The sequence below is a fragment of the Brachycentrus maculatus genome, unplaced genomic scaffold (assembly GCF_059751285.1).
Source record: "Brachycentrus maculatus isolate JH-2025_06_01 unplaced genomic scaffold, ASM5975128v1 h1tg000078l, whole genome shotgun sequence".
Classification (NCBI taxonomy): domain Eukaryota; kingdom Metazoa; phylum Arthropoda; class Insecta; order Trichoptera; family Brachycentridae; genus Brachycentrus; species Brachycentrus maculatus.
Genome location: NW_028280832.1, coordinates 393,391 through 537,569, shown reverse-complemented (window position 1 = coordinate 537,569; position 144,179 = coordinate 393,391). Strand labels below are relative to the sequence as shown.

Here is a 144,179-nt window from a genome sequence, read left to right as displayed (position 1 = left end):
ACCACCACTTCGACCAGTGCCTCATGATCCTCAACTCTCCCGGCAACCAGATCTTGCTTCATCTGTCTCCGGAGGACTATGAGAGAGTCATCAAAGTGCTGGAGGATGCTATCCTTAGCACTGATCTCGCTGTTTACTTCAGGTAACATAATTTCCCTTAACCCTTACAACTCGATATGGTTTATTAGTACATATGTCTTTTTGCGGATAATTTTAAAATAGTGGGGATTTTATGGGAAAGAGTCAACATTGATTTTCTTCCACCAGCTTCAATATCAAGTAATACTCAACCTAAAATTTTTTTTTTTTTTTTTGGGTTTTACAACAGCAACTAAACAAAAAACAAAACAATTTAAAGATAAACATTATAGAAGCCAATTATAGTTAACCACAAAAACATAAAAATTGGTACAAAATGTTTAGTGTAATATGCTTATTCATATAATTTTTTGACATCTCATCAAAGATGAAGAAGAATATGGAAGTCTGGGCATTTACGGGGCTGACGACCGTCATAGGCTGGTTTAAGTGATCACTTTACACACGTGTAACATTCACCAATTCTACCCATTATTGACAACCACACTACTCAAATTCTTGGAAGTTCTATATATATGAACCAATTTAGAAACCTTGTTCTTGAATCCCTAGAACTTCACTAGAGACATCTATTGTCCAAACACACTCAAAATGTTGTAATATGCTTATTGCTGGCAATTTTAAAATATTGGGGATTTTATAAGAAAAAGTTGACTCAACATTGATTTTCTTCCACCAACTCCAATATGAAGTTACACTCAACATGATATAAAACGTCTTACTGCGGATAACTTTTAAATAATGGGGATTTTATAATAAAGAGTTGACTAAAGGTTGATTTTCTTCCATCAACTCCAATATCGAGTGACACTCGACATGATATAAAAGGTTTTATTGTGGATGATTTTAAAATAGCGGGGATTTTATAAGAAAGAGTTGACTCAACATTGATATTCTTTCACCAGCTCCCAATATAATACGTCTTATTGCTGGTAATTTTAAAAAAGTGGAGATTTTATAAGAAAGATTTGACTCAACATTGATTTTCTTCCACCAACTCCCAATATCAAGTGACACTCAACATAATATAATACGTCTTATTGCTGGTAATTTTAAAAAAGTGGAGATTTTATTAGAAAGATTTGACTCAACATTGATTTTCTTCCACCAACTCCCAATATCAAGTGACACTCAACATGATATAATACGTCTTACTGCGGATAACTTTAAAATATCGGGGATTTCATAATAAATAGTTGACTAATCATTGATTTTCTTCCATCAGCTCCAATATCGAGTGACACTCGACACGATATAATACGTCTTTTTGTAAATAATTTAGTAATAGTAAGGATTTTACTAGAATGAGTCTCGGGTATTATAAGAAAGTGGCGGAGAAAACTATTTTTCTGGAGGCTAGAAGTCTTTATTATAAATTCATATGTTTTATACAAAGACTGGACAGTAGAAAGTAGAAATGTAGCAATGAGCCGTAAGAAGTACGGACAAACCTTGCTTGCTTGACTTTTGCGGGGGCCTAAAGCATATCGAAGAACCGCAGCTGCAGAAGATACAGAACAACGTCTCGATGGAAAGCTACACTTTATTTATTCACAACCAGGGAGGAAGTACAAGGATTGTGCTATGTGCTCTGATCAAAAATAAAAGGTGGAAGAAAATAAACCTTTGATATTTTTGCAAAACATGTGGGGCAAAACCTTTGTTCATCCCGGGATTGATTTTGAAAAATACCATAACAAAATGAATATTTAACATTAGAATTAAGAATTACAATAATGCAGTTCCAATGATTACGGAAACACTTAATATGTATAATATGTTATTATTCAGATCTGACGATGGAATTTTAGCTTCCGAAACTAGCAGTCATTAATAAAACTCAAGTGGTATATAAACAAGTGTTTCTTTAATCACTGTAACATGTCTTACCACAAAGTTAATGCCGAAACAATTAATAAAATATAAAGCAGTTCCATGTAATAACTCGTTTTTATATGTATAAGAAAAAACAATTTTATTTATAAAAAAAACTTTAAAAAATGCAATTGTGGCACGGACCCGGTGGACATTTTTGGTAAAATGTGAGTTTTTCTTATCATCATACATTATACAATAGTCCCATATTAAGGCACATTGAAACAATTCATGTGATTAAACTAAGGTTAATTATTTCAATTGAATACATCTTTCAGAAAACGGGGAGCTTTTCTCAATCTAGTCGCGTCGGAGGACAACAACCGCGACCCGGAGCTGTGGTCGTCCGAGGAGAACCGCACGCTGCTGCGCGCCATGACCATGACCGTGTGCGACCTGGCGGCCATCAGCAAGCCCTGGCCCGTGGAGGAGCGCGTGGCCAGCCTCGTCACCCGCGAGTTCTTCCAGCAGGGAGACATCGAGAGACACGAGCTCAAGATCACACCCATCGTAAGCTCTTGGTCTATTCAAACACCTGAAACACCAATTTCTTCTTTCTGTGCCACTTCTAACAAAGATCGGCGATCATCATGGCTATTTACAATTTTGATGCTGCAGCTCGGAACAGAGATTTGGTGGTTCTGCCAAACCATTGTCGTAGGTTTTTCAGCCATGATGTCCTTCGGCGTCCTTGAGTTCTTTGCCCTTCAATCTTTCCTTGTATGAGTAGGTGTAGAAGACGATATTTTTCATTTCTCATGACGTGTCCGAAGTACATCAGCTTTCTCTGCTCGATGTTTGATTAAGGAACTCCTACCAACCATCAAGAAACACCGATAATATAATATTATCAAATCTATCTGGTAGTTTGACTTTATGAGGAATTAAGAGATAAGCCGTAGGACGCAGACTTGGTGACAATCTCGTCAAGAAAAGGCGATTCAGTTGGCTTGGCCATGTACTCTGCATGCCTCCCGAGAGCCGCCATCAAGCATGCCTCTTTAACAAGCATCAGGTTCACGCCACCCTGAACGATACTGCTGACAATTCATCGGCAGTTCGTGTCAGAACTTCGGGACGCGGATCTGACTTGGGAGGATGCAAAGGAGCTGGCAGCCGACAGAAAAGCCTGGAGACAGTTTGACAATAATTTATATATCGCCATTTTTGTGAGAAGTGACATCAAAGGCGCTTTAAATTGTTTAGTACAGATATTACATTAGAGATTTTTTTTTCAAAGCAGTAATTACAATTTCAAAATGTTTTGTTCTTCATAGAAAAAATCTAAAATTGGGCAATTTGTTTATACAGCCGTGATCATATTTCACGGGTCAGATGAACCGCCCGCAAACCCGTGTTATAACCATCTTTCACTATATTGTATTTTTTTCTTTAGGACATAATGAATCGTGAAAAGAAAGACCAGTTACCAATGATGCAAGTTGGATTCATTGATTCCATCTGCCTTCCCATTTACGAGGTAATTTTTGAAAACACTTATTAATGTATTTCATTTTATATATTACAAAAAATCCCTGAAATTGATATTTTTGACTTGTTTCATGTTGATATGAAATGTGTATTATTTTTCCCATTTTTTATGAAAGAAGATGTAAGTCCGGACATCCCAGGGCTTACAACCTTGCATTTGGTAAGCCCTGGATGCTCAGACATCCGTCTGCTTTCATAAAAAAGGGAAAAATGATACATGTTTCATATCAACTTGAGATACTTTTAATATTTGCATCTCATCCGTAGGGTGAATAATCCAATATCCTATATAATAACAATATTTACCAAATTTTGAGTGTGTCAAAATACTTGTTCATAAAATCTGGATTATCTCCAACTTTCTTACATTTTGTGAACAAGTATTTGGACACACTCAAAATGTATTCTGAGCTTAAACAATAAAAATGGAAATGATATTTTCTGGCGTTTCTCATGTGTGTGATTATAATCCAGGATTCAGACCTCACATAATAATAAAAGAGTTTCTGCTCAATAAAAAGCTTATTTTCATCTGACCAATAGATGTCTCTAGTGAAGTCTAGTGATTCAGGAATAATGTTTCAAAATTGGTTCATATGTAGAGAACTTCCAAGAATTTGAGTAGTGATGATGATTAGAATTGGTGAATGTTACACGTGTGTAAAGTGATCACTTAGACCAGCCTATGACGGTCGTCAGCCCCGTAAATGCCCAGACTTCCATATTCTTCTTCATCTTTGATGAGATATCAAAAAATAAAATAACATTAATATTGTTAATATTTATCTGTAGGCATTCGCTGTGCTGTCTCCTAGCCTCGACCCGATGGTAGATCGTGTCCGGGTCAACCGAGAGCATTGGATCCAGAGGGCTAACGAGGGTTCCAAGCTCGATGGCGAGTCGGAGACCTGCGCAGACGGGACAGGGAGTGACGTGTGTCCGGCCACCGATCCGCCATGCGACGGGCTATCCAGCCTCTCCAGCATAGGGTCCTCCTCTCCCGACAACCACAACGAGGACTTGAAGTACAACAATGACAGTGACGCCGACAAGTTGCGACTCTCGGAAGAGAACCCCATCGTGGGTATAGTCGGCAACGACCGAAGTGCTCCCATCGCAGTGCCCAATAGACGAGAACATAAATTGAATCATGACAATTAGTTTAATTGATACAAAGTTAATAGTGATGACGCATCGCGAGTGGATCCATACTTAGTTAATTGTAACGCTACGCAACTGAATGGGGATTGGAATCTTTATTTATTTTCGGAAGAAACGAATCGTTCATTTTGTTATCCCCGCAATCCTCTAGCAGAAAGTTACGCCATTCTCCGTCGGGAGGGACATTGCAAATGCAAATTATTTTATTTTTAAGATTTGCTCGTACTTTATTTATTATATTATTTTAAAAGTGACACACTTAGTTTATTATTTACTCAGTTCCTCGCACAAAACCTATGTTGTAGTCGGTGCTTCACTGCGCTATAGTGATTCCCTATTTCTAACTTGTATTTCCCGGTACTCGACTTCGTTTCCGTTGCACTCAGTTGTGCGAATGTTTGGCCTCCGCTGTTGATCAGTCAGATCGTATACTGTAAGTAAAGGTAAGTTAAAACATGTACAAATTCAATAAATACCAACTAGACAAATTATTGCATTTTTACTCACATAGATTTGTATTTTAATAATAATATCTACGATGTATTCCTATCTTTTAAACGATTGTTATTAACCAATGAACTGTTACTTTTAAACTGGATTATGTAATTTCTACAAATTGAACATCATTTTTCAATAGTACTGTTTACCATTGAACATTCTTAATTTACTTAAAGTACCTAGGGGAAATTATGTTGAGACCCGTCAAGAGATAAGAGTAATATTGTCTAGCACTAAGCGGTATATGGATACCGGGAGAGATCACCTGATAACTTACGCAAAGTCTCTACTTAGTGGGAAGTTGTATTGGGACTCTTCAAGGAACAGGAGTAATATTGTACTAGTACTAAGAGGTATATGGATACCGGGAGAGATCACCCAATAACTTGGGCAGTCTCTACCTGGTGGGAAGTTGTGTTGGGACTTGTCAGGAGACAAGAATAACATTGTCCTAGTACTACAAAGTAAATGGATACCGGGAGAGATAATCCGATAATTTGCGCAAAGTCTTACATAGTAGAAATTTGTATTGGGACTCATCACAAAACAGGAGTAATATTGTACTAGTACTAAGAAGTATATGGATACCGGGAGAGATCACCCAATAACTTGGGCAGTCAAGAATAACATTGTCCTAGTACTACAAAGTAAATGGATACCGGGAGAGATAATCCGATAATTTGCGCAAAGTCTCTACATAGTAGAAATTTGTATTGGGACTCATCACAAAACAGGAGTAATATTGTCCTAGTACTAAGCGATATATGGATACCGGGAGAAATCACCTGATGACTTGCCCATTCTCTACGTAGTGGGAACTTGTATTAGGACTCATCGGGAAACAAATTAACATTCTCCTAGTACTACTCTTATACCTCTGTATATGGATACCGGGAGAGATCACCCAATAACTTCCGCAAAATCTCTATCTAGTTGCATTGGGACTCGTCAAGACAGGAACAACATCTTCCTAGTATTACGGGGTATGTGGATACCAGAAAATACACTCCCAAATTCCCTCAGGAAGGTTAGCTGTTATAGAGAAATATTTATTGTTTAGATTTTAAGCGATTGTGAAATTTAAAAAGGAATTCAACATGCAAAGTGATGGACTGATTAATAATAAACACCTTTCATTGATTGTTTAACTAAAGATACAAAAAATACAGCAACTGCATTATTCAGCTTTACATTTATATCTTGTTTACATTTATACAGAAAATATATGAAATGTAAAGGAATAAATTTCATTTTACATCCCAACAGATCTTATGAGATGTAGTAAAAATCGATAATTGTACTTGACATAACATGTTAATCTGATATCCAAAGAATTTCGACATTTTATAGATTAAGAATGTACAAATACTATTTGACATTAAAACTCATTCCCAAACCTTACATGATGATTTAATTGTTAATATTATTATTTTTATATGATACTTTGCTGGTCCAAAATTGTCAATAGTTTTTTTTTTCAATGATAAATTAACGCTACAAATATTTGCTACATCCTTAAATAATCCTTTTATTGATACAACTTTTATGGTACTGAAATGAAAACTTATGCAAACATAAGAAATTAGTTTTCTGTAAATCGTTTTTAAATGTCTCAACTCCGCTATAAAACGAGATTATTTGACTTTTCTGTAGTTTTTTTGTATTTTAATAACACTTCAAATCATGGTTAATATTTTTGTTTTAAAATGTAGTTTTCTTCTTCGTGGGTTACAATGATTGGCTTGCTTCTTTCATGGTCAGTCTCCACCCGTCTCTATCCTCCGCTCATCTCTTCAATTCGGTGTACCCGCTACAGCGCATGTCGGAGATAATCTGTTCGATATAGTTTAAGCGGGGTAGTCCTCTGTAGTTTGTGCCTTCATACATCGCTCACTCCTTTCAAGAACGTCATAAATAAAAAATCTTCAATTTCAGTTGTGCGTGTTCTTGGAATGCCCAAAAATGTACTATATCTCAATAAAAGAGGCATATTTTTAACTTAATATTTACCCGCTACAGGGCAGAAAGTGTTGTTTTTGCATTTTTAAGAAAAGGTATTATTTAATTATTTTTTTTTAAATACACTCAATATTTTTCAAACGGAGAAAAAACCTTCAGGTTTTTCCTAAAAAGATCTGTTGCACAGTAAAAAGTTCAATAAGGGCTTTGATATTTATTTTTAATACATTGTATTATATTTTTAAACTTTAAAAACGTCCTCCTGAAAAATCAAGTTTTTTGATTTATGACATTCTTGAAAGGAGTGAGATATGCGCCCTCTACAATCGTAAGAAGCAGACCTGGGTGTCTTTTATTATGGCCTATCCATTTGGCTCCCTGTTGTGTTACTTTATTTAGAAAGCATCTAGACTTCCCAGGCCTACTTGATACCTTGTTGTTACCCTGTATCTTCCGACCTATGAATCCCCAATATACGCCTGTAGGACCACATCTCAAATGCCTCTAGCCGCCCCGTAAAAATGTAGGATTATATATACATACATATATTTTTTTTACATTATTTTGCGGTATTTCATTTCAAATTCACTACTTAAATTTTTATATTACATAGTAAGTACTTATAGTTTACAATTTCTGAGTTTTTAATGATTTTTATCAAAGTTAGTCTGCGTTCTTCTTTGCGCCAGAAAACTCAATATATTAAGGATGTGGCAAATACAGACATTTTAGTATTTTTAATGTTTTCATTTGTGAAAATGAGACAATAAGTTGATAATACCTAATTCGATATAGGGAAAGCATCCCAAGCATTTTAGTCTTATGTATGTTGTTAGCGGGCTAACAAATATATCTATACTAGACCAGGTAACCGCTTATTTTATCAATCTTTTTGATAAAATTAGTCAAAGAATATGAATTAAAAACAAATGATTGTACATTAAAGTTTTGTAACTCTTTTATTAAATAACTTAAGCTTTTTTTTTCATGTAAAAAGAAATAACTTCGTTTATCTTTTATTTTCATTCCGTCTTTACAATTTCAATAAAATTTTCTTCTTGTTTTTATATATATTTCAATGTGCTATTTTTTCTTTGTCATTCTTAGCCCTAGAACACGGGACTTGTTTCAATCTACCTTAACCTGTCTGGGTGTGAGTTTCTCCGGACAAAACTGTATCTGAGGAGTGAATTTGTTTTTGTTTTTTTTTTACTTTTAAATTTTTATATTATAGTCGATGCTATAAGCAACATGTTTTCTCTTTCAAGATATTTACATCAGTAAACATGATTTATATCAAAATTATCGAAATATCGATAAATCATGTTTTTAACATGTTTTGATGTAAATCGTGTCATAAATCATATTTTGTATCGGCCGTACATGTACGTCCAAACTCCTTTGAGAAAAGTTTGGTATGGCCGTACATGTACGGCCATACTCCCGGACAGGTTAATACGGGACTATCGTAAAATGCATGATGATAAGAAAACCTATAATTTTACCAAACATGTTTTCTTAAAACATTTAAAAAATAATTGCAATTTGTTTTTTGAGAACTTTATATAAAATACGAATATAAAATATTGGTAAAATGGTAAAAAAAAAGATACATGCTAGTTGCTCCTTACAAATGGGTGTCCTTTGTAAATTTTACGAATGTTTCGTAATCTAGGGTAAAAAGGTATGAAAATGTAGTATTTTTTAATTTTTTTTTCTTCACCATAAACTGCTTATTCTTAAGGACGTTTTATTAACATTTGTCGAAATAAGAAAAATTAATCTTTTAAAATTTTAAATAGAATTCCATCAATCAATTTAATTATGAATGATGATATAAAATTAGATTAAAAAAGTGTACAAAGAATCATTCAATCTTTTTCCGACCCGAATGGTGCATAGGGCACTGCATCGCATTGATCCTTAATTTAATGAAGGCGGGATCAGTCCCGCACTTCAAGTATCAGTCCCCGGTAATATTAAATTAATTAATAGAGTGAAAATCACTTTGTGACACATATTTATCTTGACCCCATGAGAATCGAACCCGGACCTCCAGCATTGTAGCCAAGCACTCTAACTAACCTTAAATGAACTCCTTTTAAAAACTCCCCTTTTTTTTGCTTTATTGATATTTGAGGAACTTTTAAAATGAAACTTATAGACAATATTTTGGTGTTTCCAAATCTTTGTTTACAAATCCGAGTTTATTACACACAGGAAAAACTTACTCAAGCCAACCACGAATGGTGCCGAGAACTCATATCTGAAAAAAGGTGCAAATTTAAGGATATATACAAGTTCCGAAATTTGAGTAGTGTGGGTAGAATGGTGAACGTTACACATGCATAAAGCGATCACTTAAACCAGCCTATGACAGGTCGTAAGCCCTGTAAATACCCAGACTTCTATCTACGTTGAGATGTCAATGTAACCTCATCATCATCATCAGCCTGTGTCCGTCCACTGTTGAACGTAGGCCTCCCGCATGAGTCTCCATCCTCTTCGATCCTCCGCCTTCCGCATCTAGGTCACTCCCGTCACTCAATCTAACCTATAGGTTCGTTTTACAGTAATCTAATTATTTGTACATTTTTTTATCTGATTTTTAAAATATGTGTAGCATTCAGTAATTAAATAGTTCATGGCAAATGCAATACTTTTGAAAATTGGCATTGTTCCCTCTTGATGTTTGAGAAATAGATGTATTATATTTTGTGAACGAGATTGATTTTTCTTATGAGCTATTAACGGAAAGTAAATTAAATATAAAATCAAACAGTCAAGGCTAAAGACGCTTAATAAATCACGCTTTGACCTGACGCAACTTCTTTAAAAATAAAGAATAAGAGAGATTTGATGTGAGAGACAGAGGGAAAGACCGTCTCAAAATGAATACAATACATCGACGTGCCCTACGTAAAATGCTCTAACTAAATTTTTGTCAATTTTGAGATATTTGGTGTATGTTATCAACATTATACAAATATATATTTTTTTTTAACCATATCCGCTCCCTAGGTGGAGCATATGGACTCCACAAACTGTCTCCAGGAACAAATACAAACAAACAATTTTTTTTTAAATTACGTCTAGTTTTCAGGCGTATAAGACGCTATCTACATCGAATTTTCAAAATGAACTGAACTCCTAAAACGCTAACTGCTTAATTTTGACAAAGCATAAAGTTTTAAAACGATTTAACACATTATTTTATCGTGTTTTTAAATGTATAATACTAGTTTAGAATTTCAGATAAAACCGTTAATTACTAAAAAAAATATGTTAAAAAATCTTCTAAGCTCTCTCCTGTAAAGTAACAGATTTGCAGATAGAGTACTTTACGTAGGGGCCGTCAACATCATATGCTTTTTTTTTTTAAATTATGCAGTATTTACACTAACATTCATTGATGCTTGAATTGATAATATTGTTATAAATGGTTTGTGATTAAAACGTGAGATATAAAAACATGTGACTAAAATATGAGATTTATGTCCATAATTTGATATTTTCAAAATAACAAGAAAATTTCATGTATTGTAGGCTCTTATTTTGTTGTTGATTCGTTGGGTATGTTAAAACACAATAATAAATATTACTTACAAAACGCATTGTACATCAGCTGTACATATATAGCTTGTGATGTGTACATCTACAACACGGGCATGCGTGACACATATTATTTAATTGCTTTGTATTGTGTATACATCGCTCTCTTTTACTCCACTCCTGTGGCATCAGATTGTATAGCTCTCTTTCCCTTCTCTCTACGTTATATCTTTCTTCTCTCTCGTGTAACAAAATATGTAACCTTAGAATTTCACTTACTTCAAGATACCTTTTTAATTTTTTCATGGTTAAAAATTTTGATGACTGGAGCTTTTAGTATAAATTTGAAACTAATATTACCTCTATCCTGCCTATGATTAAAAAAATATTGAATTATATTAATGAGATGTCATTTTGTTTAATAAACTTTTGTTGGTAATCCAATGCAATTGTATACTGGTTATAAAAAGACTAAAGTATAATATTTCTATATTTATTTATATAAAATAATATAATGTTTCTTTTCCTCTTTATTGGAACTTGAGAAATGTGTTTTATTCACTCCTTAATTGTAAATATTGTATTTTAAATTAAATTGCACAGCAATAATTGTATATAGCTGTAATGAATTTGTTTATTATTGCAATTAGTCATTTTTAGGATGGAACCATTAGTTTATAGACCCTTTGTGCAAAATTTAATATGCTCTCTTTAATATTACAAAGCCGATAATAAAAATATATTCTATCCTATTGGAATATTCTAAATTGTGAAAATACCAGTTAACACGCAATAACTTAATAAACATATTGTAATAACAAATGATGATAATTGTTCTTTAAAATGAATGTGATATACCTGTTTATTTAATGTTGGAGTAATTATTATTTTCATGTTTATCAAGTCAAGTGTGAAATTTGTAGATATGTACTTCTTAAATAAATTAATTTAACGGTAAGTGTTTGATGCAGTACCAGTGCCATATATATTTGCATAATGATATTCAATGGGAACAAAAAGTTTTATTTATTTTATTTTACCTTTGTGTGTTAATTAACCTGTCCGGGAGTATGGACGTAAATGAATGTCAGTGCGAATTTTCCTTAAAGGAGCATCAACGTTAATGAACGCCGAAGTCCGTCTGTCAGTTAGTATGATGTAACTTGTATAGCAATGACATCTGTGGATATTGTCATAATTGAAAAATATTTCTAAAAGGTGTTTTTTTTTCATTTAATTATTAACATAATTTCTATCTTCATAATACATCAATTAAATGAAGAAGAAAAAAAATTTTTTCATGTAAAAAGAACCCACTCCATTCATTTTTGTACTCCCGAAAAGGTTACACAAATTTTTGTTCTGATCATTAAAAAAAAAACATTAGTCTTGAATACAATGACCAATTTATGCACAAAAATGTTATTATTCATTACCGACTCTCGGAAGCTTTTCTTCAAGTATTAACCTATATTCTTAGCACCCTACATAGTTACAGAAACTTCACTGCTTCTCTTTAGTTTATCAAACAGTCTTTGAATCTAAGCAATGCTACAAGAATAACGATAAATTGATTCTATGATTAAGTAGATGTAACTATATGTTCTATTGTATTTATGAAGTGTGCATTAGTAACTGATGCGATGGGTTGAATATTTTTTGTAAATCTTGTAAATTATTATTGTAAATTCTACCACATAAATTTATTTTATCAGATATAGAAAAAAATAATGGCGCAAAAAATAATATATTGAATAAACACAATTCTTTATTCTATTTTCTTGTTTTATTTAACCTATCTAAGTAGGTAGATTTGACCAAAGTTTTATGAATACTATTTCACTCACTCCTTTCAACAACGTCATGTATCAAAAAACTTGATCTTTCAGGAGATCGTTTTTAAAGTTGCGTTGCTGCACAGTAAAATTGAACTTTTTACTGTGCAGCAGATCTTTTTAGGAAAAACCTAAATGTTTTTTCTCCATTTGAAAAATATTTAGTTTATTTAAAAAAATTATTAAACAATACCTTTTCTTCAAAATGCACAAACAACATTTTTTGCCCTGTAGCGAGTAAATATTAAGTTAAGAATATGCCGCTTTTGCTGGGATATAGTACATTTTCTGGGCATTCCGAAAATATGCACAACTGAAAATTTATGATTTTTGATACATGACGTTGTTGAAAGGAGTGAGCAATTTGTCCACCTTCATAGTGTAATGGTCAGCACGCTCAGCTACCATACTGTAGGTCCCGGATTCGATTCCCAGTGGGGGGGTCGAATAAATAATTTTATTTTTCACTCTAATATTTATTCAATATTACCCTAGACTGGTACCTGAAGCGGAGGGCTGATCACCTTTCCTTTATGTGCTAACGACCAAGATACACTGCGTTTATATGATGCAGTGCTCTATACACCATCGGGTACCGATAAGGGTTTGAAGAAGAAGAATTTGTTTAAATGATGTCAAAGCCATTATCCGGATGAGGATCATCTCCCGCCATCTAAAGTTGGCCATCCGCAATGATGAGGAGCTCAATAATCTGCTTTCCAGTGTGACCATCGCTCAGAAAAACGTCCTACCCAACATTTTGACCATGCTCTAGGCAAAGAAGACCAAGAAGGTGTAATAATACATCGGCTCCCCAATTTTTTCCCTCCAGACTCCACCTAATCGACTCACAGAGACTGATTGATGACTTTTTATTGTTCATTGTTATCATCATATCATTACCCACATTGTTATTTATCACATTGAGGTAGTAGAAAATGATGATGTATAAATTATCCAAAATTATTATTATTACACAACCATGAGTATGATGTTAAGGAGTAGCCCTTTTAAGGTTTGACCAACAGTATTGATGCTGGCCCTAGCACACACCTAAACTATTTTGACTGCATATGACAATATTAAATTTTCAATTTATTTCATCAATATTTTTTTTTATAGTAGCACTTATGGATAGTTTGTTTTTAATTTTATGTTGAGAAAAGAGGTGCATTACTTTATAATAATTCATTAAAAGGTTCATGTATTTGTATTTATTTTCTGGGAAAATTTAATGCATTATCAAATGTGTAATCGAAAATGTATAAAACTACTAGGTATGTATTTGTAGATTTTATGTAGGTAGGTGTATTTTTTTATTTACCCTGTTTTTCACTATTATTATGTTATGGCAACACTAATGTTATGTGATTGTCGCTAATCACCAATTGTCACTTTGACATTTCTTCATATATTTTCGTATGACCAGCTCTATATTATTACCCGATTATTAATTATTATTCTCACCATGTCTCTACGCTCTCAAGTATCTCGTTGGCAAGGGGATTTGACGTTACAATTTGTAAAAGCATATTTAAAGTATGAGTGTTTGTGGAACCCGAAACACGAGGATTACAGGAACAGGAGGAAGACGGAAGCGGCTTATAAGCTGATAATCAGCGACTTGAAAGATCTGGTTAAGTTAGACGTAAATAAAGTCAAAATAAAAATCAGGAGTTTGAGAACAACTTATAGCCAAGAAGTGACGAAAATACTAAAAAACTCGACCGATCCATATCACATGTATGAGTCGTCTCTCATCTGGTTCCACACAATGGATGATTGCTTAAAGGATATTGTTTCACCACGCGGAGCAATGGTTAGTCTTTAATTTTAATCCATAGAGATTTTTAATATTTTTTTCGTATCTGTATATCGGTAGTGTAAAGGCAAAGTGATATATCTGTCTCAGACCAAATTTTACAGGAGAGCAAAAACAAACTTGTGAAATTAAATAACTTATTTGTTTTATATATTTTTATATGTACAAATCTTAAGAAAACTAAATAAGTATTGCAATTACAGCTTTATCCTTTTGCCAGATTATGGAATACACTATTTTAGACATTTTGTAAAACAAACTTAGAAAATGAAAAATTTGACAGATATACCCCGTTGCCATTACACTGCCGATGTATTGTGGGGGGCATATGGATTGCACTGATTACGGTGCACTCGTAAACCTCCACTTGTCGCTGCTCCTCTGACGCGTTTAAATAAGGGTGGTAATTAAATTATATAATCACTTACTTGATTCCACATTTTTATTCCGCAATATTTAACAATGATATAGAACAACATTTTGAGTGTGTCCAAATATTTGTTGACAAAATCTGGATTATCTCCAATTACAGGAGTTATTTTCATATTATTTTTTGACATCTCACCAAAGAATAATAATAATTCTTTGATGAGATGTCAAAAAATATTATGAAAATAACTCCTGTAATTGGAGATAATCCAGATTTTGTGAACAAGTATTTGGACACACTCATAATGTTGTAAGTAAATTATCTGGTCAAATTATAACCTTAAATAATAAAAATAAAAATGATATTTTCTGGCGTTTCTCATGTGTGTGATTATAATCCGGGATTCAGACCTCACATACTAATAAAAGAGTTTCTGCTAAATAAAAAGCTTCTTTTCATCTCACCAATAGATGTCTCTAGTGAAGTTCTAGTAATTTAAGAACGATGCTTCAAAATTGGTTCAAATATATATAGAACTTCCAAGAATTTGAGTAGTGTGGTTGTCAATAGTGGGTAGAATTGGTGAATGTTACACGTGTGTAAAGTAATCATTTAAACTAGCCTATGACGGTCGTCAGCCCCGTAAATGACCAGACTTCCATATTCTTCTTCATCTTTGATGAGATGTCAAAAAATAAAATGATATAGAATGCTTATTACTACGTTATATCAATTTCCCTTGCAGAATTTGCATAGAAACTCGTCGGATTGGAATGATTCTTGGGAAATGGAGTCCAGCGATGATTCTAGGGATAGCGTCGAACATAAGGACTACACAAGAGAACCATTGCAGAGCATGGACTCAGTCATCCTCAAGGACCCTATTTCAGACACGTCGGATATGGATCAAAAGAACAGCACTCCCGGGTTATTTGACTCTCCTAAACAGTCCTCTTGTGACAAAGTCCACGAGGATGAGTATGACTTGTTTGGAAAATATGTATCGGCTCAGCTGAGGAAACTACCCCTTCGAAGTTCCATGAAGAGCAAAATGCACATACTTAATATTCTGTCAAAAGCCAGGCTAGCGAATACTTGAAACCTTAAATCCATCCAATATATATTTGACAACCTAGCAGTGCCTTCTAGATCTTTTGGAGATAAGGGATTACATGCTCCTAGGCCAGGGGTCGGCAGTTTGTCAAGTGAGAAGAGCTAAATTCTCATGGAAACAGGATAACAAACGGACCAGAGAGCCGCATTTATATCATACACGTATCGCTCACTCCTTTCAAGAACGTCACATATCAAAAAACTTGATTTTTCAGATCGTTTTTAAAGTTGAAAAATAAAATAAAATGTATTAAAAATAAATATCAGGCCACTTTTTGAACTTTTTACTGTGCAACAGATCTTTTTGGGTAAAACCTCAATGTTATTTCTCCATTTGAAAATATTTTGTTTATTTAAAAAAATAATTAAACAATACATTTTCTTCAAAATGCAATAACAACACTTTCTGCCCTGTAGCGGGTAAATATTAAGTTAAAAATATGCCGCTTTTGCTGGGATATATGACATTTTCTGGACATTCCGAAAACATGCACAACTGAAAATTGACGATTTTTGATATATCGATCACTCCTTTCAAGAACGTCATAAATCAAAAATCGTCAATTTTCAGTTGTGCGTGTTTTCAGAATGCTCAGAAAATGTACTGTATCCCAGCAAAAGAGGCATATTTTAACTTAATATTTACCCGCTACAGGGCAGAAAGTGTTGTTATTGCATTTTGAAGAAAAGGTATTGTTTAATTATTTTTTTAAATAAACTAGATATTTTTCAAATGGAGAAAAATCCTTCAGGTTTTACTTAAAAAGATCTGTTGCACAGAAAAAAGTTCAGCAAGAGGCTTAGTATTTATTTTTAATCCATTGTATTATATTTTTAAACATGAAAAACCTTCTCCTGAAAAATCAAGTTTTTTGATATGTGACGTTCTTGAAAGGAGTGAGCGATATGTAGAGTACATTTTTAACCCTTTACTTGTGCTGTATCACTAATATCACACGACTCATCAGTTGCAATTAAAATTGTGGAAACTAGCTTAACATCTTCGACTCGCTCCTCTGTTACATTCTTAAGACATTTTGGAAATTCTGTCTTGCACTGTTTTCGCAGACAGAGGCAATTCGGCGGGTGTATTGAAGTTATAAGATTGCTTGAGATATGGTAAAATTGGTGTTTATGTCGGAAGAGGGCGAAAAGCCGCAAACGTCTAGACAGAGAGCCGCTCCTGCCAACCTCTGTCCTAGGCAATATGGCAAAGTTATATATTCCTAGCTTGAGAGCAATTTATGTCGCTGTTGATAGCTACTACAGGTCAAATCTCTTTGTAGCGAATACCGAATTAACGAAATTGCCAGTATAACGAATCTGCAATTCGTCCCCGGAAAACTTCCATATAAAATGTACTGAACCAAAATTCAATGCAGCAAAGCCGATCTTAGAATAACGCAATTTTTTATCAAAATTTTAAATTGATGTTACAATTCATTTTTAAACATTGAGAAGTCCAAAAGAAAATTTCCAATTTTTTTTATCAAAAATTAAAAACCTATTTGAACTTGCTTTTTAATTCACTTTTCTTTCATTGCTTAAAAATTTCTTTTTTCCAATAAAGTCTCACAGTTTGAAAATCACAGTTTCATTTCTGTTATGTCCTGTAGTAGGTAGTTACCTATATTGTATCGATCACTGGCCGGAAGATCGGGTGTAGTGTAACAGAAATAACTAATTTTAATTTTCTAATAAGAGTGGGTACATATAATATAGCGATAAAATAAATTTAAAATGCGTCATATCCTATACATCCAGTGTAATGAATTTTCATTATAGCGAATATTTTTTTTGGTCCCGTGAAGTTTGTAATACCGAGATTTGACCTGTATTATGGCATAAAACTGGGAAGCAAGTTCGTTGCTTTGAATCTTTTGTGAACACTTTTTGAGTGCCTGCAAAATATGACAGCTAACAGGAATGGCATTTAGGAGCTACGTTTGCTCCAAATTAAGTTTTTAGGTTACATTACAAATCAATTTTTAAACACCATTCAAGAATTCTGTTAGTGGAAAGAATTCATTGATCTACAGTAGAAAATATAACTGTATAATATGGAAATAATAACAGCAAGTGATTTTCTGAATAAAATTGGTGACAATACTAAAGAACTTAATATGTAGTAAAATAAAAACCTGGTGTTTTTTTGTTTGTTTTTGTAACAATAAAGAGATTTATTTTTGTGTATTTCAGCTTTCATTTAGTTTTTTATTACTATTTTTTTTATCTGTATACATATAAGAATCCCATGAAGCATTGGCAATAATTTATCAAAACAAAATACAAATATATGTTCCAATACATTCATTAAAGGTCTACCCCATCGTAATTAATTGCTTTTTTGTGAATTCTTCGCATCCCCATTGATTTGAATGCTCTTCTTCTTTTGTGTTTGTCATGTCAGGTCCCCCTGACATCGACTATCACTTGAGAGTAATTGTCTTTGTCTCGAGCAGCTCTAAACAGCGCCTCGACGGTTCTGATCCCCGTCCAATCTCGTATATTCCGAAGCCAGGAGATCTGTCTTCTGGCCTTTGATTTGAATGCTTGAAGTTTAGTAATCTTGTCATGCCTACTTGACTGGATAGGAGTTGAGAATGAGTAGGGATTGCACAATGCAGGAAGTAAGGTTTATAGAAATACAAATAAATATTCTTCATTTTTTTATTGCTGTCGCAGCATTTGTTTATTACAAAGTAATACCGGAAACTTCTCACAATTGGAACTTCCACATCTCATACAAAATCTGTTAATCACAAGAACAAAGTTATAATAAAATCAAAATAGACGCTCCGATGGCTCGACTCTGTTTCTAACCACTAATCGGCAGGCAGCAGCGGCCATCGAGTGTCTCAAAGAGAGAAAATACCATCGTTACTAATAATCAAAATGTGATGTTCCGAATTTCTAAACTCGACTAAAATCCTATCACTGTGACACAAATTAAGTACATTCAAATTCACAAATATATATATTTTAAATCGTTCCGATGATAATCCAACGTCGGCGATGCAGATTGTGCACATGTGATATTTTTGCAAGTATAAAATGAAGTTTAAGTAGATTACTTTGTTTAAAAATTAGTTTAATACATAAATCATAATATGTATACACAACCGAAACTTGACACTATTATGCGGAGGTTGGCCTCGCAGACCTGACGTCGACCGGCGACATCTCTCGGTCGCGCGAGGAGACGCGTCCCGCTGTATTTCATACGTCGGGCGACGCGCATCTCTAAAGACTGGCGGCTTCCGGCTGACTTGGCCTTGACGACGGACCGAGTTCAGCGTATTTGTGCTCCCGACCAACTCTCCCAGAGTAAACTGGCGCCCGGGCTATTTTTAAAAAATATACGATTCATCTGTCAACGAGTCTTAAAAATAAAAACACAGGGTGTTTTTGTACATTTTACAGCCATTCCAGGTTGTCACGTTACCAGATAAAACTACCATCTAGGGTCATACTTGTATCAACGTACATACAAATTAAAGTTATCACATAAATATTACACATAAAAATACTAGGAATTTGTAGCGCAAAACAGTCTGATCGGGGACGCCGAGTGAGGCCATCTCGAGTCGCGCAAATGTGACATCTCACTCTGGCATTTTCAAATAACAATCTACAATAACACGACTACATGAGAATAACATCGATTTCGAAGGAGAGGGACGAATGCTCGGAGTGACCCCTTCATCTAGCGCGGGGTTCCTTTCATTACGTTCTGTTACAAAAGTAAAGGTTCATCTAAAATTTCATTTGGAAGAAAAGTGGATACAAGTCGCAGATTGATAACCGAGTATAGTATACATTAATAACTTTCTATACAGGTTTGCGCGAGACTAAACCTTCGCCGAGGTCGTCGGAAAACTAAGATTCACTGTTAAAGTTTTACAAAAATATTGGCTCAGTGTGAACAGTGACTGCGTTCGCACGTTTAGGTGATTCTTAAAACAGAATCGGATCGTGTCAACATAAGGATGGTATGTTACACCCATTATTCAAATTAAATAACCTAATCTAAAGCTCTTTGGTTCAACAATAAATGGAGACATGGCCTTCACACGCGCGGGCATATTACTCTCGGGCTTGTCTGTACACAATCATAAATAAATCTATTTAACACTTTTAGACAGAAACACATTTTACAAATATCTATTTTAAACACGGAGCACAAAATAAATGAGTCCACAAGTTATCTTATCCGTAATAGCGACAGGTACATTTTTGTTTGAATATTTTTCAGTCTCTGCTGTTAGTTATACAGGGAGGTCCATCGCGGGGTGCTTTTTGAAATGGCTGCTATTTTACCATCTACTTTTGGATAGATTTATTACATTATGCAACAGGAAGAAATGTACGGAAATTATGACTTATAAAGACATAATGTTTTTTTTAAAGTATGGCAAAAACGTTTAAGTAACTTCAAGTAAAATCATTTAAAAAAATGCTTCAAGTGAAATCATTAGTATGGCATGTATCACTCAATTTTGGGTTCTTTGCCAATAAAAAAATAATAAAAAACAAACAAAAAGACAATGTTAGTTTTTTCAATATGGTGTGAAGGTTTTTCTATTAAATTAATGTGGATTTATAACACAATTTGGCTAATTATAACAAATTGCTAAACAATGTTATATTTTCTGTCTCCATATTGGATTTAAAAAATACTTATAAAATTTGATCACAGTGGGACATTATGAAAATTCTGTTGAACTCTTCACCCTATTGCATTTTTTTATCATGTTAATGGAGGTTTTTGGCATAAAACATGTTACTATGGCTCAGTTTGGCTGAATAGAAATGAAAGAAAAGAGAAAGCACGCATTTCAAATATGTTGATTTTACAATGCTTGCAAGGCAATAAAAAATTTATGCAACAATGCAATTGAAAACATTGTAAATTCAGCGTAAAGAAGCACGCCGTCCGCCATGAATGATGTTAAGTATCGCGTGTGATGCTTTTACGTTCAACAGATGGCCCTGCCATTGCGGTCAAAAAAGCTGTTTAAAAAATATATCTTTATACTTGTCACACACAAGCTGTTGCAACATTGTGTCAAAATTTTATAGTACTAGGTGAGGTAACTTGAGGAGATTTGAGATTTTGAACAAACTAACATTTTTGTTTATGTAGATATGATGAACAGAATGTGATCTTTTGACTCAAGTCACGGAAAATGCCATAAAAAAACATCAATACACCAATATTATTAAATACTAGGCTAAAAATATGAGAGCTAATATTTATTTGACAATTATCATTTGATAACTATGTGAATAGTAAATATGGCAGCCATCACAGGTGTCAGGTAACCGTAATGATCCCTCCTTGTATATGAATACACAAACCACACAGACTACACAGATAATGTAACACATATCGCTCACTCCTTTCAAGAACGTCATAAATCAATAAACTTGATTTTTCGAGAGAACGTTTTTAAAGTTTAAAAAGAAATCACAATGTATTAAAAATAAACAGGAAGCCACTTATTGAACTTTTTACTGTGCAACAGATCTTTTTAGGTAAAACCTGAAGGTTTTTTCTCCATTTGAAAAATATTAAGTATATTTAAAAAAATAATTAAGCCATACCTTTCCTTCAAAATGCAAAAACAACACTTTCTGCCCAGTAGCGGGTAAATATTAAGTTAAAAATATGCCGCTTTTGCAGGGATATAGTACATTTTTTGGGCATTCCGAAAACATGCACAATTGAAAATTGACGATTTTTGATTTATGACGTTCTTGAAAGGAGTGAGCGATATGTATTGCTTGTCGTTTTACACATCTATGGAACTTATTATTATTATGGAAATTATTAGTATCTTACATTGGCAATATTCAGATCTTCACCGAGATCGCTTGATTGTCATTAGACTTGTTTTATTCTAATAACATCCCACCAGATATGCATACTGTTTTCCTCTTATCACCGAAAATTTGGCCTCTTAAAAATAAAGATTTTCATTTTTCACAGATTGAATTTTGTCCAAACTTCTCCGAGAATGGGCGTTAGTGCACTGCACTGCACTGCTCGGAATTTTACCGTCGGGCGCATCAGTTAGCGTGATAAAACGATGATTGGCTTGTGCGTTTGTCCATCTTTCTTCGGATCGGTGCGTGAACACGTTGCGCGTAAATTCGATCACGCTAAACTGTCGTAATCGCTTTTATTTTTCAAAACCAGACTGCCGGATGGTAAAATTTCACCTAGTGCACAAGCTGCCTATGGGTGGACCTTATCGCCCAAACAAAATTAGTCCTAAAGCATTAAGGATGAGACATTGCATCTGCAATTAAAATTCAAGCTAATTTCTTGAATTCTGTACGAAATTTCAATTTACTTTCTTTAAGTTCTTGTACAGTTATCTTCACAGGTAACATTTTAATAAAAATACTTTTATTTTAGGGCAAAACCGATGTATGAAAATTACTACCGTGGATAAGATTGCACGGATTGATAACGATTATATTATTTTCACAATATTAGTTATTTTTGGTTACCGATACCAGTCTGATGATGTCGGTAATAGCGAAACCCGGTCACTGCTCAGATAAAATACAATGGGCAAAAACTATAGAGTTGTTGTTTTATTATATAAAATGCAGTTCCACCAAGAAATGACAGTGCAAACATGAATCCTGAATCATGATATTGTAAAAAAAAACTTTTTTTAAACTCAATCAGATAGTTTAATCTTCTTGCACTCAATAGTGCACAGGGCAGTACATTGTACAAAAGCAGTGTTTTATTGATCATTAAAAAAGTGAAGGAAAGTTGATCAGCTCTGCGCGTCGGGTATCAGGCCAGGGTAATATTAAATAAATATTACAGTGAAAAATCACTTGTATACAACTATGTGTACAACTATTTTGACCCCCCTGGGAATCGAACCCGTGACACATTAACCAAACGCTTCGACCACTACACTACGAAGGCAGAGGAAAAATTAAAGATTACTATCATGGATTGGATTACGTGGAATTATATTGAAATTCACAATATTATTTATTTTGTTATGTTTAAAATGTAAAAAAAATATGTTTGTTTCACAAGAACTCTTTAACTGGAAGGTTACTATCGGCCTTGAGAAACAAATTGTTACATTTGACCATTAAAAATAGAATTTTACATTTTTAATAAAATTTGGTAATTTTATACCTCTCATCCGTAAAACGTGAAAATTGAAATACTTTGCTTTGTTTTTAAGAGGCCGAACTAGCAGTGTATCCTTCTTGATGATCAATCTCCATCCACATATAAAGATAACATAACAGATTAAACTATACGTGTATATTACTGCAATGGTATCTACCACTTTTTTCCTAGTAAATATATTCTAGAATTAATAAGGATACTTTTCTCGTAGTAGGGTCAACCGCATAGTAACTGGCCATTTAATGCAGCGTACTTACTATCTTTCACATAAGTGTCAAATAGTTCATGCAGATAATAAAACACACTTTGTTTCCAAAATGATAAGATATACGAATATGCATCACATCAGCGCTTGACCCATTCTAAAATGGCAGCGAGACAATTATTCTAAAATAAATATTAAGACATTTTTAAAGTATTACATATTATTATACATTTACAGCGATAAAAGTATCACCGTTAATCTCGTCTTTTCCGGAAAGTAGCAAAATATTACTAAAGCGGTGATGGATTCACACTCATCTCATTGTAAATTTAAAAAATAACTGGAAGACCATTGTCATATAGTAGTGACAACATTAACTTTGTTGAATTACAGTAACTTCTGACTTTCTGACCCTTTTTCGTGCCAAATTGGTGCATAGGGCACTGCATCTCATCGATGCAGGATGCAGGATAATCAGTGAGCCTCGGAGACAACTCCCGCGTGATATAAAATAAATATAAGAATGAAAAATCACCTATATTTATTTTGACCGCCCTGGAAATTTAAATTAGCATGGTAGCCAAACACACCAACCATTACACTACGGTGACAGATTAACATTGTATTAAAGTCCTTAGCCATACAATATCAGCGGTAAATCTGTAGATCTATAATAAAATGCCATAGATAAAAACGGGACACATATAGCGAGAAAATTACGACATCAAAAGACAGATAACAGTTTTCCTAAAATTTCTGCCAAAAATGTGGTCAGTTACCTGCAGCGGCCAGCTACTGTACGGTTCACCCTATATACTAACATTAAAAATATGATTGTGTTTAAGTGCACCGGAAGATTTCATTTAACATGCCCAAGTGAAGACAATATCGTACTACGAACAAATAAATTAAAACAATTACGAAGAAAATCAATCACAAATCGTAAAAGTCTGGGATCCGGGACTATTGAACATAAAGATTATAAATGTGCTCGAGTTAAAACAATGTCTAGGAACGTTTTTTCTAATTCTTTAACAAGTATTAAATTTTTGTACTACGCATTTTGAGAATCATTTCGCAGAATGATAATTGTATTTTACAATCGTCACTATCATTTTTACACGTTAGAATTCACCGCAAATAAATTCCAGCATTTCACATATCGCTCATTCGGTGCATCAATGACGTAATTACACTTTTTTTTCAAAAACAAGTTAAATATGTCAAAATGTGCGGAAAGACTATTTACATCGGGAGAAACATGGACAGAATTAATTTTGTGGTGAAATGCTGCGAGATGGCGCGAGTGTCATTGTAGAATTGAGCAAAACGGCGCCATTTCTGTTGCTACGTCTGAATGGCATCTCCTGTAATATTTCTAAAAGTGTAATTATGCCATTGTTGCACCAAGTGAGCAATATATATGACTTTTTATTCTTGACTTGCATTTTATTATTTTACTAAACACCCTGCTTATATGCTTGTTCAAGATACTGATGACAAATTACTTAAGCCATTTGAATGTGTGAGTAGCCAAACAGCTACCAACATAAGTATCGTACCAAATGAAATGTTATTTATCGATTTGGTTGTGAAATAACGTGATGAATCAAATATAAAAATAAAACACTCGTAATAAGTTTATTAATGTAACTGTTTTGGGTTTATTTATGTAAACACGACTAGTTTAGAGAACTACAGAAACTAACTAGATACTCATGTTTACATTAACACGTTCAGCATGGATGATTCTTTAAGATTTCTTTTAAGAAATACGGATGACTCAAACACCAGTGTTTGCAATCATCATACTCTGGACGTAAGAGAGATTGGTCACAGCAGTATTACTTTAAGATTTTGCCCACAGATGCCACTAGAAGGATATTATTACCCATAACAAAATAACATGTGGACCTGAATATAGGGCATACAGATTGAGAAACTCAAAAACAATATTGTATTTCAATACTTATTGAAATACAGGTTATAAAGAAATATCATTTTAAAATTTTTCAAAAACAATGCTTTTGTGACAGTGCCCCTTCACAGTAGTAATTTTAAAACAATTTCTACCTGACCCGAAATTGTTAATAAACTCAAAAAAGTGGTCTTATATGAATGTTTTATTTTTATTTTTAAATTATTTAGAGTACCAAATGAAATTAAAAATTAACATATCAATGTTATTATTACATATTTCTTTAAAAAAAATTGAGATCCGTCAACATATAAATTCAAAATAATAAACGCACAGCGTTTGATTTGCACACAAGTTAAATAATTACATCATCTAATTTTTAGCGTTTGACAGTTTGACAGGATCACTGCAACCTAAAGACAACTTTTTACTAATGTAAGATTTGTCCGCCTCTTGCTCTTGTCTTGGTCCCGGGTTTGATTCCGAGAGGGTTTAAAACAAATACAAGAGATTTTCACTCTCGTATTTATTCAATATCACCCTGGACTCGTACAAGCAGCGCAGGACTGACCTCCTTGCAGGATAACACTGCGTCATTACGATGCAGTGCCCTATGCACCATTGGGTGCGTGTAAGGGTTGGGAGAAGATTTGTGGAGTTTCAATCGAATGGTGGAATTTATTTGACATAATTTGGAATTTTTCATCTGTAAATGACAAACTTTGACATAATTTAACACTGGAAAGAGGAAATGGTTGAATTGACATTTTCACAACTCTATTTTACTTGTATTAACCCAACGTCCGCAGCGTTTTAAATCAGTTATGACATTTCCACAATGCGGAGCAGTTATGACTTCTTTTAATTATTATTTTAGACACTTTCTATAACTGAAATATAAGTAACGAATCATTTAAATGGTGAATAAATTATCCATTTAAGCTTTGAAGGAGATGACATTATTCCACACCCATTTTCACTTTCCAGTGTCAATATGAAGATCAGAAATCTTCGTTTCTATTGACTTCAGAGGTCCTCAAGTAAATCTGAGAGGTGATATTACATCGAGAGCCTATTATACAAATCGCAAGAAAATTATCTAACCTTTTATACTACATTGCCGCCACAGCGACATAGAAATAATGTGTTTTTTTTTAATTTTACAGTACAAAAGGTTTAAAGCGTTACAGATATCACTCACTCCTTTCAACAACATCATATATCAAAAAACTTGATCTTTCAGGAGATCGTTTTTTTAAAGAAGTTTAAAGATATAATAATAAATATCAAGCCATTTATTGAACTTTTTACTGTGCAACAGATCTTTTTAGGTAAAACCTTAAAAAAATAATAAAACAATACCTTTTCTTCAAAATGCAAAAACAACACTTTCCACCCTGTAGCGGGTAAATATTAAGTTAAAAATATGCCGCTTTTGCTGGGATATTGTACATTTTCTGGGCATTGCGAAAACATGCACAACTGAAAATTGACAGTTTTTGATATATGACGTTGTTTGAAGGAATGAGCGATATATTAAATGTTTGACTCTTATCAATGAACATCTCAATGTCTGACCAAACTGACTAACTGTTTCATCCTAGAGATTGAAAAGTGATGTTTGTATCTATCTTGGTGCGATTTGACAATAGACTGGCGATATAGACAACTTCGGGGGCAGAATGACCGCACCGCGACGAGTCATATTTTATTTGGGGATATGTTTCATTTTGCTCGGGGTCACGTTGCGGAAGCGCGGGATGGCGTATGTTCAACTTATTATGTATACTAACTGCTTTTGAAGAGGGTAAGGTACTGCTTTTCAGAAAAGAGATTCAAGCATACTGTCAACTTATTATATACCGTAGAACGGGGCTACTTGAACTTTGATGTGTTACTTGAGCCCAGTACAAAAAAAAAATCTGTATTTAATAATAATAAATAATAATAAACCCCTTATCCGCACCCCAATGGTGCATAGGGCACTGCGTCATATAAACGCAGTGTTATCTTGATCGTTTACACATGAAGGAAAGGTGATCAGCCCTCCGTTTCAAGTACCAGTCCAGGGTGATATTGAATAAATATTACAGTGAAAAAATCACTCATATTTATTCTTACCCCCCCTGGGAATCGAACCCGTATCTGTATCGTAATCTGTATTTGGTCTACAATAATGAAAGAATAAGTGTCACCTGTCAGGTATTCAATGAATCATGTCTATACGTTCATTATTGTAGACCAAACACAGATCTAAATATTTTTTTTGTACTGGGCTCAAGTAACACATCAAAGTTCAAGTAGCCCCGTTCTACGGTACACTAACTGTTTTTGAAGAGGGTAAGGATACTGCTTTTTAGGAAAGATTCAAGCATATTGTCGACAGAGAGGTAAAGCGATATAACAGTCAAATGGCAGTTTTGACATCGTCAATTGATTTGGCAGTCATACTGCCTGCCTCCATAGTGTAGCGGTTAGCACATTTAGCTGGAGATACCAGTATCAATTCACAAATAAAGAGAGAAGAAACGTGTTTTCTTCACTATAATATTTATTTAATATTACCCTGATATCTGAAGCGCAGGACTGATCACCTTGCCTTCGTGTGATAAACGATCAAATTAATATTGCATCAATTAGAAGGCAGTGCCCTATGTACTTCGGATGGGAAAGGTTTCTACATTGATTGATGCTTAAGGACGGGAAGGGTATTTTTACCTTCCATTCCAAAGTCAGAAAAGAAGGAACTATTTAATACTTTTATATTAATATTATGTACCAACCTCTTTATAAAGGTCTAAACTATATGTTTGTTTGTCCGCCTCCGTAGTGTAATGGTCAGCATGCTCGGCTACCATACTAGAGGTCCAAGGTTCGATTCCCAGGGGAAGGTCAAATAAATTAAAGTGATTTTTTCACTTTAATATTCATTCAATATTACCCTGGACTGGTACCTGAAGCGGAGGGCTGATAACCTTTCCTTCATGTATTAACAATCGAGGTAACACTGCGTTTATATGATGCAGTGCCCTATGCACCATCGGGTGCGGATAAGGTTTCAAAGAAACTATATATACACAATTATCAAATCCCGTCAAAAAACATCAGTCCGAAATGTGTTAATATAAAAAAATTATCCCGGGTTTTTTTAAAAATATAATTTGAACGGTTATATCGATTTGCCTCTCTGGCGACATTATTACTGAGGCTATTTAGATTTAGTTTGAGTAGGTAGGTACTGAGAGGGGGATCGGGGTTGTTAGGCAGGGGGGCACTAGGTGTCCCCGATGAGGCCGGGGACCATGCCGCCCTTGGGCGTGTAGACGCTGGCGTTGGGGTCCAGGCTGCTGGGCGAGGGGGGTGGCAGGCGCGGCAGCTGCGGGGGGAAGGTGAGCTTGGACACGCCGCCCGGCGTGCCCGAGTAGGGCTCCGAGGGCATCACGGCCAGCATCTGGGCTATCTTGCCCTTCAGCTCGTCGATCTCCTTCTCCTGGGCCCGGATCATCACTGAAGAAAATAATACGCAACATTTTGGGTGCGTCGAAATCGTTGCCCACAGTAAGAGCTTAACCAAATTAACCATAGATGCTGCTGCAACTCGAACATAAAACGGTGTGAGATTTGTTATTTGAAATTATAAATTGAATCATCAGATGTAATGTGTTATTTTATGCCTACATTCGAACACATATCAGCTATCCAAACTTAAAAACAGTAAGGGACATTTTTTTTTGTATTCCCTTTTTTTTACATTTTTGGACTAAGAAGAATCTACTTAGTCCAAAAATGCAAAAAAAAACATACTACAAAAAAATGTCCCTTACTGTGTTTTGAGTTTGAACAGCCGATATATCTGTGGTGACACAGAAGAAGGGCACAAGTCTGTGGTATATGTTACAGACTTGTGCCCCTCTTCTATTGGAACAGAACACCAGAACGGTTCTGGTGAACCACAGGTATAGACGTGTTCTGCAAACAACGGAAGGCGCCGTAGCACAGTTGGGTAGACACTCAACTGAGAAACTGATATCGCGGTTACAATTGCCGCCAGTTGTAAAGTAAATTCAATGATTTTTTTTTCAATTGGTCTGGGTATTTGTGACATCTTTTTCACATTTACCTTCCCTACCTGCAGACAAACCTCTAAAAGTAAGGGCTTCGCAGGTTATTCCTTAAAAAACAAAAACACATTTTTATTCATATCGCTCACTCCTTTCAAGAACGTCATAAATCAAAAAACTTGATTTTTCAGGAGAACGTTTTTAAAGTTTAAAAATATAATAAAATGTATTAAAAATAAATATCAAGCCACTCATTGAACTTTTTACTGTGCAAAAGATCATTTTGGGTAAAACTTGAAGGTTTTTTCAGAATTTTAAAAATATTTAGTATTATTCAAAAAAATAATTAAACAATACCTTTTCTTAAAAATGCAAAAACAACACATTCTGCCCTGTAGCGGGTAAATATTAAGTTAAAAATATGCCGCTTTTGCTGGGATATAGAACATTTTCTGGGCATTCCGAAAACATGCTCAACTGAAAATTGACGATTTTTTATTTATGACGCTCTTGAAAGGAGTGAGCGATATGCCGACAATGTTTTGATATCATATCGACGGCCCCTACGTAAAGTACTCTATCTGCAAATCGGTTACTTTACAGGAGAGAGCTTAGAAGATTTTTACAACCTATTTTTTTATTTATTAATTAATGATTTTATCTGAAATTCTAAACTAGTATTATACATTCAAAAACATTTAACATAATGTATTAAATAGTTTTAAAGCCTTGTCAAAATTAAGTAGTTAGCATTTTAGGGGTTCAGTTTATTTAAAAAATTCGATGTAGATAGCATCTTATACGCCTGAAAACTAGGCGTAATTTTTTTATACATATTTTTGGTTGTTTATATTAGTAGATAACGGTCAGTTGATAACATACACCAAATATCTCAAAATTGACAAAAATGTAGTTAGAGCACTTTACGTAGGGTACATTAATGTATTTAAAATAAATATTAAAAAAAAACTGCATTTATTCTAAATAAAATTGTCGTTAAAAATCATCAGTCAAAGGGTGAATGAATACCAATAAGGAACTCCTACCAACCATCAAGCAGAGTGCGCTGATGTACTTCGGACACGTCATGAGAAATGAAAAATATCGTCTTCTCCACCTAATCATACAAGGAAAGATTGAGGGCCGAAGAACTCAAGGACGCCGAAGGACATCATGGCTGAAAAACCAACGACAATGGTTTGGCAGAAGCACCAAATCTCTGTTCCGAGCTGCAGCATCTAAAGTGAAGATAGCCATGATGATCACCGATCTTCGTTAGAAGTGGCACAGAGAGAAGAAGAAGTCGAAGGGTTAGAAAGTATGCGAGTAAGGAGTTGGCCCTCACCTTCTCTCATGCCCAGCTGGCGCTTGACCTCTCCCACTGCGGAGAAGAGGTCCAGCTTGATGCGCGTCTCGGCGGAGAGCGAGCGCTCCAGGTGCTGAGCGCGCTCCTGCAGCGCCGAGAGCGCACTGCGCCACGCCTCGGGCCCGTGCTCGCGGCACTTGCTCTCCAGGGTGCTGACCTGCAAACACAACAAACGTAACCGCATTCTATTATCAGTATACTAAGACATAAAATTTCATGACGTGGTGTCCGTTTTTTGTTTTATTCAAATATCTAAAGTTTAAACCTTAATATCTCCCTTACTTTTCTACAGATTTCAATAAGAATGTTACCGATAGTCTTGTGATTTTTCATATTAGTTTATTAGCCAATAATAACACATCATGAGGCGTAGCGGTCGATACTTTTTGTAGAAGGGATGCTGGACATCAAATGAATATACTCGTGCTTACAATTATCTCCATAAAACGATTAAGCTCCATAACTCAATAATTACAAATGCAAAATATCTTCGAGACAGGACGATATATGCACAATGTTTTATAATAATAATATTTGTATGATTTTGTACAGCGCCGTTTTTGTAAAAATAAAATTACATTTAAGTCTCTGTAGAAATATGAAAATATTTAAATTGCAGTATTGCTGTTCACTTGTTGTTTAATTAGGAATCCATATCTTTTTAGTCTAAAATACAAGGGATGCGGCGCATCCACAGCATGTATGGACGGACCGCGCCTGATGATGAGAATGATCCATCGATGGTAGGGTGGGTGGGTTACCTGCAGCTGCGTGTCCTGCAGGTCGCGCTCGGTGCGCGTGAGGCGATCCCGCGCCTGCGCCAGCTGCGCGCGCAGGCCGGCTGCCTCCTGCTCCAGCGCGGCGCGGCGCTGGCGGCAGGTGTCGGAGCGCCGCCGCTCCTCGGCCAGGCGCCGCTCCGCGCCTGCCAGCCGCCCGGCCAGCTGCTCGTTCTGCACGCGCAGCACCGCCGCCTCCGCCCGCACCGCCCGCACTGCGCGCTCCGTGCTCTCCTCTGCAAAAATTAACATTTTCATTAGGGAGGAATATCTAATTTAACGTACTCAACCTATAAAGAATTGTGTAAGACTTGCTTATTATAAACAAACAGCCAATATCAATATTTTAATGTTGAATTAATGTTTTACTTAGTAAATACCACTATTTCTTAAAATCTACTGTGCATTACTGATGCAGAATGCATCTACTGTGTTTCGATGCATTCTGCATCATTTCCAAACACAGTATTTTATCACAAATTAAGTAAAACATTGATTAAAAATGGGTAGATTTTACCACAAAGTGACTGCCGAATCAATTAATGAAATCAATATTTTCATTAATCATTTACTTTTGCAAAATTCGCCTTCGTAAAAACGTTGTTGTTGTAGCGTAAGTTGGTAGCGAATGACGTCACAGAAACGAATCCACACTACACCTATTACAGTTCTATGAAGCAGATACATATAAGGATATGCATCATAACACACCCGATGACGTAAAGTTTAATGATGTATGGCGGTATCCGTTTTTCATTTTATTCAAATAACTAAAGTTTAAACCTTCATATCTCCCTTACTTCTACATATACAGATTTAAAAAAGAATATTACCAATAGTCTTGTGATTTTTCATATTAATTTATTAGCCAATAATAACACATTGTGAAAATGATCCACTGTGGCAAATTTGTGTTGAAAAGTCGAATGATGAGCATATTGTCCTCTGAGGATCTTTAACCGCCCTACACATACGAGCGTACGTGATACGCTAACCCTGTGCCAAAATTATTTAATACAAGACAGAGAGGGAACAAGCTAAGAAAAAAGTACATCAGTTCCGTCCTAAAAGCACCTATTATTGCAAAAAAAAATAGGTGTGAATACAACAAACATTGTTTTAATAATTCTGTAGTAAAAAATATGAATTTTTCTACAGAATTAACTCATAAAATAACCCGAGAGTAGGGTGGTTAAACTATCTTTCTCTGCATTATATGTCTTCACTAGACTCAAAAAATCTGTGTTTGATTTTAACAATTAATACATAAGGAGCTCTACAAATTAAACGCCAAATCTACAAATAAAAAAAATCTAAGTAAACTTACTCTGTTCGGTTTGTTTTTGGTAAAAATCATTTTCTTTTTCTTTAAATGATTCTCTTTCTTTAGCATCTTTTTCTTTGTTAGAGTCCCTGTCTTTCTTGTCTTTGTGGATTTCCTTTTCTCCTCTGCAGATATCCCCGTTGCTCGTTTCCCTATCCCTGAGATCCCTCTCCTTGTGAGAATATTTGTCTTTCTCCGAATCCTTTTCTTTGACCGCTTCTTTGTCTTTGTGAGATTCGTTTTCCCTCTGGGAATCTCTTTGCGATTCCCTTTTATCGCTTTCTCTGTGAGATTCCTTCTCTTTGTGAGAGTCTTTTTCTTTAACTGTATATTTTTCTTTGTGAGATTCTTTTTCCTTGTGATTCTCTTTGGGAGATTCTTTATCCTTACTCGAGTCCTTGTTTACTTCTCGTTCCTTGTCTTTGTTTTTATTCTTTTTCTTGTCGTCTCTGAAAGCGAGTATGACTTCTTTCCTTTCCCATTTCGATGAAAGCCTCACTACAAAAAAAAGAAATACATATTTAGTTGAAAAAATATTTTTTTTAATATGGTGGAAGCCGGTTATAAGACGTCTTTTACATCGCGCATTTGGATATACCGCGGGTGTTTTATGTTGTTGCCATTCTTGTTTTAAGGCGCCTAAAAAAGGTTTTCCATCCCTGTTATAGATGAAGGTAGAATAAAGTGATTATAATAATGCTTTATTTAAATAAATGTACGAGATTAGGCGTAGATCAGGACCAGGCTGTTCACAGCTGCCCAAGACAAGAAAAATTACTCTCAAGTGGTAGTCAACAACGGGGGGACCTGACATGACACGCACAGAAGAAAGAAATACATTATGTCATTATTTCTTTGGGAAAATCTCCCTAGGTGGGATGTCAATGAGGAAAAATAATATGCGACCATTTAATAGCTAAAAAACTAGCAAGTTTTGAAAATAGGTGCCTGAGGCGAATACTGGGTATAAAGTGGTGTGACTTCGTCAGGAATGATGATGTGAGGAGAAGAACTGAACAGCTCCTAATACTGGAAGTCCTAAAGAGGAGAAGGTGGACATGGTTGGGACATGTCCTTAGAATGCCAGGTGGCATTCTAAGGACATGTCCCAACCAGGTGAGTGCATCAACCCCTCATGTCCCTTCTTCCAACCCCGAGGATTCCGGCGCCCCGGAAGGCCGCTGACGACCATTCACCGACTATACTCAGCGGAACTTCGAGACGCCAGACTGACCTGGGAGCAAGCCAAGGAGATAGCGCGTGACAGAGAGACGTCTCGTGTTGGCCATATTCTCCACCTAGGGAGCGAACATGGAAAGAAGAAGTTAATAGCAATGCAATCGACTTACCTCTAGGAATTTTTTCTGTGTACAGTTCGGTATCGGCGTGACCGGGTTCCGAGTTGACCGCAGGCGGGACTCGGCTTCTGTCGGTCTCCTGGGAGTCCTTCTGCCGCTCGCCCGGGTGAGGAGACTTGTCCCGCTGATGCGGAATGACCCCATTGGTGTGCGAGTGCTTGCTTTGGGCCAATTTGGCACTCTCCCTTTCCTTGTGGTTGGGGAGGTGGTTCTGACTAGACTTGCCGCAGCAGCTCTCGCTGGCGCCGCTCTCGGGGCCCTCCTTGGTGTGGCCGGCCACGGGCGACTGCACGACGAGCGTGTGGTTGTGGTTGTGATGGTAGGAAGACAAACTTCTGTCGTTCTGGTGCTGGTTGCTCTTCGCGTCAGACTTTTTACTGTGGCTTTTGGAAGAGTTCATGTGAATCGCGTTGCCGTTCATCTGCTTCTCCGAAAGAGTCACTTCCGGAGCCTTCTCTATCGTAGGGCTGGCTCCCTTCTCCGGCTCTTTCACTGCCGGCTGCGAAAAAGAAAAGAAAATAAATTTTACATATAACTGAGCAATTCAATGAGTTATTAGAATTCTTATTTTTTATTTTATTTGTTTACATTTATTTAAATCACATTTTTTGCATATTTAAACATTTTTTTTTTTTGCAGAGACCCACCAAGCCACCTTGTGTGTCTTGTCGGTGGAGTTCTTTTTTGATACATTTTTTATTGTTTTTAACGAAATATACACACAAAAAAAGAGAGAAAAATTAAGAATACCTATAAACATTTTACAATTTTCATAAAATTAACTCTTGATCATTTACCCATTCCTTTATTTTGCCTTTGTTCCATATTTTATTTTGACCTCTAACATCTGTCGACAACAAATTAAAAATGTATATTAAAAACGATATATTGTAGTGTTCAACTCCCACATTTACTGTTAATTCTTGGGACTATCAAACCTTTATTGTGTGTAAATCGTGGATAATGAAAGTTTTACTTGGTAAATACCAGTATTGCTTAAAATCTACTGTTTACAAGTGTTTCGATGCATTTCGCATCATAAAATGTAGGCTTAGCTTCACATACGGTGTTTAAAAATGGTTCGGAATGCATCGAAACACACGTCACAATAGATTTTAAGAAACAGTAGTTTTTATCAAGCAAGACTTGAATTTAAAATGGATAGATAGTGACTGTCGAATAACTAAATGGAATTATTACTTTATGTTACTCGTTTACGTAGCAAATAGTTGTGGATTTAAGTACACTTCATTGACCGAGTGCCGTGACTAAATAATAATATACAGAACTCAAGATTTACACATTTGAAACAGGTAAAAAATTACTAGGCATGAAGCGAAATATTTGTTAGAAAAATAAAAAAAACAATTTGAGGTGGCATTGAAAGTTATCCCACCGCATTCTCGGATCTGATATAGAAGCATGTAGACTTCCTGACAGACCCTTTCTTGCAATGAAATTTTTTGTTTTGTGAACTAAGTTGCGAAAATTATAAAAAATATGAAACAAAATTGTATCCCGATTTTACTATGAATTTACATTTAAAAGCTTTCAATGTCACTGCTAGTTTAAATAAATACAAGTTTGTAAAGCCACCACCAAAATTTCACCACCAAAAGTGTTTTTTTTAAGATGGGAATTGAATTTATTATTTACCTTGCTTATTATGTACAAGGTTTATAGATCATTTAGTGGATTTTTGTTTCTTCTATGTAAATAAATATATTTTATTTCAATCTGTGTCAATCTGGACTAAACAGGAACTTCTCAGCATTTGCTCATTGCTGGGAGGAAACCACATAAAACTCCCCAGGAGAAGCTGGACTATTGACTGTCATCAACAGACCTTTCGTTCCACTAGAAGAGGGCTCGGCATCTAGTGTCCTAGCTTGGTTTATGGTACCAATGTCCTTCACTATGTTAGTGTTAAGTGTAGGCAACATTTTGAGTGTGTCCAAATACTTGTTCACAAATCTGGATTATGTTCAATTATAGGAGTATTTTTCATATTATTTTTTGACATCTCATCAAAGATGAAGAAGAATATGGAAGTCTGGGCATTTACGGAGCTGACGACCGTCATAGGCTGGTTTAAGTGATCACTTTACACGCGTAAAACATTCACCAATTCTACCCATTATTGACAACCACACTACTCAAATTCTTTGTTCTATATATCGTAGTCATACAGGAGAAAGTGACCAAGTGCATTTTTTACAAAAACGTGATCATTGACTATTTGATATCTTACTAGCTTAATATGTATTGCCCTGAAAATAAAATCCCAAAGGATTTAAAACTTCGAAGTACATTATATTGACTTTTTAAAAATGACAGCATGCAATGAAACTGCATTGATGTTTATTTTCTTGCCAAGCAAAAGTGACTTAAATGGCCCTCCTGAACATTTTACGTTAGTTGGTCACTTTCTCCTGTATGACTACGATATATGAATCCATTTTGAAACAGTGTTCTTGGTCGTCAGCCCCGTAAATGCCCAGACTTCCATATTCTTCTTCATCTTTGATGAGATGTTAAAAAAATAATTAAGTGTAGGCGGTGAAATGGATCAGGAGTTAGTCACCTTCTGGTTTGGCGGGAGCGCCTGCTGCAGCAGCTGCAGGTAGAAGGTGTTCTCGCGGGCGACCTCGCGCTGGCGCCGCCGCCGCATGCGGTGGCCCACGAAGGACTTGAGGCCGAAGCCGAGCGTGACCACCGGGTAGCCGATGCAGTGCGCCGCGAAGGGCCGGCACAGGTCCAGGTGCGCGGGCATGTGACGCAGGTCGCGCAGCCGCACGCCCGCCTCCACGTACACCAGCACAGTGCACAGGATCATGGTCGGCAGGCACACCCCCTTGTCTGGCGACCACAAACAGTACATATTGGATTACCAGCTACACACTACACAACGGATGCTTTAGTTCTTTGGATAGCCTGGGACGACTGATTGTGATTGGGAGAGGAAGATCCCCACAAGATGGACCTATCAAGTTAAGGCAGCAAAAGGCACAATATTATTATTAAACCATATCCGCTCCCTAGGTGGAGCATATAGAGTCCACAAACTGTCTCCAGGCTTTTCTGTCGGCTGCCAGCTCCCTCCTCCCAAGTCAGATCCGCATCCCGAAGTTCTGACGAGAACTGCCGACAAATTGTCAGCGGTGGTCGTCGCGGGCGGCGCGAACCTGATACTCTTGTAAAAGAGGCAAGCTTGATTAAGGCTCTTAGGAGGCATGCGGAGTACATGGCCAAGACAACTGAATCGCCTTTTCTTGACGACAGTTGTGACCAATATTTGCTGCGTCCTACGCCTTATTCTTTATTCCTCAGAAAGTCAAACCACCGCACGCCTAAAATTCTCTGCAGACACCTATTTTCAAAGCTTAGTACACGGCTGCTCTGGGCCCTTGTAAGGTGCCATGTTTCACAGCCATATAAGAGAACAGGAGCAATGCAGGCATTGTATAGGCGGCATTTGGTCTTCACCGAGTATAAATCCGATCTCCAGACAGCCTTCATACTGTTAAATGCGAACCCTGCGAGTTCTAATCGCACTCCCAGTTCCTTTTGAAGGCTGCCATTTTCAGTCACGTACACTCCCAAGTACTAAAAAAACTCTCGACCCTTTCGATGAGCTGGTTACTCAACGTTAAGGGCATCGTTCATAACTAACCAAACCCCAAACTTAAACATTAGACTACGAGTTACACAGTACATCGCATACTCGAGTTTCGCTGCTATAGCGCCAAGAAAATAGAGTCTTAACCTGTCCGGGAGTTAGTTTTTACAGACAAAACTATATCTGGGGAGTGAATTTTTTTTTGCTATTTTTTTTTACTTTTTATAATTTTATATCATAGTCGATGCTATAAGCAAGATATTTTCATGAATAAAAAAAAATATTTACACCAGTAAACATGATTTATATAAAAATTATCCAAACATTGATAAATCATGTTTTATATCGGCCATACATGTACAGCCATACTCCTTTGAGGAAAGTTTAATATGGCCGTACATGTACGGCCATAAGAGAGAGAGGCTAAGAGAGAATTCGGAATCAGGAATTTCTATATTTCTTTCTAGTATGTAACAGCCGTTTATGTGACAAATTACTTTGAAAATCTATTGCTACTACTACTACTACTACCATCACGCTGTTTCACTGCAGGGGTAGGCAGAAAGGATGGAACGCCACACTCTTCGCCTCCTTCACATCCATACATCTAGTCATACATGCCCTCTGATTATGCAGACTTTTGACACCACTAGATTTTAGATTCTGGTCGTGTCAAGTCTTTTTCAGTCATCCTCGTTCTGTTTTCCCGCTCACATCCAACACATATATTTTCTTAGTCATCCCCTCGCTAGCCATTCGCTCCACATGCCCATACCACCGTAAAGAACTCTTCCTGATCTTTTCAATTATGCTTTGTTCAGCCTTACATTCCTTCCTTATATCTTCGTTTTTAAATCTATTGTTTCAGAGTGTGTTCTTAATTATTATTGTAAATATTTTTGTTAATATTGTTAAAGGCATTAGTCGTAAATAAAATAAAATAAAGATTAAATTAAAAATAAATTAGCGCGAGATTCCACTCACCCGTGTACCAAACGTACTGAACCCACACATACGTGCTGGCCGCGAAGAACACCCACTGCACGGGAATGAAGAAGAAGCAGATCATGTCTGACGTGACGGCAATGCATACAAAGAAAACTGAGAAAGCCTGGAAGAAACGCCACAGTTAAAAATCAACTCCCACCAGAATCTACATTCGTCTTACATCAACAAATTACCCATGGATAATGCGGAACCCGCATCATGGATAAGCTTGGAGGATGTGGACTCTTTGGATATATGTAATGCGCAAAGGTTGAATATGTCAATGCTCCGCAAATGGTGTGCCGTGAGCCGGGTACAAGTGTGCTGTGGTCAAATCCAATATGTTTGACATTTAAAAAATTTTCATTATGTATTCAATACACGATGACAAATTGTTTTTCATAAAACTGTATATTTTTCAAAATGTAGTATAGAATAATTGTTATAACTGAATAATTTTTCAATGGTCTATTTATTTCAAACATTTCATAAGATATTTAAAATTTGCTAAAAAAATTATTATATGTAGCCAGTAGCTATATCCGTATATTATCAATTAGATACTGTTAATTAAATTTTTTAAAGCATAAAATTTAAAACAATTTTTTTTGTTTTTCACATCACAACAAAGATGAAGAAGAATTTGGAAGTCTGGGCATTTACGGGACTTATGACCGTCATAGGCTGGTTTAAGTGATCACTTCACACACGTGTAACATTCACCAATGCTACTACCCATGACAACCACACAACTTAAATTCTTGGAACTTCTTGATATATTGATTAAACTCGAAACATTGTTTGAATTCACTAGAACTTCACGAGAGATATCTATGGTAGGATGAGAGAAGCTTTTTATTGAGCAGAAACTCTATAATTTGTATGTAAGGTCCGAATCTTGGATTATACTCACATACATCGCTCACTCCTTTCAAGAACGTCATAAATCAAAAATTGACAATTTTCAGTTGTGCATGTTTTCGGAATGCCCAGAAAATCTACTATATTCCAGCAAAAGAGGCATATTTTTAACTTAATATTTACCCGCTACAGGCCAGAAAGTGTTGTTTTTGCATTTTGAAGAAAATGTGTTGTTAAGTTATTTTTTTAAATATACTTAATATTTTTTAAATGGAGAAAAAACCTTCAGGTTTTACCTTATAAGATCTGTTGCACAGTAAAAAGTTCAATAAGTGGCTTGATATTTAATTTTAAAACATTGTATTATATTTTTAAACTTTAAAAACGTTCTCCTGAAAAATCACATTTTTTTTATTTATGACGTTCTTGAAAGGAGTGAGCGACATGAGAAACGCTAGAAAATATCCTTTTAGTTTATTTTTATTTTAGCTTATAATTTGACATTGTAAGTTGATTTAAAAGTGAAAACAAAACAGTCAAGATGTAAATGCAATTTGTTACAAGTGTTTTATTGCAATAATATTGGAAGAATGACAATACTTACCAAACCCTGGTATTTAAAGGAGTCATATACGGATCGAAGCAGCATCCAAAAGGGCCAAAGGAACTCAAATCTGAACTCCAGAATAAAATCTGCCAGGATCACCATGGCCCATAACATTAAAAATTTCAGGTACAAAAGGGTGCTGAAAATAATATTTACAATTTGAATAATAATAGAAACGTTACGATAGTTGCGCTCATTTTATTCGAGGTGGGGGGTTAAGAACTCCCGTAAAACCTTTACTCATAAATTGGCGGCAAAAGAACCTGCTTTGCAATTATTATTGAGACGAGCAGATGTTCCATAACTCCTTGCCGAGTCGAAAATGAATCGATGTCCCGCTTTTTAAAACACCTCACTAGATGCGTCGGCTTTTAATAATTACGGAAAATATTAAATAAAATATATTTTAACTGATTTCTAAGTCGTTCCAACGGTATATTGAATTATATTTTATATATACCTTCCGTATATTCCTTCAGTGATCTTGTTGCGCTTTATCGGCCGCCTCATTTTGCCGCACTCGGCATTTCGCCTCTTCATATTTTTTAACACTTATTATCGATCAAATTTAATTCTTGACTTTGTGAGTAATTATTTTAAAATAAACATTTAAAACAATATCACTGCTCACGCAAAATGTCTTTTGTTGTCAACCTAGCCTAGAATCACGTCAGAATTTATGAGAAGGCCGCTCGGCTATCTGCTGTCACGGATATTGTGTTGCCACTCGACAAAATGATATTCCCCCCTTTATTTAAAGTAGGCTCTGAAAATTTAACCAATAGCAGACCCGGAAATCAAGATGTTGCCACTTTTTTTCTTTTGAGAACGAAGAATCCGTCAGTCGTATGTACCCAAATTTTTATCATTTTTGTGCTCCCATGAGGTTGGTGACTTGTGTTTTTCGTAGTGTATTTCCATAATTTTAAGAAACTACGCATCCCATTTATACATTAGCCTTGCACAAATTCAGTTAAATCGACAAATCTAACAGCGTCCTCCGCTTGCTCATTATTAAAACACCACCTTTCAACGACATCTTGACATCTTTATGAATTTTCATTGTTGCAGGTAAAGCTGACGTTTGCTTTATGCGTGACATACCAGATTCATTTTACATTATAAATCCTGTAGAAAGATAAAACCATGGTTAAAAAAAAGAGACAGTCTGAACCGGGAGACAATTGCGGGGAGTCGACAGAATCCTGCGACGAGGGACCAAAATGCCAGCATATAAAGAAGGCCGTAGATTTGACCAAACTGAGGAAGAAGTTAAAGGTGTCTGGTATAGCTACCGAGTGTTCGGAGTGCGTGAAGAACAAAGATGACGAAAATCCTGAAACCAAAGAGAACGCTATATACGAAATTCAACGGCCGAGTTTGTGGATATGCTTGCAGTGCGGGTCTCAGCTGTGCGGAAGATATAACAACGAGCATGCCCTGAAGCATCACAAGACCCCTCACTCCGATTACCACTGCATCGCTGTCGACACTTGTTCCTGGGATATCTTCTGTTACCTGTGCAACTCTTCCGTTTCTGTGACCCCGGTCGGATCGATGTGGAAACTCGAGGAGGCTGTCGAATTTGTCAAGGAACAAGCAAATAAAATGAACAATGTAGAAGGAAATAAAATAAAAATTCCCGAACCGCCTAAAATTATGGGGATATTGGATAAATATCCATTAGTGTTCACCCCCCACTTGTCGGATTCCTCCCCTGTGCAGCGTGTTCGAGGACTTACTAACCTTGGCAATACCTGCTTTTTCAACTCGGTGTTGCAATGTCTGGTCCAAACGCCTTACCTCACCTGGGTTCTAAAGGAAATGTCAGAACCTGGCGAGAAATTCCTCCTACCTGGCGGCAAATGCAAGATCTCTCTAAATGATGGAGAAGGGGATAAGGAGCAGGAACTAGACTTGCCTCCCATTTCGGGAGAACTCCAAAAATGGGGACCTTTGACTGAGACACTCGCCTCAACTCTTGAAAAATTGCAAGCTCCTGGTAAGTTGATATTTTTGTTCACATTTTTATTCACATTATCTTACATTTGTGGTATTTCTTAATTCTACGCCTTGATAGATTATTTTATACTGGATAACAAATTTTACCACAAAATATGTTTAATCTCAATCATATCTTCAATTCAAAATAACAGGTATGTACATACTTAGAATTATATCTAGTATTCTACTAAATGACAACACTTTATTGAAAATATTTGCCAAATATTTTTATTTAACATTCGTTTTAATAATGTCACATTTTTCACTATTACAATATTTTTTATCTATCACAATATTTTTTGTAAATCCAAATATAAATTAATTTTTTTATTACATTACAAAAATATTTTGTCCGCCACGGTGGTGTAATGGTTGCCGTGTTTAGCTGCCGTGCTGTAGGTCCCGGGTTTGATTCCCGGGGGGTATAAAAGATTAGTAATTTTACACTCTAATATTTATTTAATTTTACCCTGGACTAGTCCCTGAAGCGCAGGAGTGATCACCTTGCCTTCATGTAAGTAACGTTTGAGATAACACTGCATCAAAACGATAATACAGTGCTCTATGCACCATTGGGTGCGGATAAGGGATAGAACAAAAAACATAATCCCTGAATCACTTAAGTTTATTTGATTATATTATTGAATCCTCTGCAAATATTATATACTTCTTTCTCTAACCCTTAGGTGTCATTCTAATACATCATGATTACCGCGCAAAATAACGTCGCGATTATGCGATTGCGAAAATTGGGTGTCCTAATAGATAACTGCGCACGTTTGCGCGATGCCGTTCGTTCGTCCCCAACGATGCAATGCCATCATTGCGCAAATCTCAATAAAGACACCTATTCGACATCAATATGTTTAATCGCGCATTCGTACAAACTTAGTTTGTGTGAATAAATTATACTATCAAACATTCAATGCCAATTAGGACACTGTTGAGATCTGTATGTTTAATCGCGGATGGATTTGCATGAGTAAAATTCACAAAAATTTCCATTGCACTAGGACGTCACCTAATCCGCAACCAATGATGCAAAAGGCACTCCATTGTATCGCAGTGTTATCTCAATCATTAATTGCACAAAGGTAAGGCGATCAATCCTGCGCTTCTTCGCCAGTCCAAGGTAATGTTAAATAAATATGGTATTTATTTTTATTTGACCTACCTGGGAGTCCAACCCCGCGACCTCCAGCACGATAGCTACCGTACTTAGCTAAGCTTAAGGCAGAGAACTGGTTAAAACATTTAGCTACCATGTGTGAGATCCTTTAGGGCATTCGTCCACTACACGGAATTACACAGAATTTTACCGTCCGGCACGTCAGTTAGCGTTTCAAAACGACGATTGGCTTGGATTGGCTTGTGCTTTTGTCCATCTTTCTTCGGATCGGAGCTCTTGATCGGTGCGTGAACACAATGCGCGTAAATTCGATCACGCTAAACTGTTTTAGTCGCATTCATTTTTCAAAACCGGACTGCCGGACGGTAAAATTCCGGGTAGTGGACAAGCGCCCTTAGACTCATCCTTTAGATCCTTAAGACTCAGGAACTGAATGTTTGCAACGTAATATTCTTACTTTTGCAAGATTGGCGATTAAAATAACTTCTTCTTCTCTGCGTGTCATGTCAGGGCCCCCTGATGTTAACCATCACTCGAGAGTAATCATCCTTGTCTCGGGCAGCCCTAGACAGCGCCTCGAAGGTTCTCATCCCCGTACAATTTTGTACATTCCGAAGCCAGAAGATCTGTCTTCTGCTCACACCTCGTCGACCTTCTATTTTGCCTTTTACGAGTAGGTGCAATAGTCTGTACTTCTCTCCTCTTAGTACATGCCCCAGATAGGACACCTTCCAGACCTTAATATCAGTCAGCAATTGTCTCCCTGCTCCTACTCTTCGGAGCACATTTGCGTTCCTGATCATATCTGTCCATGGAATTCGTAGCATTCTACGATGTAGCCACATTTTGAATGCATGTAATCGGTTCATAGTGCTGATCTTCAGGGTCCATGATTCAAGTACTAATATAACATTATCACAAATCAACGCAGTGTCCTGTTCACTAATGGCAAATATTTTTTTTTTTTTTTATTAGTTTGACGAGTTATGTTTTTTTTTTCAGGTAAAGCTGCTGTTTTTAATCCAACAGATCTTTTCCGTGCTTTCACACAAAAGAATCAACAATTTGGTACTGGGGAACAACATGACAGTCATGAATTACTTCGGCATTTACTAGAGGCAGTCAGGTAATTTTATTTTTTAAATTTATCAATGAAGAAACTTGGAAAAAAACAAGGAAAACTTGGCATGATGGTATTCCAAATACTTGAAAGAGTGTTCAGTTGAGATGTCAGAATAATCGGCGGGTATGTCCGCCTCCGTAGTGTAATGGTCAGCACGCTCGGCTACCGTTCTTGAGGTCCCGGGTTCGATTCCCAGTGGGGGTCAACTAAATATAAGCGATATTTTCACTCTAATATTTATTCAATATTACCCTGGACTGGTATCTGAAGCGGAGGGCTGATCACCTTTCCTTCGTGCGTTAACGATCAAGATAAGACTGTGTTTGTATAATGCAGTGCCCTATGCACCGTTGGGGTGCGAATAAGGGTTTGAAATCGAATTGAATGAATGTATGAGGAGATGCATGAATGTGGAAGAGGCGAAGATTGTTTGCAAAGATAGAATGGTGTGGCGTTGTGGTTAGTTTTTTTGTTCTTCATTAAATTGGTTCTAAGCAACTCTGACATTGAATTGTAGTCATCCAGATCTTAACCCTTAGCACTCCTATGTCGAATGTGGTTCAACATTGTATTTATTACGCCAACTTCCGATGTCCACTTTGCCTACCTTGAAGTATGCCGAGTCCTTTTTCTTCTTAAAGATCCGAGTGTTCTGTTATCAGCCTCTTGTGATGAGGACTGACAGATGTCACACCATCGCCTTGGAGGTCTTCCAGATGGTCTTCTTTTGTCTGGGTTCTTTCGATTTATTTCGTCTATTTTCTCGCATTCTATTGAGATGGGCATTCCAGAATCGTCTTTGCTGTCTTCCCCATCTGACTATATCCTCTGTACTACATATATTCCGAATTTCTGTGTTCCTCATTCGGTCTCTTAATGTGTTTTTGGTTATGCACCTCAGTGTCCTCATTTCTGAGGTTCCTAGAAGAGATTTGGTTCTCACTCTGTCACGTCATATCAGAGTTGATATGTGTCGCCTACTTTCAAAATCCGCCAGATCCAATTTTATAAGATTTTAAAATATCGTAGTCGTACAGGAGAAAGTGACCAACTAACACAACGTAAAATGTTCAGGAGGGCCATTTAAGTCACTTTTGCTTGGCAAGAAAATAAACATCAATGCAGTTAGTCATTTTTAACAAGTCAATATATTATACTTACAAGTTCAAAATCGCTTTGGGATTTTTTCAGGGCAATATTAATCTAGTAAGATATGAAATAGTCAATGATCACGTTTTTGTAAAAAATATGCACTCGGTCACTTTCTCCTGTGTATGACTACGATATTTACTCTATCAGAATGCCAATTGTGGGTTTTATTGTTTAAAATATTTATATACTTCAAAACCCTGCTAAAAAAAAATACTTAAAAACAGTGTTGCGTTTCGAATTTGGCTATATTCATGGAACTTGCCTTCTGACCCATATCGGCCAATCAGAGAGCGGGGATAGGTCAAAAATTAAGATGACGTCATTATCGGTTTGTGTCTCGAGTTTTTATTTAAACTGAATAATTTTCTTAAAAAAATGTGAAAAATCTCTATTTCATAACATTTTATCTAAAGATAGACAAATCTTTTAAACATAAATGTTACCTGGAGAATTTTGCATTTTTTGTAAAATCGACTTACATGGATCTGGCGAATTTTGAAAGTAGGCGACACGTACATGGATTCTCAGCACTCTAATGGTTGATGGTGTTTCATTTAGTGCTGGAACTTGTTGGAACCTATCCCCGGGTCAAGGGTTTGTGCTATATGCTGAAGTTTAATTAGTTTTAATAATATTTCAGGGGTGAAGATTTACGACGATACCAGAGTGTGGTTCTTCAAAAGCTGAATTTAGACTCAAAAGAGAAGAGATCAGATTTGGATAAGGAGAAAAAACAGAAGGTTAAATTCTATGGTCAGCAGGCTTCCGACACAATGCTTAGACCTGAACAGGTTAGTTGTCAATTCTTACTTTATTTGTTTTCATTTTGACCACAATATTTTTACTGGCGGATTTTACCGTGAATCAGGATTTTATCGACATCTTTACAAAGATGAAAAAGTTATTGATGTGGGCTTTTGTTTTTTTTCTTAACTCCTTAAAAATACCATCTTTGTAATTTTTCCACCTCCATAGTTTAATGGTTAGCACATTTTACTACACTAATGTGTAAAGGCAACTAGCCGTAACTCAAGTTGCGGCTGTTTGGCGTAACACGGCTCAAAGCATTCTTATAACTGGCCTCTACCATATACAATCACAGATTTTACTATCTCTTTCCTTTACAGAGATATTCATTATCCAAACAACGCAAAATTGTATTAATTGGATACATGTTTTGGCAAAAAGCATCATTTGATGTTAATTATAAACTCGTTTATCTCAAAACTACTGTTTTTAACTTGCGGCTATTCACCAAAATATCGCGGCGCGAAATTGAAACAACGCAAAGTGAATTGCTATTTTCCATTGGAAATCATTTAAACATCAAAGATAGGTTACTGTATTATTCGTTCAGTCCTTAACCTTTTAACCGCGTTAACTTTGTTCCTGAGAGACGGCCCGTGCTCGGTGGTATTTCGCCGTTTTATAAATGATTACTTTTATCATGTATTTAGTTAAGGAACGATTTATTTTCCTAAACAAAAACGATTTATTTTCCTAAACAAAAACGTTCAATGGGATTCATTGTGCCTTTTTGGTTCTCTATAATACACTTGTGTCACACTATTCTTGAAATATATCGTAATATAAACAAATAAGATCGTAACATAAATAAATCAAAGCACTACCCACTGGCGATGTGTAGCGTCTAGAGTGAGACAGATATAGGGCATGATTATGGCGCAGACTAATTACCGACCTCAAGAAAAATCAGGGATCTGTTCTTTTATTTATCCTTGTGATGTTATAAATTATTAGTCAGATATTTCAACAGATGTCATAAGACTAAGGATTGACCTATTATTTTATCCAAAGTTCCACACCATGAAAAAATCGAAAAAATGAAAAAGTAAAACTTTGAAACAACGCAACGTGAAACGACGCAAAGTGAGGTCTGAGTGTACAATATTGTTATTGTTTGCCTTTTTTATTTTTAGTCAAATGTGTCAAATTTATTTACTATGCGACCCAATTTTAACGGTGCCAAATTTATTCTAGAATAATTTGCATAATTTAGATCTTTAGGATATTTTGGTTTGACAATGGAGGTGGGGAATGTGTTTCTTCCACTTTTTTTTCCTTGGTCTCATCATCCTCCAAGAGTGTTTAGCTTGTGTCTTCTTCTTCTTCTTCTTCTAATCGCATCCAATGGTGCATAGGGCACTGCATCACATTGATGTAGTGTTATCTTGATTGTTAGTTACATGAAGGCAAGGTGATCACTCCTGCGCTTCAGGGTAAAATATCAAATAAATATTTTAGTGTAAAATCAATAATATTTATTTTCATCTCCAAAAATAAATATTTTTGATTTTAAGGGGGGGGGGGTCACTGGGAATCGAACCCGGGACCTCCAGCACCGCAGCGAAACACTCTAACCATTACATCACGGAGGCAGATTATTTCATATTACCCTGGCTGATTACCTCTTTCTTAAATGAATTTTACAATCAAGACAACACTGCTTACATACAATGCAGTGCCCTATGCACCATTGTGCTCAGGTAGTTAAAACATTTTAAAATTTATTTATTTTATTTGTAATGAGAACCATTTGGGTTCTTACCATACACAAATATACTTCAATTTCATATTATTTCTGTGAGCCTAAGCAGCTTGTTATTAAAAATAGGTGTCAAACTGTGACAGACTGGGTTCGAACCCAGAAAGTCTAACTCAATTGTCCGCGAACTTACCACGGGACCACAACCCGCCACAATGTTTTATTGATTACCATCTATGTTGGCCAGAAATTGCTGTGTAGTCAACTTTAGTGAGGTCTTGTGTGATAATAATTGAAAGGTTATTTACAACATTTTGAGTGTGTCCAAATACTTGTTCACAAAATCTGGATTATCTCCAATTACAGGAGTTATTTTCATATTATTTTTAACATCTCATCAAAGATGAAGAAGAATATGGAAGTCTGGGTATTTACGGGGCTGACGACCGTCATAGGCTGGTTTAAGTGATCACTTTAACATTCACCAATTCTACCCATTATTGAATTATCTGGTCAAATTATAGGCTTAATAATAAAAATGAAAATGGTATTTTCTGGCGTTTCTCATGTGTGTGATTATAATCCAGGATTCGGATCTCACATACTAATATAAGAGTTTCTGCTTAGTAAAAAGCTTCTTTACATCTCACCAATAGATGTCTCTAGTGAAGTTCTAATATTCAAGAACAAGGTTTCTAAATTAATTCATATATATAGAACTTCCAAGAATTTGAGTAGTGTGGTTGTCAATAATGGGTAGAATTGGTGAATGTTACACGTGTGTAAAGTGATCACTTAAACCAGCCTATGACGGTCGTCAGCCCCGTAAATGCCCAGACTTCCATATTCTTCCTCATCTTTGATGAGATGTTAAAAATAAAATAATATGAAAGGTTATTTAATTGAAATAGTTCTCCATGACAGATTTTGTATCTGATACTAAGAATTGTGCGTTATTCTTTCCAATCAGACTATATCTTATCCTCTTTCAGTATATATCTCTTATCATTATTTATTACCGTACTGCGGTATACGCCTGATAATTAAAGCATTATTATTAATAATCGATTCAATTTTCATTTCAATTTGGTATCTAATTTTTTTAACTAACCATTCATCTTTTGCTTGATGTTTGTACTGCATTTTACATAATGATGAACCCTTATCCACACCCCAATGGTGCATAGGGCACTGCGTCATATAAACGCAGTGTTATCTTGATCGTTTAACACATGAAGGAAAGGTGATCAGCCCTCTGCTTCAGGTACCAGTCCAGGGTAATATTGAATAAATATGGCAGTGAAAAAATCACTTATATTTATTTTACCCCCCTTGGGAATCGAACCCGGGACCTCCAGAACGGTAGCCGAGCGTGCTGACCATTACACTACGGAGGCAGACAGTATAAAATATAGACAGAATAAAATATAGTAGATAATAAAATTAGTAGACTTAAAAATGAGTGTAATTTTTTTAACATTTAATATATAAAATAATATAGGTAAAGGGGAGAGAGAGGTAGTACCTTTGTTTCGGGATGACTGGACACTGGGCCTCATCTTCCCTAGGGTGAAAAGAGATATCAAGCTCTCTTGTCACCAAGACCGTCATGCGTGGTGAAGAGCCACATCCTACACGAGGTGCCCCTGTTTACGCTGAACATGATGGATCTAGACTAGGAAGTCGATAAACATCCCTGGTGGAGGGCAGCAGTACCCACCAGTATTGGCTGGAGGCTGAAGATGAATGACATCGGCAAGGCTCTCGACCAGATTACTACAGGCATGGTCAGGAGGACTTTAATGGCTTTAGTACTGCGATACGGAAGGCAACGGGAAACCACTGTATTATTCTCCCAAGAAAGTATTATGGAAATGTCATCACAATATGCAACAGGTATGTCACGCAATCCGACTGACGCTCGGCGCCACCGCGGGTCCGGGCTGCGGGGTGTGAAATTGGATACCGGCCATAATGGAGTGGAAAACCAGGCTTCGTATGGAAAATTTACTACTGGCCATACCGAGAACAATCCGCACTTATCATTGCGGAAGAACCTCAGAATAGCAACGTGGAATGTAAGAGGATTGTTGAAACCCGGAAAAACACAAATTGTGGAGAGGGAAATGAGCAGCCACGGAATAGACATACTAGGTATTTCCGAAACCCACTGGACCAATGAAGGCCACCATACAACACAGGATGGGAACACAATGTATTTCTCAGGAAAAGAAAAATTATCATTCTCAGGGGTAGCGATATTAATAGCACCACACCTAAACAAGTATGTGCTTAGCTACACTACTGTCAGTGACAGAATCATACATCTGAAAATGAACACTTCTCCCTGCAAACTTAACATTATACAGACCTATGCGCCCACATCTTCTGCGGATGAATCAGATGCTGATGAATTCTATGCAAAATTAGAGACTGTACTTCGTAGCATTCCTAATAAAGAAGTGACACTAGTTATTGGAGACTTCAATGCAAAAATTGGAAAAACATCAGACTCTGACCAACCGAGAGACATTGTCGGACACTATGGAATTGGCACACGCAATGATAGAGGCGAGAAACTACTGCATTTTTGCACAGAAACTGAACTGACTATTATGAACACGTGGTTCAAAAACCACATACGCAGACTATATACCTGGAAGTCACCTGGCGATAGATACAGGAATCAAATTGATTACATTATGATAAGTAAGAGATGGAGATCGACTGTTCGTAATGTGAAAACTTTCCCAGGAGCCGACTGCGGTTCTGACCATCAACTTCTTGTTGCTGAAATACAAATGAAGCTGAAAAATATAAAACGAAATGTGGCTAAAAAACGAACTACCCCTTCTGAAGACATCTTGAAGAAATTCCAAGTAAATTTCTCATCCATGATCCAGAGTTCTCACGATAATTCTAGTAATCCTGAAGACAAATGGTCACAGCTAAAGAATATCATAGCGTCAAGCATCAAAGAGTCTCAAGCCCCGAGGACAAATATGGAAACACGAGGTCAATGGATATCCGAAGAATCCTGGAAATTAATTGAAGAGAGGAAACAGCTTAAGAAATCGAGCACATCTACCCAGGAAGTAAGAGTCCAATACTCCGAACTGAACCGAAGAGTGCAAAGAAGTTGCAGAGCGGATAAAGAGCGATACATCAATTCGATTTGCGAGGATATTGAAAGTCACGCTAACACTAATCACACTCGCGACTTGTTCCAAAAAGTGAAAACACTCGCCAAGAAGTTCAAGCCTCGAACATGGACCATTGAGGACAGGCAGGGAAATACCATCGGTGAAATTGACAAAGTCATCAGAAGGTGGAGAGAGTATTGTGCGGATCTATACAAAGATGATAGTATGCAACCCCAGGCAGAATTCAATGATTTAAATCCAGATGAACCCCATATAATCCTCCAGGAAGTAGAGAATGCCATTAAAAAACTCAAATCCTACAAATCGCCTGGAAAGGACGGAATCCAAGCTGAGTTCCTAAAGAATATGACCGATGACGGCATTAAGAGGATGCACGATATATGTAATTCGGTATGGGAATCAGGAATATGGCCAACGGACTGGGTGGAATCTGTATTTATTCCAATACACAAGAAGGGTTCTACGCTAAAGTGTGAAAACTATCGAACTGTCTCACTCATCTCTCATGCCAGCAAAATATTGCTACACATATTAAAAGCAAGGCTAAAACACTACCTCGACTGGCAAATTTCAATTGAGCAAGCTGGATTCGTCAAAGGCAAGGGTACACGTGAGCAAATCTTGAACATAAGACAAATAATCGAGAAAAGTCGGGAGTTCAAGGTTCCGGTCGTACTTTGCTTTATTGATTATACAAAGGCTTTTGACTGCGTGAATTGGAATTGCCTGTGGAAGGTTTTGGAAGCAATGGGTGTACCGAGACAGTTGATAATTCTTATTCACAACTTATACGTACAAAATTTGGCATCGGTAAGAGTTGATAATTTCCTCTCAGAGTCATTTCAAGTACAAAAAGGCGTGAGACAAGGGTGTATACTGTCTCCTGATCTCTTCAATATATATGGAGAATATATAATGAGGAAAGTACTAGACGGGTGGGAAGGTGGCGTATCAGTAGGGGGCAAAAAGATCTCCAATATAAGGTTCGCAGACGACACAACGCTAATAGCCAACAATGAGGACGAAATGGCTGAACTCCTCCATAGAGTCGAAATAGAAAGCCAGCATTTAGGACTGCAAATAAACAAAAGTAAAACCAAGGTTCTTGTCATCGACCGATTCGGCACCCTGATAAGGAACAATTCTTTAAGGGATTATGAAGAAGTCGACGACTTTATCTATTTAGGTGCACTCATTTCTAAAGATGGAGGCTGTGAAGCAGAAATCCGGAGAAGAATTGGAATGGCAAAATCAGCGATGTCTAGTCTGGCGAAGATATGGAAAAATCGGTCCATACTGAGGAAAACGAAAACCCGTCTAGTGAAATCTCTTGTATTCTCCATTGCGCTGTATGGAGTGGAAACATGGACACTGAGGAAAAAGGAAAGACATATGCTGGATGTGTTTGAAATGTGGTGCTGGAGGAGGATGCTGCGCATTCCTTGGACTGCAAGACGCACAAACGTCTCCATTCTCCGCGAACTGTCAGTGACAGAAAGACTCTCCACGACTTGCAGGAAAAGGATTCTGTCCTACTTTGGGCATATCGCCAGAAAGAACGAGAAGAGTCTTGAAAAACTGGTAGTAACAGGTACAGTTGAAGGCAAGCGGGCAAGAGGACGGTCTCCAACAAGATGGACAGACCAAATAAAGGAATTAACCGGATCCTCGCTAAACGCTGCCATCAAGTTGGCCCAGAACCGGGAAGAATGGAGAGGACTTGTGCACCAAGTGCCTGACATTCCAAAAGACCACGACGCTCAGCATTGAGCAAGAAGATGAAGAAGATTATGTACTGTAGAACGGGGCTACTTGAACTTAGATGTGTTACTTGAGCCCAGTACGAAACAATGATTTAAATCTGTATTTGGTCTACAATAATGAATGTATTGTGACAATAAGTGTCACCTGTCAGGGAAACAATGAATCATGTCGATACATTCATTATTGTAGACCAAATGCAGATATATATTTTTTTGTACTGGGCTCAAGTAACACATCACACGCAAGCAGCAACCAACCGGTGGAAATGGAAAGAAGGGGAAGAGGCCTATATCCAGCGGTGGAGGTCAGAGGGCTCATACAGAAGAAGAAGAAGATTAGAGTGAAAATATCACTTATATTATAATTTACTTTGTTTTAAAAAAAAAAAAATTGTACAACGAACTCCCTCTCTAAACACAAGTATCTACTTATTAGAGAGGTAGAAACGTTATATTGAAATGTAAATGTAAAAAAAAAAAAAAAACAATTGACCCCCTCCCCCTGGGAATCGAACCCGGGACCTCCCGTACGGTAGCCGAGCGTGCTGACCATTACACTACGGAGGCGGATCCTCCCTATCATTTTGAAGACATATCAACTAAACATGCTATAAATCCTTGTATATATAGGCAAGGAGAATTTTCTAAGGCGACTAATTTTATTTTATTTTATTTATTTACGGCTCACAAACAATTAAAAACATATTACAATAAACGAAATATAGTGCAATACAAATACTTTTGATGTTTTTCATCAATTAGATGGGAACACAACAAGCTTACAGAAACGATAAAGGTGCAGGTTAAACACATATCGCTCACTCCTTTCAAGAACGTCATAAATCAAAAATCGTGAATTTTGAGTTGTGCATGTTTTCGGAATGCCCAGAAAATGTACTATATACCAGCAAAAGTGGTATATTTTAAACTTAATATTTACCCGCTACAGGGCAGAAAATGTTGTTTTTGCATTTTGAAGAAAAGGTATTGTTTAATGATTTTTTTAAATATACTAAATATTTTTCAAATGGAGAAAAAACCTTCGGGTTTTACCTAAAAAGATCTGTTGCACAGTAAAAAGTTCAATAAGTGGCTTGATGTTTATTTTTAATACATTGTGATTTATTTTTAAACTTTAAAAACGTTCTCCTGAAAAATCAAGTTTTTTGATTTATGACGTTCTTGAAAGGAGTGAGCGATATATAAAGAATATAAATTTGGTTGTAGAAAAAGGGTAATAACAATTAAAAGTAAAAGTAATTGAAGCATTGTGTACATCGTGCAGGTGTTCCGCGGCTTCCTGGTGTCCACGCTGGAGTGCCAGGACTGCCAGCACTCCTCCAACCGCAGCGAGTACTTCCTGGACCTGTCCCTGCCCGTCACGGCCGAGAAGCCGCAGCCCCCCGCCGTCACGCGCAGGAAGGGCCCCGCCCCGGGTAACGCTCCTGCTCTTACTACCTTACTACTCTTTCTAACATGAAATACGTAATTCATGTTACAACAATTTGTATCTCATGTTACATCAATTCGTGTTTCATATCACATTAATTCGTATTTCATGTTACATCAGTTTATATTTCATATTACATTCAATTGTATATTATGTTACATCTCCTTCAACTGCACCGAATGGTGCACAGGGCATTAAATCGCATTGAAGCAGTGCTTTCTTAGTTGTCAATTTATGCTTCGCCAAAATAGGCCGATTAGCAATCTTTAGGGTTCAAAGGGTTAAGCTCATCTCCCTTATCCACACCCCAGTAGTGCATAGGGCACTGCATCATATAAACGCAGTGTTATCTTGATTAATGTTAACGCATGAAGGAAAGGTGATCAGCCCTCCACTTCAGGTACCAGTCGAGGGTTATATTGAATAAATATTAGAGTGAAAAATCACTTTTATTTATTTGACCTTACTCTTCACCTTACTGCAAATCTAAACTTTACTTTTAGAATTAGTGTCGGACTGTGGTCCCGTGGCTAGTGCCGCAGACTCTTGAGCTAGGTTTCGAACCCACTCTACCACAATTTGATACCTATTTTTAATAATGAGCCGCTTAGGTTCACTAAACTAGTATGAAATTGAAGTATTTTTGTAAATAACAAAAACACAAATATTATATAAAATAAAGTTATTATTCCATTTTTCAGAAGAACAAATCAACTGCCTCGGCGCGCCGGATGAAAACAAACCTTCCAAGCACCAACTCAAAAAAGAAAGACAAGTTGCTAGAAAATTGCGTAAAAGTAAAAAAGGTATTTTTTTTTAATATATTCACTGTATACATTTTCAACAGATTCGACGCATCTTTTCTTGAATTTTTACAAAATAGATGTTTAATAATGGCGAAATGGTGAATTTTACAAAAAAAAATCATATTATGTATATGTTAAATCATTTAACCCTCTCATACATTTGATTTAATCATTTAACAAAAAAAACTTTTGATTAAATAGAAATCCTTATCGTTGTGAGAGTCGCATATTTCTATGCTACTTATCTACTTTTTAAGTGCGGCATTATATTGTATTGTCACATTGTGACAAAATCATCAATATGTTCAATAGTGGCTAATCCAATTATTAATGATTTCACCACAACCCAATGTCCTTAACCTATAAAACTTTTATTACCAATAAATTCTAGTTTTTTGCTGTTGTCAGGAAAATGACACACTCTTTTTATTTGCAGGAAGTAACAATTGGTCTGTTTCTGAAAAACAAAATGAATCTTCTCCATCGCTGGACGGCGGAGAGAGCAAACCCGATAACAAGAGTTCCTCCGAACAGTCGGATGCCGACGTGGAAGATAATTTGGAAGAGAATCCTAAAATCAGGAATAACGCCGACAATCCACCGCAACGCGACACCGCCGCCGCCTTCGCGTGCCAGATGGAGTCCGGATACAACTCCGATAAACTCATCAGTTCTGACTCCATCCGGGCGAGTCCCGTCGATTTAGATAAAGAAAAAAGCGATCTTTCCCCGGAGAGATTGGATAAAGACAAGGACGACGCTCTACCCGTCACATACCTGTCGGCCAAGGCCATCGCGCTGGACTACCGCCCGCTCAGCTCCGTGGACAGCCCCGTGTACTCCAACCCCGACTCCGGCGTGGCCAGCCCCGAGACCGCCAAGCACACCCTCTCCGAGTCACCCCTCACCAGCAAGGAGCTCGGCAGCCCCACTTCTCTCTCCAGCGAAATCATCAACTCCATAGACATGTCCAGCCCCCGACAGACTAACAATTCCCCCGTCAACCAATCGGATCGCCCCGTTTCCCTGAATTCTCTCGCAGAGTCGGAAAACCGAGAAACTTTGGTCCTGCCGTACGAAATCGAGTCCGATATGGATCACTTGCATCTGGATTATTTCAACAAGTTGACCAACACCAAACTCCAAACACCCAACTTGACACTCAACATGGAGAGCACCTTGGACCCGTCCGAGTTCAGACTGACGAGTAAAGACCTCAACTCGCCCAAGCTGCCTACCCAGTTTATGAATCGCATCCCGACGGTGTCCCCCCGCTACCAGTGCGACGACGGGGAGTACAGCATCCAATCCTGCCTCAACCAGTTCACCACTTCCGAACTCCTAGCAGGCAACAACAAAGTAGGCTGCGAAGCTTGCACCAAGAGAGCCAACACCGGTAAAACTGTGTACACCAACGCGACTAAACGATTCCTCATCTCCAGTCCGCCGGCTGTGCTCATACTTCACTTAAAGAGGTTCCAATTCGGCCCGCGATGCGTCTTCCGCAAGATGGCCAAACACGTCAACTTTTCCACCATTTTAGACTTGGCCCCGTTCTGCTCCGAGAAAGTCAGGAGCCTTCCCAACGTGTCTCCCGACCAGGACAAGCTGCTGTACTCTCTGTACGGAGTGGTGGAGCACTCGGGCGGGATGCACGGGGGACATTACGTGGCCTACGTCAAGGTCAGGCCCCAAGTGAAGCCGGGGGACAAGCGCTTCTCTTTCCTGCCCAAAGGGGGCAACGTGACCAGGGAGGAAGCCGACAACACGGCGCCCGAAGTGCTCAACGGGACCAACGGCACTAATGACGATACGGATAGTTCCATGTCAGGATACGAATCCGAAGAAAAGGCTTCCGGAGTGTCGGACGCAGAGCCTCCCCCCGGGGAGTGGTTCTATATCTCCGACAGTAGAGTCCAGGAGAGTTCGGAAGAAAAAGTTCTAAAAGCCCAAGCGTATTTACTCTTCTACGAGAGGATTATGTGAAGACCTGTGGATTGAATTTTGGCATCACGTAAATACTTAAATATCAACTCCAGCATGTATCATAATTCTTCCTATTACAGTCAAAGCTCAATGTATTTCTATATTCTTATCCCTCTAATGATAATTCTATACCATACTATCTTCAATTTGAATCAATTTGACTACTCGCAATTCAAAATATGATTTCATCAAAAATTCTAAATTAAATTATGAGAATATAAGATGAAGAAAATAACAGATTATTTTATTTAAAGAATTGTTTTTATTTTATTTAATCGATTACAATTTCCGGTTTCATTCAAGGCTTTTGTATTATTTTTTGCTTTTACAAGGCTTTTGTCATTAAAATTAGATAACCTTGGAAATATTCCCTCGCGTAAAGATAATACATGGAAAATGAATGATTTTTTTTTTAATATTTATTTTTTAAATTTGAAATTTAAAATATTTTTAGTCCATTCAATTTAGAATTAGCGAGCTATTACTGTACATATTTTTGTATTTTATCATTTTTGCCATATCTTTAAATTCCACCTTACTGCCCACTAAACATCAGGAGGCAAGAATAAATAAAAGTATATTAAACAATTAATTTAATTGTGCTTTTAGCGACTGTTGGTTGTTAACATTAATTTTAGAATGATTTTTGTTGTTATTTTAATACGTATTTCGTTATAAATTATGTATTTAACTTACCACAAAATATGAATGAGCAAATAGATGCTCTGCATTATAATGCCCATATACAGTGAAACCTCTATCTATCGTTCCTCAAATAATCGTTTTCCCGGATGTGTCGTTCATTTCTTCTACCCGGAATCATTTCACAAAAAATAGATCGCATCGATCGTTTCTCTATCACCTTTTACCGCATTCATCGTTTTAATTATGCTGCATATTTGATATATTTTATTTATTGTTTCGGCATCAACTTTGTGGTAAGACATGTTACAATGATTAAAGAAAACACTTGTTTTTTACCACTTGAGTTTTATTATAGACTACATGTTTCAGAAGTTAAACTTCCATCATTCAGGTCTGTATAGTAACTAAAATATAAAATATAAAATTGTTCTATAAATAAGGAGAGGGGAAAGTAAGAGGAAGGGGTTAGTCAAGGGGCGGAGTTTGAAAACAAAAGAAAAATGGAAAGCAAAGGTGAAGAATTTTGAAACAATATATTATTTAATAAATTATTATTAGAATTTAGGTTTTTTTGGATTTCTAAATTTTCAAGATAATTCATAATTTGGCCTTTATATGGAACAAGGTGTAATAATTTTAATTTATGAGAGTGAAATGAGTGATTAGTATAATTAATTTTATATTTTAGTTATTATACAGACCCGAATGATGGAAATTTAACTTCTGAAACATGTAGTCTATAATAAAACTCAAGTGGTAAAAAACAAGTGTTTTCTTTAATCATTTATATATTTTATCTGTGTTTTTTTACATTCTACTACATTTGACGTATGGGATAGAAATTATCGAAAGCCTTTGTGACGCAAGGTTGACGGATACAGTAGAAGAGGTCGATATTGATGAAGAGGAGCCGCTGCCTGTATCTTCATTTCAGCATGCACACTCTTTGAAAGATTTAAAACATTCTACTTCGCACATTCAATAACTGATGCCGAAAAAAATATCATTTGCAAAGCCAAAAATATACTGTTAACTAACGGAAATAAAACAGTAAAATAACAAATGTCCGATCACAGAATATTTACAACGCAACAATTTTTTCTTTGGTTCTCTTCAGCTCTGTATTTTTTTTACATAAATACATTTATTTACTTCTAAAACTTGTATTCTTCATAGAATTTTAATCTACCAATAGTTATGTAGATTGGGAGGACGATATCTTTACTCAATCGTATCTCCTTGTGTGCTCTTAATCCCCCATTCATTGTTTTCCCGCATTCATAGTTTATTTCAATAGGTCTATTGAAAAACGACAGATAGAGGTCTCACTGTATATATATTTTTTCTTATACCTTATACGTGTTTTTGTAAAACTCGAGATGATATTGAATTTGATATATACTCTTGATAAATTACTGTACAGCTGTATTATAAATTTTGAGTTGCATTCTCTCCGTCTACGTCTTATGGTGAGTTTCTGTGGATATGTATTTACATTATGTAGAATAACTAATTATGTATCGATTGTCTCCTCTGCTGATTTTCTACATCCTCACAAAGAAAAATATAATTCCTATAGCTTTGAAAGTATATTTTTATTTCGCTATTGTTATGTCCAACATATATTTGAAATGAAATTATCTTAATTGAGTTAATACTATTTTGCGAGATATAGTGGAACTTGGTTATAACATCATTGACCATCAGGGACCGATAAAATTATGACGTTACAAGAGTGACTTCTTAATTTAAATTTCAAAATCGTGTTAATTGACACGTGTTTTAATGGTTTTAATGCGTTCTGTATCATTTTCAAACACCGTGAAAATGATGTGGAATGCATCGAAACACGTGTCATAAAAATTTATAGATATTATCAAAATATGACTACTCAATCGATTGATACAAATATGTATTTCATTGATATTTATATGGCTTACATTATGTTAAACTAACAAAATAAAAATTTATGCACCAAGAGTTTATTTAAAAACGTAAAACTATAGTAATATGGAACTCTATTTAGCTATATCCGTATTGTACAAAGAAGCCCGTATTTGTTTTCTTGACCAGACTAATTTAAAGGATTTTCAGATATTTTTTTCTGTGGTTCTGTGAAAATGGTGTATTGCATCGAATTTGACAGCAGACGTCTCTACCAAGTCAAAGAAACAAAAGTATTTTGGCGGCTTTCATAGCTTCTTATAGTGATGGACAAACGATTTGGTCACAAAGAAATCAACTTTGTAACCGAGATTGGTAATATTCATTGACAATAACAGCATTTTATAATAACGCTAGTATTAATACATACAGTTTGGCAGTACTTGCTAAAAGGAACATTATATCCTTTTTTACGTAACAGCCGAGGCCGATATAACCGAGTTCCACTATAATAGATTTTTTAATAAACCATAGTATTTTATTTATTCTAACAGTTGGTAGAATTCCATATTGAATTGTTGGGTAATATATCCAAAATTAAACACGGTTAATGGTTTAAATTCAACTGTATTTACATATTTGATATGTAACGCGTTTTGTCGTATAAGGCATTATGAAACACCGTTTCATCTTATTAAGACATTATCAAACACTCACTATATCAGACATTGTCAATGTAAGACGAAACGGTGTTTGATAATGTCTTAATATGACGAAACGCGTCACATATATATGCAAATACAGTAGAATTCAAGCCATTTGTTTTGTCATGTTTAATTTTGGATATAATACCCAACAGTACTTTATTTGTATAAAATATTCTCAAATAGATCTCGTTTTTCTTGAGACTTAAGATAATTCTATATATTTACACCACTTAGGACAAACTTTCATGGAATTAATAAATTTACAATGCCATGTATTTCATCATGTTTTCCTCCATATTTCCATTTTAATTGATGTACTGAATAATAAAAATCTATCTAAACATTTGTCTTTTCATCCATCAAAAATAGGAATGACATCACACATTGCAGCTTTGAAAAATCACAAATTTCTTAATGTATTATCATAACGCTTACTAGCGTTATGATAATATGTATATAGTAATACATATATACATTATACTCGATCTCAGGCAATACCATAGATTACTGGCCAGCACGCGCGCTGGTAAATGAGATAAACGGATTTCTATCGCATTTCGACCAACATTCTGTATAACATAGTCATTTACCAAATAGGGTGTCAAATTATTTAACAAAACGGGGTTTTACAACAAGCTAATTTTACAAATAAATGTGTGGTTGTAAATATGAAAAGATGATCAAATCAACATTTTCACGGTATGGGAAGAAGACAAATTCATTAATGCTTGATAAATTCATTGACAAACAACAGTTTTAATCAATTTTTACTTCCAATTAACATTTTGTTACCCATTTTAATTATTTTTATTTATTGGAAACCAAGAGTTTCTATACCAGACTTGGGAATGAGGCGGGAACTTTCACAGGTTAATGAATCCAGGTAGCATTTCGGTTACCTTCAACTTCATACATTAAAACATGTCTTAAATGTCTAATTTCTTCTCATATTTGCTTTGCTGTGCAGCGGATAGGTGTCACTATAAACAAAAAAAATTATTGATTCTCTTCTGTCATCATTCTTTCAATGTGACATTAGGTCGCACATGATATTAGATCACACACGTCAAATTACCTTTCTTTAACAAACTTGGCCTTAACCGATGTGATGACTGCTAAAATCTAAATCAAATCCTGTCTTATCTTGATATTTTTTATTAGTGAATAGTTTCAGTAACGCATTTAGACGAACAGCTTAAAATAATGAAAAAATCCTAAAGTGGTTTACTTATAAGTATAAAGGTGCCCTTAAAACATTAGTTTAATTGTAATAAATATGTACACTCGCAAAAAAACTCTAGGTGCGATTAATATAATAAAAGATATTCAACTCAAGTTGTGCATAGTTTTATAATTGATTATGATAAGTTTTTCACCCATTGTATAATTTTCATAGCATTATTTTACAATGTACTATGTAGATAGATAGATGGTAAATAATTAAAAAATTTGGTATGTTAAAACTGATATTCTGTAGATTAAAGAGATGAAGTAGAAATAAAATGTGATTTATTTGTTTACTAATAGATTTGCACTTCAGTATGCATGTAATTATGAGTATTTTGAATATAAAAACTTATTTAAGGCAATGCTAATAATGTTGCCATACTCTGACAGATTGGGACGCATATTCCAAAACTATGCTAACGGCATTTAAGGAAATTTTACAAGCAAGGCATTTAAACTTTCTAAAGTGAGTACTTTCAATCAGTTTAGTTGTATTTTCTTTTGAATATCTAGATTCAAAATGTTTGAATAGCTATTTATTTAACTTGAGAACTTTCTGCACAACAAAATCAATAGCATATATACCACAATACATGAATACAAATGAAATCGACTTTTATGTAACTTGAGGATAGTTCTGCATTTAGGTGACAATACAATGAACTCCCCATTTGCACCATGTGAAAAAAAAGTAAACTAAAGTCAAAAAGTATAATGGATAGGTTTCATTGTATAAAAATCAATTCAGTATATCAAATCTCAATTTTATTTAAAAAATACTTCACTATCTCTAAAATACAATAGACAAACTGACTAGTAAATGTATGCGAGGGATGTGGGAAATTCCAAATTACCGTTACACATTGTCAAATGAATGTTCTATTTTTCTCGATATTTTGAACTGTTCAAGTTAAGTTCAATTTACATGTTAAGTTAAAGAAATGAGTCATTGGGTATTTCTTTGTTCATATCCACTCTTCTTGCACAAACTGCCTAGATCCTTTACATCACCCCAAATCATGCTTAAAAAGTAGTTTAAATGAAAACGTAGACGAATTGTCAGCACATGAGGACATTCTCATCCTAGGCTGTGGGAATCTGATGCCTTGCAAAAGAGGCAGGTTTCATGACAGCACTCGGAATACCTACAACATACAAATATCTAGATTCAATATTTACCTTTGCTTTACTATTTTTTTTTCCGACCTTGAAACATTTTAGTTACAGGCTAATTAGTTTCTGATGTTGTATTAAAATAAAGCAATATGAAAAAAACCTTTTTAGATATTCCTTTATTTTTCTCTATGAGTATATACAGTTAGTGGAAACTCTTGCAGTATCTAAAACCACCAAAATGTAAAAATATCTATAAAAAAATAACAAAAATAATGTGTTACCTTTTACTGCGTAGTACGACAATAAATAAATAAATAATTAAATGAAAATACTTCATTTTATTTTCTCGTACTATCCTCTTTTATTCTATGATGGTTCCCTGTTAGACAATTTTTTAAACATGCATTTAGTTTTTCATTTTTAAACATTTTTTTATTCATTCATTCAATATTCAAAAGAGATATAAATTATACAGATTTCTTATATGTTTATATTTATATTAATATTTTCCATTTTGTAAAACAAAGACAACTGTTGTGTAAATAAAGGGGAATGACAATTATAAAGGGAGTTATTATATTTATTTTACTAAATTACTGAGTTTAACACATGAAAAAAAAATTAAATCTTTTTAAGAACACGAAAAAAGAAAACAATTTTTAGCCACTTAACAGTTCGGTTTTAAAGAGAAAGTGGATCCAAAAATTGAAAAAATTGTCATATATTAAAAATCATGTCATATAAAAAAATTAATTGATTCCAGTTAGTCACCGTGTAATGTCACACGGAGACTAACTGGAATCAATTAATTTTTTTGAATATTAATATTGTTACTTTGAGAAATCATTACCAACGAGTCAAAACAAGAGTACTCGAACACCACTCGGGTTAGTCAACAAAAACAAATACATAAAAATGTTTGGCTCATGCGGTAGTGCCCGACAAGTAGGAATACCACTTTCCCGGGCTCATTAATGCAATATGCTCACTCCTTTCAACGTCATATATAAAAAATCATCAATTTTCATTTGTGTATGTTTTCGGAATTCCCAGAAAATGTACTATATCCCAGCAAAAGCGGCATATTTTTTAACTTAATATTTCCTTACTACAGGGCAGAAAGTGTTGTTTTTGCATTTTGAAGAAAAGGTATTGTTTAATTATTTTCTTAAATATACTAAATATTTTTCAAATGGAGAAATAACTTTCAGGTTTTACCTAAAAAGATCTGTTGAACAGTAAAAACTTCAAGTGGCGTAATATTTAGTTTTAATACATTATATTTTTAAACTTTCTCCTGAAAAATCAAGTTTTTTTTATATATGACGTTGTTGAAAGGAGTGAGCCAATAGTAACTGCTTGGCCGAATCACACTCGGTCTAGAATGGGAACTGTTAATAATTGTTTGATACCGATGATTCAATTTTGTATGTGTAAATGTGGTAGCTAGCACACTTTTATTTCATTAATTGGTTCGCTACTCACTTTATCTATCCATATTTAACTTAAATTTTAACTTGGTACCTTCCCTCTTTTTCTTAAAATCTATTGTAACACGTATTTCGATGCATTTCATTACCAAGTAAAATTTAAATTATGAAAGGCACACTTTTAATGTGATTTCTACTATTCAAGCATAGATAGCTAGCACACGCAAATGGCTGTTGCAAGGCTCCAATGATTGCTGATTTTACAAAACAATTTAAATAAATAACAGAAGGCCAACTTGTAATATTGAGTCTATTATCGCGTATTTCACAAATGTTCAGTTTAAAAAAAATAAACAATTGAATCCCCCCTCTTTCTCACTTGACATTTTTCAAAGATCTTTTTTTGAATTCATGGTTTGAATTCAAAAATTGTTCCATTTTCAATATTTTTAGTATTGCCATTTAAAAAAAAAAACTTCAAATATCAAGATGTTGGTAAGCATGTCAAGTAATATATATTCGACTTTTAATATAATGTATATACGACCGCGGAAATTGTTCCTTACCACTTTGAACTGAATCTTTAAGACATAATTTGTATACATCTCTACATTGAGCTCATTACATATGTATTTTAGACTACAGTGGTAAGAGGCTCGTTCCCTCGATTGTATAAATGTAATTATTTTTAATCTGTAGATTTTTAATGATGTGACTGCTCTCTTACGTATTTATGTAATGATAATTTTAAAAGTCTTGATATTTAATCTGAATGTGGTACTATAAATTAATATCTTTCTAGTTCTAGGTAAGGTGTGATAAAATGAAAAATGGCACTGTGCATTAATTCTTCTTCTTCCGCTTGGTGTAGGCCTTATGGCCTGTTTTTAATTTACTTAAATTTTTAATAATCCCAAAAATGTTTTTCACAAAAAAAAAACACATCTCATGCGGAGCCAGTCGAGCATAAGTTAATGAGCAGCACGGGCGTATTCCGCTTGCGTAACATATTAATCGCGACAGCATATCCTTCTTGTGGGACAGTCCCGAGTTATACTCTTATAATAAAGCTTTAAGGAAAATTCAATAGATGTCACTATAAACCTTAAATGTTGCAATATAATAAGCAAAAAACAGTCTCCTATACAGCAATATAAATGTTGGTAATTGTCCCGCAAACGCAGACAGAGGATTGTAAAACTCGCCTATCGCATAAGATGTGTTAAAGGAATCCTCATTTTGGAATTGTAATAAACATCGCTTTTTTATTTGTATTCTCCTTTAATTATTGCTTGTTTAAATTAAATTAACTTTTCAATAAAATCATATTTTTACCTGGCATAGTCCATAGATTAAAATAAATAAATAAAACAATTTGTGTAAGCATTACAACATGATTATCTAATAAAAGAAGTATATTAGATTTCAATAAAGTACATATTATTGCATTTTGAATGAGCATTTTCGAAATTATTTTACTATACGAAATAAATGAATAATATTTTTGATTATATTCCGATTACCTATGTATAAGTGTGTAAAAATTCTTTAAATCAGCTTTTAAAGCTTCGGATAGCTGTCCCAAGGTATTTGAAATCAATCATTTCACTAAATAAAGATAGTTTTATTTTAAATCAACCACAACGATAATATTTACATACTTTTTAATTTAATGTTTACACTCTACTGTTATGTAGATAAATGTGTTGCAATATAGAAAATAAAGGTTTTATTTTTAGCATTGTATTTATTAGCAATTTTATTACTTTGTATTAGAACTGATTTGAATATGTGATTTAAACATTACTTTCGGTTATGATTATGGATACAGTGTTTTAGTTTACATATTTTTTTCAGTTGTAAATTTTTAATTACTGTACTATCTTTGACTTATAATTTGTAAAATTGGGATGATATAAATAAATAAATAAATATAATCATTTGATTTTTTATTTTAATTTATACAAAGAAATAAAAAAATCATCTCTCATATTAAGATTTAAACCGCCCTACCCATACGATTGTATGTAATATGTTCACTTTATTATCGCCTAAACGCAATAATCCGTATCCCGTACGTGCAGATACAAAAAAAGTATACCCGTTAAAGTAGAAACGCTTGTGATACGTCAAATTATTCCTATTGGCTCCACACATGTGAATAACGTCATGCGGTGTGTTAAGTATTTCGAGGTCAATATCGCTGGCTACCTCATTTGCAGAATATGTCGAGATTATGTTGAATGGTATATTAAATTCAAAACAAAATCTATTTGTAAAATATTTTACATATTATAAAAAAAAATATCCAGTGAAAAACTTGACATGGTATTTCAAATACTACTACTAAATAAAGTGGTCAGGTCAGGAGTCGGAATAATCGGCGGCTATGTATAAAGAGATGCATGAATGTGGAAGAGGCGAAGATTGTTTGCAAAAACAGACTGGTGTGGCATTCGATTCTCTCTGCCTACCCCTGCGGTGAAGCTACAAAAAGGTTATTTTTTATCATCTGGCATGTCTTATGTTAAGAGCCTCTGACTTGCAAAAGATATACAAAGGGTCCTAAATGGATCTGATCTGAAGGACGGGAAGGAAAATCCGTCGTGTACAGACATTGGCCAGAGTCCAATTCTTCAGTTCTTTGGGCACGTTGCGTGTGGCAATGAGGAAAGCCTGGAACGACCTGGTTGTGATCGGTAGCCTGGAGAGGAAGATCCCCATACGATGAACCGATCAAGGCAGCAGCAGGCACCTCGGTGGTTGGAGCGCTTCGTGCAGGGCAGACAAAGGATAACTGGAGAAGAGTCATTGCTTCCACAAGGGTCACAACTCTCAGTAATGAGGAATAAAACAGAGAAGAAATGATCTATTGTTTTTAAAAAATTGTCTGGTACATTGTTAATAAGTATGTTTTTGAGAGATCTTGAAAAAAAAACCTCAATGATTTTTTACCCATTTAAATTATAACCCAAAGGTAGGGCGGTTAAAGAATATCATTTTAAATTGCTGGAATGTCTCGTTTTTAACTGGTAAAGATGCGCAAATTGAAAGTCCTCTGTCCCTACGACAGTTGGTCCAGTGGAGCCGTATGAGATGAGAAGGAGGCAGTCCAATTTCTGAATTTTCTGTCTTGCATTATCTATCCCCTAGAAATAAAAAATATTTGGGTAAGACAGATTTCAATATATGTTTACACATATAACAGGTACCTCATGGTATTTATAGGGGATATAATGAAAAATGTATATGATATATCGCTCACTCTTTTCAACAACGTCATAAATCAAAAATTGTCAATTTTCAGTTGTGCATGTTTTCGGAATGCCCAAAAAAAGTACTACATATATCCCAGCAAAAGCGGCATATTTTTAACTTAATATTTACCCGCTACAGGGCAGAAAGTGTTGTTTTTGCATTTTGAAGAAAAGGTATTAATAATTATTTTTTTAAATACACTAAATATTTTTCAAATGGAGAAAAAACCTTCAGGTTTTACCTAAAAAGAGTTCAATGGGTGGCTTGATATTTATTTTTAATACATTTCATTATATTCTTCAACTATAAAAATGACATCCTGAAAAATCAAGTTTTTAGATATATGAAGTTGTTGAAAGGAGTGAGCAATATTGTTGGTTGGTTGGAAGATATTGCTTCTTAGCAATAAGCCAGACAATGTACTTTTTTCTGTACGTTAAGTTAAAATAATATAAAATCATGGGTTCAATGCGACATCTGTTATATACATGCAAAAGTTTAATATTTTTAGTGAAATCTAATAATAATAATAAATAATCATTTTGGATAATTTATACAACTCCATTTTTTGCAAAATACTACCTTTTAAGGGCACTTCACAATGATTCAATTGGGGAAAAGGAGATTGTGGAAATGATTTAGCAAACAAATGCGTTTTTAGTTTCTTTCTAAAGATCGTATTACACATATTGAATACACGCACTGATTTACAACATTGTATCTAAATTTTAATACAAGTAGTGAATTATTAAAAAGATTTGAAATTATGAACTATTGAACATTGTTAAATTGACGTCTCAACACATAGGTAAAGCAGAATATGGAAGTCAGGGTATTTACAGGCCTTAAAACCTGTCAAAGGCTGGTTTAAGTCCTTTTATTTTACTCACTCAACTCAACCATAGATGGTGCCGAGAACCCACATGTGAAAGAAGGTATCTATTCAACGATATTTACATTTTCCAAAATTTGAGTACTGTGGTTGTCGATCATGGGTAGAATGTTACACCTGTATAACGGTGGAGACTAACCGAAGCATTTCGTCGTAACGTAACACGTTACGATGCGAGCATTCGTATAGTCAGTACAGCGAGCGAAGCGCTCCATCCATAGTTTCGTATGCTCGCCGCGAGCGATGTTACGATGTTATGTTACGACGTTATGGTAAGACGTTATGTTACGACGTTATGTTACAACGTTATGTTACGTTATGTTACGATGAAATGCTCTGGTCAGTTTCCACCTTAAAATGATCTTTTAAACCAGCTTGTAACAAGTCATAAGCCCTGTAAATACCCACATATCCATATTCTTTTTTATCGATGTTGAGATGTCAATATAAATAACTCGAAACTTAGATTTGTGAACAAAGATTTGAATACTTGTTTGTATAATACCTGGAGCATTTTAGCCTTCAGCACCGGATTGGAGCCCATTTCGCTCTTCATCTTGGTCATCTCCGCGGGAGTGTAGCCGATCATCTGGCACAGCACTTGGCTGGACACGCTCACGTCCAGGTAGGCCGACCCGTCGCACAGCCGACACTGCAACACCCACTTGTGGTTCTGCAGAGACAGCTTGCTGTTCAATTTCATTATTTGCGCTTTAACGGGGAACGTTTTGTCCAACTTTCTCTCGTCGGGAATTTCAGATAATTGTTTCAGGTAGACATACGGAGCGTGGTTCACTTTGACCGGCAACGATTCATCTTGTAATGTTATTGTTTCTGCGATACTTTCTTTTTTAGTAACAATGTCATTATTATTACTTCTAATATTTCCACATTCTCGATTGATGTTGTTACATACGTAGTAGGGTGGGTTGCTGTTGTAATCATCAAATTCGTCCGCCATTCTTGCAAATTGTTCTTCTTCATCGAGATAAGGCGCCGTTCTACTGCTGACATTAGATCTGTGCTCCGGACTATCGTGCAAGTGCAAAGGTATCTGCACTGCAGACTGACCTGGGGCATCCATTTTAAGTTTCTTTGTCGGCATTTTGGGTGTTGCACAATCAGAAGGAAGACTCGGAGGTATTAATACTTGTTTTTCGATCGCTTCGATTTGATCAACATCGAAGTCATCATCCATAAACATTTCATCATCCAGATCTATAACTTCTATAGTTTCTGGCGGTTGAACTGACTGCACTGCTCTGGGAAGACGATTGGTATGCAAATTTCTATTATTTGTTTGATTTTGGACATTTGATAATGTCAACTCTACAGCTGGTTGATATGCGTCTCTCGTGAATGTTGCCGCTGAAAAAACAAACTATTAAACCAACTGAAATATCCATGATAGATTTTATATTTCGATTACAGCACGTACATACTTACCAGGTATGGGATTATCTACATTATGCAGTGAATTGGCCTGCACAATCCTGGCAAGAACATTAATATACTGATTAACCAATAAAAGATCATCAACTTCCCCTCCCAATATTGTAATATGCTTTTCTTCTAACATTAGCACACCTCGGCGGCAATCAATGGGACCTGTGCATAAAAAATTGGAAACTGTTTTCAAGTGATCACTTTACACACGTGTAACATTCACCGATTCTACTCACGGTCGTAAGCCCCGTAAATGCTCAGACTTCCATATTCTTTATAACATTTTTAGTGTGTCCAAATACTTGTTCACAAAATCTGGATTATCTCCAATTACAGGTGTTATTTTCATATTATTTGGACACACTCAAAATGTTGTAAATAAATTATCTGGTCAAATTATAAGCTTAAATAATAAAAATGATATTTTCTGGCGTTTCTCATGTATGTGATTTAATTAAATACAGGATTCGGACCTCACATACTAATAAAAGAGTTTCGGCTCAAAAAAAGCTTCTTTTCATCTCACCAATAGATGTCTGTAATAAAGTTCTCGTGATTCAAGAACAATGTTTCAAAATTGGTTCATATATGTAGAACTTCTGAGAATTTTTGTAGTGTGGCTTTCAATCATGGGTAGAATTGGTGAATGTTACACGTGTGTAAAGTGATCACTTAAACCAACCTTAAGACTTCCATATTCTTCTTCATCTATGTTGAGATGTCAAAAAATAATCTAAAAAAAACTCCTGTAATTGGAGATAATCCAGATTTGTGAACAAGTATTTGGAAACACTCAAAATGTTGTGAAATGAAAATTTTCGGTTTTTTTCTCGAATTGCATTTATTGTTAAATATATTTATGTATATTTATTACAAAATGTTGTTTTGTTTGAGTAGTTGGATATGTTTTCAACCAATACCAGAAAGTAATACTAAAATCGGACAAGGTTTGAGAAAAATACTCTCCATACACACCTAATAAAAGGGACTATTTTTGCAACAACAAAAAAGTATTCATCAATTTAAGCATACATATAAGAAAAAACAAAGCAATAAACAGTTGATATAATTATATAGTCTAGAAACAAATAAACAAGGCTGCAGTTGTATCGGGATGCCTCAGAGACTCGGAGTGGAGGAACAAACACATGAAAATAGAAAGTAAAATGAAAATATACAAAACATGTGTTCGACCAATAGCCACTTATGGGATTGAGGCAAGAACAGATACTTCCAAAACAAAATCTCGACTTCGAGATGAAGACTCTCCGATCCATAACTGAAAACACATTGCGAGACCGAGTTAGAAATACCGACATTCGAAGCATGTGTAAGACGGAGGATATCGTGAGGTGGGGACGACAACGAAGGCGATACTGGAATGAACATATAAACAGAATGTCAGAAGACAGACTTCCACGTATCACCCTCCAAGGCAACCCTAAAGGACGCAGACCCCCAGGCAGACCTCCGAAAAGATGGAAAGACAGCTTGGAGTCGACATCCCAAGAGCGACATGCGGAGGCACAAACTACAAATCTACAAAAAGAAGAAGAAGAATAGTTCACATAATAAAATGGCATACCTTTAATTTGAATTTTCACTCCAGGCATTAAATCCGTGTTTAAATTTCTCATTGGTTTGTATTCGATTCCAGCTATTTCTTGAACCCCATCAGTGAGTTGGAGCTTCAACATTCTGAAAAATTGTATTGTCAGTATAATGCAATGTCAATCCTTTGCGCTATTTAGTAGATATGAGAGAGTAAAACCTAAGAGTGAAAAAATCATAATTAAAATGTAACTTTGTTTTTAAAATCACTATATGTAAATATTTTATTATTACTTAATTATAATATGTACCGGTTTCAAAGCTAACTTAAGACTGATAAATACTAAAAGACCATCTACTTGACAAAATTCAAAATATTTTGACGGCTAGGCAAAAGAGCTTGGGTAGATCTAGTCTTGATAAAGAAGCGGTTAGCTTCAAAACCGGTAAACATTATAATTAAATTATAATAAAATATTTATTTACAACATTTTGAGTGTGTCCAAATACTTGTTCACAAAATCTGGATTATCTCCAATTACAGGAGATATTTTTATATTATTTTTTGACATCTCATCAAAGATGAAGAAGAATATGGAAGTCTGGGCATTTACGGGGCTTCCATATTCTTCTTCATCTTTGATGAGATGTCAAAAAATAATATGAAAATATCTCCTGTAATTGGAGATAATCCAGATTTTGTGAACAAGTATTTGGACACACTCAAAATGTTGTAAATAAATTATCTGGTCAAATTATAAGCTTAATAATAAAAATGAAAATGGTATTTTCTGGCGTTTCTCATGTGTGTGATTATAATCCAGGATTCGGATCTCACATACTAATATAAGAGATTCTGCTTAGTAAAAAAGCTTCTTTACATCTCACCAATAGATGTCTCCAGTGAAGTTCTAGTGATTCAAGAACATGGTTTCTAAATTGGTTCATATATATAGAACTTCCAAAAATTTGAGTAGTGTGGTTGTCAATAATGGGTAGAATTGGTGAATGTTACACGTGTGTAAAGTGATCACTTAAACCAGCCTATGACGGTCGTCAGCCCCGTAAATGCCCAGACTTCCATATTCTTCTTCATCTTTGATGAGATGTCAAAAAATAATATAAAATATTTATAGTGATTTTAAAACAAAGTTTTCTTCTTCGTCTTTTTGTAGATCCTAGAGGGATCTGTTTGTGCCTCCTCATGTCGCTCTTGGGATGTTGACTCCCAGCTGTCTTTCCATTACATTTTAATAAAAAAATGGAAAATCTCAAAGTTAGTGCTTCCAATATAAATTATAGTGAAAAAAATCACTTGAATTTATTTGACCCACTGTGAATCGAACCCGGGACCTGCAGCATGGTAGCTAGACACGCTGAACATTACATCACGGTGGCGGACATTTTTGTACACACTAGTTGGTATTAACTTACATGCCCTGTTGACAGTGATAGGGACTTTGAAAACATTGGTTTTAATTTTTATCTTTGATTGTGAAAAACTTTGCATGATTGATTAAATAATATTTTTTTAACGTTTTTGTTCAATGGATAAGTCAGAATGGAAACCAATAGTTTCCATACCCGTTTTGGAATGTGGCAGGAGCTTACAGAGTAGTAGTAGAAATATAATTTATTAGCATTCAAAACATACTGAACATCGACAATCTAAAAAGAGTTTAGTATGCTATTGTACACTCACTACTACAGTATGGCATTGTTGGATGGGGAGGTACTTACAACAACATACTGAACTCTGTGAAAATAGTACAGAAAACAATAATTAAAGTTATTTTGAAAAAAATATATATATATCCAACAAAATTATAATTTACAAAATTTCAAGTCCCAAACATAGAAACCGCTTTTTAAAAAAAACGCAATTTTTCAATTACTAAAAGGTGACAAATATATCAATTTAAAAAAAGTTTATTTTCGAGATTCTTAAATGATTTTTCAACTCCAAAATGTAATACTAAACAATTTCAACAAAACTTCGAATATTCGGGAATTAAATATTTCAATAAACTCCCTGAAGAAATTTAAAAAATAGAAGATATAAAAATTCTTAAGAAAAATATTAATGCCCATTACATATAAATCTTGAAAAAAAAATATATAAAAAAGACTATTATAAAACATTAAGCCTTGAGTGTAAGTCCCTCTCCAAGCACAAGAGCTCAGTCTCTTTTTTAGAGAGGCACAGCGAATCTATAACCATAAGTTTGCCATATCGCTCACTCCTTTCAAGAACGTCATAAATCAAAAATCGTCAATTTTCAATTGTGCATGTTTTCAGAATGCTCAGAAAATGTACTATATCCCAGCAAAAGCGGCATATTTTTAACTTAATATTTACCCGCTACAGGCCAGAAAGTGTTGTTTTTGCATTTTGAAGAAAAGGTATTGTTTAATTATTTATTTAAATATACTGAATATTTTTTAAATGGAGAAAAAACCTTCTGGTTTTACCTAAAAAGATCTGTTGCACAGTAAGAAGTTCAATAAGTGGCTTGATATTTATTTATAATACATTGTATTATATTTTTAAACTTTAAAAACGTTCTCCTGAAAAATCAAGTTTTTTGATTTATGACGTTCTTGGAAGGAGTGAGCGATATGTATAAATGTTTAGAAATTGTATTATGTTGTACTTAAAAATGTAAATGTATTAAATAAATAAAAAATGATAATAATAATATCTTACCTTTGCGAGGAGGGTTCTTGAAAAGTGTTATTAAAATTATTATTGTTTTTATTTGTTACTTCTATGTTCGTAATATCTACTTTTGTCAACTTTTGTAATTGTTGATAAGCTGGCAATCCTAGAATGAAATGTTTTAATAAAGAGCTTATTTCCACTTCATAACTTATACGATATAAAAACATTAACTAACTATCCCGCCACTTCTCCGCAGGGGTAGGCAGAGAGAATTGAACACCACACCACTCTGTCTTTGCAAGCATTCTTTGCCTCTTACACATTCATGCATCTCCTCATACCCGGCCACTTTTAGTATTTGACATACCCGATCATGCCAAGTTTACCTCGGTCTTCCTCTGCTTCTTTTTGTAACTACATTCGCCTCATATATTTGTTTTACCATTCTTTCCTCACTCATACGACCAACTCAACACACCTTTCTTAATTTTATGAATAATGCTTATCCTCAGCCTTACATTATTTCCTTATTTCACCATTCCAACATCTATCATACATCGTTTTACCGCACATTCGTCTGAGGGATCGCATTTCGACTGCATTCAGTCTGCTTTCATGCTTCTTTTGTCAACTTCATGCTTAGCTTCCATATATAACGGTTGGAACCAAGACCAGAACCAGGTTGTGTACTGCCAGTTTAGCTTTCGCTGATAGGTTTTAAAAGGTTGTAAAAATAACATGGCTAACAAATTAAAATTTAAACCAGTATTTTAGTACATATATCATACCTATGTCAAGTAAGGAAATTAATTGAAGTAAATACACCCCATTCAGTAATGTTTTTATTTGACCGCTCAAATTCGGAGGTAAACACCCAGGCGATATTTCTTGGAGATCTCCCAGTAACCACTGACTTTTGACCATTTCGTTCAACTGTTGTCTAGTGTACGGTTTACTCCTCTGTTCTTCGCGAAAGAATTCTACACACCTAATGGATAAACAAAAATTAATGACGAGAGAAAAAAATAATAATTTCACGTGTTTAAATCAATAAATAATTACCCCGTAATCCATTCATCGTGAATTTTCACATGTTGTGAACTTAAATATTGTTTAGCATTTGAAATATCAGTTTCCAAACTCTCAGGCATTTTGGTACATTTAATTAATTTAGTAAAATGTGAAGACTAAAGCAGTACGAAATGGAGTTCCCGCAAAACTTCAAAAAGTATGTTTTGACGTTTATCAAAATCATAGAATAAATTAAGTCATAGACATTCTGTAGCATAGACTAATATTGTGTCGATACCTACTTACCAAAAAAAGAGTTCGTACGGAGCCTGTGGCGTCGTAAATATGTACATTTTTTAAAATGAAATTGAAAAGAGGAGCGCAAATGAATTTACAAACGAATATATAAATTTTTACTTTTTTCCTATTCCGAACTGCTATAACTTTTTTGTAAAGCGGCAACGTCTTTCATTCCGAGTTTCTAAATACACTATATAGATGCAAACCCTTTGAATATTTTTTTATCTCTTCCCAGTTCAAGAGTGCAGAACAGATGGCCTTTTTTAGTATATTTAGTAATCAAATTAACACTGCATCGATCCGAAGCACCGCTATGTGCATTACTTAGATTGTAAAATAGAGTTTTTTAATTTCTCACGTTAATTTATTTATTTCACACTCGGGAATTTTGTTTATTACGTATAAATAATAATAAAAAAGTTTAATAAAATTCTGATGGTGAAAATTAGTTCAATGTGACAAATGTGAACGTTTTTCTTTGCAAAACTCTAAAAAAATCTGGTTGCTTTTTGATCAGCTTCAGTCTCAGGTCTCTCTCAAGACAATATTTAGTTTTTGTATTTTACTTATTAAATTATCCTAGATGAGATTGCCGCTCATACCCCTTGATGCAACGTTGCTTACCCCTGGAGGAACGCGTACCACTAATTGGGCAACACTGGATAAGATAATATTTTCACACCATTCCCTATATCTTTAGAGAGAGCTTTAGCAAAAATCACATTGATATCTTAAAATTGCAATGTAAGACAATACAAGACAGATTTTATTTTTATTTTTTATTGAGCAGTCACCCAGTGAGAGGATGTTTCTGCCAGTGTCAAGTCTTATTTTTATTTAGACAAAGTAATAATAATAATTAATCAAGAATCATAGTTTAAATGCATTAAGCTTTATCATTTTAGGAATTATGACCGCAATTCTAGAATTAGGTTCAGAAAGAAGGATACAACAAAGTTACTGTAGTACATATTAAAACTCAATCAATGCCAATTTATTAACTTCTAAAGTGAGTTATATTCCACAAAAAAACACAAAATATCCTCAGAACACAAATAATATATATAACAAAAAATGAATCCATTGATATTTTAATACATTTTATTAACAATAATTTTCTATATAAATATTTCACAACATTTAATATTAATATTACCAATAAACAATGATTGATTTTATACAATAAAACAAAACTTACACATACTCTATATTTTTTTTAATAAATACAAATTATTATAAAACAGATAATTTTTTAGTAACAGTAATGACTGGAATGTAATACTCACATAATAATAAAAAATAAAATAAAAAACTACAAATTTATGTGAGACTGTACTTAATGTTTTGTAAAAATAAATAGTGTTTTGAAAAAAAGTTCAAGTATAAAATTAGTATGTACAAAAGGGCAATTTAAAAAATACAATACGCAGGATTGGAAAAACATTAACCAGAATACACAGAAATTGTGTGAAATATATCAGAAAAACTATTGAAACAACCAAAAAAATCATGTATTTTAAGCGGGATGTACGTACATTTATTTATATGTATGTCGTTTGGATATATGTTTATATGTTTGTAATTGAACCTATATATTCCTATTGATTGTACAATATGTATATATGTATGTATATGTATTTTACATTGAGTTCAAATTCTCTCCGAATAGAATTTCAGATCCAGGCGGAATATTTGTAGGATCTGTGTAGAAATATTTAGAGAAACTAAACATGCCAGAATCGGCAGTCTCCGTTTGCGTCATATTCTTTATATTATCGCTAGAACCGAAGGCGTTTGCGTGACTGATGGTGTGCGCAGGACTGCAGGTGACACTTTGAGATTTCTGCATAACATTTGTCGAAGGGAGATTATAATTCTTATCTAGATTGGAAACGGGGCCAGCGAATTGAGTGTAAGTATTTTCATTAGCTGTGAACGGGTTTGATGATCTAACGTCTGGATCCGTTTTGGTCAATGTGGGCTCTTCGCATTTAATAGAAGGAAGCGGTACATCCGGGAGCGGGTTGTATGGATTGGTCAAGTATTCTCCGTAAAGTGATCTCGGCTGTTGGACCTCTATATTGATGGCAGCCGGAGAATTTGTATAATCGACGGTCAACACATCACCTTGGATGTTATTCAACTTCTCGTTTCTTATTAAATCTGCACTGGATATATTTCCATTATCCGAGTTCACGCGATTATGATCCACGGGTTGGTTTTGTTGGGGACTTATAAGAGTAAATGGCGAAGGAATGGTTCCGTAGTTTTGATTTTGAGATGCCATATCGAGTAACTGACTCGAAGGCGGACTTGATAATTGACTGTTGTAATACTTTTGTGGCAAAGGATTAGGGCAAAGTATGGGGTAAGGTGATCCGGTATTCGGAGATGAAACTGGCATCGCTACTCCAATCGGTGTAGAAATCTGAAACAAATGTAAGGATGAAAAAAATCTCTTCTGACCCGTCAAATTGACGGAATGTTAAATTGATCATGAGGGTGAGGCGATCAGCATTGTGCATCAGGTACCAGTCCAAGGTGATATTAAATACATATGTATGACAATGAAAAAACTTTCTCCACATATTTTAAGATCAAAACCATTTAATTACCTCTAACAGTTTTTTTAATACAGTTATTGTAAATATTGGTATTATTTTTCGATGATCTGTATAAAAAATTACTCTGAAAGGTATATATGTAGAAAGGTATTTATGTTGGCCCATCCATCAATACAAGTTTTGCACAAAAAAGCTTTTTATTCCTTGCTCCAAAATATTTAACTTGCTGCCCGTAACCATTAAGAATTCCAAAAGTGATCATGCTTTTAAGAACAGTGTCCGTCGATAGTTGCTCCTCGTTGGTAGGGACAAGGTGGAAACAGACTTGATTAGAGTCCAGGTTTAATACTTGTGATTGTTTTATTGTATTACCTTTTTATTGTATTACATCGTAGTCATACAGGAGAAAGTGACCAAATGCATTTTTTTCAAAAACCTGATTCTTGACTATTTAATATCTTACTAGCTTAATATTGCCCTGAAAAAAATCCCAAAGTGATTTTAAACTTGGAAGTATAATATATTGACTTGTTAAAAATGACTAACTGCATTGATGTTTATTTTCTAGCTAAGCAAAAGTGACTTAAATGGCCCTCCTGAACATTTTACGTTTTGTTAGTTGGTCACTTTCTCCTGTACGACTACGATATCTTATAATGTATAAAATGAAGTGAGTTAAAAAAAATAAAAAAAAACCTATTTTGTATTAACATGTAAGTATTTCGGCTCAACACAGGTTAAGCCTAAAGAGCCATAATACATATACATAATATTAAAAAAATGTATCTATGTTACCTAAAATAAAAAAATTAATAAAATATACCTGTCCCATATGTGCAAATATTGGAGTATGCACTTGTGACCCCAGTATGGGCGGCTGGAGGATAATCGATGACCCTTTAGGCGGGATGCCCATGGGTATCTGATTGAAGGTGTTCATGGGTATGGCACCGCCCAGGACCGAGGGGGTCGGGGGAGAGGCGCTCTGGGGCTGGAGGAGGAACGGGGGGGAGAGAACAGCGCTGGAGGGGGAAGAGGACTCCACGGGGCTCTGGGGGAGACTGTCCTGGGTCCTCTCCTGTATCGGCTGCTTGGGTGTGTTATTGCGTATAACTTCTGGAAAAAAAGTACCAAAAACAAAACTTGAATTTTTTGACATGTAGACTCAATATAGATGAAGAAGGTTATGGAAGTCTGGGCATTTACGAGGCTTGCGACCCTCATAGGCTGGTTTAAGTGATCACTTTACACACGCGTAACATTCACCAATTTTACCCATGTTTGACAACGACACTACTCAAATTCTTGGAAATTCTATACATATGATCCAATTTCGAAACATTGTCTTGAATCACTAGAATTTTGCTAGAGACATCTATTTGGACACACTAAAAATTTTGTAGAAACAAAAGTGGTTAAAAACAAAATTTGAGTTTTATTTGTTTTATAAAGATTATGACTACTTATCATTAGAATCATAACTGTTCATCAAACCTCCTCGCATAGTTTGTTGCTCAACCTCCTTCCCTAAACTTCCTTTTTTCTTTTCCTTCCTTATTATCATCAATTTGTAATTTATGTTTTTTTTAAGTGTTCAAGTACTATCTACTCTCTGATTGCAAACAGCTATACAAATATATGGTATCAGATGTTTTGACCAAAATCACTAGTCTGTTTTTGTTGGTTCGAAGATATTGCTTCTTAGCAATAAGCCTGCCAATGTACTTATTTATTTTCTGTACATGAAATTTAAATAAATAAAAATAAAAATAAAATGTACCACAAAACATCAGCAAAAAATATTCAAGATATCAAAATGTCGTCTGCAAAACTAAGCTTCATAATGGAGAAATCATTTTACATCATCTACATTGTACAATATTTTTGGCACTGAAAGTGATAATGAAGGTTGCTCTCCATACAGCCTTCTTCACTACCAACAGCCAAAGCTACATCAAAACTATGTCAAATGCATTGTGAAAACAAAAAATGACATGGCTTTCAATTTTACATATTTCATGTTTTTCAAAAAAGAAGCAGAGGAAGACCGAGAAAAACATGGCACGATCAGGTATGCCAAATACTTGAAAGTGGTCAGGTTAGGAGTCGTAACAATCGGCGGGTATGTATGAGGAGATGCATGAACGTGGAAGAGGCGAAGAATGTTTGCAAGGACAGAGTGGTGTGGCGCTCTATTCTCTCTGCCTACCCCTGCGTGGAAGCGGCGTGATGGTTAGTTAGTTAGTTATGTTTTTCAAAAAAAATTATGATGTTTGACTATTTATTACCTTTAGGGAATAGTTCGTCCTTCAGGTTTGGGAGGAAAAGGTTGATTCTTTCCCAAGTCACGTTCCACAGATCGGAGTATCCATCTCCGTCATTGAAAACCTGTCAACATAAAACAACATTACTAGTGACAAATGAAAATTGTGGATATATTATGGAATAGCAAATGGTATACCACAGGGAAACACCTAAGGTCTAATGCACTAATCTATGACGTTAAAATAAAACCCAATTTGAAGATGGTCAAGAGTTTCACTTATGAGCGAATATTTATTATATGTATAATAATATTCGTCCATAAATATAAATATTTGATCATTAATAGTTATTAATCGTTAAAGTGGTTAGAATCGTTTTATCGTGGTCGTCGATAAACGGATGATGACATCAGTATAATTTGACAGTCGAGCAGGGAGGTTGTGTTGCAGAATGCGCATTTCTCGGGTTTCGATTCGGATTTATCCAATAGTGATGTTGTGAACATACAAAAATGTCTCTTATACTCAAAGTAGCGATAGTGACAATGAAATTACAGTGAAACTCCGAGGACAAGCCAATTTCAAATGAAAATGACATTCTTGTGATTGAAAAATTTGTGTTTTTTTCTCAAATAGCATTTAATTTGAAATACATTTAAGTACCGTAGAACGGGGCTACTTGAACTTTGATGTGTTACTTGAGCCCAGTACAAAAAAAATATTTAGATTGTGGTGTCGATCGAAGTATCGTGACAATAAGTGTCACCTGTCAGGGAAACAATGAATCATGTCGATACATTCATTATTGTAGACCAAATACAGATTTACATATTTTTTTGTATTGGGCTCAAGTCACACACACAAGTTCAAGTAGCCCCGTTCTACAGTGCGCTTATTACAAAATTCGGTTTCATTTAAGCAGTTTGATATGCTCTTTACCAATACCAGAAAGAAATACTAAAAATCGGTCAATTTTCAAGAAAAATATTGTTGATTTTGTATACACCTAATACAAAAAAGGACCATTTGTGCAAAAAAGTCTTGAACAATTTTAGCATACACATGAGAAAAAGTCATAGCACTAAACAGTTTATAATATATCAAGTTTTGCCAACATTACCTTGACAGAGTCCATGACCAGCAGCATGTTCTTGAGCGACTCGAGGGTGGCTTCATGAAGCAAATCCGAGGAGTTGGGTCCGCCTTGGAGCATGGCTCTCAATATCTCCAACAGTTGGAGCCACAAAGCCGCAAATGTGGGCCGCGCCACCAGAGGAGTTAAATGGTGCAGAAAAACCTGGAAAATTAAAAAAAATTGGGTAAGACACAAAATTTGGGGTGCTATAATCTTTTTCTTGGTGTAGGCCTTGTAGTCTGTGTTTAAAAATGTGTAATTATATAAAATGTGAAAAATTACAAATAAAGCTTTGTAAATTATAAACAATGATTTATTTTGATAATGCTTTTTATTTTACCTAAAAAGGATGACTAATTTTAGAGATATAATTATTTTTATAACAGCCATGCGTGGGTAGCAAGTCCCGTGACTATTTCACAAAAATGCTTGGGCAGTTCGCAATCCTTATTTCACGCGGCGCATGGGCGTCTAGTTCAAGTTAAGGTAGCAGCAGGCACCTCGGTGGTTGGAGCGCTACGTGCAGCGCAGTCAAGGGATAACTGGAGAAGAGGAATTGCACAAGGGTCACAACCCTCAGTAATGAGGACTAAGACGAAGAAGAAGGTTGAGTAATTAAAACAGTAATACATAAAGGCTATGTTATTTGCGTTGAAAGCTTAAAATAAAAACAATCATATCTAGAAGTGTCTGGTTGGATAATTTATCTCTCGTTTGCCCTCCCCGGTGTGGGTGATGTCGCCATACCTTGCACATGATGGTGTTGGCCCGCAGCCGGACTTCCTGGTGCTGACCGCGCGGTCGCGCCAGCAGAGGGAACAGGACCCGGTGGAAGGCCGCCTCCCACTCCTCCCCGGAGAGAGTTTGCAAGTCGTGCACGAGCAAGGCACGCTGTAGATACGTCACTGCGCTGTTTGCCACCTGATTTCGAGAGTAATGGCTTAATAACACGTGCCAGAGTAACACTTTATTTAACTTAACAGTTTTTTACATGAATTTTATCAACCAACTTTAATTACCCACGTAAAATTGCATCTATTGTAGTTACAATTTTTTTTTTATTCATTGTTGATTGAATTAATTTAATTTCAGCATTTTAAGGGTTAAAAATTATATTTTTATAGTAAAAAAAATAGTTTAAACTATAACCTGTTTCCTGTTATCGGTGCATAATCTGGCAATACCCTGCAGAAGAGGCTGCCAAGCGAGGTGCCAGAGGTCGCACCATTCAACTCTCGACTCTAAAAATATTAATAACATATTATTTACAACATTTTGAGTGTGTCCAAATACTTGTTCACAAAATCTGGATTAACTCCAATTAAAGGAGTTATTTTTATATTATTTTTTGACATCTCATCAAAAATGAAGAAGAATATGGAAGTCTGGGCATTTACGGGGCTGACGACCGTCATAGGCTGGTTTAAGTGATCACTTTACACACGTGTAACATTCACCAATTCTACCCATTATTGATAACCACACTACTCAAATTCTTGGAAGTTCTATATATATGACCCAATTTAGAAACCTTGTTTTTGAATCACTAGAACTTCACTAGACATCTATTGGTGAGATGTAAAGAAGCTTTTTACCAAGCAGAAACTCTTATATTAGTATGTGAGGTCCAAATCCTGGATTTCAATCACACACATGAGAAATGCCAGAAAATACCATTTTCATTTTTATTATTTAAGGTTATAATTTGACTAGATAATTTATTTAAAACATTTTGAGTGTGTCCAAATGATTTTTTTTTCTTCTTGCATTACAGAAACATTCTATTATATTAACATATTTCGGATGATTGTTTTTTACGCCTGCCGACTGCTGGATTTGATGATTATGTACATATAGTTAAGACCTTAACAAAGAGATTGGTACATAATATTCATATAAAAACATTAAATATTAGTAATTCCTCCTTTTCTGACTTTAAAATGAGGCCGGCGCAGAAGGTAAAAATACCCTTCCCGTCCTTAAGCATCAATCGACCGAATGGGTAAAAATACCTTTCCCGTCCTAAGTGTGTTAATACAGATCCCACAAAGGCACGGCCCATATGTGGATATACATTTTGTTTTATGTTTCGAAATATAGATATCGAAATATAAATAGACCAAAAGTGCTTATCAGGGGGACCTGACATGACATGCATAGAAGAGAAAGATCAAAAGTCTACATAACCGGAGAACATGTCGCTCACTCCTTTCAAGAACGTCATAAATCAAAAAACTTGATTTTTCAGGAGAACGTTTTTAAAGTTTAAAAATATAATACAATGTTTTAAAAATAAATATCAAGCCACTTATTGAACTTTTTACTGTGCAACAGATCTTTTTAGGTAAAACCTGAAGGTTTTTTCTCCATTTGAAAAACATTTAGTATATTTAAAAAAATTATAAAACAATACCTTTTCTTCAAAATACAAAAACAACACTTTCTGCCCTATAGCGGGTAAATATAAAGTTAAAAATATGTCGCTTTTGCTGGGATATAGTACATTTTCTGGGCATTCTGAAAACACGCACAACTCAAAATTGACGATTTTTGATTTATGACGTTCTTGAAAGGAGTGAGCGATGTATGAATAGATGCTTCGATGTAGAGGAAGCTAAGAGTGTATTTCAGGACAGACAAGTGTGGCGTTCTTCTCCGCCTGCCCCTGCAGAGACAGAGTAGTGTGGAGTTCTATTCTCTCAGCCTCTTTGATAGTTATGTAAAACATTGCATAGTACTTGCCTGATGAGCTTTGATCTGTTGGACTGGTCAAGCTGGCCTCCTCTCTCCACCACTTGAAGATCTGGGCCGTACGGCTGTGCAGAGTGTGCATCAGGTCCAAGAGCTGAAGAAGTGACTTACTCTATTAGATTTATTATAAAAATCGTATTGGGATTAACCCTTTGCCCGTACCTGGTACAGGCACCCCGGTGAAGAAATACCTCAAACAGATTTTACCACAGTAATGGCGGTAGTAGTAGATTAGAATGGAGTTATGGGCTAGAAATACTAGATGGAAAGCCATTGTGTACCTAAGTTTTAAAATTAGTTAAAATGTGTATTAGTTTAAACATTCAATAAAAACATAAAAACTGGAAAACATTTTTATTTAATGCCTTGCAATAATGGATTATTTCATTATTAGATTTTTTTTTTAAACCTGCGTTTTTCAACTTTTTTTTCCTTAAAAACTCATCAGTCAAAGGGTTAGTATACAAAGTATCTTGATTAATCATTTCAATTTGGGCTTGCCCATTTATAAGGATTATTAATTAGTCTAGATCTTTCATCTCGATATTATGTCGCCTAAAGTCTGGGCACTGCTCACTGCCTGTGCATCTCTATAAGATAAAGTATGTCACATCACCATATTGTGAATGTGGACAGCATATAGGGGACGCAAACCATATGTTCTTTCAGTATCCGCTCACAACAGGGGAAGAGAACTTTCAAAATAGATTAATGCAGGCAGGAATCCAACTCCCCATCTTATCCACCCTTCTTTCTGAACCTAATTATAGAATTGTGGCCATAATTTTGAAAGCTAAACGCATTTAAACTGTGAACTGCTGTCATTATTTTGTTTGTAAATTATTTTGTATTGTTATTTTGTTTCGAGGAATGTAGAGATAAGGTGCAGGACGCAGCAAATCTTGGTCACAACTGTTGTCAAGAAAAGGTGATTTAGTTGGCTTGGCCATGTACTCCGCACGCCTCCTGAAAGCCGCCATCAAGCTTGCTTCTTTTACAAGGCATCAGGTTCACACCACCCAGGACGACCACTGCTGACAATACGTCGGCAGTTCTCGTCAGAACTTCGGGAAGCGGATCTGACTTGGGAGGATGCAAAGGAGCTGGTAGCCGACAGAAAAGCCTGAAGAGTTTGTGGACTCCATATGCTCCATTTAGGGAGCGGATATGGTTTAATTAATTGTAAAAAAAAAGACTTGACACTGGCAGAAACATCCTCTTACTGGGTGACTGCCAAATAAATAAATAAAAATGAATTTGTGCAATAGTAGAAGTTGACATCATGATGAAGGCATCACCTGGATACTGATGAGCTGGTGGGCGTTGTCGGGTTCCCCTTCCTCGCCATCGGAAGACAGCGGCTGGCGCGGAGCGGAGCGCTTATGGCTGGAAGACCGGCGCCTCCTGCCCGGGATGTGGGTAGGACTCATCACCTTCTCCTCGTTAGCTAGGCACAAACATCAAAGGTCAGACAAACAGACAGGAGTCATCAAAGTAATCAGAGTGTATATATCGCTCAATCCTTTCAAGAACTTCATAAATAAAAAAACTTGATTTTTCAGGAGAGCATTTTAAAGTTTAAAAATACAATACATTGTATCCTTGTACCCTTATACATAACAACATTTTGAGTGTATCCAAATACTTGTTCACAAATCTGGATTCAGTATTAATTACAAGATGTCCACAAATAGTAGATAGAATAATAGTAAATGGCATGAAGCAGTGCTGGTTGATTGACAAATAATATACGACTGTAAACAAGACAATGTAAACGGACTCACTCCCGTGCAGGCTGGCCTCCACGAAGGTCCGTATGCAGTTGACGCAGGCCTGGAAGTTGTAGGGCGTGATGTGCGCCACGTCGCGCACGATGAAGGCGAGGCACTCCCAGCACTTGAGCAGCGCGCGCGAGTCGTGCGGGCGCAGCCGGCACGCGTGCACCAGTGGGTCCTCCGCCCCCCGGCCCCCGGGCTCTGCCTCCGCGCCCACCTGTATTTGCAATGACAACCAGTGATACCATCTCCTCGCATATCGCCATTTTTGAAAAAAAAACACAGTTGCAAAATTCTATAATGTATAAGGTCATATTATGTTTTGACATCTCATCAAATATGAAGAAGAATATGAAAGTCTGGGCATTTATAGGGCTGATAACCTTCATAGGTTGGTTTAAGTGATCACTTTACACACATGTAACATTAACCAATTCTACCGATTATTGACAACCACACTACTCAAATTCTTGGAAGTTCTATATATATATATGAACCGATTCTATGTTTATATGTTGTCCTTGAATCACTAGAACTTCACTAGAGACATCTATTGGTGAGATGAAAAGAAGCTTTTTACTAAGCAGAAACTCTTTTATTAGTATGTGAGATCCGAATAGTAGATATTAATCACATACATTAGAAACGCCAGAAAATATCATTTTCATTTTTATTTTTTTTAGCTTGTAATTTGACCAGTTAATTTATTTACAACATTTTGAGTGTGTCCAAATACTTGTTCACAAATCTGGATTATCTCTATATTATATAAGTTATTTTTCATATTATTTTGTGACACCGCATCAAAGATGAAGAAGAATATGGAAGAAGATGAAGAAGTCTAGGCATTCCCAGACTTCAAACAAGTATTTAGACACATTCAAAATGTTGTAATGTATAAGGGTTTGAAAATGTATGATGAGATGCCTGAATGTATGAAGAATGAAGAGAGTCTGAATGAATTTAAAAAGAAATGTTTTGTTTACTGTGAGATGATGTAAATATATATAAGATGCAAATTAAGTGTAAAAAATAGTTTGTATTAAATTTAATAAAATTATTAAAAAAAACCTTATCCGCACCCCAATGGTGCATAGGGCACTGCGTCATATAAACGCAGTGTTATCTTGATCGTTTACACATGAAGGAAAGGTGATCAGCCCTCCGCTTCAAGTACCAGTCCAGGGTAATATTGAATAAATATTACAGTGAAAAAATCACTCATATTTATTCTTACCCCCCCTGGGAATCGAACCCGGGTCCTCCAGAACGGTAGCCGAGCGTGCTGACCATTACACTACAATAACTGTATTCAATTTAACAAAATAAATTACCAACCCCTAACTTAAAGTTGCATTTTTAAATTGTAGACTAAAGGCGTCTGCTACATCTTATTTTATTTAATAATGTATTGGTGTTTTCATTCATTAATTGATTCGGCAGTCGTTTCTTACCATTATCCAGCCGTGGGTCTGCGGAGAGTGCGATATCTCACTATCGGAAGTGTAGCCCCGATCCGTGCTCACTGAATCATCTTCGGAACTCAAAGCACCGTCGGATTTGCTGCCTGGAATTTTTAAACAAATTAAAGGAATCCATGAAGGTTATTTATTGTTTCGACATTTACTTTGTGGTAAGACACCATTAAATATTATAAATAAAACCCTTATTTTTTCTGATTCTCCTTCAAACCTTTATCCGCACCCAATGGCGCATAGGGCACTGCATTGAATTGATCCAGTGTTATCTTGATTGTTACTTACATGAAGGCAAGGTGATCATTCCTGCGCTTCAGGATCCAGCCCAGTGTAATATTAATTAAATATTAGAGTTCAAAATCAATAATAATATATTTTCACCCCCCCTGGGAATCAAACCCGGGACCTCCAGCACCGTAGCTAAAGACGCTAACCATTACACAAAGGAGGCGGACCGCTTGAATATTATATTGTTACGGCTAGTTTCGGAAGCTAAAGATGCTTCCATCTACAGGTTTGAATATAAACTATAGTTTATATTTACATCCGCAGATGGAATCATCTGTAGCTTCCGAAATTAGTAGTAACAATATAATACTGAACTCGTAAAAAACAAGTGTTTTATTTATAATTGAAAGAAGGTTGATTGGAAATATAATATACATATATAGATAGATAGTTACTGGCAATATTGTCATCATCCTTGAGATGCATAGCTCCCGCTCCCGTGGTCTCTAAAAGAGTGAACACGATGGCCCAATCGTCCGCGCTGTGGATATTCTGAGCCGAGGTCTTCACCAATTCGAACAACCCGACAGCAATCTGCAAGAACAATGAACAGAAAGTAAGTCGTAAGCCCTGTCATCATCATATCAGCCCGTTGAGGTCCACTGCTGGACAAAGGCCTCCCCCTTCCGCCTCCACTCTTCCCGATCCTGCGCCGTTTGATGTCGTCCACCCATCTCATCGGTGGACGTCCTTGAGGCCTCTGGTTCCTCGGTCTCCACACCAGAACGCGTTTCGTCCATCTGTCGTCGGTCATTCTGGCTATGTGACCGGCCCATTTCCATTTCAGCCAAGCAATTCGCTCTACCACGTCACAGACCTGTGTCTGGCGTCGGATCCAATCATTCCTTTTTTTGTCTCTTAATGTTATTCCAAGCATAATTCGCTCCATGCTCCTCTGTGCAACTTGCAACTTATGGGAGGATTGCTTGGTCAGAGTCATTGTTTCCGCGCCATAGGTTAGGACCGGTAGAACGCATTGGTTAAACACTCTTGAGTTGAGTGAGTTGGGAATGGGCTTGGAATGTGGAATTAAGCTTTCCAAAAGCCACCCAAGAGAGATTTATTCTTCTATTCACCTCGCTGGTCTGGTTGTCTCTGCCGATGGTATAATGTGACCAAGATAAACATAGTTTTCGACTTTTTCTATAGGTAGATTCCTATTGGTGTTGGTAAGCCCTGTAAGTACCCAGAATTCCATATTCTTCATCATCTATGTTGAGATATCAAAAATGTAAAATAATTCCTTAGTGGAGAAACCCAGATTTGTGAACAAGTATTTTTTTTTAGCTTGCTTATTATGTACAAGGTTTATAGATCATAAAGCGGATTTTTTGTTTCTTCTAACTAAAAAAAATATGTTTTATTCCATTGTGTTGGGAACAGGAGGGATAATCTAGTGTGGGCCAATCAGGAACTTCTAGCATTTTCTCATTGCTGGGAGGAAACCACGTAAAACTTCTCAGGAGAAGCTGGACTGTTGACTGTCGTCAATAGACCTTCCATTCTACTAGAATAGGGTTCGGTTTTTTGTTTTTAGTAAAGAATAAAAGTTGTAATTAGTGAAAGGGACCGCGATAATGAAAAATGTCAATGTCAAATCGCGATATGTCAATGAAAAATGATCAAATGGGAAATGCGATGACACCGTTTTGTGTATTCTTCTTCATGTATGTTGATATATTGAAAGTTGTCCCACCGCATTCCCAGATCTGATACAGAAGCATCTAGGCTTCCCGACAGACCTTCTCTTGCAAAGCAATTTTTTTTTAAACTAAGCTGCTCTGTCCACCTCCGTAGTGTAATGGTCAGCACGCTTGGCTACCGTTCTGAAAGTCCCGGGTTCGATTCCCAGGAGGGTCAAATAAATATAAATGATTTTTTCACTCAAATATTTATTCAATATTATCCTGGACTGGTACCTGAAGTGGAGGGCTGATCACCTTTCCTTCATGTGTTTATAATCAAGATAACATGGCGGTTATATGATGCAGTGCCCTATGCACCATTGGGGTGTGGATAAGGGTTAGAGAGAGAGAGAAGCTACGAAAAAAAAGGACTATACTTCACAGGATCATTTCTGTAGTACTTTATCCCTCGTATGTTGGGATAGTTTTGAAAATAGGTGCCTGAGGCGAATACTGGGTATAAAGTGGTATGACTTCGTCAGGAATGACGATGTGAGGAAAAGAACTCAACAGCCCCTCATACTGGAAGTCCTGAAGAGGAGAAGGTGGACATGGTTGGGACATGTCCTTAGAATGCCACCTGAGAGCATCAACCCCTCATGTCTCTTCTTCCAACCCCGAGGATTCCGGCGCCCCGGAAGGCCGCTGACGACCATTCACTGACTATACTCAGCGGAACTACGAGACGCCGGACTGACCTGGGAGTAAGCCAAGGAGATGGCCCGTGACAGAGTGACTTGGAGACGTCTCGTGTTGGCCATATGCTCCACCTAGGGAGCGAACATGGGAAGAAAGATGTTGGGATAAAGAGTTTGACTGACCCTGCTGGAGATGGAGTGGTAGACAGGGTAGGGCAGGCGCAGTAGCGCGTCGAGCGAGCGCAGCACGGTGCCGGCGCACTCCTCGCTGCGCATGAGGCAGATGGCGAGGCGCAGCAGCCCCGTGGCGGCGCGCTCCAGCTCCGGCCCGCGGCACACCAGCGCCGACACGTGCGCCTCGCAGGCCCGCCAGATGTAGGACACTCGGTCCCTGCAACCGCCAAATGACACATTATTACCTAATCATTTAACCACTTTGTGCACCTGCTTTATATTTAAAGAATTTACGTGATTTAAGTTGTCTACATAACCAATGAAAAATGTGAAAATTTGAAAACAATAGGTTTTTACAGAAAAAATGTATTTCTATTTTTCACTGAAAATTAGTTAAATTTGTGAGTATTATTGACGAATTGGAATTTGAGAAACAAGCACTATGACACAACTTCTCAGCTCGACTGCCAAAATATACTGGCGCCATAGTCGGTATATCAACTGCCGCACTTTTGGCAAAGTATACCACAGTCGTTATACCAATTTTCAGCACTCTAACGGTTAAATTCTTTATGGTTGCAAGTCTATTGTATCTTAATTTATATAATTTCCCAACAGGTTGTTCCAACTGAAATAAGTACAGACTGTGTTGAGGCTCTGAGTGTAGCTGCTGGCTATTTTCACTTAGGCACTAGCTGCTGACAATCGGAAATTTAGAATCGCGCACGTTGCGACACAACTTCCTAACTCGACCACCTAAAACACTCTACCATCATCGTTGGTATATTGATGGACCGCAGTTTTGACAAAGTATACCAGAGTCGATATATCAATTCTGAGCGCTCAAACACTTAAATTAGTTTATAGCACTCTTAAGAAATAAGTACACAGAAAACATTTACCTGTTCTGTATAACAATTTGTATCAAGAGCTCCAAGAAGAATATGGAAGGATCGTCTCGACTCGGTTGCTGACCGACGGGTTTCTGTACGTCTTGTGGTTTTCCAGCCGCAATCACATACTTGACCAATTCCTAAAAATACAATGCAAATTAGTCAAAAGGTCACGCAAAAGTCTCAAGTCTACTCTTAAACCGCGACCCACTCCAGATTATGAAATGAAATTCTTAAAACGATACATCTTTTCTTTAAATGAACATATGAATGTACATAATACATCCACTGTATTATCGCCTGAACGCATCAAGCCGTATCCTATAGGTTCAGTTACAAAAAAAGTATACCCGCAACCACAGAAATGTTCGTGATACGTCAAATTATTCCTACTCGCCCTATGCATACGAATACGCCATACGGCACATTTAGTATTTTAAAGTCAATATCGCTACCTCATTTACTGCTATAAAATGCCATTGTTAAAAATATATTTAAAAAATGGCCAAATAGAAGGTCGATGAGGTGTCGGCAGAATTCAGATATTCTGGTTCCGGAATATACAAGATTGGATAGGGAACAGAACCGTCCTGGCGCTGTTTAGAGCTACCCTAAACAAGGACAATTACTCTCAAGTGAGGATACTCTGACGTCAGGTGGACCTAACGTGACACGCATAGAAGAAGAAGTTAAAAAATAGTTCATATTTTGTGAAGTTTGGTCACATGATTTCATGGGGCAATGGCAAGTTAACACCTTAACGACCCCATGTAAATGTGTGAGTATAGCTTATGAGATATAACCGCACGCATCGATAATTTTGTCCAAAAATTCATCTGTAATAAACATAGAGGCAAAACCATCTACATTTTTAGAGTATTCTGGAAAATTTTTAACTCCTGAAGTTCCACAAAAGCTTTGATTGTTTCGTGAGGTGTCGATGTCTGACCAGTCCATATCATCAACATCTCCGCTTCTCTAATTATTTCAGAACTATTATTGGAATCACTATCAACTTCAATATCACTCCTCTCAATATCACTTGAAAAAAATATCCAAAAAAAATCAGTAAGACTATAAAAAATATCACAGACACTTAAAATAAGTATTGTAAAACCCTTATCCGCACCCCAATGGTGCATAGGGCACTGCTTTATGTGAACACAATGTTATCTTGATCGTTTACACACGAAGGAAAGGTGATCAGCCCTCCGCTTTAGGTACCAGTCCAGGGTAATATTCAATAAATATTACAGTGAAAAAATCACTTATATTTTATTCGACCCCCCTGGGAATCGAACCCGGGACCTCCAGAACGGTAGCCGAGCGTGCTGACCTACACTATGGAGGCAGACGTATAAAATAAGTATTCTCAATATTATTGATATTTAAAGCATTTACTTTGTAAAGCAGTAATTTTTTTATTTATTTTTTTTTACAAAAATGTTAGTATGTATTAGTATTTAACTACTCGCTGAGATTTTTATGTCTACCAGTTTTGAGACGTACCCGTCTCTTTGTCAGGTAAATTTATTTACGAATGAACAAATGTCTTGATTTACTCAAAAGATCTCATCGAGTTTGACTATGTACATATAAACCTGCGAAAACGCGGCCCTTAGTGGTCAGTCAAAAATAAAAGCAATACCTGCAGGCTGTCCAGCTGCAGGAACTTGGAGTCGGTGACCAGGATGGAGTGCACGCCGCACTGCGCCACGGTCTCGGCGGCCTGCTGCAGCAGCGCGGCCTCTTCGGGGGTGGGCTGGCGCGCCCAGCCGGCGCCGGGGTCAGCCGACAACGCAATGTACGAGTACAGCGAAGACAGCAGCCCCGCGTCGGGCGCGCGCTGCGGCGGCGCCACCTCGCGCACCAGGGACACCTTGCCCGTCGGGGCGCAGAAGTCCTCCGCCTCCGTGAGCTCCTGGAATTGCACATAATCAGAAAAGCTTTCTCAAACCCACCACAGATGGCTCACACATAAAGCGTCATGCGATTAATGATATATGTAGGTATTCCAAAAATTTGAGTATTGTGGTTGTCATGGATAATTAATCTTACATGTCGCTCACTCCTTTCAAGAACGTCATAAATCAAAAAACTTGATTTTTCAGGAGAACATTTTTAAAGTTTAAAAATATAATACAATGTTTTAAAAATAAATATCAAGCCACTTATTGAACTTTTTACTGTACAACAGATCTTTTTAGGTAAAACCTGAAGGTTTTTTCTCCATTTGAAAAATATTTAGTAAATTTAAAAAAATTACTAAACAATACCTTTTCTTCAAAAAGACTTTCTGCCCTGTAGCGGGTAAATATTAAGTTAAAAATATGCCGCTTTTGCTGGGATATAGTACATTTTCTGGGCATTCTGAAAACATGCACAACTGACAATTGACGATTTTTGATTTATGACGTTCTTGAAAGGAGTGAGCAATATATAAGCACTACAACAAACCATTTTGCAATTTATATGAAAACACTATTTTTAATAACATTTTATTTTACTTTGACTTCCATATTCTTCTTCATCTATGTTGAGATGCCAAAAAAAGTTGTAGTATGGTATACCTTGGGCAGAAGGCGTCCCCTGAAGAGGGCGAGGACCACCTCCAGAATGTGCTTCCACCCCTCGCGCAGTGAGTTGGCGTGGCGGTGGCAGACACTGAACACCTTCTTCAGGGCGCACCGGCTCTTGGCCGACTGACCGAGAGATGTTCCTGGAAAACACACACCCGGTTACTTTTAAATACAAGTATACTGCACTCCTCAATGGGGAATTAAAGCTCACTGGACTTTTTATTTTTTAATCAGTTGCTCCAGTTCTTTAGACAAATTGCGCATGGCTATGAGGATAGCCTGGAACGACTTGTTGTGATCGACAGCCTGGAGAGGAAGAGAGGAAGAAGAAGAAAAAGGGCTTGCCTCGTCCCACCATAGATGTCTCTCGTGATGTCTATCGAGTTCAAGAACTGTATATCGAGATTAGTCAATATATCTAGAAGTTCCAAGAATTTGAATAGTGTGGTTGTCAATCATGGGTAGAATTGGTGAATGTTACATGTGTGTAAAGTGATCACTTAAATCACCCTTATGACGGTCGTAAGCCCCGTAAATGCCCAGACTTTTATATTTTTCTTCATCTATGTGGTGATGTAAATAACAAAATTTTTATATTTAAAAAAAAAAAAATTATCCTTAAAAAAATATCAATTAACAGTACCTAATTGATAATATACGGAAATAGCTACTGACTACATGTATGTAATAGTTTTTTTTAGCAAACCCAGAAGTAGGCTCCGAGAACAACAGGACACAATCTAACTAAAGCAGAAGAAGAATAAGATCACGTACAAGACTGGTATTGATTGGTGCGTACCTATGGAGATATACTGCACCACGTCTGGCAGGCTGAGCAGCCCGGTGAACTTGCAGAGGCTGAGCACGATGGTGTCCAGCTCGCTGGAGAGGGAGTAGTGCGCCACCACCGAGGCGCACTTGTCCAGGCCCTCCAGGGCGCGCGTGTACAGGGGGGGCTCGTTGGACTTCTCTAGAATGGAGGACAGTGCCGCCACCTGCAAAAAATATTTTTTACCCGGTTATTATGTGATTGTGTATTTTTCTTGTTTTATCCCGTATTGCCATGTAAACGTTGCATTTGGACTCACCAAGGGCCCCCAGATGAGCAGGAAGAGTTGTTTGTCGAAGGCCCCGCTGGGAACGTGGACGTACTGCCCCTCCTTGGTGGCCCCCCGACGCAGGAGCACCTTCCACAAGTAATTCTCCTTCACTATTCCAGTCCGCTCGGCCGGCATGACTATCTCTTCATTTCTAGAGAATGGAAAAATATAGTATGTCATTTTATCTTATGTAATGTAAACAAGTGGAAACACACACGGAAACGTCTGCAGACACTGCTCGTTCAAAAGCATTATGTTGTTCACTGTAGTATTAACACATGACGGGTATTTTTTACGCTTGCAGACCGCTGGCGACGGGATTTAATATTTCATGATCAAATATTTGAAAACAGTCAGGTCAAGATTCGGAATAATTGGCTGGTATGTATGTAGAAGAGGTGAAGAATGTTTGCAAAGACAGAATGGTTTAGCGTTCTAATCTCTAAGCCTACCCCTGTGGATGGTTACTTAGTTAAAAATATACTGCAGAACTTATAGAAAATAGAAAATATACTGCAGAAAATATACTTGAACTTTGATGTGTTACTTGAGCCCAGTACAAAAAAAATATTTACATCTGTACATATTTGGTCTACAATAATGAACGTATCGACAAGATTCATTGTTGTGTATTTGGTTTTCAATAATGAACGTATCGTGACAATAAGTGTCACCTGACAGGTGACACTTATTGTCACGATACGTTCATTATTGTAAACCAAATACAGATTTAAATCTCTTTTTTGTACTGGGCTCAAGTAACACATCAAAGTTCAAGTAGCCCCGTTCTACGGTACTTACTTGATAGAGTTGAAGACCGCCTCCAGCATTTTGGGATCAAAGTCATTTGTTCCGTTGCAACCTCTCAGGTTCCTGACAAATTCATCCACGGTCATTGGGATGTTCAGTTTTTTGGCGTTGAGATTATGCTGGTCCATGTTGAGCATGATGATGGCGTACGCCAAGCGGAAAGCCGCATCCGTGTTGGCAAACGGGTTGCCGTTGCATGCCTGAAAAATTAAATTTATGTTGGAAAACACAGTAGGTAGTCAATATATAATAAACCAACTACTACATACTTTTATTTGAATAGACTAGTGACCAGGTTTAATCGTTACTGACACCAGTCTGATGATGTAGGCAGCAACACAACCCGGTTGGTTGGTTGTTGTAAACATTTATTACCAAAAAGTCCGCCTATGTGGGAAAACGTCGGCCAGGTCATCTGGTGTATACATATTTAAAGAATTTTCTTGGTTTACATACATGCCAGTGTTCAGAAAAGTGCTCCATGACGAGGAATATGAGGGGAGCCTCTCCGGGCAGCCGGAAAGTCTCCAGATACAAGCGGAGAGCTTGGTCCACTCGGAGGCCCTTCATGTCGAAGCTCGCAGCGTACGTGGCCAGAATCCTAGACTCGACATTCTTCTTTTTGGATATGTATTCGCCTGCAGAGCAAAATAACAAAACCTTTAATATAAATAAACATTTTCTTCATTTCTTCAGTTCTTCATCAAACCCTTATCCACACCCCAATGATGCATAGGGCTCTGCATCAAATAAATGAAGCATGGCTTCCAAAACTAGTCATCATAATAAAATAAACTCAAGTGGTAAAAAAAAACAAGTGTTTTCCTTTTACAATTCAATTAAGAGTAAATTATAAATATGTTCATACCAATCATCTTTTTATCTAATCCGGGATTGTTTCTCAAAAAATGTGCAATCTCCAGAGGGTCAAGGGGAGTGGCCAATATTCCGTGCTCCTGAAGGAACTCGATCCCCTTTTCAGGCTTCTGGTTGAAATGTTCCGTTCCAGTAGCAATCCACTGCAAAGAAATTCGCATTTCATATTACATCAATTTGTATTTCATGTTACAACAATTTGTACTTTATGTTACATCAATTTAAAGCTCATGTATTACATTAATTTGTTTTTAATTTATGTTTTACTTGGAAAATACCACTATTTCGATGCATTCCACATCATTTTCTTATTCCGAGTCGCTGTTAACCCTTTGAACCCTAAGGCGTTCATTGTATTAGCACCATATCCCTGAGTTCCTGAGTAATTTTAACCAAAAACTAATATTTGACTAAAAATGCAAATTCAATCAAAAAACAATTGTCAGTGATAAAACTATTTTTTAGTTCATTACAATTGCAAATTCTTGTAGCAAAAAAAAGTGAGAAATCTTTTAAATGTATTTGCTCATAAAAATAATATATAAATGCAACGATAACACGTCAGTATAATGTTACAATAAAAAATTAATACATATAATGTAACAATAACAAGTGAATATAATGTTTAATCCTCAGAATTCATCTTTGGAATGATACACAGCAAAACAGTTTTAACATCCAGACCCAACACAAAGCTTGTATAATTTGCACCAGTATAGTTTTTTTTTTAAGTTTTAAAATCCTTCTCTTTTACATTAGTTATGACGTCATAGCGATGATGCCGCTAATGAGTCAAACCTAACGTATTGTTTTTTTTTTTCGCGGATTGGGATTCCAGGATAAAGATAGATGTCCAGGACAGCAAATCGGCCATAAGGGTATATGCCTCACCACATCAGCCGGTTTACCAGGCTTTAGGGTGCTTGTGCACTACATGGAATTTTACCATCCGGCAGTCTGGTTTAAAAAAATAAAAGCGACTACGACAGTTTAGCGTGATCGAATTTACACGCAACGTGTTCACGTACCGATCAAGAGCACTAATCCGAAGAAAGACGGACAAAAGCACAAGCCAATCCAAGCCAATCATCGCTTTATCACGCTAAGTGAAGTGCCGGATGGTAAAATTCTGTTTATTACACAAACGCCCTAAAGACGGGTAAGGTGTTTCTACCTGTTGGGTCGATTGATACTTAAGGACGGGAAGGGTATTTTTACTTTCTGCACCGGCCTCATTTCAAAGACGGTAAAATTCCGTGTACATAGTGCACAAACGCCTTTAGGGCTTAAAGAGTCAGACACATCTCTATTAGGCAATAATAAAAAATTAATTGATTCGGCAGTCACTTTGTGGTAAAATCTATCCATTTTTAATTAATGTTTTACTTAGTAAATACCACTTTTTCTTAAAATCTGCTGTGACACGTGTTTCGATGCATTCCGCATCATTTACACATACGGTGTTTGAAAATGATGCAGAATGCATCGAAACACGTGTCACAGTAGATTTTAAGAAAAAGTGGTATTTACTAAGTAAAACATTAATTAAAAATAATAAAAAAACCTATAATTACGTAAATGGAAGTTACAATTCTTACCCTTTTTTTATTCTTAATTTCGTCTAACTGCTGTTCAGTCGGGAGATTGGAATTGGGTTTATGTCGGCCCATCTTGGCGCTATTTATATACTGGCTGATGTCGTGAAGAATGGTATCATCACCATTTTCGAAGGAATCGCACATGTCTATCGCGACTTGCCCGCTATGCGCCTGATTGCTGTTGAAGCTCTCATTGGCTATAGAAACCCTTTCGTTAGACTTGATCTGATGGCAGTTGGCTTCTATGGAATCGATGACAGTGAACAAGGCGTCCAGAGCCAGGGTATGGTAATTGTGAATCCCGGCAGTGACTATAGTTTTAGATAATAATTTCGTAATGTCCTCGAACAAATTGGAGCAGTAAATATCACAGTCGTAGTTCAGATACAATTCCGTGCAGAGTCCAGGGATTCTCCACATTTGGGCGATGCTCTCCAAGGCCAGATGGGTGATCTCTTTTGATTCGTAGGAATTTTTGGCACTGTCGGACAGTATGATTTCGACTAGCTTGGCGAAGTACGTCTCCAGCTGGAGTTTCAAGTGGGTGCGGAGAGATTCGAAAAGCAAAAATGACACCTGGAGGTCGAGTGCGAAAACGGAAACACGTTCTGAACTCAAAAGCTGAAAAAGAAAAAGATATATATGATAATACAAGGGAATAAGGCTATCATTACATTTAAAATACAGTAAAAGTTCGTTACATAATTCTTTTTCTTCTTCTAACCCTTATCCGCACCCAATAGTGCATAGGGCACTGCGTCATATAAACGCAGTGTTATCTTGATCGTTGACACATGAAGGCAAGGTGATCACTCCTGCACTTCAGAGGCCAGTCCAGAGTAATATTAAATAAATATTAGTGTTAATATTTATTTTCACCCCCCCCCCTCTGGGAATCGAACCCAGGACCTCAAGCACGGTAGCTAAACACGCTAACAATTACACCACAGAGGCGGACAATGATTCAGACAACCACAATTCGAATTTCGAAGTGATTTTTCATATAGAACGTTCAATAATCCAAAATTAGAAAAAAATATTTTGGCTAGAATTAAAATTACATAAGATTTACCGATAATAAGTTTCTACACAGAGGATCTTTGACTAGTTGCAAGAAGGAGGGATACTTGGCCAAGTGATCGGCTCCCACTTCGAGGGCAGTCTCCACGAGACAGAGCCCCAGGTACACCATCGAAGATGTATTTTGAGGGTCCATCGGGTTGCATAGAGATATTAAAAATCTGCAAAAAAAATATTTCACCATTAGCTCGTTTAGACGCCTGCGGACCGCTGGCGACGGGATTTGATAATTATGTACATATAGTTAAGACCTTAACAAAGAGATTGGTATATAGTATATAGTATGGTAGGGCAAACTAAATCTAAACACAAAGCAATTTTTAATAGTTTTTGGAACCTCGGCAACCATACCAGGCAATGGGATTTCATTGCAAAATACACACGGCGAGAAGTTAAAAAAGGGTTACCACGGATAATAATTCTTCACGAAGAAATAATTCTGTGAGATATTTTCAACCTCTTACTAAAGATAATGATTTGATTTAACCACTGCCTATAAGACAACATTATCAATCCCAGAACCTAAATATACCGCTACGGCTATATTGAACAATATAACATTGGAAATTGATCTGTTCTATGTGTTAGAAGGAGTCTTCCAAAGCGGGATTCTTCTACACATTTAACAAGAGTCTTCTTGCTTACTTTTTAATCAATTTTTTTTAATGTATACGCCTTAAATGTTAGTTTGTAATGTATATATTGAAATTGAAAATTGAAAATTGAAATTGAAAATTGAAATTGAAAAAATATGTATAAAGACTTGATGTACCTTGGCGAACATAATAAATTGTCCTTTTGTATACTTTAATATCCAAATTTACCTGAATAATTCTCTGACGCACACCACTCCATACGGCTGCAAATTGAGCTGTTCATCTTGTGACACAAATCTCACTCCTCTCGGGTTCACATAATCCTTCTCCACTTCTTCTTCCTCCTTGTCCTCGGGGACATCTATCTTGGTCTGAGTTTGTGGGTCAGTTTCATTAGAAATCTCTTTCTCTTTGTTAGTTTCATCCGGACTTTGTGTTTCTGCGGCTGTTTCAACCGTTCCCGGTTCGACAACACAACTTTCAGCTGCCGTCTCCTTCATATCTGGGTCGGGACTAGTTTCTGAAGAATTGACACATTTCTCTACGAGTTGGGTGATGTACATATTATCGCTGGAAGCCAAGTCCATCGAAGAATGTCTGCCGTGCTTTTTGGAAGGGCTTTTAGCATGATCTTGCGGTGACGCATTCTCCAAAATAGTATCCCTTCCACAATCAGTCACTGTTGGGCTTCCGGAGAGATGTTCCTGGGGTTTTTCTAGATCAGATATAGACCTACAAAGACAAAAAAAATCAGAATAGTGTTGTAAAATGAGTGAAATGTTATTCACAATACAGTAAACTCTGGTTGACCAAAATAAAGGAGGGACGGGACATCCATTTCAAATTTTAAAAAATCAGTTAATCGTTTCAGAAATGACATGTTGCGGCGGTGTGCACAAATTTGTGCATTTTGGTTACCATCAACATCACAAAAACATGTCTTTAATGGCAAATTATTTGTCATGTTTGCTTTGTTGTATAGCGGATAGATGTCACTATAATACAAAAATATTATCTATTCTTTTCTACCATCATTCTTTTGATGCGATCTAATATCGCCCACATCAAATTACATTTCTTCAACAGACAAACTTCACCGTAACCAATGTGTTAACATCTAATAATAGCCTACATATGCATTTTAATTATTTTGCAATCATAATTAAACCTTCCGTAAGAATGAATAGCCAAATTAAATACTTAAAAATGCAATTTTTCACCTATTTGTCTGCTCTTCAGATTCCAGAATACCGCTCGCTGTTCGAGATATATCTCCCTGCATGTCCACCACTTTAGTTCCGGCTGATAAAGAAGTAGGTGTTGCTGCAGCCCCGGGAGACTTCGCCGAGGAAGTCTGGTCTGCGGATTTTAAATTTTCTAAAAGAGAAAGTAATTATATTTTAATAACTATTAGAATGCTAAAAATCGATACATGAATTCTGGTATACTTTGTCAAAAGTGCGGCCCATCTATACACCGACGATGACAACAGTGTATTTCGGCAGTCAAGCTGGGAGATTTGTGTCACAGCATGCATGTTTCAAAAATTGCCATTCGTCAATAATATTAAAAAATAAACAAATTCAATCAATGAAAAATAGAAAAACATTTTTCGCGAAAAGCTATTGATTTCGCCCTTACAATATCGGATATGTCTAATAGCAATGTTGAAAGCGACTGTTATCTCAAAGTAGTGATAGCGACAATGAAATTAAAATGTTTATCAATCGAAAGATTGCGCATCGATAGTGAAAATTCTGAGGATGAGCCAATTTCACACAACCTCGACACATTCTTGTGAATGAATTTTTTGTCTCTCAAATTGAAAAACTAACTAACTAACTAACCATCACGCCGCTTCTCCGCAGGGGTAGGCAGAGAGAATCGAAAGCCACACCACTCTGTCTTTGCAAACATTCTTTGCCTCTTCTACATTCATGCATCTCCTCATACATACCCGACGATTATTACGACTCCTGACCCGGCCGCTTTCAAGTATTTGACATACCTGATTGTGCCAAGTTTTCCTCGGTCGTCCTCTGCTTCTTTTTCCAACTACATTCGCTCCATAAATTTGTTTAACCGTTCTTTCTTCACTCATACGCTCCACATGTCCAAACCATCTCAACACACCTTTCTTAATTTTATCGATAATGCTTATCTCAGCCTTACATTCTTTCCTTATTTCATCATTCGAACATCTATCAAACATCGTTTTGCCACACATTCGTCTGAGGGATCGCATTTCGACTGCATTCAGTCTGCTTTCATCCTTCTTTTGCCAACTCCATGCTTCGCTTCCATACATAAGGGTTGGAACCAGAACTCCATTGTGTACTGCCAGTTTAGCTTCCGCTGATAGATTTTTATTTGCTAAAACTGATTTTAGTGCACCATTCACTCTGTTCCTTATTTTTAAATATATATATAAGTGTGTTTATTGCAAAATGCTGTTTTCATTTGAGTTGTTTTATATGTTCTTCAATACCAGAAAGATATGTGTCGGGATGTGGTCCCGTGGTTAGTGTCGCAGACTCCTAAGTCAGAGTTTCTCGGTTCGAACCCACTCTACCACAATTTGATAATGAACCACAATTTAATAATGAACCGCTTAGGCTCACAGAAATAGTATGAAATTGAAATATTTGTGTAAATAATAAAAACACAAATATATATATATATATATATATATATATATATATATATATATATATATATATATATATATATATATATATATATATATATATATATATATATATATATATATATATATATATATATATATAAATATATATATAAATAAATACTAAGATCGGTAAATATTTGATAAAAATATTGTTGATTTTGTACACACCTAGTGACAGTGAAAAGGACAATTTTTGCAAAAAAGTCTTTTAATTTTAGCATACATATAAGAAAAAATCACACCACCAAAACGGTTAAAAACATAATACTAGCCCACAACCTTTTCATACTCTTATAGATTATTATAAAAATAATAATGATAAAAAGAAGTAGAGGACGACCGAGGAAAACTTGGCACAATCAGGTATGTCAAATACTTGAAAGCGGCCGGGTCATGAGTCGTAATAATCGTCGGGTATGTATGAGGAGATGCATGAATGTAGAAGAGGCAAAGAATTTTTGCAAAGACAGAGTGGTGTGGCGTTCGATTCTCTCTGCCTACCCCTGCGGAGAAGCGGCGTGATGGTTAGTTAGTTAGTTAGTTAATAATGATAACAAAAAGGCCAAACTCTGGGTTATCACACAGGTGTTTCCATTTAACCATTTCATTTTCTACTTGCGATTCTCAATTATGCATTATACTTGATCATACAATTGAAGCAATATGTGATGAAGTCCTTACCTTGAGAGCGCGCAATCTCCCTTCCCCTCCTAGAGTTAGTTCTCCTGCGCAGGGAGAGGGCGCCACCCACACTGACTGCACCCTCCTCACCGTTTGGATTGCAGAATTGGGGAAGGCGCATGAACACCAGCTGGGTCATGTCCCGGAGGCACTGCTCCGCATTGCGTCTCAACAACTCTACGAAACGGAAAAAAGTACAAAATTATCGGACACTACATATACCCAGACATTCATGTATACATACCGTATTTTACGGACTATAAGACAAACTTTTTTCTTTAAAAAAACTACCTACAAAATTCAGATATCGCTCACTCCTTTCAATAACGTCATAAATCAAAAATCGTAAATTTTCAATTGCGCATGTTTTCGGAATGAAGCAAAAGAGGCATATTTTTAACTTAATATTTACTCGCTACAGGGCAGAAAGTGTTGTTTTTGCATTTTGAAGTTTTCTTCTTCAATACCTTTTGGTATTGTTAAATTTTTTTTACAAAATAAACTAGTTATTTTTCAAATGGAGAAAAAACCTTCAGGTTTAACCTAAAAAGATCTGTTGCACAGTAAAAAGTTTAATAAGTGGCTTGGTATTTATTTTTATTAAATAGTATTATATTTTTAAACTTTAAAAACGTTCTCCTGAAAAGTTTTTTTATTTATGACGTTCTTGAAAGGAGTTAGCGACATGTATAAATACCATATTTTACGGACTATAAGACACACTTTTTTCTTTAAAAAAACTACCTACCAAATTCAGATGTGTCTTGTACTCAAAATCAACACATCGTGCGGTTTCTTCATCAACCCTGACCCTAATTAATATATTAATAAGGGTCGTATACTAATCACAAGTAATCGAAAAATCAACTCCTATCTGTACAATGTTTTTTGGCATCTCGCGCTACAGCGAAAAAACATTTAGAAAACCAAAAGTAAGCAAATAAAACAATTTTAAGTGTCTCCTGGTGTCTACCAACAGTATGTTAAAGACGCTTTTAAGCAGTTCACGCAAAGTGTTAATATACAAATGTTGTATTTGATTTAAAATTCCTGCCAGTCTTAAAAATGACCATTTATTCAATGCCGTAGGAATCCTATAGACCTCTATCTGGCAACATTGTAGTGATGGGAATCGTACAATAAAAAATATAGTCCACCATGCGTGCGTTTCTAGTACATAAAAACACACTACAATTGTGTAATGTAGCTTGTGATCTGTGTAATCTGTGTAATAATAAGAAAAACGCATTTGTTTGCTAAATCTATTCCACAATCTCTTTTTTCCCAATTAAATCACAGATAAGCCTTTGACGTAATATTTTATGAAAATGGCGCTGTGTAAACTATCCAAAATTATTATTATTATGAGCAAGAATGGGGATCAAAATCTCAAAGATCAAAATGTTGGAACAAAACTTAAAAGTAAATCATTTCTTAAGATCGAAAAAAAACTAATTATATTTAATGAATTATTAGTAATTAATTATTCATAAAATTAAATTTATTTACCGCTTAGACGAGTTTCAAAACAGATGCGAAAACAACTTAACATAATTTCACAAACACTCTCATCAGTCAACATGGCACCTTCTGGACTAAGAACCAATGTCCTCAAAACCTAGAAAGAAAGATTTTTTTTTTTTAATCATATAAAAAAAAAAAATAAAGACATGAAAATGACAAGAATCAGTTTTAAATATTGGTAAAAATACCTGGAGTATCTTCATTAGGACTACTCCATCAGAAGAGTGATCGGTTCCAACAAATCTGGCATGTGTAACGGCATCAGCAATATTTTCCACACTGGCTGGTACAGATGTATGCGTAGGATCTATAATTTATAGTATAAATATTATTTATTATATCAGACACTGGATTATTCACCCTACGGATAAGATGTCAATATTATAGGTGTCTCAACTTGATATGAAACATCTATCATTCTTGTTTATATGAAAGAAGATGGAAGTCAGGTGGGGCCACAATCAGCCATACTTCAAAACTATCGAAAAATCATACCCACATATGGAAGGTTCCAAGACCATTGCATATATCTTAGTCGTACAGGAGAAAGCGACCAACTAACAAAAGGTAAAATGTTCAGGAGGACCATTTAAGTCACTTTTGCTTGCCAATAAAATGAACATCAATGCAGTTCAGCTGTCCAAATTTAAAACACAGTAAGGGACATTTTTTTGTAGTAGGTTTTTTTTGCATTTATGGACTAAGTAGACTCTACTTAGTCCAAAAATGCAAAAAAAACCTACTACAAAAAAAACGTCCCTTACTGTGTTTTAAATTTGGACAGCCGAGTTAGTCATTTTTAATAAGTCAATATATTGTACTTACAAGTTTAAAATCCTTTGGGATTTTTTCAGGGCAATATTAAGCTAGTAAGTCAATGATCACGTTTTTTTTTTTTTAAATGCACTTGGTCGCTTTCTCCTGTATGACTACGATATGTATACAGGTTTAAAAAATTAATGCAATATGGATGTTCAGGCAGAATGGTGAACGTTACATAAGCGTATAAAGTGATCATTTAGGTTAGCCAAATGCCAGGTCACAACCCCTGGGATACTAAGACGTTTCACACACTAAGTGAGCTTGTTCACTACACGGAATTTTACCATCCGGCAGTCCGGTTTAGAAAAATAAAAGCGACTACGACAGTTTAGCGTGATTGAATTTACGCGCAATGTGTTCACGCACCGATCAAGAGCACCGATCCGAAGAAAGATGGACAAAAGCACAAGCCAATCCAAGCCAATCATCGTTTTGTAATGCTAACTGAGTGCCGGATGGTAAAATTCCGTGTATTGCACAAACGCCCTAAAGACGGGTAAGGTATTTCTACCTGTTGGGTCGATTGATGCTTAAGGACGGGAAGGGTATTTTTACTTTCTGCACCGGCCTCATTTCAAAGACAGAAAAGAAGGAATTACATATTTAATGTTTTCATATGAATATTATGTACCAATCTTTTTGTTAAGGTCTTAACTATATGTACATAATTATCAAATACCGTAGCCAGCGGTCCGCAGGCGTAATAAACACCCATCCTTAGTGTGTTAAAATATCTTTGTTTGTATTATCATTTCTAGGCTACGCCACAAATTTGATAAAATCCTTTTTTGTGACAGAATCCCATTTGTTATATCTAATGGCACAAACATAAAAATATTATTTAGTGTTAGCGTTACTTCTTTTTCAAGTGGTAAAACATATTAAGATAATAAAGTTTTACCATATTGTTGCCTCATGATAATTGGTATTGCCGATTGTATATTATTGTGTTGTATATTATTGTGTTAGCGTTACTTCTTTTTCAAGTGGTAAAACATATTAAGATAATAAAGTTTTACCATATTGTTGCCTCATGATGATTGGTATTGCTGATTGTATTTTATTGTATATTATTGTGTTAGCGTTACTTCTTTTTCAAGTGGTAAAACATATTAAGATAATAAAGTTTTACCATATTGTTGCCTCATGATAATTGGTATTGCCATATTACCAGATGCATTTCAAAATCTGTAGGGCTATATATAAGTGTGATCGTACTATAAATCAAATATTATTACAAATAAACTTACCGATTAACCCGTAGCATAAGAATTTGTTTATAGCTGAAAGAGCCAAACAGGTTACGCTTCCGGTCGTCTTCTCCGATCTGATGACTTCTAAAAACGGTCCTAAGAACACATTCGGATCCAGCAGCCTCAGGTCAGCCACTTGGTTCAATATGTCTCTGAGGTCTTGAAAAGCCCTCATCAATATGTCATGCTCCTCGTCCTGGCTGGAGTGCGAACCCCAGCGGGAGCCCCGCCGCATGGCCGTGACCAGGATGGCCATCTCGCCCTGCACCACGAATATCCCATTGCCAGGGAGTGACATCTTCGCAAACTGTCAGTGTCTCATCAGACGGATAAAAAACGCGAGAGGCTATAAAAAATATGTCCCAACTTGCACTGCATCACTAAACTTATGTTAAATAAACTGGAACTATTTACATTTACTACCAGAGGGATCGATTATTTTAATAAGATTAATATTTTTGGCCTTATGTTGACGTTTCAGAATTTTAATTCTTATCGTGATGATAGATGGCGATTTGTTCAGTATTAGTGTAGCCAGCTTCAATATCTTTATATCTTTAAATATTTAACGCTCCGGGGGAAAAAAGTATAGCATTATCTGTATCAATAAATTTGACTTAAGTATTTGCAACGCTCTTTTGACTAATTCTTATATTTCAAACAGGTGATCACGGTTCCTACTCATCGTTGGTACACGTCACCCCAAATATTTTATTTACATATGGTAACACTTTAAAATCCTGTTTATATTCCTTACGTCAAAACGTAATACATGTTTCAACTTGCCCAATTCTGCGCGGTTTGCCGGTCAGAGCTTATTTGAAAATTCATTCACAAAATTGAAGAAAAATAATCATTGATGTATTGCTAAATATATCGCTTTTAGGAAGTATACTCGTATGTGATTTGTAAGTTTTAATTTTATTTTAATATGATATTTATATTTCGTAACATTTGTCTTATTTTGTATGAAAGGACAAAAAATTTAAATGATTACTTTTATAAATCGCACACATCGCGACAGAATTGCCAATTCGAAATTTATAATTTCAAACATAGTCGTTAGTACTTGTATAAGAGAGATTATAATATTTTTATACTTAATATGCTATTATAAAACTATTCCGTGTATATATGACGAAATTTCATCCTCTGAAAGATTTGTTGCAGTGTTCTGACATGAAGGAATCGATGTGGCAGTTTATAGTCACTACTATATAGAAATTTTAATGAAGAAAAAATATTCTAGGGATTAAACAATGGCTCCGTCAAATGTGGAAGCTACAGTCATCATCCTGGATATCGGTTTCGACCCCAATGTTGACCGTGCGGCCAGTTATTTCACTCAATCGCTAAAGTGCATAACCAGGATCATAGACCGGAAGATTTTCAGCCGTCCTAATGACCTAGTCTGCCTTGTAGTGATGGGCTCCGAGGTGACAATGAACAATCTCAACATCCAGGGGGGCTCATATGAGAATATCAGTGTTGCCATTGGTTTTGATAAGCCATCTTGGGACATGATCGAAATACTACAAAATAAAGTAGGTACCAATTATTTTAAATATTTTTATATTTGATAGTACTTAAACACTGGATTTAACCTTTGAGGGTTATATATGCCACCTATGGCAGAAAGGGAAAAGCTATTTACTTCACACAAAAAGATCTCGATGCTTCATATCGATGTTGTTATTAAAACACACCATGTATATAAGAGTTCCGGCAATATGGATGCTAAATAATGGGCTAACTGGTAAACATCACACAGCTTGCGATGTGATCATGTAAGTTAGCCAATGACAGATTGTAACCCCTGTAAATGCCCAGACTTCCATATTCTCTTCATCTATAAAGGTACATAGTGTCTTGAGAGATCCACCATATAGTTTACTGATTGTTTTTTTCCCCATTTTCAGAACTAAAACATTTAAAAAATTATAGTTTTATTAATATTTTGAATTTGAAGTAAAAAAAAATACATGAAAATAATATTAATTATATTACTATTTGACATTTCAATCAACTTATTTTTGCTTGATGTTTCATCACTTTCAGCAAAATATAGATTTTTTTAAAAACAAAATAACCCGCAAAGCCTAACTTTTTAAAGGCTTGCAGGCTGCAGGTAAGATAGTAAGGATAAGGAAGGTAAATGTAAAAAATAGATCACAAACACTCCGACCAATTGAAAATAAATAATCAATTGAAAGTTAGCATTCTAATTTCATTATCCCTCAAACTACTTTGAGTGTATATAATAAATATTTTCGTTCGATGTTTGATAATCGCTCTTAACACATTGTGTACGGTGTGCACATATTTGTGCGTTTCAGAAACCTTGTGTGGTGGCGGGGTGCACATTTTTGTGCATTTCGGCTACCTTCAATTTAGTATACAAAAAACACGTCATAAACTTCTAATCTCTTGGCCTTTTTGCTTTTGTTGTGTAGTGGATAGATGTCGTTGTAATATAAAAAAAATAATACTGATATTTACTGGTTCAAAACATATCTAATGGTTGTAATCTGTTTTGAAGGAAATGTTACAAATTAACTTTAAACAATGGATACAGACGGTGCGTTTTTTTCTTCGTCCTAAAATGAAATAAAATACAAAGATCATTGTCCTTTACTTAAGTCGGCAGTTGGTACTTACAAAGCAATAAACGCGTGTGGGGAAAGCCCATAAATCATTTTTTATTCGCAGATTTTGAGTTTTCGGCGGTTGTTAAACTGTGTTGTTACTTTCTAATATTTTATTAGTGTTTTTAACATTTTTTTTACTTTTGTGATTTGTGGACTAACATGATTTTATTTTGAGACGTTAGAGACCATTTAACCGTTTTTGTATTGTTTTCGAGTTCAACCTCAAGTTCAAAATATGAAGTTCACTGACATATTTTATATTTCCGGACAGCTGTCTAATGTCGCCCGCCTCAAGATACAGTTTTATCAAAACATTGCCGTAACTAATGTGTTAACATCACTTTGAGATAATCCGACATAGTACAAAAATAATTTATTTTCTATTTTTCACTAAAATTTTGTTTATTTGTAAATATTGTCGATGAATCGAAATTTTAGAAACATGTCGACTCATCTCGACCGCCAAAATACAATAGCGTCATTGTTGGTGTATCAACAGCCGCACTTTTGGCAAAGTATACCACAGTCGATATATCAATTTTCAGCACCTGGTTAAATTCTTTATGATTGTAAGTCTGTTGTATCTTCTGCTTTGTGTAGGTCTCCCGGCCTGTTTTTAAAAGGGATTAGCCTCCTGCGATGTTGATTCCCAGCCGTAGATCCATCTCTTTGGTGGTCTGCCCGCAAGTCAGCCGTACAATGCAATGTTGTATCTTAATTTATATAATTTCCCAACAGGTTGTTCCGACTGAAATAAGTACAGACTGGGTTGAGGCTGTGAGTGTAGCTGCTGACTATCTTCACTGTGAACTGAAAGATAAAAAAGTGTCTGCTAAAAAGATTATCCTAATGACGGGCTTCAAAACTGCATCGCAATCAGACAGTTATGAATTTCGAAAAGTAAGTATAAAAACTTTTTTTAGTTATTTTATTTCACTTTCTTAGTAATTTTGTTTAGCCTCTCACCAGTCTGATTATGTCAGTAATGACGAAACCCGGTCACTGGTCAAATAAAATAAATGTGGAAAAAACTATAGATATTTTGTTATTGTATAAAATGCAGTTCCACCAAGAAATGTTGCTACAAAACTTAAATGAAATAAAACAATTTTGTTTATTTTTTAGGTAATTGATAACTTTAAAGATGAAGAGATTGAACCCATAATTATCGGACATGAAAAAGAAGATATCAAAGACGATAATAATAAAGCGTTGATCAAATCATTGATCGACGAATGCGATGGCATCATTTGTTCTTTTGAAGAAGCTAACTTACAATTGACATTTCATAAGAAAAAGTCAACCAGGCCTTCTCCTTGGTATGCAGATTTGTGTATCGGTCCCTCCATCAAAATTCCCATATCCGGCTTTCCACGTATACGTGATAACAACACTACAATAAAACCATGGACAAAAATCACTCAAAACTCTCTTAATCCAGAAAAGAAAAACATATTTGATCCATCTTCTTCCTCTATTAATCAAGCAGAAACTCAACACACTGACTCCTCAGCAGAGGCAGTAGTTCCTATAAAATTATTTTCCAAAAAAGATGATAGTTCAGTGAGTGTCGACCAAAAGGATCTATTGTATGGTTATCTTTACGGCCAAACGATTGTTCCTTACTCAAAAATAGATCAATCCATGGAGTCTAAATCGGGAGAGAAGGGCCTCATTCTGTATGGATTTACTAAAATAGACAGCATCACTTGGGGTAATTTGAGCGAAGATGGGATCACATTTGTCCTCCCTAAAAATGGTTGCGACAATGCGAAACAAGCTGTCGATGCACTTGTGACCGTGTTACATCAAGAAGGATTCGTCGCCGTAGCTCGTAAAGTACAATTCAAAAATGCTCCCGCAAAAATTGTAGCTCTGTTCCCAATTGTAACAGAAGATTATAAATGTTTTTCAATGGTATGTTTAGCATTCAAAGAAGATTACAGACACGTGATTTTTCCAAAACTCGATCTTAAGAAATACCAGCCTAACGAAGAACAAACAAAGGCCGTAGATAATTTGATTAAAGCCATGGATTTAGATGCAGATGAAGATGAGAGCGATGTGTTTCCTTTGGATGCTTTAGTAAATGCTAAAGTCCAACACATTTTGGACTCCATTTCCTACAGAGCATTGCATCCAGACTCCGCCTTACCTCCCCCGAGACCAGAAATCGAAAAACTTTTGGATGTCCCCGAAGTTATTGCTAAACTTGCCAAAGAACCGCTGGAGAAAATCAAAGAACATTTTCCATTAGTTCTCATTGAGAAAACCAAGAGTGGCAAATATTGGATGGACAGTCATTTTGATAATGGAGATCAGAAAATGAAAATAGAAGATTTGACGCCATCGGCTCAACCCACTCCCCTTACATCGGTCTTAAACACGACAATCACCAAAATAGGCACGGTCCGTCCGGCGGATGATTTCAAGGAGCTCATTAGATCCGGAAAGGCACTCAATCCAGTTTGTATTCAACTAACGGAAATAATTGAAAACCTCGTGATTCATGCATTTGGTGATGACTTTTCTAAGCCAATCAATGCTATTAAAGCGATGAGAGAAGAATGTTTACCAAATGATCCCACTTTTTATAATAAATGGTTGACCAAATTCAAGGTGGTACTTTTGGACAGATTTAAAACCAGTTTTTTACAACATTTATTGGATAACAAACTTGGTTTGATTACTATTAGCGAATCTCCATTGAGCTCAGTACCCGACAGTGATGCTGAACTATTTGGAAACATTTCTGCTAATGAATCTATTACTAATCCTGTCGTAATGGATACAACAGATATAGACGATTTATTTGATGACTAATTTTTTTTTATTCTTATTAACCCTTCCCTTACGATGCTAAAAACTTCCGCGCGCTCCGGTGATATGTATTTTGTACACCATATCAAAATGTGATTTAAAAACGGGAAAAATATAAATATTCCTAAATGTTGCTTTTATTGAGCATTATTGAAGTTAAAATGCATCAATTTTGTAATGTTAGCTCTGGTAAATACCTAAAAAAGAGAAAAAATACATCGCAATTGCCGCCAAAGCTATAGCGGTAAAAGATAAAGCAGCGATACGACCACCCTAGACGACGACTCGTGCGCTACAAAAATGGGATTGTCCTAAACAATTTTCTCTGGCGATGTAGCCCGCCACCTCCAGTTCCTCGGTAGCCAAATTTATTCCAGCAATGAGTACTCACTACAGGCAGGCAAGCTGGGAGGTGTACATACGTGAGGGGTGTTATACATCTTTAATTGACATTTCATTACGACTTATAAATATATTGCAGAGGCTGTTCCCGGAGAGTGGCATATAAATTCCTTTATCGGGGGAAAAAGTCAATCGGCTGAGTCTGGAGACGGGGAAAAGTGGAGCCAACTGTTATTGTGCATTCTTCTTGGTCTTTGTGATTTGGAAAGCATGGCCAAGGAGAGCAGCTTGTGGAACCCCTAATAATTTATTACGATCGACGCAGATGGCTAGAGGTGATTCTGGTCTTGTTGTCTCTTATGACGTGGCCGGCCACTTCTAGTACCTCGGTAGCCAGATGTATGCAGCCTAGCTGGGGGGTGAACGCGGAGCGCTTCCGCTGGTGTGAAAACACCCTGCAAGTACATACGGGTGTTATACTTCTCTAATTGACTTTTCATTAGTACTTATGCATACATTGCGAACGCTGTTCCTGGAGTGTGGCATACAAATTCCTTTGTTGGGGAATCGGTCCTTCACATGCCTCCCGGAGAATAGCCAGATTTATTCCCGCAATGAGTACTCAAGGTAGGCAGGCGAGCGGGCGTGATTCTGGACTTCTTGATGTCTCTGGCGATGTTGCCGGCCATCTTTAGTATCTCCGTAGTCAGGTGCTAAATGATGGCGGGCTTTGAAAATGGCTGACGGGGTATTGTAGACCGGCACGATCCAAACGGGAAATACATTGCAGAGTGGATAGTAACTTTCTGCAATCCGAGAGCGAATAATGTCCTTATTCGTGAATAGTAACTTTAACAGAGTGAATAGTAACTTTCCACAATCCGAGAGTAAATAATGTCTCGATTCGTGAATAGTAACTTTAACAGAGTGAATAGTAACTTTCCGCAATCCGAGAGTGAATAATGTCTCGATTCGTGAATAGTAACTTTAACAGAGTGAATAGTAACTTTCCGCAATCCGAGAGTGAATAATGTCTCGATTCGTGAATAGTAACTTTAACAGAGTGAGTAGTAACTTTCCGCAATCCGAGAGTGAATAATGTCTCGATTCGTGAATAGTAACTTTAACAGAGTGAGTAGTAACTTTCCGCAATCCGAGAGTGAATAATGTCTCAATTCGTCTTTTATTTGAACAATTGCACGTGCTCTGAGACCACATTTGCATGACCATGCGCACATTTTACGCATAACCTTTGTCCCGTTGTAATTGAATCGTTTCTTTACATCAATAATTACTTTGTACTTCTGCACAATTTTTAAAGCATCCAGATGCGCCCAAACGCAAGACTCGCGAGAATGCCATCTTAGAACTTGTTGGAACTTGATCAAAATTGCCGGTCCTAAAGATTGGTACTCCTGGACATTCTGATGTGCCGCGTGCGCGTGTACGTAAAGTGCGGCACGCACGCATACTCCGGAAAATGTTTGTGTGTTGGTGATTTTATCCCCGATTTATTTTACAATTTGTTTATTTTCGTCGCTGCAAATGAATAACTTTTTATTTAAATACTTTTATGTAAGACGTAAAAGTATTACGGAGGAATACAAAAATTCTCACCCCATATCCATTAAAATTTATATTGATATTCTCGCTTTTATAGTCAAGTTGTAGTAAATACATATCACCGGGAGGGGAAGGTTAAGTACTTTAAAGTGTGATAATTTTTTCATTTCCATTCGTATTAAAAAAGTACACTAAACTCACTTTTTACACATTTCCCAAAAATATTCACATTTAAAAGTTTCTTAAAATATCCTTTCGAATGATTTTTAGTGAGCATCTTTTTATACTTTTAACATTAGCAGAAGTTATGAGAATAGGGCAGTGTCATGAACATCATCTAGTTAGGAACTTGTAAAAGAAGTATTGTAGAGCACAATTGATTCCAAACTTTTTTTAAATATTGCAATTAATGTTCGAAAAATGTCACAAAAAATCCACCAAAGAATGTTTAGAATAAGTGTATTTCTTGTTATATAAAAATTTCACGTGTTATCTGAAGTTTATACCTGTACTAAAATAAATATTTTATTTTTATATTTCCAAAAAGTGTCTTTTAATTCCTGGGTAACATTGAACGAAGGTAAAATATTATTCACCCTGTGGATGTATAAATATAAAAAAATATGACATAAATTTAAAAAAACTGATGGCGTCACAATCCGCCATACTTTGATATCTACTACCCACATGTGAAAGGGATCCAAGACCATTACATATATACAAGTTAAAAAAAATTATTGCATTATGGATCATCAATAATGGGTAAAATGGTTAATGTTATACAAGTGTTCACTTAACCCTTTCTCATCCGAATTAATTCCTTATGGATATAAAAAATATTTGACACTTGAAAGTGTGTACTGATAGTATTTGAAATTTTTTGAAAAAAAAAAAATTCTCCATATAGTTTAGAAGTTATATAACGTTGTTTTAAAACAACACTGGCTCTGGGAGGTAACAAAATTAGTAGTATGGAGATAAATGAAATATTTTTGTTGCTTATAAAAAATATTTATATATTATGTAAGTCTTTTTTCTTCTTCTTGTTCTTTAAATAGGACTATGTCCTGTCATTCTCCAGGGTATATATACAAACTATACATACCTATAAAAAAATTAAATAAAATAATTATAAATACATTGTTATTTTGTAGAATCAGCCACCTCAAATGACGAAATTTTGAAAATGCCAAAAAGGCTTTTTGTTTACAGCATAAAGTAAGTTGCAGTAGGTCCAACTTAGTAAAAAAAATAATGTTGGCAGAGTAGATTCACTAGATCAGTTTAAAAAAACCGTATCTAAATAATGTTAGTACTTACTTTGTAAATAATTTTCACAGTTTGTTTTCTTCCTGTTGTTTTAAAACAACACCGGATGAGAAAGGGTTAAGCCAGCCAAATGACAGGTCGTAAGCCCTGGGATACTCACTTTTCCATCTTCTTTCATATAAACAAGAATTTCATATTTCATTTGGCAATTGTGATGCTCCATATAACTAGTGAGATGTACTAGATACAAGTATTTTTAGTAAAATTCGTAAATGCACTATCCTACAAAACTAAAAAGAACACATTTTTGTAAAAGGAGATTTGCCGCCAATCGAAAATTGACAAGTGTTAATTACGAGAAAAAATATTTTTTACTTTGTTGAAGTATTAATTTTTCAAAATATATTTATTACTATTCCCGAAAATAATTCTAAGATATCCTTATGTCTGACATTTTTTCAACTTTAAATTTCTGGTTTGCACTCAAATAATGGTTATCACTATAAATTTGAATGTTTTGCCATGCCAACATTAACTTTTTTTAAGTATCATTTAAAGAATATTTTCGAGAATTAAACAATCATTTTGAGACCATCAATTTATGAAGAAAAAAGCATTGTGTATATAAAATTAGTTTACATAAATACATGTACAATAAACCCCCCTATAGCGTTCAGATAGGTACTGAGTTTATCAATGGGAACGTTGTAGGGGGTTAATGTTTTTAAAATGTATTTTAATTTTAAATGACTCATTTCAGTCTTTTCCGCTGGTTAAAATAAAAAAAATACGATTTTATAAATTAACCGCATATAACATTCCCTCTGATAATATGGTACCTATCTCAACGTTATAAGGGTTTTTACTGCACTATCAATCCAGTGGCCTGTGCATCTGCAAAGTACTAGAATAATTATTAGAATAAAATTATAATAATAGGCGACTATGGTCGCATTATAATTTTGAACCTCCCTATATTTTTTTTAAGAAACGGAAATATTTTAATTCAATATACTAATTTTATCAATTACAAAATAGCCTCTTCAAATATGGATTTCATTAGTGGACGAGTTATGCATGGCGGGAATAATACACAAAAAATCAAATTAAATAGTAAATACGGCGAATGTATCGAAAATCAAGCATGGCGATGTGTGAAAATGACAGCCGCTGTCATCGACGTTGAGAAAAACGAGAAATACCCTACGCCTGGAAAATCTCACTAGTAAAGTATTTACCAAAGTTGTTATATTTTTATGAAAAGTTACATAGTAAATCAATCTGTTTTTCTCAAATATCAGGACAATGATTGTCTCTTTTTACTTATTAGCGTAATTTAACACGATCGAAACGTACGTAAGGGTGCATGAATCCTCACCCTTAACTCGCGACGCAGCCGGAAATTGTATATACTGGCCCCTAAAGCTTATAACAAAATAGGAATCGAAATATCTCTATCCTTGTTCTACTAATTATATGCCACGGGAAAATAGAAAGAGATAGTAAAAACTTCACCGTAGCGAGAAATTTTCGTTCCATTGAGTTAAAAAGAAATGGAGCGTATTTTGTAATGCGCTGTCTTTCTCTTAATATAACTTACACACTTGTGAATGGTCTTTTAATGTTGAAATTCGTATACTAAACTTGCGATCTGTGTTGAGCGTGATTCCCGGGAGTAGCGCCGGAGTATTGATTTGTTTATTTCCAGAAAGGGAATTGTGCTAATTTGGTTGGGCCGAATAAATCACATAGAAACGTTATCATGAAATTTTATTAACTTTACTACTGTTGAATTATTCTGTTTCCGTGTTCTGTTGATGTTTCGAAAATGATCTACCGGAATATTCATTTAGATATGCGCGCGACTGCACAAGAGTGCACTTCGCAAAGGGAATTTCGTATATTTGGATTTTAAGACATTATATTGTGGATGTATTGATCTCAGCTGTTCGACAGATTGGAAATGAGGTATGAGTTTTCTAGTTTTCTTCATCCATATTTAATATTATTTACATGTAAATCTTTTATTAAATGTTAGTAATATATTAGAAAATAATTATATTATTGTTAAAACATTTCAAATTAATTAATACATTGCAGTTTGTTGTGTTATGTTTTAAGAATAGTTTTTTTTTCATCTTTTATCCATTTTGTGTTTTATTGATGAAATGATTATTATTTCGAATCCGTTTGTTTAAGTAACTAATTTGCTGTTGTAAGTTAATAATATTAAAATGTTCGATTTAAAGATATCAAAATATTCGTAAATTTTGGGTAACCTTACGTTTATATTATTCATTCAGTAGTTAGTAGAGATTTTTAAAACTTTAAAAAATATATAAAACTGTTTATTTGTATATTATAATTTATTAAGCTTTTCATTTTAATTCCAGCCAAATGTTTGTACTATGAAGTTTTGATCAACCAAAATGAACTAATCAGAATATCAAAATCACTTAATCTTTATAAAAATTCAAACCAGGCAGTCATGTTGGAATTGTCTTCTCTGGGCATTAAGAAAGAAGGATCTGGTTTGAGATGGAAGTGCAGAAGGCAACCGGCACAGGAATCTTCGAGCTAGACACGGTGAGAGCTCTGCATCAGACTGTTGTATCACTCCGAGCGGCTCTCGAAGCGTCAAAAACTGAATTACACGACTTGCGACACAAGTATGAATCTCACTTGGACAAATCTCTGTACTCTGACACTTTACAAAAGCTAACTCGAGAAAATAAACTTCTTCGAGAACAGATTTTTGGGTCCCAAGAAATAAACACCCAACAAAAAGATAATATTGTCAGTGAACCATCAAATGAACCGGTTCCCGAACATACCAAAAAGGTACACTTTAATCTAGATCAACCATCAACATCAAAAGGTTACATCAACATCGAACAAAATGTCGATAGAAGTGACGAATCTGAACTTATTGATAGTATTACTATCACAGAAAAGGAAAATGTAGAATTTTCAAAAGTGCATTCAGAAGAACCAACAGATTCCATCGAAGAAGATTCTATAAAAAAAGAGACAGTAGAAAATGTCAACGAATCTCATTTTGATTCATTTGCCAAAGAACTTCATGTTTCGGAAGTTTTTGTGAATCATTCTGAAGAAAAAATCACTAATGAAGAAATTATCGGAGAACATGAAACAAGAATAGAGTTGGAATCGAGATTTGACCTAACTATCAAAGTCTCAGCCACTAAAACCGGCGAATTACGACCCGTGATTGTCGGATCTAATGATACAAGCTTTATTAGCTTTGTAAACGATCCGGCATCAAAATTTAACCAGACTTATACTGAGATTGCGGAAGACACTAAAATTACTGTTACAACATCAGATAATGTCAATATTATCAACACACCTGTTGAAGAAGATAATTTAGCAAGTTCAGATAGCAAAAATAAAATGGCTGGTTCAAAAGAAAATGACTCTGTGAATATTACAAATGACAAATTTAATGTTCAAGTTAAAATTACGTCGGAAGAAGATTTAGTTATTGAACCAACTCCGAGGAAAAGAAGCAATTCTGATCATCTTGCTGCAGAACCAGACGATCTTAGTATAAGGTAGTGAGAAAAATTGATAATGAATTTTTATGTCAAATTGTGCCTGAAAACTGATTAAATAAAATAGTCTTTTTTCACTATAGATCAATATCCGAAGGTGACAACTCAGTTTTCTCTGAAACCGTCGGTGGAGGAGGTTTCGGAGGGGGTGGAGGAACGAGTAGTAGCGGAAGAAGAGTGTACGAACAAGACAGCATAAGTGGAAATGATTCTGAAGAAGTAGATGACATAGAACTTATCTTCACTACAGATGAGACCAAAGAACTAACAGGGTTTCAGGTATAAACTTAATTAAGTATGAAGGTATTATATATACATTTCACTTGTGTTGTAGATCTGAAACTATGTAACATATTTTGATGTATTTACTCCGCAGGAAGATTTAGTGTCAATCACAGAAGATGGCAATTGGAATGCAGGACACAGAAGTGACGCATCTACTCCTGTTTTATTGAGGTTCAATCTTTTGGACCCGGAATCGAGAAATCGCGACCTCACCGCGAACAGAGCCGAGTCGACGGAGAACTTTGAAAATGAAAACCAAGAAAACTCAAACCTCCAGGGAGTCATGGCTGACACGGAACTGAATATACGGAAAGGGATCTTAAGGAAAGGTAATCGAGGGGAGAAAAGTGAATCGCTCGACAGCGAAGCAGAGGGCCGAAGGCCATTTCTACGAACCTCTAGCAGTAAAAATTACCTGGACGCCTCGGAAGCTACTCAACAATTCAGGAAGAGTTTCGAAAGCACCGAAAGTTATAGTTTCGATAATCATAAATCTTACAGTTTCGACAACACGAAGTCCTCCAGCTTCGACAGAGGCTCCAGCATGGATGCCGAAACAAGAGAACTTAGCTTTGACCAAAGAGATGAAAGTCTGGACCAGTTTGATGTATCAAAGACGACTTTGAGGGCTCAATATTCGGTATATCTCGAAACAGACATCTCAAAGTGCGGTGTCATGGAGGATGACAGTTGCGGGAATTTAAACATACGGAGAAATACTTGCCCGAATCCATTTCAGTACAGGTAAAACATTTTTCAACATTCTCCCTGCTCTTTTGACAGCGTTGTAGATTATTTCAAAGTGTCATCCTTTTAGACCGCTTCCGCACCGTGAGGTGGTACGGGGGGGAACTCGCCCCCTCCTCGCCCTCCCGGGTCCCCGTGCCCCTCGCCGCAGCAGCGCGGCGCAGACACACATCAGTGCACTGCCAGGCCACTGGCGCTCAGATACGCACCTCGCTAGGAAGGTAACATATATAACCCAACCTAACAAACATTGTAATGTAATATGATATTTTCTCTCTGATCAGACATAAACCACTACAAATACATACTCAAAGTATTAATATTATTTCATTATATATTACCCTTTCTTTTGGCATTTCTTATGTAACCAAACCTATGTGTATAACTTAAGTCATCTAATTTTGTAAAGATATTGACATTCTAACCTTACTCAAGCTCCATAGCTTCCACTCTTCACATATCACAGATAAATGTAGAGAAGTTCTTATAACCTAGCAACAGTTAAATATCAATCTAATGCTCAAAAAGACAGCTACTATGTATGATCAAAATTCTATTGCTGAAAGTAAATCTTGATCATATTAACTGTAATTTTAATTATTGCCCTCATCATCTGTTGGTTTTTGGTATCTTATGTCTTTAGATTCTGCCGACAGCATTGACAACTCTTCCCGGCAAGGTTCATATGGAAAAATATCCCACCCACTTGGTTCCGACCCCTCCGGCGCTGACATCACGGCGGTCAGAGGAATCTCGGAGGGTTCTACTTAGTGACATAGGTACGTAATATTTCGAGAATACACTATTATCTAAGATATCTTATCTTTCTTTATAATATATATAGCACTGATCATTCTTTAAATAAAATGTAGTCTTTAAAAAATGGTGATTTGCATTTTGCATAATATTTACAAATAACTCCCACAAATGGAAACTCTGAGTAAAAACTGAACTTACTTTATGAATTATTTATAACCCCCCCCCCCTCCTCTGGGAATCCAACCCGGGACCTCCAGAATGGTAGCCGAGCGTGCTGACCATTGCACTACGGAGGCATTACATTATAATGTCTACCGATTTCGAAGCTAACCGCTTCTTTTTCAAGACAGGTCTTGAAAAAGAAACAAAACGTTAACAAATTAACAAAGTTATATTTTAGTTATAAAATGGAAAATCACTATTTTATTGCTTCAAATATAAATTATAAGAGCTGTTATCGTAATATATCTTGACAATCACACAATATCAGGAGTCTTTCCTGATTTCCTAATACCCTCACACAAGAACCATCACCTTTTCCATTGATTCCACTATTCTTTAGGGTTCACTTCGATGGTTCCGGAGTTATCCCGCTCTGCGGAGCCGGTGTGGGCGGGCATGCAGCCAGTGCCTCCGGGGTGGGCGGGGATTGCGGGCGGAGTACCCGGGGCCCTGGCGCCGATGACCCCGCGCCCCCTGTGCTGTGCCCAGCACGCCGCGCAATGCTTCGGGTCCGTGCCCTCTTCACCTACCAGACAAGAATCCGGCAACACCAGCTCGAGGTAACTCAGTCTTCTAAACCTTCTTTTATAGGATGAAATTTAGTTTTGTACATATTGCAATGGAATGTAGCAGGTATTTTTTTACTATTTAATATGGCTACAAAAGTTTTTTTTTTATAATTTTAATTCATGTTCTAGACATTTCTATTTTTACTATCATAAAATTAATAACGCAGTTCTCTCCAAAAGAGACTACGCTCTTGTGCATGGAGAGGGACTTACAGTTATTATTTATTGTTTATGTTTGTTGGTAATATAATTTTGGTAATATCTAAGAAAAAAAAAAAATATATATATAATTTCAATAAAAATAAACTGTATTACCAACAAACATAACTAACAAGTGTAAGTTCCTCTCCAAGCACAAGAACTCTGTCTTTTTATTGGAGAAAACTGCATTTTTAATTTTAAGATTTTATGTTTAGAAAATGAATTAGAATTATAAAAAAAAACTTTTGTAACCATAATTGAATAATAAAACATTTAAAAAATATATTTAATTTATTTTTATCATTTTTTGTGTTTTTTTCTTTCTTATATTAATATGTATATAATCTATTAAATTACATATACATGTCATATTTCTGTAACCAGGCCAATGACAATGATGATTTTTTGTTATCATGGTTGACAATTCACCTCGTTAAATAAAATATTTGTCCGCCTGCGTAGTGTTATGTCAGTCAAATAACTATATGCTAAAACAATCCTTACATATGCATTTAAGAATTACTTTCACATAACACAAGAAAGAACCTTTCAGCAAAGCACGCAATATTTATTTCATATTACCCTGCACTGGTACCTGAATCACAGAACTGCATCTTGCCTTCATTTAATTAACAATCAATGTAATACTGCGTCGATGCGATGCAGTGCCCTATACACCATTTGGTGCGGAAAAGGATTACAAGATGTTCTCTAATCTTAAGGTGGGTTTATACTTATGACTGTTAAATATTTTTCCTGAAACCACAATGTTCACACTTATAATGACAGCAGGTAGCATATTTTCTCAATGGAAAAAACCTGCATTTTGTTTTGTGTTAATTTTTTATTTGTTTATTTTTGTTTAGATATTGGTCCAAAGGCTCCATGCAGAGATCTGTTTCCGGAAGAATGGGGGAAACCATTATACCAGGTTTGCACAGGATTGGTTCTCTCGGTAAGAAACATTTTGACCATATATTTTAATAATAAACATTCTTAGAATCAACCCTGCATACTTACACTACAGCATTGTTCACATCAAATATTAAATCACATGAATTTTTAAAAACTCGGTACCTACTTAGAATCCAATAAATATTTAGATGGCGATTTCGTTTTTATTTTTATTTCAAATCACTTCTTATCGGCGGAACATAATATCGATGATTTTTATAATTGCTAGGCAATTTTAAAATACTTAGGACCTATTTAGAATCATACATAGATAAAGAGAGCATTTGAATTTTTATTTTTATTAAATCAGTACTCTGTGGGCGATTTTTGAAAACTCAGTACCTATTTGAATGATATTATGAAAACGTTCCGTTGTGTTAGCTTGCATTTGATATTATGTATGAATAATTCACCTTTTCTATTTAAAAAAAAACATAAGAAATCAATCAACAACAAAAAAAGTCACTAAAAAAAGAAAGAGAAAGGAGGGTAGCTTTTAGTCAACTTTTGATGTGGTAATACTCTTAAAGTCTCTTAGAATAAGCTCGTCAAATATTTAATCACATATGATAATAATAATAATAATAAAACCCTTATCCGCACCCCAATAGTGCATAGGGCACTGCGTCATATAAACGCAGTGTTATCTTGATCGTTTACACATGAAGTAAAGGTGATCAGCCCTCCGCTTCAGGTACCAGTCCAGGGTAATATTGAATAAATATGACAGTGAAAAAATCACTTATATTTATTTTACCCCCCTTGGGAATCGAACCCGGGACCTCCAGATTGGTAGCCAAGCGTGCTGACCATTACGCTACGGAGGCGGACAAATTAATAAGCTCTTAGAATAAGCTCGTAGAATAAGCTCGTCAAATATTTAATCACATATGAAAGAAAAAATTATGCTGTCATCCATTTGAAATTGTCATGTCATATTGATTATGCTACTAACATCTTGTTTTGCATGTGATTCAACATTTCCATATGAACAGTGCTGCGATAGTGTATACAATTTTTTTTTGCATATATTTAATAAGTATCCATTGGTTAAAGAACAATGTTCTTTGGTAAATTTCCGTCTGTCTTTGAAAAGAATATTCAATTTAAGTAATATTTTATTTCTCTACACAGACCAGCCGATGAAATGGCGGGGCTCTCTGCCAGAACTGCGGGCGCCCTCTTGTCCCCACGGGGGCCACGCGTCCCGCGGGCCTCTCCGCCTGCGCCACCGGCAGCCCGGAGACAGCGAGGACTCTACCGAAGAGTTGCTCGACGAAGCCGACAGGTTCTTGCGCAGCTCAATCGACTGCCTGACCATTGGAAGGACGACCGATGGTTTGTACAAATTGACAATCTTTACGCTTTGACATCTCAACATAGATGGAGAAGAACATGGAAGTCAGGGTATTTACAGGGCTTGTGACTTGCCGGTTTAACTGATCACTTTTTACACATGTAATATTCACCATTCCATCCATGTTTGACAACCACCCTACTCAAATTTTTGGAACTCCTAGATATATTGATCGAACTCGTGACACAGTACAAGTGAATTTACAACAGCCATCTCTGTTGGAATAGGGAAAGCTTTTATTAAGCAGAGACTCTTTTTATTTGTATGCGAGGTCCGAACCAAAGTACATACATGTGCGAGTTTGCAGCAGTATCTATGGTTGATTTAAGTAAGCTTTTTACTTAAAGGAGACCCTTTTAAATATATACAAGATCCAAGGTGAATTATTTTACATACTGGGAGGCGCCTGAAAACATGATTAAAAATTTTTATAACCATCACAGTTTGAAAAGTTATTTACTGATATTTATCAGAATTCCATATTCTTCATCGTAAAAATAACTCCTATGTAGATATACTCAGATTTGGGAGGGTCCGATACCTTGCGGGAAACCCGCCTGGCACAGCGCGGGTGTAAACTGTGCACCTTCGAGTTAAGCTTAGACTATGATGTTCTCTGCGTTAATCTAACCATGATGTTTGTGTGAAAGCACTAAAATAAAGAATTGAATTGATATACTCAGATTTGTGAACCAGGCTTTAGACACACTCAAAAAAAAAATTGACAATGTTTTGTGAATTGTCTAATTCAGATTTTTTTTTAACATTATCAACAGACGAGTTCTGCCCATCCAACTACAGCCGACCATACTTACCGTCGGGACCAAGGCAGCTGCGTTTGGGCCATCTAGTCAAGGTCATTGCGCCTCACGGAAGGATTGCACTCGGCAAAGTGAAGTAAGAGAAATTACTATGTTCGCTTGATATAAACGCACCTACTCGCGAATATCTTGAAGAGACGCGCCAAATGGGTTGGTCACGTGTTGAAAAAGGAGGGTTTCCTGCACCTGATAATAGAGGGACAAACGCCAGAGGTTTTATAGAGTTAATACGTGCAAACGCCTGGATTTTAAAAATATTTTTTATGTTTATGCTTAGCTACCATGCTGGAAGTTCCGGGTTCGTTTCCCACGGGAGGGTGAAAATAAATATTAGTGATTTTATACTATAATATTTATTTAATATTACCCTGAACTGGTCCCTGACACAGAAGTGATCACCTTGCCTTCATGTAAGCAACGTTCAAGATAAAACTGCACCAATATGATACAGTGCCCTATGCACCATCGGGTGCTGATAAGGGTTAGAAGAAGAGGAGAAGACCAGGATATATAATATCGATATGTGTGTTCACCTGCTTTTAGGGCCAAAAAGAAATTTTTTATATATTTTTTTAGATATCTCATCAAAGAAGAAGAAGAATATGGGAGTCTGGGCATTTATGGCGCTATATTCTTCTTCATCTTTGATGTGATATCAAAAAATAGTATGGAAAATAACTCCTTTGATTGGAGATAATCCAGATTTGTGAACAAGTATTTGGAAACACTCAAACTGTTGTAAGACTAGATATTTTTTTAGCAATATTTTGAGTGTTTGAATATTTATTTTATTTTTTGTTTTTTGACAGATACGTTGGTATAGCGGGCGGGCCCTCAGCACCGGGCACCACAGCCCCCTTGTATGTGGGGCTGCAGCTCCCCCCCGGCACTTCGGGGGGCGGAGACGGCTCCTTCCGGGGCCGCCGCTACTTCCACTGCGAGAAGGGCCGCTCCATGTTTGTGCCCTTTTCCAAGGTAGTCATGGCCTGGGCTGACTGTTGAATCACTTATTTTGATAATCTTTTATACTATCTGCGTATTTACATGTAGCACTACGAGCCTAACCTAAACTGACTTGACTTTACCTTATCTTCTACCCAACCTAACCACACCTGACTTTGTCTTATCAAAACAAGGTGTTATTCTTCCTTTTTTTAATATATTGTTGTCATTTGTCCTTTTTGGTAACATCCCCGACAATGCGGGCTCTGCAATGCTGCCCTCACCCGAATTATGTATAATTTTACCGTTATATTAGTGAAATTACTTGCACATATTTTGAAAAACCTTCAGTCAATAAACAAATCAATAAATATTTTCACATAACCAGAAAAAACTGTCAGTATTTGAATTTTAAAGAAACCTTGAGTAATATCCCTTTAATTGACTGACTCTATTTTGAAGCCGATGGTCCATAAGCTAATGTCTCAACAGAATTTTCACTGATGTTCTAGATCAGTGGTCCAGAACCTTTTTATCGCCATGAACCAGTTAATGTTTGATAATATAACCGCGGCGCGCTTAGGGGATTATTACGTTGATTATTTATAGTTTTGATTGTTTTGATTTAGTAATTTCAATTTAATTGTATCTAAACATGCCCTCAAATTAAAATATAGTATATATATATAACCAAAAAATTATACAAAATGATTTAACTTTTAGACTCATTAGAATGTTAAATGAATATATACCCTAAGCTCTTTCTTTGCAACGGGACGTTATAGGAGACAATGACACCTGAAGTGTGTTGCTTGTGTCCAATTTATTCCTTTGTTATGATTGCTGTCACTCTAGAAAGCAACCCCGCTTCACACAGACATCGGAAATGGCAACATTAAGTTTACCTGGTACTGATCCGTGGCCCGGGGATTGGGGACAACAGATCTAGTTGACTTAGTTGAGAATTTAATCCGGGATGTCGTGCATAGTATCCAAAATTAAATCACTCCATTACCAAAATAAACCTTAATTTACAATATAGTCATTTTGTAACTATATTTTTACGGCATTTTGTATTTCTTGGCCTCCTATTGATGTCATTATAGGTATTTAAAATATTTATGTAATTAATATTTGACGCACTAATTTTGTGATTTTATAACTTGGAGATGTACTTTCTTTTAAAATGACTTTATATCTTTATAATTAAGATATAAAGTAATTTTTTTATATTAATGTTTTCAGGTTATAATATTTATATAACCAAAACTATTTATCATATTAAACTGTTGAAATACGAGAAGTTAAGGAAAACATCAAATCAGTATTTCTTGGTAATAGTTTCTTTGAAAATTATTTCAAGGCACTAAATAATAATAAAATGGCTCTAAACTTGCCGTAATATTTTAATTATAAAATTAATTATTTTAATTATAAAACTTAAATGTTCTCATTAGCTTTTATGTCGGTGTTACTGGATGTTTGTTAAATGTTAATTTTAACTTCTGAATTTGTTCTACGTGTACCTCCTTAGTGCTTAATGATAACAGGTGTGGTAGCCCGGTTTGTGTATGGGAGTCCAGGGAACGATGGAGATTGTCAGGACATGTTTTTGATGTTATTATGAAGAGTGAAAGTCCTGCGCAATTCCAATTTAGCATTAATGCCATACTTGCCACAGTATTCCACCTACCTTTAAGTACAATGAATATGCCAATATGAAGGTTGTGTCTGCATAAAATTCCCTGATGCCAGCATTTTGACCTTTTTGTCATCGTTCTCCATATAAAGTACATACTTTCTCTGTCATCAAATATCTCAATAGGTACTAATTATTTTTATATAAATGTAATTGATGTCATCGGAATTCTTATAAAGGTAAGAATCGGAGATGTATCTTAAAGTTAAGGCTTCTATTTTTGTGTGTTAAACTTTAAAATTAGTACATAAACCAATATTATTTTTCTATACTCAAATAGAAATGTTACTGATATCTCAATGTAAAAATGTACTATTGAATGTTGACTCTAAAATTTTAAGGAGTTTTAAGTGTTGATCAATTAAGTCTTAAAATAATATTCGCCTCGTCATCATTTGATCATCATCGTTAAGTAATGAGGACCAAATTGTATTTATCGTTCTCAGTACGGATTATTCACTTTTGCGTGAATTTGTCTTATTATATATCTATTTAAATATCATTAGTCTTTGAGGATTTTCTTCTTAGCGAAGGTTTATGAATGTCTCTGTTGTGTGTTGCAAGTTCAAACCGACACAAACTAAACCAGCAAAGGGAGCGCTGTATATTTACCTTGTGTTACATATATTTTATTTGATATAAAGGACTAGGGTTATAAGCTCATGATAGTCATCAACTGATTTTAATGGTCCAAATTTCTATGAAGTATTGCTATTTGTTTCAATATTTTCCTTAAAATAAAATAATAAAAATCACCAAACAACTTTATGAGATTTTTGCCACATTCTAATAAGCGCAAACTACAATAAAGGAATTTGGCCCTTTTTAATAATATGGAATATTAAATTTATTATGGGATGAATACATTTATAAAAATCATAAAAGGTTTTTTTTTATTATGATATGATGTGTACATTATTTCATTCATAGTTACATCCATAATAATACATAATATAAAGTACTGAGACATTTAAAGTCGCCTTTGATTAATCTTTAGCTATAATCATTTTTTCATATACATATTAAATATAATGAGTTGGTAGTAAACTGTGAAAATACACCACCTAGCCTATTTTGTTGCACAAAACATGTGAATCTTTAATTATTGTTATCATGCTGTGAAAGCAATACATAACCATAGAAAAGTCATAGTAAGCAAAAGGGACCTAACACAAAAACTTTTCTTGTTATTGGTAGGTACCTACAATGGTGTTGCCACCATTTCCACAGATAAAGTTTGTCCAATCATAAAAAGTATTCGAACGAGAGTCCAGGGGCTCTATCACAACCATATCACTTGATGACTTGGAAAACTTACGCTTTTATTTTGTCGGCATCTATATTGTAGTTGATAAGGCCTTCCCACAGGAAAAATTTGCTTATTTTCCAAGTTATTGAGTTGATATTGCCATGGGATATGAGTGCCACTGGAGTCACCAGTTTTTTTTCCTGTGATATCATTTATTTATATGCAAATCTATTAAATGTTTTTAAAAATATGTTTTAGGGGCACAATGTATAATTTTCATATAGATCAGTTTACATGGAAACCTAGTCTTTCACCAAGGAACATATTTTTTTATTTATACATCAAAATAATCATAATATGATTATTTTGAACGGCACATTAATATATATTATTTAATGTTTTATAGATATTATTTGATTTTAATACAAATATTGTTATCCATTTACTTTTTAATGAAATTCAGAACTAAGTTCATATTTCTTTTATAGATTTTTAAATTGCAGAATATAATAAAAAAAGGTGCATGATATTATATAATATGGAATACATATTTGTGAATTTAAAAAAATAAGACGATATTTCAAGTCATTTTCTTTTTTTCAAACAAGTAGCTGGTCGCATATATAGTGGTATTATATGGTGGGTCGTTACTTGCCACTGTCTGATTATACAAGGTCCTCCTGCATTTCCTTAGTCAATATATCGCTTGTACAGTCTGTCAAGAAATTAAAAATAATTTTGGAAGCTGGTGTACCCAACTTGATGGCAACACTTATCGTTTATAAGATATTGATCTATCATATTCTCAATTACAATACTCAAATTAACTTCTTAACTTGTGCATTACTGGGACACTATTTTATTTATTGTTTCGGCATTAACTTTGTGGTAAGACATGTTACAGTGATTAATAAAAAACACTTCGTTTTTTACCACTTGAGTTTTATTATAGACTACATGTTTCAGAAGTTAAACTTCCATCATTTAGGTCTGTATAATAACTAAAATATAAAATATAAAATTGTTCTATAAATAAGGAGAGGGGAAAGTAAGGGGAAGGGGTTAGTCAAGGGACGGAGTTTGAAAACAAAGGAAAAATGGAAAGCAATGGTGAAGAATTTTGAAACAGTATATTATTTAATAAATTATTATTAGAATTCAGGTTTTTTTGGATTTCTAAATTTTCAAGATAATTCATAATTTGGCCTTTATATGGAACAAGGTGTAATAATTTTAATTTATGAGAGTGAAATGAGTGATTAGTATCTATTATGTGATTTGCAAATTCCGAAAAATAATTACTAACAAGACCGCTATGATGTTCTTTAATTCTAATCTTTAAATTTCTCGCAGTTTGGCCAATATATTTTAAATAAAATACTCAAGTGGTAAAAAACGAAGTGTTTTTTATTAATCATTGGGACACTACTTATTTGAGTCCCGTGAAGTAAATGTACTAGCTGATGTAGCTTTCCAATTTCAATGGTAATAATGCAACAATAACTTTATTTGGTGTTGTCATTCTCAAAATATACAAAAATTGACAGACTGTATATATATTGCTACCTTTACTTTAGTTACATACATGAACACAAAGTGTTAAAAATATCTCGATAGGAAGGTGCGTTAATGAACACATGTAATGCTTTGTTTTAAAGCATGTAAAAATAAAGATGAGCTTAAAGGAAGAGTGATCTATGTATTATTATTATTTAAGCATACTATTAGAGTATTGTCAATAGTTTCCATGAATTGATTTGGATGTTTAGCTGTTTTACTGTTGATAATTGGTGCTTTATATTTCCCATATGTACAACAATACATAATTTTATTATATAAAGCTCGGTTCACTCTCTCTGATAACTTTGCCTTTACATTACCTTGTTTCATCATTAAAAGGTGTTGTTGATTACTAAAATTATTGAATAAACTACTGTACTAAGGATATACCCACAGGTAATTCGTATGTTTGATGTAACCAAATTGTATTGAATATTTGTGTTCACATATTTGTGTATTATAATGTTAATCAATAAAATGTATGAATAATCTAATATTGTTTTAAATTTTTAATGTATCATTTCCAATCACAATGGTGACAAAATACATTTTCGGTACTCTGCGATTATATAAACTCTCACTGCGATAACTTCATTATAGTTAGTGTTTCTCGTACCTGTGTATGTATTATTACTACTACTACTACCATTATGCCGTTTTCCTGTAAAGGTAGGCATAGAGGATGCTTACCCCCTCCCTTCCTCTACAACCATGCATCTAGTCAAACATCCATATCTCCAATATGTTGACTTTTGACACAACCAGATTTTAGGATCTGATTGATTTGGGCCTGCCAGGTCATCCTCATTTTGTTTTTCCATTCACTTTTCGCCCACTCCTTTCAAGAACGTCATAAATCAAAAAACTTGATTTTTCAGGAGAACGTTTTTAAAGTTTTAAAATATAATACAATGTATTAAAAATAAATATCAAGCCACTTATTGAAGTTTTTACTGTGCAACAGATCTTTTTAAGTAAAATCTAAAGGTTTTTTCTCCATTTGAAAAATTTTAAGTATTTTTAAAAAAATATTTAAACAATACCTTTTCTTCAAAATGCAAAAACGACACTTTCTGCCCTGTAGCGGGTAAATATTAAGTTAAAAATATGCCGCTTTTGCTGGGATATAGTACGTTTTCTGGGCATTCCGAAAACATGCATAACTCAAAATTGGCGATTTTTGATTTATGACGTTCTTGAAAGGAGTGAGCGATTTGTCGCATATAATTTTTAAGTCAATCTCTTGTCATCCACTCCCTCCAAATATCCAAACCACATCAAAGAATCTTTCTTTATCAGTGGCTTTCTTTAAAATTTATGATGTAAGTATGTCTTTATTATTATATCATCTGGAAAGTAAACAAACGTTTTGCAGAACTTCATAACTCAATGTGTAATATTAAAATTTTCATATTTGTATGTGTTTGAAAACGATCCCAAAAGACAAGAAAATTTGACTATGTATCCATGTTATATATATCCATGTCCGCCTCCGTAGCGTAATGGTCAGCACGCTCGGCTACCGTTCTGGAGGTCCCGGGTTCGATTCCCAGGGGGGGTCAAATAAATATAAGTGATTTTTTCACTGTAATATTTATTCAAAATTACCCTGGACTGGTGCCTGAAGCGGAGGGCTGATCACCTTTCCTTCGTGTGTAAACGATCAAGATAACACTGCGTTTATATGACACAGTGCCCTATGCACCATTGGGTTGTGGATAAGGGTTTTATTATTATCCATGTTTGGTTTTCACCTTTATTTAGATAACATTTACAAGTGTCCTTTGGTTTATATTTACCAAATGGTAAATAGGACACTTTATTAATGCATTGTTATCTTGGCCGTAAGCAATGTCAAAGTAATATCAAACCGTTAGTCCAGAATATTTCTAACTGTTATCTGCACCCAATGGTGCATAGGGCACTGCATTGTATCGGCGCAGGGTTATTTTGATCATTGATTAATTCATGATCAAATTAATATCAAATTGATTGTATGTGATGCCCTATATATAACGTGACCATTTATTTTTGTCCTCAAAACGGGACATCTACCAATGTTTACATAATAGTATGTATATTCAAGAAAACACACATTTTTTCATAGTTTTATGTATTAATAAAAAGAAAAGGAATGTTGATAAAGAAAATAAAAGGAATAAATAATAAAAATATGAAAAAAATATTTTGTTTTATACGGGACAGGCTGTCTAAAAACGGGACGGTCCCGTTCAAAACGGGACGTATGGTCACATTACCTATATACCATTAGGGGTTTGCCTAGAGGCAATTAATAAAAGTGAAAATACACTAAATTGTCATTTTACTTGATAATATATATATGGAAATAAGAAAAAGACATATGTAAACAAAACAAGTTTATTCAGTATAGTTAAGGTAGGAAGACAAGAGTTAGATTAAAAGATAGATAAAGAAGAAAATTCATGTGTTAGTTAGTTATCGAGAAGAGAATGTAGGTAGGTATTTATGGTAAGTAGTTATTGATAAAATGGAAAATGTTAACGAAGAAAGAAGGGAAAATAAGATGAAGATGAAAAATAAGAAATGACAGTATAAGAGTTAGTTTTTAAGAAAGTAATCTTTGGTTTCTCATTTAAATTAAACAAAAATCCTTCACGCAATAAAAACAGATTTCCCGGCAGCGCGCTTCACGGTCCAATTGTCCCGCAACAAACAAAATAACTTTAGGAAACTTTCTACTGTTATTACGTGACTCGCGGCTTATGGAAATCGTTAAAACACCTGTCATAATTCCCGACCGCGTGACAATGTCGTAAATTCACTTTTGGTTAGTCAAGTATACGGTGAGACAAGATCAATTAAATTGTTCTCATGTAAAAACAAATGAAACAATCGAAAGTGCATTTTTGACAGCTGTCAACAATGATGCGAGGCTACCAGCACACAAGTTCCGAACCCAATAATTGAGAAAATTAATAAAATATCGTGTAAATAATATAATATCTGCACATTTACCAGCCAACATATTAAAAATATTTAACTGATATTTTGGTCAATCACGCAGTGATAATATCCCAACATATATGTTAAATAATATTATAATATGTATAGTGTAGAAACACTCGATAGGGTGTTGCACACGTCGACCCTTAATTGATTACGAATTATTCGTTCATTGTAGATAAAAATGGCGAAGGCGGATATAGCATAGCAGATAATAGTTCATTTTTGCTTTATTTTATCGATTACTTGAATCTTTGGGTTAAGCTACTGGTAGGGCGTTTGTACACTACGTCTGGCACTTCAGTTAGCGTGATAAAACGATGATTGGCTTAGCTAGCTATTGGATTAGCTAGTGCTTTTGTCCATCTTTCTTCGGATCGGTGCTCTTCATCAGTGCGTGAACACGTTGCGCGTAAATTCGATCACGCTAAACTGTCGTAGTCACTTTTATTTTTCAAAACCAGACTGCTGGACGGTAAAATTCCGTGGTGCACAAGCGGCTGTAGTCTCACTTTACGCGGGTGTTCTGTTTGGGACTGGAATTCCAGTGAAAAGTCTCGCGTTTACTACGTAGTCTAGATAACTTAGCTTTCAACTAAATTAAAGCTGAACTTATCTACACTACGCAGTTGACGTGTTATCTTTTCACTGTCATTCCAGCGTAGGCGTTTGAAATAAATTCGGAAGGAAGTTGTTGCAGTTAGTTAGTTTTGGTGTGTTTAGTGTCCATGGGCGTGGACGGGGAAGTCTGCGTACCATCCGAAGGCACCGTGGTGTCCAGTGTGCGCTCCGTAGTCAACGTAGTCATGGGGGTCGTGGTGGCCGTGGTGTCCGGCGTGACGCGCTGGCCTCTCCTCGGAAGAAGCGGCATCTACGTCTTCATCAGCGACTAATAAAGCAAACAATTACATATAAATTATTAGGTGCGATACAAAAATAAAAATCCAATACAGTGTTTCACAAATGTGATGTTTCGAAAGTGTATCCGCAATTTGAAGGTTTTAATCTTGCAATCTCTCTGTATTGCGCACTTTTGATCTTGCTACCTTTTACCAAATTCTGTATTAAAAAAAAACTGAAAGTAGTCAGATGTGGTGCGAGTAAAAAAGGTTGAGTGCTCATTGTTATATATTGCCGGCTGTTCTGCTGGTACATATGCTTTTCGCCCTGTTCCTAAACCCGAGTGGTGCATAAGGCACCGCATCGAATCGACGCGGTGTTAGCTCGATCGTGATTATATCAAGTCAGGGTGATTAGTGTTAAGCTTCAGACTCATGGATATAGGAATGGAATAAGTTTATTTGGATGTTAATGACGTAGGTGAAGAAACTCAGGATGAACGGCATTACTGCCATATTGAAAAGTTGATGCAGGAGGAATAAGAAGAAGAAAAAAGAAAATAGCAATAATGGCCAGGGTTGCATACCCATACTCACTGGCTTGTATGAGTTGTTATTTTAGAAACGCATTTTTTCTTCTTTTAAACCTTACCCGCACCCATTGGTGCATAAGACATTGTAATTGCATAAATGCAGTGTTATCTTGATTGTTAATTACATGAAGGCAAAGTGATCATTCCTGGGCTCCAGATACCAGTGGATGATAATAAATATAAGAGTGAAATGTCACAAATATTTATTTTGTCTCCCCTGGCAATCGAACCCAGGGCATGTGTCGGGTTGTGGTCCCGTGTTAGTGTCGCGGACTCTTAAGTCGGAGTTTCTCGGTTCGAACCCACTCTACCACAACTTGATACCTATTTCTAGTAATGAGCCGCTTAGGCCCACGGAAATAGTATGAAATTGAAATATTTGTGTAAATAATAATGAAAAAAGCGCAAATATTTCTCTTTTTCTTTAAAAAATAATCAGCATTGTAGCCAGACACGCTAACCACTACACACGTACAACGGGCGTTTCTAATATCGTAGTCTTACAGGAGAATGTGACCAACTAACAAAATGTAAAATGTTCAGGAGGGCCATTTAAGTCACTTTTGCTTGGCAAGAAAATAAACATCAATGCAGTTAGTCATTTTTAACAAGGCAATATATTATGCTTTCAAGTTTAAAATCCATTGGGATTTTTTTTAAGCTAGTAAGATATCAAATAGTCAATGATCACATTTTTGTTCAAAATGTACTTGGTCACTTTCTCCTGTATGACTACGATATGTAGAGAAGAGAGTATACAATATACATGGTACCTACCAATCAAATTACGTTAATATTTACTTTTCATATAAATTTTCCACACTGCACGCACCCTTAATTTATTTTGGAAACTTCCCTAAATTATTTAGATATCACAAAGCCATAAATCTAAATGCAAAACGGCTTATCGTTTTCCTAAACAAGTTCAAACTTATCGAGTTTCGAAAGTTTCGAAGGGTTTAAGAACACGCCAATATTAATAGATACGTTGTATGTTGTATCAAAAAGATATCGTGTGTTTGAGCCATCACGATGAGCACAAATTATGAATGAGTGAAATTTAATATTTTGTATACTAAAAGTTCACTATTATTACCCACTATAAGACGAATTATATCATTCAGTGCTTTTTATCATTCTATCAAATAAACATGCGATTCTTTGACGTACATTTACATTTTTACATGACATCTTTTTTTAATAATTAAAATAACAACAACAAAAACATTTAAAAAGTGATTAAATGATTTGTTTTAAATGTCAAATACATAGCTTAAAATCAAAAGATTCATATTCATCTTCTTCTTCTTCTAACCCTTATCCGCACCCAATGGTGCATAGGGCACTGTATGATATAAACACATGAAGAAAAGGTGATCAGCCCTCCGCTGCAGGTATCAGTCCAGGGTAATACTAAATAAATATTAGAGTGAAAAAATCACTTATATTTATTTGACCTCCCCTGGGAATCGAATCCGGGACCTCCAGAACGGTAGCCGAGCGTGCTGACCTACGAGGCGGACACTGAATGTTAAATACATAACTTCAACGGATTAATATTTATATTACAATAGTTTCAAGCTGTACCCACCCACGCGTAGCTGTAGCTCTTATTTTTAAATGGAAAAGAAATAAAATTATGTAAATTTAAAAAAAATCGTTAATCTTTATTAGTATTGTGGTTTCAACCGAACCAAAACAGACAAATCTTAAGACGAATCAAAATCAATAAAATGTTACTTTTGGATGGCATTTTTACGTTTATATTTTCTCACGGGGAAAACTAAAGGCCATGTTAAATCGATCTTCGCATAGGTTACAAGTAGGTACCTATTATGGAATATGTTTCCCTAGAATGAAAGGTTTTCGCTTTTATAAACTCATATATCACGTTAACAGTGTGATAAACTTAACGAGGTGCAAATTGTAAAGTTGAAATAGTAAGTAAAACGGTTGAGAACGGTCAAGAGTCGATTTGTTTTAATTTATTTGTTGTAACCTCATGAGTGTTTAATAATGTCTTAATAAGACGAAACGCGTCACACATATATATAAATATATATATGTAAATAAAAGTAGAATTCAATCCAATAACCGTGTTTAATTTTGGATATATTACCCAACAATTCTACTACTACTACTACTACTACCATCACGCCGTTTCACCCAACAATTCGATTTGTTTTAAGTCAAATGTTAATATTAAAGCCCAACAATCAATACCCCGCCACTTAATTTTCGTTAAATTCTGGCAACATTTTGGCTTTTGAATTCAGACGATGTACGAATTCGTCGGTATTTTTTTTGGTTGGTGGTCCATGTGGATCACCAACCATTCATTTAGATGTTTTTTTCTCGTTCATCAACGCGCAATACTGTTTCTTTCTATCGGATGAGGTGTGTTGAGGGTAGAAGCTGTGTATGTGTATGCAGTGGTGTGCACAGAGAATTAATTAGGTTTGGCAGTAAGTAGAGGTAAGTAGTAAGGTAAGGTAGTACTACTAATAAGGTAGGGTAAGTACTGGTTGCGTTTTTATATGTCACTCGGGTAATAGGATAGGCACTGCTTTTCTGCCTATATGGAATGCAAGCCCGTGTATGATATTTCGCTTACCTTCCTGTCGAGTGTACTGAATGGCTTGGGAAGGCCCGTAGACGGCCTGGCGAGCCACCCGGTGGTGCTCCGAGGGGGAGAAGCTCAGGAACTGGATGTCCTCCACGGGGATGGCGATGTACTTGGGTCTAGCGGCCACCATGGCCACGAAGCATAGCGCTGCAGCGAACACGTAAACCTACACACAATACAAAACATCAAATACTTGAACCCTCGTACACAGTGCCAGATTTAGAGCAGTGGCGGCTCTAATTGTTATAAAAAAGTATTGAAAATTCAAATTATGTAATACAAAGATTAGAACAGTGTTTTCAGTTTTTATTTATTTATTGATTCGGTGTTTAATTTGTAGAACTCCATTTTAATTTACGTATTAATTTTTAAATCAAGCACAGATTTTTTGAGTCTACTTAGTTTTATTTTACTAACTATTTTTAATAAAACTATTAAAAATATTAACTATTGTATCCCATAAATTATTACTGCACAGTTAAAACTATTACTTAAGTACCTAGAATTGTATAGCTACATAAGGACCGTCAGTCCATTTAATCTTCGCATTCGTTTGAAAATGTCATAACTAGACGAAACAATTGTCACAATACTAATTTTTATGTATTTTTTTATAAAATACAACTTAGTAGACTCAAAAAATCTGTGTTTTATTTAAAAATTATAACATAAATTTTGAACGGGGGAGGCTGGAGGCGTTTGAGATGCTACTGGCGCATTTTGGGGATTGATCGGTCAGAACATGTAGGAACAACGAGGTACTAACCAGGGCTGGGGAGTCTAGATGCTTACTAAATAAAGTAGAACAGCAGAGAGCCAAATGTACAAGCCATAATATAAGAAACCCAGGCCTGCTTCTTACGATTGCGGAAGGCATGTGCGAAGACACAAACTACAGATGCTTAACCTAAATGGACCAAATTATCTCCGACATTCGTTGTAGCGAATACGCCGAGTTGAAGAGACGGGTGGAGACTGACCATCAAAGAAGTAAACCAATCACGAAGAAGATGTTTGACATTAACGGAAAAATCTTTAAAAAAATGCATTTCAAAAACTGTGTGAAAGTCGAGGGCGACCACTAGAAAATTGTTGCGGTTTCACACTAAAGGACATTATTATTATTATTATAAAATAATTGATTATAGTCTCAAACGAGTACGTATCTATCATTATTTTTAGAGAATGTCAACTTACAAACTTCATTTTGAGATAGGCGAACAAACGACAGTGAACTGACAACTTGGACTAGAAAGAAATATCATTTATACATAATGATATACTGTGTGATATTGGAGGGGGCTCCGTCTTAGTGCGATAGGTTTTTATTCATTTTTAGCTTTTTCCGGTAGATTGATCAGTTTTGTGAGATATATCCAGAGGTGCTCAATCATCCAATGATTTTATCTCAGTCCAATTTATTAAATTAAACAATTTGTACAAATATGAACGTAAGTATAAATAATATATATGTAATCATATTTCTATGCATAGGGCATCGCCGTTTACTAGATCACTAGATTTACTATTTACGCAGAACAAAACTCGTATTTAAGAATGGAAATGGAAAATGAACTGCCTAATGATAATTTGGGGTTGCATACCCAAACTTGTATTAAATTGTGGATTTTTAAATAAAATAAATATTAAAAAAACACCATTTTATTACATCTATTTTACGCATGTCTAAATCTTTATTTTAAAAAATTTGGGTTGTAACTCAGTTAGTAGTAGTGTAGTTACTAATTTCAACCAAAAATCTCGCCTATAAGTTTATTCTGAAAGAACTTGCAACTTTTCGAAATTTGTAGAATATTGAATAAAAAGTTGTTACTTAAACCAGCCAATGAAGCTCTGTAAATAAACAAACTACCTTACTTTAATCTCCAAACACATCTACACTAAGATTTCAATTAAATTGTTACGAAAAATCTAAATGGTAAATTTTAGTCTCTCGCTAAAAACTGTTTCAGCTTATATGATATTATTTTTTATCAAATTAAAAATACTTTAATTTTCATTGCTTACCCACCCACACGTAGCTGTGGCTTAGTCTGGTCCAATTGAAAAGAAATAAAATAGAAAGCCCACATATTTAATATGCTTGACTTTACAACACTTCAAAAAAAGATGAAACAAAGATGCCCATATTATTGATAATAATTCCCATACATTACAAATATTAATAAAAATATCAGCACTTTTATAATATGTTTACTGTTCCTTCACACTCATTAATAGATTATAGTTTTTTTTTTTTTTTTTAGATGGGAATTGCATTTATTATTTACCTTGCTTATTATGTACAAGGTTTATAGATCATTTAGTGGATTTTTGTTTCTTCTAGCTAATTAAAAATGTTTTTGTTTGAATCTGTGTTGGGAACAGGAGGGATCATCTAGTGTGGGTCAAATAGGAACTTCTCTGCATTTGCTCATTGTAATAGATTATAGTATGAATACACGTGATCTACTAAAAATAAATGTACCTACCTATGTAATAAAAAAATGGCGGAAATTATATTATGGACTTTTTGTTGTGTGACTTTTGCAAGTTAATCTTAGTTTCAATTAACACTGACTGTAATGTGCAAGTCACTTTATGAAATAAATTATAAGAATAAGAACCCCTGACCGGATAAAAACGCATTGCTATTCAAACGTTTCCAATAAATTGAGTGTTAAATATTTTACACTTCTTACAAAAAAGGCTAAAATGGTCATACTTACTGTGAAATTTACTACTGACGTGTAAAAAATAAAATTAATGTATCCATCCGTCTTGAACTAAGAAAATAGTTAAGAAATTGATATACAGTATTTGAATTATAATACACACACGCATATTTTTTTTAAAAAACTTACCATGTGTATCAAATGTAATGGTAGGTAGGTACACTTCGAGAAACTTCAACAATCGCGATCGGTGATACGAAAAAAATTTTGACTACGAAAAAATGACATAAATGTTAAAAAAAATAATGAAATCAAAGTTTAAGCGTTATACAAATATATTTGTTGAAGTGTAGAGAAAATCATCATAATGAGATACTTTTTTTTGTTCTTTCATAACTGTCACGATACATATTTTTTAAAGTAAATGTGTAATACAAAATAATAAAAGATAATCTCGATATTTATGTACCAAACATTATTTGTTTGAGATAAAATTTGCATTTTGTCTCATTTTTACCTCGCATGACGCCATTTTTTCGAAATGTTTTTTTTTCTTATTTTGAAATATTCAATTTGTATCAGTTTAGTTTTTCGACCACCATATCAAAAGTACCTACTCAAAGGCGGGTGGAGGATCTAGAGTGGGGCGATTACGTCAAAATCGACAATTCTCATTCTAAAAATGTATGGATCGAAAAGGGCGCTTGATTCGGGCAACGTCTTTTTCACTGTTATATGATATAAACCTGTTGAATTCAAAGATCGTAATTCGAAGTTAGGCTAGGTCGTCGTATTTTTATATTTTACCTCAAGAGATTCGTAAAAATAAGTCTCCAAATACACAAAGTAGGTTTTTTTTTTAAATTACCTAACATCCAAGTGACTCTAAAATCTAGCTATGGCTTATCGTGACCCTACTCAGGCTTCAACTTTTTAAGTTTTATAGCCTAGTGGACTTACTTTTAAAGTTACTATAATTTTATGTAATTCATGAGTGAAAATTCTAGGCGAAAACTTTTTGCTTACACAAAGTAGTAGGCGTGTCCTAGCCATTACAGCTATTCTCCTATCCCTACTAACTACTTCCCTTCCATATATTTTCCAATATGGAGTAATATCATTTACCCTGACACTTCCGTCACCTGCCTCCTAACTAACACAAATCCAAGCTTATGAGGAATTGATCCTTCTGCACTCTGAACTTTGTTATATATAAAACAACTATATAGTTAAGTTATCCCCCCAAGAATTTTACAATAGAGACCTTGGGAGAACGAAAGAAGTGTCCGAAGACCCCAAAAGAGGTGGTCTGATGACATAGTCGCTGTGGGGGGTAAAAACTGGCTGCAAGCAGCAACCGACCAGAGGAAATGGAAAGGGGAAGAGGCTTATATCCAGCAGTGGAGGTCAGAGGGCTCATGAAGAACATATAGTAAAAAAAAACATTGGTATAATGTTGCCTGGTTTCGAAGGAAATTGTTTTTTTATTGTTAAGTAGATAGTTTTTACTATTATGTGGTCTTAAGGAAGATGGCATTTTCTGCGAAACTGGTCGATTTTACAATTAAGTTATAATAAGACATTTAGTGATTTTATAACAAATTATTTGTATGTTACAATTTTATAATTGATTAAACTTTAGAATATAAATTTAAAGTTATATCGTTGTAAAAATAAACAACATACCGGCAAACGCAAGAACTTTCTATTGTATATCATCAGTTTCACTTTCATTTTTTGAGCTGTATAGCTATTAATTCTTTTGGTATAACAAAAAGAAAACGAATATACACAAAAAAGTTTTCTACTGTGAAAATGAATGAGATTTATTACCCATAAAAAGAGATACCCAATCGTCACGGTTAGTTTCTAGAGAAAACCTGATTGAAAACATCAATATTTGTTTTATATTTTACCGCACTTGTAAATTAATAATACTGTATTTCACCTACAGAAATTTTCAGTACTAAGTCAAGTGCAATCAGCGTCAATCATTAGGATTTTCACGAACAAAAAGTTAATTTTTTTTCACAACTAAAACCAACTATTATAAAAAATTTTAATTTTTTAAAATCACTCTTACTGCTGACTCTTATCTGTACCCGATGGTGCATAGGTCACTGCATCAAATTGATGTAATGTTTATTTAATTGTTACATGTTTATCACATGAAGGCAAGACGATCAGTCCTGCGCTTTAGGTACCAGTCCAGGGTAAAACGAAATAAATTTCAAGAGTGAAAAGCAAAGCATATTTATTTTAACCCCGCCAGGGAATTAAACCCGGAACCTCCAGTATGGTAGCAAAATGTGCTAACCACTGCACTATGAAGGCAGACAAAATACAATAAATATAGAATTTATAAATATGTATATGAATTTTCTGTTTGCATATATAGTGTACTAGTTTGGTGATTGGCTAGCATGCTTGAGTTCCCGGGTTCGATTCCCAGGGGTGCCGAAATAAATATGAGTGATTTTGCAGTCTATTTTTATTTCATATGCAGTAACGGTACCTGAAGCGCAAAACTGATCATCTAGCCTTCATGTAATCTACGATCAATATAACACTGTGTCGATGCGATGCAGAACCCTATGCACCATTTCGGCTGTCCAAATTTAAAACACAGTAAGGGACATTTTTTTTGTAGTAGGTTTTTTTTGCATTTATCGACTAAGTAGACTCTACTTAGTCCAAAAATGCAAAAAAAAACCTACTACAAAAAATGTCCCTTATTGTGTTTTAAATTTGGACAGCCGATTTGGTGCAAATAAGGATTAGAAGAAAATAATTTATAAAGTAATTTTTTTTTATTGTTGCTTTGTTTGTCATATACAGGGTCATTCATTTTTCGGTTTCGAAAGAAAAGCTAAATAAAACACACGCAGCAATACATTTTTTATAAAAATTTTATTTCATTATAAATTTTGGACTTTACCATTTAGTGTGAAAAACAATATCATTCAAATGGCACCTCGGGAAGATTCGATGCATGCGATTCTTTTGAGGTAATTTTGAACCACTTTTTCGCATACTTTATAATGAAATAAAAAATTTATAAAAAATGTATAGCTGTGTGTGTTTTATTTAGCATTTCTTTCAAAACCGAAAAATGGATGACCCTGTAATAAAATGTCTCCTATTTCGACACATCCAACTTACCAGTAAGCTAAATTCACTAAATATTTTTACCAGGAAATGGCTAACTGATAATTTTGCGTGCCCTAATACACATACTGCACTAATTTTATCTCAGGCATTTAAAAAAAAAACAACACTAAGGTGACATATGTATTTATTTATTTCCATTATACAACATGATATTAATAAAATGTACATCAAAAATTCTCTTATTTTTTACAAAAATACACATTGGTTTTGCACTTAAAATGATCCATAGGTCACAATTTAAAATGTATATCTTTCGTACAAAGTTTCTTTAAAAACATTTTGCAATAACATATAATTAGAATTAGTGTCCTTACATTTAAAGCTTTTATTGTTCCAAAGAAATTTGTGTATGTAATGCACAATACTTTATAAGAATATGAAAATATATTTTCGGTAATAAAAAAAAAACTGGTTTAATTGACTTTGTTTTGTTTACTTATTCAAACCCGCATATCAAACAAATTTTATTGAAAAAGAAATTTCTTTCACGAAGAATTACTGATTTTTTTGTTCAATTTTCTTATGTATAATTATTATCATTCTACCTTCATTTTCTCAGTCATTTTTGACTATGTAAATCTGTGAATGTTATATATTTTATCTTTACTGGTCTAATTGCACATTATTGTTAATTTTTTATAGTACAGAGAATAACTTTTTCATATAAGGACAAAAACCTTGCTTTTTTAAATACAATATGAAACATTAATAAGACGGGATTAGAGTTTATATCTACTATTCACATTTCTTTTGTAATAAACACAATTTAATTTCATATGCATAAAATTCTTCAACTTGTGTATACACACTGTGGACCTCAGGTCTTATATCTTGACGGTTTCATACATAACTAACTAACTAACCATCACGCCGCTTCCCCGCAGGGGTAGGCAGAGAGAATAGAGCGCCACACCACTCTGTCCTTGCAAACATTCTTCGCCTCTTCCACGTTCATGCATCTCCTCATACATACCCGCCGATTGTTACGACTCCTAACCTGACCACTTTCAAGTATTTGGCATACCTGATCGTGCCATGTTTTTCTCGGTCTTCCTCTGCTTCTTTTCCCGCTAACATTTGCCTCATAAATTTGTTTTACCGTTCTTTCCTCACTCATTCGTTCTACATGTCCAAACCATCTCAACACACCTTTCTTAATTTTATCGATAATGGATATCGATAATTTTATCGGTTTTATCGATATCGATAATT

The 144,179-nt window shown here is 35.5% G+C and overlaps 9 protein-coding genes and 1 long non-coding RNA gene across 19 annotated transcripts in view; 5 read left to right on the top strand and 5 right to left on the bottom strand.

The window, feature by feature from the left end:
• Nucleotides 1–11,968, top strand: part of LOC148311063 (dual 3',5'-cyclic-AMP and -GMP phosphodiesterase 11-like) — a 412,361-nt gene extending 400,393 nt beyond the window's left edge. For all 5 annotated transcript variants that reach the window (XM_088257333.1, XM_088257337.1, XM_088257336.1 and 2 more), the window contains 4 exons: nucleotides 1–142; nucleotides 2,253–2,484; nucleotides 3,371–3,454; nucleotides 4,258–11,968. The exon at nucleotides 1–142 is cut by the window's left edge and continues 47 nt beyond it. In XM_088257333.1, the coding sequence (XP_088113459.1) occupies nucleotides 1–142; nucleotides 2,253–2,484; nucleotides 3,371–3,454; nucleotides 4,258–4,626 (827 nt within the window). In that variant the 3' untranslated portion in view covers nucleotides 4,627–11,968. The remainder of the gene's footprint in view (nucleotides 143–2,252; nucleotides 2,485–3,370; nucleotides 3,455–4,257) is intronic.
• Nucleotides 11,969–13,862: 1,894 nt separating this feature from the next.
• LOC148311062 (uncharacterized) lies at nucleotides 13,863–16,137 on the top strand. Its single transcript, XM_088257328.1, has 2 exons — nucleotides 13,863–14,289; nucleotides 15,408–16,137. Exons 1-2 carry the CDS (start codon nucleotides 13,939–13,941, stop codon nucleotides 15,759–15,761), a joined length of 705 nt encoding a protein of 234 aa, XP_088113454.1. The 5' UTR covers nucleotides 13,863–13,938; the 3' UTR covers nucleotides 15,762–16,137.
• A 12,060-nt stretch (nucleotides 16,138–28,197) lies between these two features.
• On the bottom strand, nucleotides 28,198–40,682 carry LOC148311061 (macoilin-1-like). The gene is made up of 9 exons (XM_088257327.1): nucleotides 40,492–40,682; nucleotides 40,029–40,170; nucleotides 38,561–38,687; nucleotides 36,542–36,816; nucleotides 33,949–34,456; nucleotides 32,603–33,097; nucleotides 31,261–31,511; nucleotides 30,479–30,656; nucleotides 28,198–28,579 (listed from the first exon to the last, which is right to left on the bottom strand). The coding sequence occupies exons 1-9, from the start codon at nucleotides 40,569–40,571 to the stop codon at nucleotides 28,347–28,349; spliced, it is 2,289 nt and encodes a 762-aa protein (XP_088113453.1). The 5' UTR covers nucleotides 40,572–40,682; the 3' UTR covers nucleotides 28,198–28,346.
• Nucleotides 40,683–40,814: 132 nt separating this feature from the next.
• Nucleotides 40,815–58,254, top strand: LOC148311060 (ubiquitin carboxyl-terminal hydrolase 16/45-like). 3 transcript variants are annotated; one of them, XM_088257324.1, is made up of 7 exons: nucleotides 40,815–40,877; nucleotides 41,103–42,033; nucleotides 44,167–44,290; nucleotides 46,080–46,230; nucleotides 54,158–54,308; nucleotides 55,024–55,128; nucleotides 55,565–58,254. In XM_088257324.1, exons 2-7 carry the CDS (start codon nucleotides 41,178–41,180, stop codon nucleotides 57,112–57,114), a joined length of 2,937 nt encoding a protein of 978 aa, XP_088113450.1. In that variant the 5' UTR covers nucleotides 40,815–40,877; nucleotides 41,103–41,177; the 3' UTR covers nucleotides 57,115–58,254. The 3 variants fall into 3 exon arrangements, with proteins under 3 accessions (XP_088113450.1, XP_088113449.1, XP_088113448.1); XM_088257323.1 differs by having other exon boundaries at nucleotides 40,856–40,917; XM_088257322.1 differs by having other exon boundaries at nucleotides 40,856–42,033.
• A 4,334-nt stretch (nucleotides 58,255–62,588) lies between these two features.
• Nucleotides 62,589–64,314, bottom strand: LOC148311059 (uncharacterized). Its single transcript, XR_015837317.1, has 3 exons — nucleotides 64,179–64,314; nucleotides 62,975–63,072; nucleotides 62,589–62,722 (listed from the first exon to the last, which is right to left on the bottom strand). It is a non-coding gene; the product is annotated as an uncharacterized LOC148311059 (long non-coding RNA).
• A 2,663-nt stretch (nucleotides 64,315–66,977) lies between these two features.
• LOC148311058 (recQ-mediated genome instability protein 1-like) lies at nucleotides 66,978–75,164 on the bottom strand. The gene is made up of 7 exons (XM_088257325.1): nucleotides 74,995–75,164; nucleotides 74,721–74,920; nucleotides 73,978–74,095; nucleotides 71,305–71,417; nucleotides 69,720–69,881; nucleotides 68,779–69,641; nucleotides 66,978–67,272 (listed from the first exon to the last, which is right to left on the bottom strand). The coding sequence occupies exons 1-7, from the start codon at nucleotides 75,081–75,083 to the stop codon at nucleotides 67,120–67,122; spliced, it is 1,698 nt and encodes a 565-aa protein (XP_088113451.1). The 5' UTR covers nucleotides 75,084–75,164; the 3' UTR covers nucleotides 66,978–67,119.
• A 1,238-nt stretch (nucleotides 75,165–76,402) lies between these two features.
• Nucleotides 76,403–107,001, bottom strand: LOC148311057 (Golgi-specific brefeldin A-resistance guanine nucleotide exchange factor 1-like). Its single transcript, XM_088257321.1, has 28 exons — nucleotides 106,494–107,001; nucleotides 104,610–104,728; nucleotides 104,407–104,515; nucleotides 102,898–103,074; nucleotides 100,748–100,904; nucleotides 99,756–100,259; nucleotides 98,924–99,092; nucleotides 97,852–98,472; nucleotides 96,246–96,396; nucleotides 95,834–96,015; nucleotides 95,369–95,577; nucleotides 94,556–94,718; nucleotides 94,267–94,462; nucleotides 93,459–93,607; nucleotides 92,537–92,809; nucleotides 90,898–91,028; nucleotides 90,005–90,212; nucleotides 87,894–88,032; nucleotides 87,187–87,299; nucleotides 85,742–85,949; nucleotides 85,256–85,404; nucleotides 83,949–84,051; nucleotides 82,356–82,447; nucleotides 81,954–82,127; nucleotides 81,192–81,368; nucleotides 80,096–80,195; nucleotides 78,631–78,923; nucleotides 76,403–77,671 (listed from the first exon to the last, which is right to left on the bottom strand). The coding sequence occupies exons 1-28, from the start codon at nucleotides 106,792–106,794 to the stop codon at nucleotides 76,883–76,885; spliced, it is 6,156 nt and encodes a 2,051-aa protein (XP_088113447.1). The 5' UTR covers nucleotides 106,795–107,001; the 3' UTR covers nucleotides 76,403–76,882.
• A 226-nt stretch (nucleotides 107,002–107,227) lies between these two features.
• LOC148311056 (DNA repair protein Ku80-like) lies at nucleotides 107,228–117,696 on the top strand. Of its 3 annotated transcripts, XR_015837316.1 has the most exons (6): nucleotides 107,228–107,404; nucleotides 107,746–108,040; nucleotides 109,883–110,044; nucleotides 110,270–114,449; nucleotides 116,992–117,106; nucleotides 117,532–117,696. XR_015837316.1 is itself a non-coding variant. In XM_088257319.1 (4 exons), exons 2-4 carry the CDS (start codon nucleotides 107,756–107,758, stop codon nucleotides 111,965–111,967), a joined length of 2,145 nt encoding a protein of 714 aa, XP_088113445.1. In that variant the 5' UTR covers nucleotides 107,228–107,404; nucleotides 107,746–107,755; the 3' UTR covers nucleotides 111,968–114,631. The 3 variants fall into 3 exon arrangements, 2 of the variants coding, with proteins under 2 accessions (XP_088113445.1, XP_088113446.1); XM_088257319.1 differs by lacking the exons at nucleotides 116,992–117,106; nucleotides 117,532–117,696 and having other exon boundaries at nucleotides 110,270–114,631; XM_088257320.1 differs by lacking the exons at nucleotides 107,228–107,404; nucleotides 116,992–117,106; nucleotides 117,532–117,696 and having other exon boundaries at nucleotides 107,662–108,040; nucleotides 110,270–114,631.
• On the top strand, nucleotides 117,677–126,733 carry LOC148311055 (uncharacterized). The gene is made up of 10 exons (XM_088257341.1): nucleotides 117,677–118,713; nucleotides 118,797–118,992; nucleotides 119,090–119,742; nucleotides 119,816–119,966; nucleotides 120,389–120,524; nucleotides 121,067–121,286; nucleotides 122,363–122,451; nucleotides 123,585–123,788; nucleotides 124,584–124,704; nucleotides 125,438–126,733. Exons 1-10 carry the CDS (start codon nucleotides 117,677–117,679, stop codon nucleotides 125,628–125,630), a joined length of 3,000 nt encoding a protein of 999 aa, XP_088113467.1. The 3' UTR covers nucleotides 125,631–126,733.
• Nucleotides 126,734–132,967: 6,234 nt separating this feature from the next.
• On the bottom strand, nucleotides 132,968–140,297 carry LOC148311054 (uncharacterized). 2 transcript variants are annotated; one of them, XM_088257313.1, is made up of 3 exons: nucleotides 139,986–140,297; nucleotides 137,110–137,287; nucleotides 132,968–133,952 (listed from the first exon to the last, which is right to left on the bottom strand). In XM_088257313.1, the coding sequence occupies exons 1-3, from the start codon at nucleotides 139,986–139,988 to the stop codon at nucleotides 133,783–133,785; spliced, it is 351 nt and encodes a 116-aa protein (XP_088113439.1). In that variant the 5' UTR covers nucleotides 139,989–140,297; the 3' UTR covers nucleotides 132,968–133,782. The 2 variants fall into 2 exon arrangements, with proteins under 2 accessions (XP_088113439.1, XP_088113440.1); XM_088257314.1 differs by lacking the exon at nucleotides 139,986–140,297 and adding an exon at nucleotides 139,150–139,269.
• Nucleotides 140,298–144,179: the final 3,882 nt, after the last annotated feature.

What these genes read in the sequence shown, in the direction of transcription:
- LOC148311062 (XM_088257328.1), top strand. Translation starts at nt 13,939, where the DNA reads ATGTCTCTACGCTCTCAAGTATCTCGTTGGCAAGGGGATTTGACGTTA. An exon ending in TTTCACCACGCGGAGCAATG is followed by an intron (nt 14,290 to 15,407) that starts GTTAGTCTTTAA and finishes TTTCCCTTGCAG; the next exon opens with AATTTGCATAGAAACTCGTC.
- LOC148311061 (XM_088257327.1), bottom strand. Translation starts at nt 40,571, where the DNA reads ATGAAGAGGCGAAATGCCGAGTGCGGCAAAATGAGGCGGCCGATAAAG. An exon ending in CGCTCCCGCCAAACCAGAAG is followed by an intron (nt 34,457 to 36,541) that starts GTGACTAACTCC and finishes TCTTTTTCGCAG; the next exon opens with CCGGCAGTGAAAGAGCCGGA. An exon ending in TGCAGGACACGCAGCTGCAG is followed by an intron (nt 30,657 to 31,260) that starts GTAACCCACCCA and finishes TTGTGTTTGCAG; the next exon opens with GTCAGCACCCTGGAGAGCAA.
- LOC148311060 (XM_088257324.1), top strand. Translation starts at nt 41,178, where the DNA reads ATGGTTAAAAAAAAGAGACAGTCTGAACCGGGAGACAATTGCGGGGAG. An exon ending in CAATGCTTAGACCTGAACAG is followed by an intron (nt 46,231 to 54,157) that starts GTTAGTTGTCAA and finishes TACATCGTGCAG; the next exon opens with GTGTTCCGCGGCTTCCTGGT. An exon ending in ATTGCGTAAAAGTAAAAAAG is followed by an intron (nt 55,129 to 55,564) that starts GTATTTTTTTTT and finishes TTTTATTTGCAG; the next exon opens with GAAGTAACAATTGGTCTGTT.
- LOC148311058 (XM_088257325.1), bottom strand. Translation starts at nt 75,083, where the DNA reads ATGCCTGAGAGTTTGGAAACTGATATTTCAAATGCTAAACAATATTTA. An exon ending in CAAGAACCCTCCTCGCAAAG is followed by an intron (nt 71,418 to 73,977) that starts GTAAGATATTAT and finishes ACAATTTTTCAG; the next exon opens with AATGTTGAAGCTCCAACTCA. An exon ending in TGAAGGCTAAAATGCTCCAG is followed by an intron (nt 67,273 to 68,778) that starts GTATTATACAAA and finishes TTTTATTTCTAG; the next exon opens with GGGATAGATAATGCAAGACA.
- LOC148311057 (XM_088257321.1), bottom strand. Translation starts at nt 106,794, where the DNA reads ATGTCACTCCCTGGCAATGGGATATTCGTGGTGCAGGGCGAGATGGCC. An exon ending in TGCGTCAGAGAATTATTCAG is followed by an intron (nt 99,093 to 99,755) that starts GTAAATTTGGAT and finishes TTTTTTTTGCAG; the next exon opens with ATTTTTAATATCTCTATGCA. An exon ending in AGACCCACGGCTGGATAATG is followed by an intron (nt 85,950 to 87,186) that starts GTAAGAAACGAC and finishes TTGCAAATACAG; the next exon opens with GTGGGCGCGGAGGCAGAGCC.
- LOC148311056 (XM_088257319.1), top strand. Translation starts at nt 107,756, where the DNA reads ATGGCTCCGTCAAATGTGGAAGCTACAGTCATCATCCTGGATATCGGT. An exon ending in TCGAAATACTACAAAATAAA is followed by an intron (nt 108,041 to 109,882) that starts GTAGGTACCAAT and finishes ATTTCCCAACAG; the next exon opens with GTTGTTCCGACTGAAATAAG. An exon ending in ACAGTTATGAATTTCGAAAA is followed by an intron (nt 110,045 to 110,269) that starts GTAAGTATAAAA and finishes TTTATTTTTTAG; the next exon opens with GTAATTGATAACTTTAAAGA.
- LOC148311055 (XM_088257341.1), top strand. Translation starts at nt 117,677, where the DNA reads ATGGAAGTGCAGAAGGCAACCGGCACAGGAATCTTCGAGCTAGACACG. An exon ending in GCACAGGATTGGTTCTCTCG is followed by an intron (nt 122,452 to 123,584) that starts GTAAGAAACATT and finishes TTCTCTACACAG; the next exon opens with ACCAGCCGATGAAATGGCGG. An exon ending in CATTGGAAGGACGACCGATG is followed by an intron (nt 123,789 to 124,583) that starts GTTTGTACAAAT and finishes CATTATCAACAG; the next exon opens with ACGAGTTCTGCCCATCCAAC.
- LOC148311054 (XM_088257313.1), bottom strand. An exon ending in TCAGTACACTCGACAGGAAG is followed by an intron (nt 133,953 to 137,109) that starts GTAAGCGAAATA and finishes TTGCTTTATTAG; the next exon opens with TCGCTGATGAAGACGTAGAT.